We start from the raw sequence: 135,060 nt of genomic DNA, 5'->3' as shown, positions 1-135,060 counted from the left end.
ATTTATGTGCGTGAATTTCTTTATATATACATATACTGTATATACACATATTTCTACTTTATTTGTTTATATAAATAAATAAATTTTTATATACCAATATATGCTTAAATAATATAATATATAACATATTATATAAGAACCGGCAAAATTATAAATAACATTAAATTCAATACAAATATACATTATACATATACATACATATTTCATGGATAAATGTATAAGTATATATATATATATAAATAAATTTGCATATAATATAAAAAATAAAATATTTATAGATATTAGATAGATTTACGATTTGTACAATAAATGACATAATATATATATATATATATATAAAAATACCGGGTATATCATATAAAATCTTATAGAAGTATATGTAAAGAAGTATATTTTATAATATATATATTATATAAATAAATAATTATAAAAATATAACAAAATAATCGAATTAAAAGTAAAGCATAAAATTAAATTTGAAGGAAATTAAGTATATTTGTTATATTTGTACATATATATTTTATTCTATTATTTTGTTATATATATAATATATATTGTATTTATATTTCCATATCTATATATACTTATTCGAGTATGTATGCATATATACTCATACATACAGTATGTACAGATATAGAAATTTAATATTTTCGAAAATTTGAAAAAAGATTCTAGTTTTTTTTTAATATTTAGTACCTATATAAGTATAGTACTAATTTTGTACATATAGTACAATATATATACTTATATTACTTTGTGTTAGAGTGACCATTTTAGTAAAAAAATAAGGGGGCTAGTAAGTCATCACATAAACCGATATTTTCATCAACATAACAGTAAATTCATTTGATTATTATATTGTTTTAATTAAGATATAAAAAATATTGTAAGTATTGTTAGAATTGAAAAAATAAATAAAATTTGTATAACAAAGTTAATATTTCTACATCTCATTCAAATGTATCACAGAAATTTGTTTCTTTTATAAGAAATTTACTCATTTTTGAAGTTCATTCTAGCATAAATATAACTTTGGATTGGTTCGAGTATCCGATTTGATTGTAAAGTTAGTTGACTTATAGTATTTTCAGCAGAAGCTTATTTTATTTAAAAAATTCAAGTCAATCTGTTTACGAGTATTCACACAAAACGACAAACTCGTTAAAAATAGTTTATTAAGTTTTAAGTTTCTTTATTCTTTATTCATAATATACACAATAATTCATTACATGGATTTTCGTTTTTTTTTACAGAGATTAGATTTTCTTATTATCTATACAACTGAAATATTGTAAATTATATGATTAATTCATTTTGATTTCTTTTATTTAAAATTACTAATATGTATAAGGAAAATTATAAATAAAAAACCTTATATACAAAAAAAAAAAAAAAATTTTTTTTGTAGTTTTGTTGTATTTTGTGTTTTTTTTTGTTTTTTTTTTTTTTTTTTCTCTTTTTGTTTTGTAAAACTTAGAACTAGATAATGCTTATTGACTACGTTTATATACTAAATTTTAAATTTTGAAAATTAGGTTTTTTTTTTATCAAGATAGTTCTTGTAATAATATATATTGGGAATGTTGACATTTATCAAAAAATTTACTAGTATAACGAGTAATCATCACGGAGATGAAATCAATTTTTGACCTGTCATGCAATTTCTTAGTCGAATAATAGAATGGTAAATCTAAAATTAGTTTCAAGATCCTGTTTTGTGCCACGTGTAATTTATTTATATGAGTTTTAGCGATATCATGGAATACCGGACAAGCATATAATAAAATTGGCTGAAAAATAACTTTCATAATTATTAATTTATTATCCAAAGATAAATTAGATCTTCTATTTATAAACGGGTAGAGAATTCTTGTGGTTTTATTAATTTTATCTACGATCTTTGATACATGTGCATTAAACGTTAGCCTTTTATCGAAATGGACTCCTAAATATTTAATAGTTTCTACCCAAGGTATTTGAACATTATTTATTGTAAGGTTTATGTTAGGAATAAGTTCCATTTTTCTTTTCCTAGTAAAGAAAATTGCGTTAGTTTTATCAACATTAATAGTAATTTTCCACTGTATGAAGTATCTATACAGTGTATCTAGGCCAGTTTGTAAGTTTCGTATAATATCGGCACTGTAAAAACCTGAAGTATAGAGAGAAGTATCGTCAGCAAATATAGATAAATTTACATTTTCAAGACGGGGAATGTCATGTGTATAAATATTATAAAGTATAGGTCCTAAGACAGACCCCTGGGGTACACCAGCGGGGATTGAAAAAATTTTGGAAGTAGTACCAACCAAGCAAACCTGGAACGTTCTTGTTTGGAGAAAGCTTTGTATAATTTTTATTAAATAGAATTTTAGACCTATAGTTTTTAATTTATAAACGACGCCATTGTGCCAGACCGTGTCGAACGCCGCGTTAATATCCAGAACTAACATAGCCACGGATCTCCCACCCGTCAAATGACTCCTAACACTGTTTTTTAACCGTAGCAATGGATGAATTGTAGAATGATTGGACCGAAATCCAAATTGTTCATTTGGCAATATTTGCTCAGAGTCTAGAAAATCAGATAACCTATTTTTTATAAGTTTTTCAAATATTTTGCCAAAAGTGTTTAATAAACTTATAGGACGGTAACTTTGTGGACATTCTGGTGATTTATTTGGTTTTTTGATAGGGATTACTTTGGCCGCCTTCCAGGACCCGGGAAAATAACCAACCTTAAGGCAACTATTGAATACACATGTGAGGTACCCAATGCATTTAGATGGTAGTCGTTTTATATAAATTGCAGAAATTTTATCTAATCCTGGTGCCTTTTTATTTTTTAGACTCCTAATTATATTATTTACTTCGTCAGTTTTAATTTGATCAATTTCACTATGGTCTATATTACCACAATTTACTGTGTCAATTACTCCACGTACCAATGTCTCCTGATCAGAATCATAAAAATCTTGAGATATTGCATGCTTAGAAAGAAATGATTTTGCAAGAATATCTGCCTTTTCTTGAGTTGTTATATATTTAGTGCCATCCACTCTAAGAGCGGGTACAAATCCATTTTTGTTCTTAATAATTTTAGTAAGATTCCAAAACGGCCTACTACCCTTTTTTAGGGAAGCTAAAGTACTATTCCAAGTCCTATTTCTGAATTTATTTATCTCTTCATTTATTATATAGTTAAAATGACTCATTTGTGCCTTGTAAATTAATTGACGAGTCCTTAACCACTTCCGCCTGACAGCATTTCTCTTACCTATGTAATCCAAGATACCTATAGGAAGACCACTACCGTGCTTTCCCTTAGATTTTTTTGGCACTGAAATTTCAATGGATTGGTGAACAATATCCTCCAAATGTGATATCATCATATCTATCTTTGTACTGCAGATATCAGAATCAGACTGTATGTCAGTATTGAGATTCTCGTTTAAATATTTCCTAAACACCCCCCATTTAGCATTTTTGTGGTCTAAATAGGTGTGTCCAATATTAGTCGAATCAAAGTTAATTTCTGTGAAAATTGGTAAATGGTCAGAACAGAGCTGGTTCAGAACAATGGGTTGCGAACAAATCCCAAAATCCGTAGTAAGAAACAGATCTAAAACTGATGGGTTTTGTCTGCTCGAACTAGGAATGTAAGTAGGTTCCACTGGAAATAATATTTCGAAATTTCCACCCATAGAGATCTCATAAAGTATATTTCCAAAACAATTTGCTCGAATGCAGCCCCAATGTCTATTCCTTGAATTTAAATCTCCACCAATGAGATACCTATCGGATTGCCTAGAAAGTTTAAGTAAGTCAGCCTTAAAAGCAGCCCTTAAAGATATTTTATTGGTTGGCCCCAAGTTATTCATTTTGGCACTTTTTCCAGGAAAATATACTGAATAAATCCTAATATAATTATTGTTATTATTAACTATTTCAATTCCTATGTTTTCTATGCAGAAAGTTTTTGTAATTGGTAATTGAACGTGTTTTATATTTTTAGAAACAGCTATAGCTACACCTCCACCCTTAGTGTCTATACGATCATTTCTGTAAAAATAATAATCATCATTTTTGATGCCAATGGAGGAACTTAACCAAGTTTCACTGACTAATGCTACATCTATTTTTTCCTGCTTTAAAAAATTGAAAAATTCCACACTTTTTTTTGCAAATGATCTGGCATTCCATGAAATTATTTTTAACTTTTTATTGTTATCCATTTTTATCCACTGGCAACGCTGCATTACAGAAAACAAAATACAAGATAAAAAGACAATGCAATAATAAATCACAATATGAAGCAAAATCGTAATAATATTTGTAGAAATTATTAATATTGAGTTTTGTTTCAAGAGAGTATCGACAACATAACCCAATTATATTAATACAACCACTTAAATGAAATAAAGAGCTCGTTTGTAAGATTATTTATTTCTTGTGCGGAGAATAGATTATTGTTAGTATTTGTGTTAGAGGTAATACCAGAAATATTGTTGTTAGTATTTGATAAATTGTTATTGTTAATAAAATTAACATTGCTCCATGTGGAAGTATGTTGCCTTTGCGGTGCATTTTGTTGTTGTTGACTATTTTTAATTATACTGGGAAAATTAGCATTGTAGTTTGTAGTCATGTTGACATTTTTATTTTGATATCTTGAGGTAGATGCATTTTGATTTTTCTTATTCTTACTTAGTATATTAATATAAGCGGACCGGCTCGGACATGTAGTATCCGTTGAATAATGTGCACCTTTGCAGTTAGCACATTGTGGAAAAGGCACAGAAGGTTTTAACATTACAATGCTTCTCACCATGGCCAAACATTTGGCAGTTGTAACATTGAGTTGGTTTTTTAGTATTTTTAATTTTGTATTCCCATCGAATTTTGGTGTAATTTATATATTTAAATTTATTTCTTAGCTCATTCATTTTAACAGTTTTATTCTCAAAGTAAATTAAATAAAGCATTATATCACCATTGATTTTTGATTTTTTTGTGATTTCTTTTACTTCAATACATTTTAAACCTATGTTAATTAGTGTTTGTTTAAGTTCACATACATCAGTTTTATCAAGTCCATGAATTACGGCTTTAAAAGGTTTTTCACTTTTTAAATCATGTAAAAAAAATTCACTGTTATTGGATTGTAAAAAGTCACATGTTTTTTTGAAAGATTCATTTGAAAGACAATATATTTTAATACCAAGTGTGATAATAATCTTTTATATTCAAGTCATTGACCATAAATTTATGAACTTTATTAGCTGAAACTTTTAATAGTGTAATAGGAGAAATATCAGATATTTTCAATATTTTATTATTTATTTCATTAAAGTTATTTGCATCGGCTTCCTCATCCAAAGTTTGCAATGGTGCAAAAAAGTTTGTGGAATTTGTGGTAGAGGAATTTTTATTTGTAATATTATTGAGTTTTTTATTTTTCGACATTATTATTTTGTCTGATGTGTCTCCCACATCATACAAATCGTTTACCGTACGTTTACGATTTATTTTGTTGTTATACTTTTTTTTTTTTGTTATACTATGTATTACTACAAGTGCACTCAAAGCGGGCTGAGAGATTACTGAAAAAAAATAGTTTATTAATGCTTCCCTGTCATGGACAAATTCAATTTTCTTCAAAAACTCAGCTTTCGAAATTTGGTGCCATTATAAAATTCCTCACTTTATTGTACGCAGCGTGGCCAGTAATAAAATTAACTTCAAAGAGCAAATTACTATTTTTAGAACCCAATACAATTCTCGTCACTTCTCACAAATCGAATAAGAGGAAAAATTAAAAATTATACCGAAACATATACCTTGCGCACATTTAATACACAAACTCAAGAACATTTTCAAGAAATAATAGAAAGAAAATAATAGAGTAGAAATGGTCACTCTAATTTAGATGCCAATATAGTAAATAATATTCCTTCTTTTTCAAAATATGTATATACACATAAGCCTACACATAAGTATTGTTAATGAATTAAAATAATTTTTGAAATATTATGTAGAATTATTATAATAATAATGTAAATATAATATATATATAACATGTATTTATACATAATAACGTACATGCATCCGTACATATACGTATTCATGTATAAAAATTCCAGTAAGCATAAAGTATACTTATTTACATATACATATGATAATATATTTCTAAGGAATTATTTACCATATATTGAGTAAGGTTCAATTTTTCGAATTTTTAGCCCGATATATAAACAATTTTTTATTTATATGTATTTATGTAAGTATATATTTTGCATATTTTATATATATGTATTTGCATAATATACAATTCATCGTATACTATAATGTGATTCAATTTGGAATGTATATAACTATGTATACACATACAATATACATATAGTATATATTATGGATAAATAATTCTAAAAAATAATTAGTTTTCCAATAACATTAATAATTAAATACCAATACCTAAATTTCTTACTCCTTTTTTTTTATTGTTGTTGTTATTGTTAGGATTTTATGAATACGTTCTAATAAATTCTTTTCATTAATTATTAGTAAAGGTCAGTATAGTAAAAATTCGTAAATTTTAATATTCCAATACTTAATGCATATATAAGACAGAAACACGTGCAAACAAAATTTTTATAATTAAGATATAATTATGGATAGTTGTACATGTTTATATATATATATACATATATTATGTATTGATTGTATGTGTCATATTGTGATTGTTTGTATTGTGTACTACTTGTAATATAAGTAGTTTAGATTATTTGAATTGCAAATAAAAATTTATAATAAATAAAATATAATTTTATATATAATGTATATATGCCTACATATATATATAAGGGTATATCAAAATGTGTGCGTTGTAATATTACTAATATTACACCAAAGCTTTTTAAAGCTTCACAAGAGAATTATAATGAAATGAAAAGTATAAGGTTTTGTAATATTGCATGTTTGTGGAAATTAATTTCATGTATGTGTATCCATACATATGTACATATATACATATATGATATATTTTGAATTAGATGTCTGCATGAATATCCAATATGTTTAAAAAAGAAACTTAACTTGATGTACAAATTTATTTACATTTATAAATACACTACTGTTTACACTACTGAAAAATATTATTTACGTACCGATTAAGTTTTTCAATCAGCGATACGAAATATTTTATGGTAACTTTTTTTGTGTTAACAAATTTCCTTCACACAGCAAATTTTTGTGCAGCTATAAAAATGATCTCAAAATTTATTACGATCTTTTACGGCCAACTAAAAAATTTTATTTCTTTTTACAACATGCTAGTACTTGTAGCTATAGAAATTTTCTGATCTCACAATATGAAAATTTGAATTGAAACACCTCAATCACGGATTTTAGAACTAGAATACGACTACTCAAAGAAAATTCGAATTCAATTTGAACGCACAGAATTACAGATTAACGAGATGCTTGTTAAAATAGTACAATTGGAACAGCTATAATTCCCATTTTGAGCTTTAAATTTAGATTGTCAAAAATTATGAATATATGTGTATAACGATTCTCAAATACCAAAGAGTAACGCTATATGTGTTAATTATGTAATATTCTTTTAATATTTACACCTATAATATTTGTTGTTATATTTGTTATTAAAAATTTATAATAATTATTACTGAAAATTAATAATAATTTATATACTCATTAATATTTTTTTACCACGGATTCTTATTACGACATTAAATTTGTAAAAATTATTTGAATATTAGGAATAGGTTTGTGTCTAAAGAATAATTCTAATATTATTTTCCTTTACATTCATAATATAGATTTTATGTATATACATATGTACCTACAATATACAAGTGTACACACAATTCTAGATACAAATAAGTGAAAAATAAGTGAAAATTAAAAAAGAAAAGATTTAATACGTAAGTGAAGCACAATATTAATTATGTAAAAAAGTGTAACATAATATATATATGAAGTATATAACATACGTATATAATATGTGAATATACATAAATTTCTTATATATACATATAAATATTAACTTAACTATTCCGGTTATATCAGATATTGCCTTGTTTACTGTATGTAAGTATATTAACATTTTAGAAAAAAACAGAACGAGCCAATAAGATTTTTTTAAATAAAATACAAAAATTCAAGGGTTGAAATTATTGGAAATTGAAAACATAGAAATGTACTTTAGCATGTGAATTTAACTATGCCAATTGTAATATTGTATGTGATGAGTACCTACAAATTTATACTCATTAGGTTAGCAATAAGAAAAAATATAAACTTAAGCTATTGGAATATAGCTTAGTATAATATCTTATATATTTTTTGTTTTAAGATATACATTTGTGTAATTGCACAAAATTTAAAGAAGTGACATAAAATATGTAATTAAAATTTTAATTAATACCTACATGCGTACATATTATGTTAATTTTTCAATATTTTTAAAACCAAACAATGTTAGATATTGGCGTCAACTGAAATATCTGCGCAAATAAATTTATTAATTTATTGTTGTAGGGCTGTTTTCAGGTTTTATATATACCCAACAAACATGGTTCTGCAATATTTGGGATGATTTTCAACTGCAAAACAGTCCGCTAGGGTTCTTTTGGTATGTAGACCTCATCGTCAGTTAGAGGTTCTCAAACTTTCTCTTTTCAAGATTACGGCACTCTCTTAAAATTTATAAACAAAATAAAATATTTTTATTTCAGATTAATGTATATTATTTAATTATACTGGAACATGTAGAAAATCTTCGTATAACAGAATTCATGTTTATTTATTATTATTTAATTTAAGTACAGTACAATATTACTTAAGTTATCCGGTTATATTATTTATAAAAAAGTATTTGACATGAAGATTTTGGTTTTTTAAACGCTCACTTCATCCTGTTTGAGAAATACGGAGCTAGATCCCTATTAACATTATTATTATAATATTAAATAAGATCACTATATATATATATATATAAGTAGATACATACAATGTAGATAATTGTAAATATACATACAATAATGACATTGAAAAAAAAAAAATAATATTCAATTTTTTATTCACAATCTTGAATAAAAAATGCTTACAAAATATCAGTTTTAATTTTTATTTTTATTCGGGGTAAAAATATTAATATTCACATAATATTTCATTTTATTCTTCACTTAATATTTATCTACATTTTAAAGGATCTTCTTTAAATAAAATTTATATGTATACGCATAATATAGGCATTTTTACAGATATACAAAAACAGATACATAAAATTTCAACCCCACCCAAAAAATAAATATTTTTTTTTTCTATACTTTTTCTTTCGTTTTTTTTTTCTTTTTCTTAAAATGTTGTACACGAGTATGTACATAATACAAAAATTTTTTACCTTTATTGTTATGCAAAATATACACACAAAAATTGTATAATCCTGAAAGTTCTATCCTTATTCCCTAAATTTTAACAATCTTTCGTTAATACAAAAATTATTCTTTGAGGACTTATACATTTATATATCTACATTTATATACATATATAGTGTTATATTATATAATATATAAATACCATCATTATATTATGTACATGGCCTTATTATACATTAACATACTCAACAAAATTCATGTTAGACATTCGCACAACGCAAATAGAACAAAATGTACTAAAGAAAGGGCATAAAATTAAGATAAAAAAAAAATAAGTAAAAAAAAAAATCGCTGGAATCTTAACAAATTTTTTAAGGGGATATATGAGTTGTACTTTATGACATCATCATCGATTGGATTGTTTTTTTTATTTATTTATTATTATTATTATATTCCTTTTTATTCCAAAAGAATGTTTCAAAACAATTGTTTGTGTATATATGTATAGAGCGAGTATTATTATAATTATATACATATATCTATATGGATATGGAAGTTAAGTTGTATTTCATTACTAAGCATGATTTTCTTAAAGTATATATATATATATATGCATATGTATGTAAATCTGTTATAACCAAAAAATTTTTTTTAAAATAAATAAAAATTTTAAAGTCAAATTATAAATTAAATTAAAAGAATATTAAATTAAAGAAGAAATGGAAATTTTATACTCATACCATTGCCCTGATTACTCAACAACTCCTCTCTTTAAATTATGATTACTTGTAATTATTTCTTTCGTAGACTTTTGAGGGTTATTTTTACTACGAACGTCATTTTTGATTACCATATTACGAATATTCGGAGCAAAATTTTAATAATTCGGAATTGACAATATGAAACTCGTAATTTTCTGAATTTCAGAGCTAAGAATGAAATAATTTATGATAGGACTGATTATATTGCAATCTCTATTATATACAACATTTATTAAATTTGTAATGAATTTTATAAACCGTATTACAGATGAGTTATAAATTATTGGAATCAAAATAATTTCATTAATTTTATGTATTTAACAAAAGTATATAGGGATCTTCTAATTGAAATAGAACATAATAGATATTTTGTTTCAATTAAAATTAAATTTGGGCTATGCTTAAGGTTAAATTTTAAAAGTACAGATAAATAAATATACGTACTGCAATTAGATTTAATTCAATAAATTTTTAAAAAAAATTAAAATTTTTCTTAATTTGAAAAAATATTGAAGTACCCTCTTCTTATACCCATGATGATACCAAGTACTTTCTTTTACACATATGTAGGTATACTTGAATTCGTAAAATTAAACATATATGCTAGAAACCGTTTTGAAAACCCAAAAGTGTGTTATCATACAAAAAATTATAATTAATTTTAAAATACAATAATCTTTAAAACTTCAATATGTTAAAATTTTTATTAATAATATATGCAGTAAAAACAATGTGTTATATGCAAATACATTATGTCATAATAAAACAAAAAGTAAGCCACACGCTTAATTTACAGTCTTTATTCAATATAATGAACGATGGAACAAGTATATAGCTTTTTCATTATACCCGGACGAGCGTATGTTCGAAGGGTATACTTAATTTGCCTACCGTTTGTAACGCGAAGAAATAATTGCTGGTCCGTCTGTCCGTCCGTCCCTCGGTTCCAACGATAACTCAAAAACTAATTGAGCTAAGTTCACCAAATTTTTAAAAATGATTTATTGTAGTAAATTCCAGAACCCTATTTAAATTGAACATGATCGGGATACTTGTTCGGGTACCTGCCATACAGCTTCAAAAGTTATTTGGCTATATCTCAGAAACTATAGGAGCTGTGATATTGATAATTCACACAAGTGAATATAATAAAATGTGTGTGATAAAATTCATTGAAATTGCTTGGCTCTTTCTGGTACCAGCCATACAGCTTCAATATTAGTTTAGCTATATCTTAAAAAATATTGAAAAAAACAGTACTGAAATTTTGCATAAATTAATTGGTAATACAGCAACTTGTCTGTCCCATAGTCAGCTGTTGCATATTTGCGGGTATCACAGAGTTGACACGGTCAACTCTATTTTTTCTCATTTTATACTAAAATTATTGCAGGAAATTAATTATTTCTCAAAATTTTACTTCAGCTTGTTTATGAATCTTACAACGAAATTTTTAATACATTGAAGTACATTGAAGTACATACATTGAATATTCCAAGTAATGACATTAATTTGCAAATATCAAAAATAAAAGAAACATTAATTATTTCAATTCTTCTCTTTATGCATAATACATAATTCTTATAGAATAGTTTTTATAACATAACAATAATTGAAAAACAATTGTATAAAACGTATTGTTACTTATACAAATAATCAACTGTGTTGTATCCTGTGTAAAAGAACAAAAAGGACTGAAATCTTAGAGTCTATTTAATTATAATTCAAAAGAAGTTCACAAAATAATAAAAACAAACAAATCCAAATAACTTCGAAATTGAATTTTTTTTTTGCATATGTATAGGCGTGTGTGCAAACTGATTCCAGATACACAAATCACATACAGGTATGAAAATCATATTACTCTATAGTTGTTATAAGTATTATTTTATATTTCTTTTAGTATGACTACACACAGGCATAATATGACTACATAGGTATTATACACAAAAAGAATTCATAAGAAAAATAATTTCGAAAATCTTGTGCAGAATTTTCTGTACAACTTCTTAATCTCCTCATTTTTATTTTTTGAAAAATTTTTCGCAATTAGAATATTATTAACGGTCATGCACATATGTTTATACATAACGTAAGTTTACCAGATTGGTGATTTTATATTTTAATTGAAATTTTACCAAAATTTCTTTATATTCAAACATACTTAGAATTTATTGCCGTAATATTGTTTATAAGCAAAAAAAAATTTTTTTTTTTGAATTCTCTAAAGCATCTCTAAAGGCTGATTGAATAAAATGGAATTGAAAATTTTTAGAAATTATGACACTTAAGAATCACTTACATACCTTATTTTTTATCGTGATTCCAAAATTTTCTTGAGTTTGAATGTTTGCTATTTTAAATCCATCATATTCCTAAAATTTAGACTATCACATTTAATTTATCATCCCAATATAATTTTAAATATTTTCCAAAATTATTATTTACTTTTGAATTCAATGTCAAAATCAATTGAAAAAAATTATTTGACAAATAAAACCCATTATTTATGAGAATGTGTACATACCTACATACATACAATTTTTAATTTTAATAATTATTCTTAATTCAAAGTTCACTTCGAAAAAAGAAAAATTTAAAATTTGACATTAGAAAAATATGATTTTCAAAAGAGGATTCAATAAAGTTTTTTGGATCAAAAATTTTAACACAAAATTACCAAAACAAAATGACAGCACCGAAATAAAACTATTAGAACTAAAATATCCAGGAAAGTAAGTACACTCTTAAATTCATATATGTACTTACATAATATACATATATAATATATGTACATAATATTACTTTCATTTTTATATTACATAATAATAAAATACATTGTAGATCGAAAATTCAAAAGTGCAATAATTTGAGCGAAATTCATAAAGAATCACTTAAATCTCCAACAATATATCCATCTTTATTACGTCAAACAACAAACGATCTGTTAACAAAATCTATTAAACTTCAAATAATGAATAAGTCAAGAAATATTGGAAATTTTTTTTCTAAATTAATTAATTCAACAAAATCAAAATTAAATCTTGTTGATTTTTCGAAAATAAAATCTAAACTATTATCATCACAACTAAATACAAATTATGATTATAATGATAACACGAATATCAATAAAGTTCAACATAAAAGAAATTTGTCTGAGCAAAAATTCGTTCGAAATCCTAAAGGAAGAGATTTTAAAATTATATTACTGAAGGTTGTATTAAGTACTGCAACTATAATGACAAGTTGTAAATTAAAAATATGGGGAAATGTTGAAGATTCTGAAAAATTAGTTGAAAAATTGAAATTATTGTTTAAATAAATTTAATAAAGTTGGTTGAAGTAAGAAAATAGTTTTAATCAACATAATATGTATTTATGTATGTATTCTTGATGTTTTAGATCTTAATCTTTAAAGAAACTCTCAATTCGATAAAGGCTTCTATAGTGAACTGGAAATAATTTCATCTTTGAAACTTTAAAAAGCATATGACAATCTTAGAATTTTCACAACTAAAAAATCATTTATGCTAATATCTTTATAAACTACTGCGACTTTCTGTTATCTAAGTTATTTAAGTTAGAAATTTCGAAACCATATCGCAATATCAGAAACACTCATATCGAGATATAAAATTTTCTACACAATATACGATTTAGTGTATATAACTTTCTATATTTTTCAATTGATTAACAAATATTTCCTTTGATTAATTAATATTTTTTATGATTTATTTTTAACTGGATTTAAGTAATTTTTAATGAATCTTACTATTTTGTTAAAAACTACAGGCTGTCATGATTTATAATCACTAATCTTAATTTCTCTGTAATTTCTCAATTTTCATTCAATTTCATTTCTCAATTATATTTAATGCGTCCTAATTTTAATATTTAGCAATTCAAAAGTAGAGCATATTTTAACAAATATCATTTTATTATAAACTACTTAGATCTTATAAGTGGCCTATTCTAAAATATCGTATAAATACACAATTTCAGCAATTAGCATTTATAAGCAAAATTCTGTATTATTATAGTATTACATTATAATTCCAATCTCAGGGTTATTCAGCCAAAGGGACAATAATAAAGTAGGAAATAAGAACAAAATTCAATTGTGTTTTTTTTGTGTTTTTTATTTTTTTTTTTATTTGTTTTTAATAATTTTTTTTATTTTTATTTTTATTTTTTATTTTTATTGTTTAGAACGAAGGAAATATGAACAGAGGCTCTATATATTTCTATTTTTTTATTATTAATTTCATAAATATATATATATGTATATATATACATAGATATACATATATATATATATATAGATTTCATCTTTAATATTATTAGTTTATTAATTTATTTTAATATTAATTTACAGTTAATTTATTAATCTTCATGTTGGTTTTTTTTATTGTTTTTTTTTTTCTTTTTTTCATTTTTTATATATTAAATTTTTTATTTAATTTTTAATTTATTTTTGTTTTTTTTTTTCATTACTAATTAATTAATTTCAATTTTTTTAAATAAATCTGTGTTTTTTTTTTTCTTTTCATATCTCTATATTTAAATATATACAATATTAATAAATATTTTATAATATTGTTATATTATTCGTGTATACAGGTATAAACATACATATATAACTATAACTACAAATGTATTTTTATATTATTAAATTAAATATTTTTGTTTTTTTTTTTTGTTTTTCTTATTTTCAAATCTATAGTAAAACTAATTAAATTTTTTTATAATTTATCAACTTTTTTTTTTCTTTTAATAAATTTTAATTACTTAATTAAGTTCCAATTATAAATGTTGTCTGAATTTGAAGATTTTTGTTCTACAAAAAAATAAAATCACCTAATTATGAAAGTCTACTAGACCTAGCGGGACTAATTTTTAAAATATTGCCATTGTTTACAAAAATTTTTCAAATTAACTTGGTGAATTTGTTACTGTTGAAAAATATTTTTGTTACTTATAGTTTTTTTTTTTTTAAATTTAGAAAATATCAAATTATTTTACAAATTATTTCAAATTTTTTTTCCAAAAGAACTATATTATAAAATTTATTTTATGGTTCTTTCTTCCATTGGTGAAGTTTTTTTTTTAAATTAATTAAAATACGAACTTTAATTTTGGAAAAACTAAATATTTTACTCAATTTTTTTCCTCTTTTCTTGTTTTACTTTTTACTATGTAATTCAATTTTCGTGAACCGATTTCCGTATTCGGAAAAAGTACCTTAAGTACTTACAACCTTTCCATATCTGCATAGTAAGACTCCTTCAGTTTTTTTCATTTTTACTTAAAATTTGCTAGAAATAGCTATCTGATACAAATTTAAACTAGACTAAAGTCAGACTTTCATAAAACAATCTAGTGAAATTTTGTTTTTCTACTACAGAGAAAAGTCAATACTCAGTTAACATTCATAATTGGCACTTTAGTTTTATTTTTTTTTTTACTATTTCCTTCCTATTTTTTTTTTTGTGATAATTTTATTTAATTTGCTTTTTATTATACCATTATAATGTATGATATAAAATTTATTATGTTTAAATACGCAAATTGCATAAAACGTGTGTGTTTCTTTGTGTATGTGTATAATTTTTTGTATGTGTATATTTTGTGTGTGTATTTAAGGATTTTACAAAAATTTATTTTTAACACATAAGTTAGGCTAAGTAAAAATAGAGAGGGGAGGGGATAAAAAGTGTATGTGTTTTTTTATTAATAAATTTTTTTTTGTTCTATTTTATTTTTTTTATTTATTTAATCAACTTATTATATTACTTTATTATTTTTGTTATATTAATAATAAGTAATAACTTATTATAAGTTTACATTTTATTTAATAATTTAATTGTTTGCAAGTTGTTGTTTTTCTTTGTTTTTTTTTTTTTATAGAATAGCTATATTGTATATAAATTTTTTACTACATATAATTTTAGTTTTACATTCTATAGTATTTTCATTATGTTTTCTTAATATATTAAATTTTAAATAATTTATTTATTTTTTTTTATAACAACAGTCAGGCAGTATTTTAAGACGCGTTGCAATTATATTATATTAAATGTATATATACATATGCATAATCTTGGAAATATAAATAAATTTATATATATATATATATATATATATATATATATATACAATACACAAATTCATATTTATATGCATATAATAACAAATTTTTATATTATTTGTAGAACATTAAAAATAAATTTGAAAGGAATTTTTGACTTTTTTACTACAAATGTTTTATAATAATGTATAACACATATAAATTATGCTCATTTGTGTATGTTTACATATATATATATTAATTTATATCTACCTTAAAGCATTATGTATATATACAAATAATTTTTATACCATTTTTTTTTTAAATTTCCATCAGTAGTTTTTAAAAATATTACTTATTAATAATTAAATTTAGCTTATGTAATAAATATACTCGATCTTCCACTTTTAATATTTCATTTATTTTAACTATTTTTTTTTTTATTATAATTAAATTAATTAATTCTTAAAACGGTTTATTATATTTGGAATAATTAATATAATTAATTTTCTTATGATTTCTTTTAATAAATTAATTTTTTTTTGTTGTTTTGTCAATTATTTTATTTAACAGAAAAATACCTTCTATAATGATAAAAAGACATGAGTTGTAAATGAATTTATTTTCAATATACGAGAAATTAATAATTAAATTTTCAAATTTTTATGTTTTTTATTTACTTAATAATTTATTTTCCTGGTTTTTAATCATTTATTAATAAAATATAGTGTTGCCAAAGTGGGATATTTTATCACACAGTGGAATATTTTTGTCGCAAAATGCATTTTTTTTAAAGCGGAAAAATCATAGTTCACCCTGAGCATACCCAATTCAAAATATTGGTAACAGCTTCAATTGATATTTAAATAATATCAAAAAAATAAAAATGTTAAATGGGTTTAACGTATCGGAGAAACACTTTATTCAGAAAATAAATTTCCTGAAAAAGTTTAATGACCTTTTGAAAATACTTTAAATTTAATACTGTTTATTTAATACAACATTAAAAGTATGTATTGAATTTTATATAATGTGTTCACGTGGAAACTTATATGACATGTTAAGATAGAATAGCAACACTGATTGATATAGGAAATGAATGGAAACGAATTTGATAAGAAATAAATAATTATATTTAAAATTTATATGAATATTTTTTTTTTCTTGTATTTACTTTGATTTAATTTTTTTTATGTGTTTTTCTTTTAAAAATACGTGTTGTATTTTTAATTATCAAAGAGATGAATTTAAATAAAATCAAATTAATGATGCTTTTCATTTGAGTAATTGCAAATTGAGATTTTCATATGCAAATGGAAAATATTTTTGATTTTTATTTTTTTTTTACATAATATTTTTATTTGTTTATAATAAATTATTAGCTATATGCATCATAAAATAATATTGACCATTATAACCAATTATTTTTTTTTTAATTTTATAACCTTTTTTTTTTATTTTAATTTTTTTTTTTCATATTTTTTTTTCCTCTTTTAATATAAAATTGTATAAAATTCATATTAAATTTTGAAAGTTTATAAAACGTAAAAAATGTAGGTATTAATAAGCATTAAGCATTTTTGGGTTAAAACAAATTTAATTTATAAAAAAAATAATATTACAAATTGAAATTAAATTATCGTAAATACGTGGATTTTATTTATTTTTTTTATTTTTTTTTTTGCATATTTGTTACTTTATTTGAATAGTTGTACTAATTAGAAAGCTTTTATTTTAGTGCTCTTAGTAATAAGGTGCTATCAGCATAAGAATAAGAATTAAGTGTTATAATTTAAAACATTTAATTAAAGAATACAAGTTCAAAATTTTGAATTTTAAATAATTTCAAAATTAATCACATTAATTTGAAAATCAAATTGCAAGAAGCATGTACATTGTTATATAAGTTGCATTATTGTATACAGTAAGGTATTGTATTCTGGTACAGTGGGTAGAAACATTTTATAATTTTAAGTGTATAATACTTTAAAATAAATTGAAAAATTTAAAACGAGTACTAAAATAAGTATAACAATTATTATTTTATGTTCAAAAGTACATACATACATTGTAAAAGAAAATAGTAAATCAATTGCCATAAATTCAATAATATTATTATTATTATATAATTATATACTAAACCAACTATGTATAATATTTACAAAATATTGTTAAAATGTTAGGAAAAATTTTATATCTTTTTAAAGTGATGGCAAAAGGAAAGCAGGGGACATTCAAAATATTTCTATTATACTACATATTTTATGTTTTATTTATTATTTTTTTCCTATTTTAATTTTCACACTAATGCATTTCACTAATTTTTAATAACATTATTAATAAAATTTTGAAAAGTGAGATGAACATGATAATCAAATGTAATTGTTTTTATCTAATTGTTGTTGCATTTTTTTTTCTTTTTGTGTTTTTGTGTGTTTTAAATTTATATATTAATTATTTGAATTAAAAGTATTAAATTTTTCCTTTTAATCTTACATTTTCCTTTTTTTTTTTTTGTGTTTTTCTTTTAACATAATTATATTTTTTTAATTTTGATATTTATTTTAAAATCTATTACACATAAATATTTTTTTTTTGTCAAAGAATTTTTTTTTTTTTCAAATTTTTATTCATACTTTTTTTTTAATTTAATTTTTTATTTCGAATTTAATCCAATTTTTTTTTTTATATTTTAACAAATTTTGTAAAAATTTAATCAATTAATATTTGCTTTTTTTTTTTTTTTGCTATTCAAAATGAATTGTAATGCCTTTTTGTTTCTGTATAATATTGAATATGATCATACATTTTTCAATAAATAATGAAAAGTTCAATTACAATGTACATTAACGTATTTATATACTATAATAATGTAATCGTATGTACATAATAAATTTATATTTATTTATTTATGCGAAATTTTAATTATATAATTAATTCATAACTATAATATGAAAATTTATACTAATACATAATTATATAATTAAATTATATTTTCTGTTTTTTTATAATTCTATAAAATTTTACTATTATTTTACATGTATGTATATAATATAGAAGATGTTTTTGAATTACAGTACATACATATAATAATTATTATTTATTTTCCAATTCAAATATGTTCTTGTTTAATTAAACTCAAAAAAATATGAGTTATATTTTAACGTACACATATTTTATATTAAATATATTTTATTTAAATATATACACATTATATTCTTTTTGTAATATCAAGTTTACAAAACATAACAATTCATATATAATATTTTTTAATTAGATTTTATAATTCTAATTTCATTATTAAGTTTTTATTTTGCTATTAAATTTAATATTATCATAGTTTTCGCCTATTTCAAATAATTTTATACTATGTGTCATAATTTCATTGGAAAATGATTAAAATTTAAGTTATTTGGAAATAAATAAAATTTTTAAGATATTACAAAAAAAATTTAGATTTTAGATTCACAATTTTGAATCTGAAAGTAATAGAAATCAGATTTTACTTTCTTCCAAGATGAACTTAATTTGCTTGTTCAATTTGGGTATTATTAATTATGCAAAAATTACTAAAACTCTTATCATAGGAAAAAATATTTTTATTTCTTTATGCAAAAAAATTAATTAATAAATTTTTATATCAATAATTTTATTGCTATAAAATTAGAAGCAAATCAATAAAACTAGATTTTTTAAAATTTTATTAAAAAATTTTCAGAGGAATAAAATTGATATTCGAATATTATTCTTGAGATTATTAAATTAAGAAATTTGTTCAATAGAATATAAGTATAATTTTTAGAATTAATTAAAGTTCTTTTTAATCTTATCATGAGTTTTACTTTACAAAATAATTGTTTGTTTCAAAGCCTTAATTTGTTTTATAAATAATTATAATCGTTTTCGTTGTATTCGAATATCACATTTATAACATAGCGTTTTATTATATTAATCGAATAGCTTTAATGAAATTATAACACATTTACCACACACGACTTCAAGTTGTTTTAATTTTTTATTTAAACGAGCCAATTGTAATTTTTTAAATTTGATTATACATAGTTATTTAATAAAATACATTGTCTTATAAGTTTTGATATTATGAAACAAAATAAAATAGGCAAAATTTTTGACAAAAATTTAAAATTTCTTTAAAATATAAAGAAAAACATTGTGATTTCTGATAATTCTAGTAATAAAAATTTTTCTTTGAAATATTTGAAAAAAAAAATTATTTGAGTTGTGGCAGTTAAACCATTGAAGCTGGAATCATCTTTACTTTTTTAATTTTTACCTAAAATTATAAGAAAAAAATATTAACATTCTGATAAAAATACGATACAATAAACAATTACACAGCCTCTTAAATACATAAAATATTGAAATAATATTGAACAACAAGTTTTACTTTTATAAAGTTTATTTTAAAATAATATTGTAAAAATTTAACTGTAAATTAATTTTTACTCAAAGAAATTATTTAAGAATGTATGCAATTTTTTTTAATATTTATTATATATATATTTTTTCCCCGAATTTCAACTGTTCTTGCAAACCTTTCCTTTTTAAATTAGAAATCATAATTTTAAATTTTTATTAGTGCCTAATATATTTAATATAAAATAATTACGTAATATTGCATGACAAAATTTTAGAAATATTAGAAATTCACTCATATCTCATACATATATATATTTCGTTCCCTTCCCGATAATTGCATTTTATGTCATCAATTCTATCATTTCTCTGATTTGTATTTAACCATAGACTCCGTCTTATTAACTCATAAACTCTGTTTTAAATTAAATTAACAGTTAAATTTTTTTTTATTTATAAAAGTAATATATTGAACTCAATTATGTATTTAAATGTAGATTTTACAATTATTGACAAACAATCGTAAACTTTTTCATACTAAATTTTCAAAAAAAAAAAAAAATTTTAACTGACATTAAGATAATTAGAAAATAGAATACTTAAGGTCCTGTTGCTTTTTAATCTGGGGAGGAGAGCACACAACAAAAAAAAAATGGAACTAAAAAATTAAAAGGTAAATGAAAACAAAAACGTTTTGAAGTTGGCATGAGTGATTTTATTTAGCTTTTTAAAATTTTGTCATACAATAAATTGTTTTGTTTTTTTTTTTTCTTTCATTCTATAATTTTTTTTTATTTTTTTAAGAAATTATTTCCACAAAAATGAAAAATCATTTTGAATTTTTGTATTTATTTTTCTTTTTTTCCTTTTTTTTTTAATTATTTAATTAATTATATTTAATTATTTAACATTCAGTAATTTGAAACAAAAAAAATATTGTTTTTCTATCTTGCTTGTTTTTTTATTATTTTCTTTTTTCTCTTTTAATTTAATTGTTAAATTTAAACAAATAGTTTTGTTGTGTACCTAAAGTAAAAAAGAAACACAAAATTATGGAGTTTTATTTCATAAATCTATAACAGAATTTTTCCTTTTTTTTTTGTGTCTTTTCAAACAAATTATTTTTTTTTTTTTAGAAATATTAAGAAAAATTTTATTTTGTATTGCAAACTTAACAATACTCTGTAACAATAAAAATAAAATGTTGTTTTGCTCACTGACATACACCAAGTATTTGAAAGATTTTATGAAAAATCACAAAAAGAAAAAAAATTTGAATAATTTTATACAAATTTTTTTTTATTTTAAAATTTAATCAAAAATTTTCAAGAAGCAACATACAGGGAAATCAATATTATTTGTTTATGTTTTAATTTAATTTTAAAAAAAGTATTTGTTTTCCTTTTATTTTTTTTTTTAATCTACAATATTATATAAATTTCTAATTTGGAAAAACAAATTTACAGATTAATTATTTTCGGTGTAGTTTAAATTTTGGTTATAATTGGTTTTGTTTTTTGTTTTTTTTTCAAAACTCCATATTTTTATGTTCGAATTTATGTTTTAGATAAAAAATATTTTTTCATCTCTTTGTTGTAATTTAATTTAGTATTTTTTTTTGTTATTGGTTTTTTTTTTTATTACAGAAGAACACATACTTTTTTTTTTCTTAATAATGTCTTAAAATAAAACAATATCGTTTATTTATTCATTTCATTTAATAATTTTTAAATTGTCTATATATAATTTTCCTTAAAATTTCAATTATTATTTTTTAGTTTTCTTTTTTTTTTTTTTCTTTACTTTATTTAAATCAACAAAAATACTTACAGTATTATTTTTATCAATTTTTAACTATATAAAACTTTATTTTTCTTTTTATATTTAATTATTTATTAATAAGCCAAAACATTATTTTTTTTTTACCTTTTTTTATTTCATTAATAAAAAAAATATATTATTTCTTAATTCACTAAAAATAATAATAATAAAATGAATAATAACAACATTAAAAATAATAATAATAATAATGATAAGAATAGTAATAAATTGAAAATTAAATTATAATAATTATAACAGTAATAATGATAATGAATATGAAAATATTAATAACAAATAATAATTATAATAAGTATAATGGTAATTAATAATAAAATTAAATAAAAAAAAAAAAAAAATTCATAATAAGAAAAATGTAAATTAAAAATGCAAATTAAAATTTAATTAAATGAAATAATAAATCATTAAAAATATACACAAACATGTATATAAATAATGTTTTTTATTATATTTTATTGAAATAAAAAATTTTGAATCAACAATTTTTGAATCATTTTTTTATGTAAGTGAAAAAATACGAGAAAAAAATATTCTTCGTTTTGTATTTTTTTTTTCTTTTTTTTGCTTTCAATAATCAAACTTATAGAAAAAAAGCATCTTTTTAAATAATTCTGTGCAAATATTTTGCTGTTGCCAAGAATTAATTATATACATAATATGTTTTTTTTTTAGTTACGCTATTGAACAGTGGTTGTTTAAATAATTACTAGATTATTTAAAAATTTCCATAATATAATCCTAATGTATAAATTGTTTAGAAAACCTTTTTAAATTGAAAAATTTCAAAAAAAATCAATTATTTATTTTATTTGTTTTTCGATAATCCAATACCTGGTCACTATGCTGATTCAGCTTATTGACATTAGATATATCAAGATATTTGCTTTGCGACATTTTCTTTATTCTGTTAATATTTATAACACTTTTTTTTTACTATTATTAAAATAAAAATTTTCTATCTGAAAAGGCAGTTATAAGGTTTTCTTGTCAATATATTTTTTTAAAATATTTTACTTAATAAGAAATTTATGTTTTTTTTTTTTATTTGTTTTAAAAAAAACATTAAATTAATATTTTAATTTTTTTATAATTTGAAATTTATATATTTCTTTATATATATATATATATTTTTCTTTTTGTTTGTAAATGTTCTGAATATTAAAAATTAGATTAATGAGAAAGTTAATGTTGCGAAACTTATTTATTTATTTTATGAATTCCTTTAATAAACATTTTTAGCATTATTTGAAAAATAATATTTTCATATATATTTAATATTTTTTTTTATTTTTGTTGAAATTTTAATATGCAAATTGTTATCATTTGCCTAAAAATAAAATATTTTTTGTTTATTAATTTTATAATCCAATTATTTTTAATAAACTTTCGTGTAAGGGAAACCCACCCGACCATCGTAGGATGTGAACTTTTTTGCTTTTTTTTTTTTTCGAAATGATTTTCAACTTCTCGCCTTATGGTCTCGTTTTACCGCCTTCATAACAAGCACAGAATTATAATTCTTAACGCTAAAATATAACGGATGTAAAAATTAATGAAAACTTAAAAGAATCCAAAATTTATGATAAAAATGCAATTTAAAAATGGCAAAATATAAAAACAGAAAAATAAATAAAAATTTTTTTTCTTTTTTTTTTTATTTTTTCGTTTTTTTTTTTTTTTTCTTTTTATAATCTTACTTTTTATTTTTAAATTTTAAATTCTACAATACATATACAGCGGAGGGCGAAAGAAAAAAAAATTGTATATAATAAAATTTTTTTGTAATAATAACATTATAATTAATAATAAATTTATTAAAAAAAAAAAATGTTTTCGTTTAAAATATTAAAGATTAAATTTATCAGCTTTTGTTAAAAAAAAAAAATGGATAAACACAAAGAGAAGATAATTTTACAAATTAAATTTTATAAAAAAAATTATATATATACATTTTGTATATATAAAACATAATATTGTTTTTTTTTAATTTCTTTCAATTTGTATATTATATTTGTTCTTTTTTTTTCATTAAATAAAATTAAAAAACAAGGAGAAATCGTAAGAATCTAAATAAAAATCTTATACAATTGAAGAAAGTAGAAGGAAAATTTAAAAGAGAAACAAGAGAAATTTAAAACAAAACGACAAAGAACGGTGTACAAAAGCACAGTTATAATTTTTTTATCTCTTCTCTTCTAATTTTTTGTTTATTAAATTTATATTGATTTTATTTTATTTTTTTTTTTCTCTTAATATTCATTAAATTTTCTTTTAATTTAAATTTATTTCGAAAACATAAAAACAATTTTTTTTTAATATTTTTTTTTTAATTACTTTTTAAATTTTTTCATGTTTTTTTTTTCTTTTTTTACAAACTAAAAGAGGAAACAAAAATAATTATATTGTATTTGTTTAATTTAATTTAATTTCATCTATAAAAATATCTAACGAAAGAAGGAAATGTTTTTTTTTTTGTTTTTTTTTTTTCATTAATTTTAGTTGTTGTTGCTGTTAAAAATTTTATTTTTAATTCTGCTTTTGAGATGAGTGTTTTTAAATTTTTAATTAATTAATTAATTTTTTTTTATTTTACTGTCTGTCTTCTTTTCTGGGTTTTAATTAAATTATTTTTATTTTTTTTTTATTTTATTTAATTATTTTATTATTTAAATTTGTATTTAATGAAGAGTTCATATCTTAATTTTTTTGTTTTATTTAATTAATTATTGTTAATTCTTATATTTAAAACTTCTTTTTTTTTTGCACTCTTTAAGCTTGCATGTTCACACTTGTTACTATTTTTTTTTTGTATTTTTTTATTTTTCTTTATATATTATATTAAATTTTTTTATTTTTAAGTTTTCTCCTTTTTGTTGGTTTTTGCTTTTTTTTATATTATTTTTAATTTTCTTAAATTTTTGTTTCTTATTTTTAATTTTTTTTTTGTTTTTATTAAATAATAATAAAAATGTGTATTTTGTTGTTGTTGATTTTTTTATTAAATTAATAATATGTTTCTTGTTCCAGCCATCCGCCTGGGTTCCGACGAAGATAGAAACGACGAGTTTCATCATAAATGAAGATGGATAACATGAATGGAAGTGCCGGTAACCACCATACGAATCTATAAATAATAAAAAAAAAATCAAATTAGTTACTTATTTCAAAAAATTAAATATAAAAAAGGAAAAAAATATATTTATGTTTTTTTTTTATATGTTCGGAGCCGACTTGAATTGGAACTAAACAAATAATAACTAAATACAGAACTTTCTTTCGTTCTTTTTGCACACTATTATATACAAAAGAATGTTTGATTATTTTTTGAAATCATTATTTTTTAAAGCTTTTCAAATATCTCAGTTAGAGGAAAAATTACAAAATCAAATCAAATCCTGATTGATTTAGCGTTAATATATGAAAAGATAAGTCCGTTCTTTGAGTGTAGTTACTTTTATTAAACCGATATTGTAAATAATGATTTTATATCACTAATTAAGCTTTAGAAAAAGAAAAAAATATAGAAGCTTTTAGGAATTTGTTTAAAAAGAAAATTATTTTTCAAAAATAATAATAAGAAAGTTAAATGATTGTTGAAATTAAATGCAAAAGTCAACATAAGAAAGTTTGGATATTCCTTAACAAAAAAATTCCAACATATCACAAATAATGAAGTTTTTTTTTTTTTATCTATATACTCACTTGAGAGGGTACATACGAAGACCCTTGTCCATTCCTGGACAATATGATAGGAATGCTGCTAAACATGTTTCAAATACTAAGCCAAAATTAAGTGCCCAATTCCTCATACCTTGATGGAAGATTGAATTACGACGTGTTTTACAAATGATCAAATCAGCCCATTGTACAACGACAATTGACACAAAGAAAGCAGTATGGCAAGTATATTCAAGTGTTTTTCTGTCACGGTATGTCTAAAATTAATAATTAAAATTAATAATAAAATATATATAAAGAAAAAACAATATTTATTTCAATTTCAAAAATATCCCAATATTAGTAATTACCCATTCTTGACCATAAGAATCAGTTAAATCATTAACAGCTTTTGAATCCCATTGCTTTCTAATACCAAATAATTTTGTTGGTAAAAATCCATTTTCAGCCATAATAACAAAGTATACAAAGAATCCAGCAGCTGCTTGAATCATACCAATTTGACCATAGGCCATTGATATCAATCTGTTTTGTTGTTTTCAATTTCAAATTCATTTTAAATTTTTTTTGTTTTTTTTTGAATAAAGCAAATTGCAAGAGATGAAAAGATAAAATAATAATAATGAAAAAAAAAAAAGAAAAGAAAAATTATTAATAAAAATATGAAAACAAAATTTATTCATTATTTTATTTATTCAATAATAATTAAAAATCATTTTTTTTTTATTTCGAATATGTTTTACCAAAAAAAAAAAAATTTATATATGTACATAAATAGAAATTTTTTTAAAATATTAAAATGGCGACAGTTGTCATATTTTTAAAACTCGATTACTTTATTGCAATTAATTTATTTACAAGAATTACTTGTATGAACATATTAAATTAAAATTTATTATTTCTATTTAATATGAAAATTTTTACTTTCAAATGAAAATTATTAACAAAGAACAACTCAAATTAAAATCAAGTTCAAATTTTAATAACAGGAGGGTTCCTTGAAAAAGTTTTGTCAAAAATTTAATTTAATTTAATTCAATTAATATCAAAAACATATTCGAAATATTTTTTTTTTTAATAAAAACATAAAATTTATAAAGGTTAGTATAAAAAGGATCATTATTATTGGGTTATAATGTTATTTTACATTTAAAAAAAAATTAAATAAAAAAAAAACAAATATAAAAGAAAATTAAGGATTATTTTTTAATTAGAAAGAGAAAAAAAAAAACAAATAAGATATTTATAAGATTGAGTGATGCGAAGGTTTTTAAAAAAAAAAAAAATATGGAATTTTAATAAATTATCTTTTTTTTTTCGAATTTTTTGTGATTTTTTTTTATACAGTATAAGCAAAGCACTTGTTAAATTTTGTGTTTTTCTTTTATTGTTTGATTTTTTTTTTTTTTTTTAGTTAATTAATACAATGGTAAGTTAAATGAATTGCAATAGCAATAATTTATATAATATATACATTTAACACATATAGCAAAACATTCAAAAATTTACATTATTATGTTAGTTAGAATATTTCAACAATAATATTGTAATATTAGTTCGTAGCGTTCAAAGCTTAAAGCATTTATGTGACATTATCTTGCACCAATTTAATCACTTGATTTTGCACCAGTTTTTTTTTGCATATTTTTATTTTTATTACATTAAAATTATATGTACATAAATATATACAGTGTGTTATAATATTTATTATTATATGTAAAAAATAATTTTTTTTTAAAGCACTTTCATTTTATTGAAAAATTACATAGAGAAAAGCATAGCCATAATTTATACATAATATATTTACATTTTAATATATGTACATATATACAATTAAAATATAATATATTTACAAAAATTTACAGGAAACTAATAAACATATTAAAAAAAAAAAAACATAAATTATATAAAATACTAATTTATAAGTGCATTTATATATATATAATAATATTTATAAGCCTTGAATAATTGACATACACATAAAATGAAAGAAAAAATTATATTTTTTTAAATCGAAGCCCTAAATTTTTTATAATTTTGTACTTACGTTTCATTTCAATTTCAATAACCAATTACAAACAAACTAAGAAACTAAATAATACATAAAATGTACACATATTTACATATATATTTATATTATATATTTTCATATATAAAATAGGGAAACAACTTAAATATAAAAAAAAAAAACAAAATATTATACTTATATAAATTAAAATTATAGAGAATTAAATATTAAAGAACTAATAATTAAAAAAAAAAAAAAAAATTAGAAAAAAAAAATTTTGATTTTTGAACCAATTTAATTTCTTGGATTAAATATTGTGAATAAAATATCAAGTTATCTAAATTGCTTCAATAAAGTTTTAAATTAAAATTTATATTTGAAATTTGCTTTTCAAATATAAATACGATACGGAAAATGTATTTTGTTTTTAATATGTATATCATACCTTTTTAATTACAGAAACTATAAAATAATCATATCTTCGTGTCTCTAAAAAATTTATATTTCATTTAATGTTAAAAAAAAAATGTAACTTAAGAATGTCGAACTGTAATGTAATGTATTAATGTAAAAAATTTATGTAAAATTATTTGTGTGTTTTAATTTTAAATAATATGAAATTTCTAATTTTATTCCTATTTCAGATAATAAGAGCTCTTTTTATTAAATATTTTCGGTATATGAAATTAAAAATTTTCTATTTAAAAAAAAAAAAAAAAAAAAACAAATATTTAAATCATTTCTTTGTATATACATAATGTATATACAAATGCTATACATAATGCATGGTAAAAAAATAATTTTGAAACCTAAATAAGAATTTAATTAAATATAAAAAAATTAAATTCAATTTATTTAAAAAAATTTATATGAACACAAAGTATTCAACAATTAAAATCAGACTATTAAAATCAATTGATTTTAAACTAACAAATATAATATAATAATAAAGTTATTTAATAAAAATTAAAATTAAAATAAAAATGTAAAAGAAAGAAGAAACTGGACTCTATAATAAAATAAAAAAATTACAAGAAAACAAAACTAGTAGAAAGTAGTTAAATATTTCAAATTAATGCAATATAATAAAATAAATCACAATAATTATTCCCTCTTATTATGGGAAGTTATTAGCAAATATTAATGATATTTATTTTTGATATAATAAAAACGCGCTTAACAAAAATTGTATTATAGCATTTCATTTTATTTATTAATGTTTTTATTGCTAGTTTGGTAATTCATTTAAAATTTTAAACTCGTTAATTTTGAAAATATTTGTATAGTTTGTAATTCATTTTATTTTATTGCATTTTTACTACAAAATAAAAAATTCTTTTTTATTTAAAAAGAAAATTTTTGGTCAAGTACAAAACATTTTTACAAAATAAACGCATCTAATATAAAAACTACTTTAATATTACTTGTATGTTTTTCTATTTTCACTTATTAATTTATTTCTTTATTTACTTAAAAAAAAAAAACAAATCTTTTAATGTAGTGTAATAATAAAATTATAAAATATTATAAAAGGAAAATTAGTCCTACTCGTACATATTTAATCAATTTCAAAATAATAAAATATTCATTCAAAATTATGTTTTTTTTTTCTAATATTTGTATATTTAAATATTAATTTTTAATGTGTAAAGTGTATAATATGTTGTGTCTTTGTTGTAAATTGAATAAATTAGATATTCTAAATGCTAGTGTTTTTAAATATTTCATGGTTTATTCAAAATTCTATCTTTATATTTAAAGAAAAATTTTCTTAAATAATAACTTTAGTTTAAAAATTCAAATTAAAAAAAAATAATTTAATTTTATCTATATAAATAATTAAAACTAGCAGAAGATTTAATAGTAAAAAATATAAACAACTTGCATTTTTTTTTTATTAAAAACCAAATAAAATTTTGTTTTAAAATAACTAGATTTTTAATAAATAATATACAGTTTTTTAAAATAGATAAAAAGAATATATAATATATTTAATGTAGTAAAAAGAATCTCTTAAATTTATCTTCTTTTTAATAATTAAAAAAATTGTATGTATATAGATCAAATAATAAATGCCAATTTCTTTAATTTTGTATTTTTGTTTTTTTTTTTTTGTTCATTTCAACCATTAAATTCAATTATTAATTTCCTTTTATTTAAAATAATTATTATTAATAAGAAATCTTAATAATGTTTTCTTAATTGGATATTTTCTGAATTCTGCTAGCAGTTTAAAATTTTTATTAGACTGTATTTAATACTGAATACCTTAAAAAACTAATTTATTTTTATATTTTATTTTATTTGAAAAAAAAATTAATTTATTAAAATTAAAAAAAAAAAATTTGTTTTCTTTTTAAATAAAAATTAAAATGTTTGTTTTTTTTTTTTTTTAATTTACGGTCTCAATTAAATAGCAAAAGAAAATATGGATCTAAACCATATTCAATTAAATTGAATTTTAGTCAACGTTACAATTAGTTTAGAAGTGTTTTTAGGAAAATAAATTCAAAAAAATATATATATATAATTGTATAGCCACATGAAAATTATAAAAATTCATCATTTATTCAAGTATGTTAATGTTAGTTTTCAATGTATTCTTATTTTAATTAAAAATTTAATAAAAATAAAAAAAATATTTTTATAATCTTTTATTAAATAGCTATTCTTATATTTTAAATTTGTTCACTAATAATTTTGAACGTGACTTTATATTCAAAATAAATAAAATTATATTAAAAATAAATAAAAAAAATTGTGATTAACTCATAAATACTCGTACAAAAACAAATTTATTACGAAACATTTAATAACATTTACTGTTGTTTTTTTTTATTTGCTCATTTAATTTCCGTAATATCAAGAAAATTAAAATTTAAAATGTTTAAAAAAATAATATTTTGTATTGTTTAATTTACAATGAAATAAAAATTTGAAACAATTAAAAAATATTGAATATGTAGATTATAAGAAACAAAAACGATTGTTTTATATTTAATTACAAAAAAAAATCTTTTAATAATAAAATAAAAGACCAAAAATAAAAGCAAAAAAAAAAAAAAACAAAAAAAAATATTTTTTTAATTTATAAAATTTCTTAACTTTTCTTTTAAAACTAACTTTTAAAAATTTCAACAAAAATTAATTCAAAAAAAAACAAAACACTTTATATTTAATTTGTTTTTAAAAATATTTAAAATATCTATAACAAAAATTACGCTTTTCTATTTTTATTTTATAATCTAAAAATAGAAATTAATAAACGTGAAAAAAAAACATTACTTTAGCGGAATTTAAGTGAACTGGGATTTAGTTACTTAATTTTCGTTTTTTTTTTTTTGTTTTTCCAAAATTTTATATTTTATTCGATTTCCTAATTTTTTACACAGTTCACGAAAACTTTGTTTAATAATTCAGTTTTTAAAATAGTGTGACCTGAAAATGACTTCAAGTAACGGAACGGAACGGAACATTTTATATCTAAAAATAAATAATCAATTCATATTTCAATATTGTTCAAATTAAAAAAAAAAAAAAAATTTAATTTATTTTAGAAATTTTATAAGCATGTTTTGTAATTTTATCTCTTTTCTTTTTATATTTTCAACTAAATTCTAATTTAATATTTAACTGTTATAAATTATTTAAAAAAAAGCGTTCGCCTCTAATATACATTTTTTTTCTTCTTTTCTATTTATAATTACTATAAAATAATTAAAACTCTACAACTATAATTTCTATAATTCTATATATTATATTATAACAAATTAACTTTAATTATTATTATTTTTTATATAATATACTATATAAGCCGTTCCCGCATGTTAGTTTTTATTGTTTTCAATTAAAAAATACTAATATAATATTTTCTTATTTCAAAATTTTAATTTTTTTTTTTTAAATTTAAATTTGATTTGTTTTTAATATGCGTGGAATAGCACAAGTCATTTTCAATTAAAAAAAAAAACTTAACACATTTATTAAAAAAAAAAATATACATTTGGAATATGTTGCATTTTTTATGTAAATATTCTCTAGTAAAATATGTACACGAGATTCTAAAATGTATACGAAATACATACTGTAAATCGAATGTATCGGTAAAAATGAAAATTTTCAAATTTCTAAATTCCTAATTAAATCAATTGAAATTATATTATTTAAATAATATTTAATCGATATAAACATGGAATTTTTGATTATTCGCAATCAACTTCTTTTCAAAAATTTTAATATAAATAGTCCAATAATAGATTCTTTTACAAGTGAGATATTTGAGATACTTTCTAAATAATTTAAATATTAAATTATTTAAAAATTTTGGTTTTTTTTTATTGAAAAATTTTCTGGAATTTATTTTCTAAGCAAATACATAAAAGTTTTATATATGAACTTCTTGGGAATAGTGTGATTGCAACATATTCTAAACCTGTAATATTTATTTTAAAACAATTAATTAATATTGCATTTATATATATATATGTTTATTTATTAATATATATATATGTATATAAAAACATAAATTCAATAATTTCAATTTTGATATTATTATTCAACCATTAACTATTTATAAAGCTTTCATTTTTAATTATTCAATTTTAAATTAAATATATAATAATAATAAAAACAAATCAATTAAATTAAATTAGATATATTACAATTATAAATTATTGTGAAACTAATTTTTAAAATATTGAGTATATAATATTAAAATTGAATAGTAATAAATCTTGAAATTATTGAAATCTACCACTAAAATGTTTGAGTTGAACAAAACTGTAAAATAATAAAAAAAAGAATGTAACAGGACACACACAACTACTATAAACATTTACCGCGAATTAAGAAAGAAAAAAAAATTAACTTTTTTTTTGACATTGTGTGTATAAAAAAAATTATTTTTCCAAATATTTAAAAAAAAAAAATTAACAGACGAACAATTATGTAAATTGATTTCATTTTTTTTTTTTAATGTTTAATAAACAAAAAAATGTTTATTTCGGTTTTTTAGCTAATTCCTAACCTGCGATTCACCAAATTGTCGCGATAAGGATCTCTAGGTTGACGTTTCATAATATCACTTTCTGGAGCTTCATAAGCTAATGATATGGCTGGTACCTTGTATAATTAATATTTTTAAAATTATTATATATTGTAATATATTTTATAGATAGATGTATACAGAATAAGAGAAAAGAAATTTAAATAATTTTTTGTTTTTAATGAAATAAAATATTAAATATTTATAAATACTAATAATAACTTTAAATACGCTAGTATAGCCAAAAGTATTCAAACTTTCACTGAAATTATTATATTTTTTTTTTTTATTTTTTTAAGATTTAAATTAATTATAGTATATTTAGTTAATTCGAATACAATTTCGAATTTATGAAAAAGAAAAGGAATTACAAGTAAAAGAAAAAAAAGGGTAGATATTTAATATTTGCAGGCAGAATTGAAAAAAAGTTTTGACGAATTCAAGTCCAAGTATAAAATACAACCCGTACCGTAAATTTTGTATGTTGCAATACAAAATGTTGAAAGCCATAAAAATGAATTATGTAAAACTAAGAAAATAATCTAATTGGAACTAATTTAACAAACAAGATTGTTCGATTCATAAAGTATCCTCAAAGTTAAGACCAAATTCGCAAATTTGATCTGAAGTTTCTTTTGAAATGACAATTAAATTTATCTCTTAAATAAAATAAAAAAAAAACTTGATTATTAATTTCTGTGAATGCCAAAATACTTTTGTCAACCTCACCAAGTAAAATGATCTAAATATAATTTCTATTTGAACCTTTTTTTATAATTTGTATGACAACTATTTCAATATTTTCTTTTATTTTTAGATTTTTTTAATTGTATTCTACGAAAAAGGGTAAGAGTATAAATTTTAATTAAGAATTAGAGCAAAATATAAACATGGGAGGTAATTTTAGTAAAGTAATTATATTTATAGAAAAGAACATTCAATTAAGAAATAGAAAATTCAATGTAGAAAAAATAAAAATTTATTTATTTAAAGTGAATAAAGTTATTTTGTATTTTAATTATGTATGTTATTTTAAATTGATATTTTTGTTTCTTGCTTTTCGACTATTAAAATAACATGGTCCGTTAACTATTACTCCAAAAGATATTGCAACTTAAAAAAAAATTAATTAATTATGTGCTTTAAACATCATTGACATCCTCTCAGTCTTCTTAAATCAATAATATCGCATATATTATTCGTGTATATCACAACTTATTTATACGTTTATATATATTTATCAATACGTTTGTTTTTTCAAATAGGAAAAATAATTATTGATAGTTTTTTAATTCTTAGCAATAATAATATTTTAGTTTCTTTTTTTTTTTTTTAAATATACATTTATGTATGTGCTATAAATATTTTATATAAATTACATTAATAAATTACATAAGTTTTTATTTTTATAATAAAATGCTAATATTATTTCAAACAAAATGTAAAGTATATTTGTTCATACTATACTATTATAGAAAAATTTTATAAAAAAGAGATTTTATGTAGTATATACTTTTTATTTAATTTTCAACTAAATAATATTTAAAGTAATAAAACATAGAAAATTTGAAAATAGAAAAAAATTATTTATTTATCTAGTAAGTGAAAATATATTTAAAAATAAATTCTAAAGAAGATAAAGAAAAAAAATAATTTGATGGAAAAAAAAAAATTAAAAATTAAAATTTAAAGAAAATATGTGATGGTAAATGAGACCTTAGATTAAATTTTTATATGTTGATTATAATAATATGTTATACGTATATTATGACGTTTTGAAATATATATCTATAAATTTTCTACAATTACAAAAGATGTGGGGTTGCAGGGTATGGAAGTAAGGAAATGAGCAAAATAGAATATTATATAATCTTATTATTTTAAGTAGTATATTTTATTTTTTATTATTTTTTTTTTTTTATTTTTTCATTATCGCAATAAGAATAAATTGTAAAAATGCCCATTTGATATATTAAAACGATAAATCAATGTTATTTCTATATAAGTATATAAGATTTATATATATATATATAAAAAAAAGGAAAGTTTTTGCAATCTCAGTCACTAGCAGATATAGAATATCAATAATAAATCGTTCCATTGTAAATTAGATAATAGTTTAAAAAACAAAAACAAATTCATATGATAAATAAAAATCTACAATTTATACTAAATATAAAATTTTTGTACGTGAACTTATAGAAATATTAAATAACTAAAAAAAAATATAAATTTTTTTAAATATTTAGTAAAATATTGATATTATATATGCATGTAAGTAAATTGTATTCATTTTATTAATTTAATTATATAAGATATAAGAAAATTATAAGATAATACAATAATATATTCACTACATTTTCACTTTTATTCCAAAAAAGAAAAAATTAAATAATTAGAAATTAATTGTCCCTATCTTTTTATAATTAATTCATAATTTTTCTTTGATATTAATCATTTGTAAATTTGTTTATATTTTATAAAATACATATTTGATTTTTAAACGATTTTTCCTTTTTTCAAAATAAAATTTATAGTTTACTTTTGAAATGATTTTCAAAAAAACTTAAATTTCTCGACTTACCTTATGCAAATATTTTTTGATCTATTTTCTTTTTTTAACAAAAAAAAAACTTTTCTTATACATTATTATAAAGAAAATATATAAAAAAAACTAAGTATGTATAAATTATAATAAGTATAATTATAATAATTGTATTAAAAAAAAAAACGTGTTAAAAATCAAGTTAAAAAATTTTTATATATAAAAAAGAATATTATTATTGAGTTAAACGAAATATTTGCTAGAGCATAAATTGTATAAAGTATTTTAGCTACTAATTATATGTATTTTAAGGAAAATTAAAAACTTAAGGTAAAGCAAAACAACAAAAATAAATTATTTTGTATTTAAATATTTTTTTTTTGGAAATCAATTCAATGCAATTACTTAATATATTAAGGGTATATATTAGAAAATAACTTATTTATTATTCCAATATGTTGAAAATAATTTGAAAAAAAAAACTAATAAATAAAAAAATATTATACGTAAAATTTTTTTTTTAAATTAATTTAGAAAAACAAAACGCATCTTATTTTTTTATCACACGATTTTTAAAATTAGCAAATAATACTTATATAAACTAAGAATTACTATCCTTTTACCATAGCAATCATGAAAATAAAGTAAAATTAAATAAAAATTTTTGAACTGTAAAATTTAAGTAAAACAAAATAATTTTAAAAATGATTGAACTTTATAAATATTAAATTTACATTTTTAATATTTTTCTGTAATTATTTATTTTTTCATATTAAATGGAAATTCTGAAAGATCGAGTTAATTCAAGATATTAAAAAAATTCTTGTTACTAACAATATTAGTGAGATTTTGTTTTTCAATTTAAAAAATTTTTAATAATTCACATGTATTTCATTAAATAATTTTAGATTTTTATAATAAAAGAAAAACAATTTTTATTTTACTAATTAAAATTCTTTTGCGTTATTCATTCAGTAAAAATATTGGCAGTACAAAATTTTAGAAATAAACTTCTAAATTGGATAAAGAAGTCATTTTTTGTTATTCTATTCCATTTTTCTTTAACAGAAATTATAAAAATCATCCATTTTCAGTAATTTTGTGATTTCTTATTTTTCTTTTTTTAAACAGTTCAAAAATTTTTACTTCTTTTAATCTAAAAATAAAAACAAAATTTGTATGTAATTTTAATAAATAAAATTATAATGAAAAATTAAACAATAAAACAAAAGCAAATAAATATGTAAAAAAGCTATTATGTTTACTTATTTATTTAAAAAAAAAAAAAAATAGGAAAAAATAAATTTTATATTATAGTAAATACGTCAAAAAAAAAAAAAAACCTTTCATTCCATATAGGATACGAGTACATTATATGACAACGTATATATATAAATATATAAATATATATCTGTATATTCATTACATATTATAACGTATTTATAAAGTATATATATAGATATATTTATGTAATATATAAAGAAGTTAAGAGTATATTATAACATGAGTATATATAATTATAATTAAAACACAACGATTCAAATATATAAATTTAAATTATTTATTTTAATATTTTTTTTTTTCTTTTATCAAATATCTATATGCATATTTTCAACCGAATCCTTTTTTTGATAGAATACTATTTTTTTTTTTTCTATATAGATTATAATTAAAAATATTAGATTAAATTATATTATACCACAGTTTACAACACGCGTCCAATATAACACCAGATAATTCAGATATAGCAGGACAAATAATGGTAGATAACAGTTTTTAATTAATTAAGAATAAAACAAAAAAATATTTAAATTAAAAATAAATAATAAGAAAAAAAAACAAAAAGGAAAACAATAATTATAAAAAAAAAATAACTATATATGTATATATATATTTATTTTGTCGTATTTATATAACATTTTGTACGAAAAGTTTTGAATACAAGGCAAAGATGCATAATACTGAATATATTATAAGGAAAAAGTTTTTATATTATTTCTTGTATTATAAGAAAAAAGGCATCAGCGGAAATACTTAAATGAAAATATATAAATATATTAGGTATAAAATACCAAAAAAAAAAACAAATTAATAATTTTATGTATACTTGTATAATAAATATCAAAAAAAAAAAAAAATTATTAATAAAAAACTTTAAAGAATTAAAAGTTTCACACACTTTTTTTTTTTTTTTTAAGTACATAAGAACAAAAATTATGAAAAAAATTGGAAAAAAAAGAAAGTATAAATTGAATAATAATTTAAAAAATATATTATGTATATAATAATTGAATTTATCGGGCAAAGTACAAGGAAAAATATTTATATATAATAAAAAATAATAATTAAAAATTGTACTCTCTAAAATTGTAAATATTGAATTTGTATTAGAAAAAAAAAATAAATATAAATATATATATTTAATAAATAATATATGTATATTTATTTATTGAAAAGAAAATGTATTAAAATATAAAAAAGATTTATTAAAAGGAACGAAAAAAAAAATATGTATATATATTATATATTTTATATATGTAAATATAATAAAAGGGAGCAAGAAATGTGTATTTTAAATATTTTTATATATAAAAAAAAAATTTTATTATATTTTATATGTTTTAAATGCTTATAAATAGTACTTTGCTTTTTCTTAAAATAAATCGATCGTTGATTTTTAGTAAGGTATACAAGGTGAATTTTAAAATGTAACATAGAATAAGTTCTTTTAATATTTTATTAATTAAATAATTTTTAAATTTCAGAAAACATAATCATTATCAAAGATTATATAAAATACCGAAATGGTATTATATGAAATCACTTTAAAAAAAAAATAAATAAATAAAATATACTTGAGTATGTTAAGTATATTCTATCATGCATTCGATATAATATAAACTGCAAATTTTCATGCATTTTATTTTAATATTTCGAATAAATCGTATAATAAGAGAAAAACAAAAACAAAGATTTTCAATTAAATGTACAATATTACATATTTTAAATAATATTTTGTACATAATCGATTCCATTTTAAGTCTTCAAAATGAAGCGCATTGGAAATTTTTAAGCGAATTGTAAATATTCTTTTTTACAATTTTGTATAACTAGAAATGCAGAAAATTATGATCGCTTAATAATTCTTTGAAAAAAAAAAATTGTAAAGAAAGTAATTTATATATATTTTTTTTTTGAAATTATTACATGAATCAAAAATATAAAAAAAAATTTAATATTTATTTAATTGGGTTTCATTCAATCCAAAAACAAAATTCAAAAATAAGATTGCTTTAACCATAATGCTGCTATTTTGTTTTTAATTTTAAAACAAATATTATTAATCGAATATTCATAATCTTATTTCTGTTACTAATATAATAATTATAATTTTTAAGGAATTTTTTCTTTAATTAAAATATGCAAAAGAAAAATAAATAAATAAACAAATAAATAATATTTTGCATTTGATATCTGGCAATAGAAGTGCATCTTCTAGCTTAAAAACGATTTTAATATGCTTTTATTATATATTTTTTTATTACTATTAAAAATATATATAGAAAATTAATTATTTGATTGCATTCAGAAAGATTTAATAATATAATTAAAAGAAATGTTAATTAAGAAAAACATAACTAATAAAAATTAAATAAAAAATTTACAAGAATTTTAAAATTCTACAAAAATATTGCATTCTCTTTGAAGCACTAAAATTTTATTCTTAATTTCTCGTAATTTTTTTTTTTACTTTGATAATGAAAAGTAAAAAAAAATTATAATTAATAATCAATTTCACCTTGTATACAACATTGAAATAGAGAAATATAAAAAATCTCAAAATATATAGGTAGCTTAATTGAAATAGAGAAAAACAAAATAAAACAAATACAAAAACAAATTAAAAAGGAAATAAAAAAAAAAAAACATAATTTGTCGATCATAGAAATTTCCCAAAGAAGTTAAAAATAAAAAAAAAAAAATCACTTTTCTTATATATTTTTTAATTTTGTTTTATATCTGCTTATTTTTTTTTTTTTTTTAAATATTTTGAATATACTTTTTATTATCAGAGTTTTTGAATTGATGGCGGTTTTTTAAACTTTACCTTTCGTTGACGAGTTTATCACAAAAAGGATTCCTTGGTTGACGTTTCATAATGTCTGATTCGGCTTCTTCATAGGCTAACGAGATAGCGGGTACCTATTTTATGTATAATACAATATACATATAATACAACAAAGAATTTAAAAACAAAATAAAGATACAAAAAAAAAAAAAAAAACAATAACACAAAAAAAAATGTGACTTAACCGAAGAAAAAAAAACAATTTTCTATATTTATATTATTCCTCCAATTAAGAAAATAAATATATATATATATATAAATTTAATATTAACAAAAAAAAATTTACAATTTAGAATATTAAACAGATTCTCCTAAAAACTTAATTTATTTGCACCCTCAAAGTTAAGGCAATTGGAAAATAAATTGGTCGTTTTTTGTTTTCTTAATTATTTCTATATCCTAACAGATTTACTTTGTTATTCGTTATAAATTATTTGTAATAAATATTCAATATTTTCATATATCGTAAACATAAATATATAAAATAATATATATATATATATATATAATATAATAAAATAAATATATATACATTTATTTTTGTACAACGTGAGTAAAATATTATTTTCGATTATAAAAAAAAAAGAAAACAAAACACATAATATTATTTATATTTTATGTGCTTAAATAAAATTTAACTAAACACTCAAGTATATTAAAATGTGTTCATTTATTTTATACAAACGAAAAAATACACTTTGATTATAATTTTAAAATCAAAATAATAATGTCGTAGATTCAATATTATTTGATTCATGTAAATATTTTTTTTAAACGAAACGCGTTTAAATTGTGTTTTTAACTTGAAAATAAAAATTTTTAAAATGGAACAAAAAAAGAAAAGATAAAATAAAATATTTCTTAAATATTTTCCATACTTTTATTTGTAGAACTTAATATGTATATCATAGTAGGAGTATAAGATTATTTAAAAAATTTCGGTATGAAATTATTGAAATTATTTAGCCTTTGACTTTTTATGAATAGAACAGATTTCCACTGTTGAAGAAGTCAAAGTAAAACAATCTTAAATGATTACTTTATAAATAAACTATAATTGCAAATAAGCTATACTATTCAAAAACTTAAGTTATACTGGCTTTATCATATACTACTATAGCCATATTATAAGAAATTATAATTAGAAAATTGTAGTTTTATTCTACATCAGTACCGTATGATCATAGCCATGTGTTATTTGCCAAATTGAACTTCAAATTTATTTTTCAAAAAAAAAAAAAAATATTTTAAATTTAATTAAAATAATTTAATATTTAAAATTTATTTTATCTTTACTTATACTCAGAAATTTGCTAATTTAATTAAATTTAAATAAATTTAAATAAAATCATTATAAGACGCGCAATAATTAAATAAATATTAAAAATTCGAGAAATTACCCTAAAAAATTTAAAATGTTTATTTAGTATGTTATATAAACATTTTATTTCTATATCGTATTATATATTATATATTAGTATGTATTTTATTATTATATAATATGTGATATATATACCTAATATATTTGTACATATTATACATAATAATTTTATTTAATATTTTTACATTATCCCAGTTTTTTTTTCAATAAAAAATTTTTTTAATTAAAAACTACACAACATTAAAATAAAAAATAATAATTATAATAATAATAACAATAATAATGATAATAATAATACTTAATAAAAAAAAAAAACGTTTTCTTTTACTTAATTGTAAAACACAAATTTTTTGTAGTAGAGAAATAAATTTCAGCGAATTTTCATCTATACATTTTATTTAAATTAAATATATACAGAAAAAATGCCAGTGAAAGAGATCAATTTGTCTTTTAAGTTTTTTTCTTTTATAGATTGTTTTCACTTCAATATAAAAAAAAATCGACGTTCAAAATTTCTCGCTGAACGTTAGCATAATTTAAAATTGCTTATTTTGTAACAATTTTAATACAATTTGTTTTTAGTTTATGAAAATGACACGAAATTATAAAAATAAAAAAAAAAAATTATTTTTTTTTAAATTATAAAAATAAATTATAATGTTATTATTAAAAAAAAAAAAAGAAAATTAATTGAAAAATACACATTACAAGAAAAATATAAATGTGAGAACATAAACAAATTTTTATCCCAAACTTGATTTAATATTTTATTTTTGTTTGTTGCTTATTCATATATTTATATTTTTGTTTTTTATTTATTTAATTTCTGATAGTAATAAATTTTTGCATTTTAATAATTTTTGATTATTTTTATTTAGTTTTTTGTAAGGTTTCTATTTTGTCGCTTGGTGTATATATACACGATACACATTACAATTTGAAATGAGTAAAGAAAAAACAACAAAATTAAAAAATTATGTATTTTTAAAATATGAATTGAATATATTCACATTGTGTATTTTATACAAAAAAAAATAATAAAGGAAAAAAAAATAATTACACAAAATAAAAATATGAATTTTTATTTTCATAATTAAAACAAAAATTATGTTTTTTTCGAATACGTTTTATAAAAACAAAAATGAGGGAAACAATAGGAACTCAATTAAAATTACGATAATTATAAAAAAAAAAAGCATAAATTCTAAACAAAAAGTCACCGAAACTTCTGTTATTTTATTTATTTATTGTAGTTTTGAAGACAATTAATTAAACTCTAAATTTATTAACTAGTCAGTTAGCGTAAGAATTTTAGCAAAGTAAAAATTGTTTAAAGCTTGAATATTTACATGAAAACATTTACATTTTCAAGGGTTTCTGCTTATAGAAAGAAAATTTTCAGCGAAAAACTTTAAACAATTAAATGTATATAACAATAAATTTATTATAATATAAAAGAAAATTCTTTTATATTTTTAATATTCCTCAAAATTCGTCTTCGTGGGCAATCTTATCTTCAAAAAATACTGTAATTTGAAGTTTAAAAACAATATGGTACTAGTTATTTTATATCCTTAAAATTCTAACATTAGAATATACATATATTCTTAAATATTTTAAAATTTAAATTTAATATGTGTATGCTTAATGTAACAGTGATCATTTATATTATATAGCTGAAGTGTTATTTTTTTCTTTGAGCATATTGACTTAAATTTATTTAATAATTATTAAAAATAATTCTTCACCAATATTGTTAATATTATTATTGTTATAAAAAAAAAACGAATCCGACTTAATTGAATATTATTTAATTAACTTAAGAAAATAGATGTTAGTTTACAAAATTGGCTTATCAGGATAAAATTGTTGAAATTTATCATGCCAATAAGTTAGTAATAAATTTTATATTATTTAATATAATATGAATGGTTTCTTATATTTTATTTATAAAATAATCGATGATCTTGATTATATAAATGAAATTTATTATTGAAAATTTATTATTATTGGCCATTCGCTTTTTGTTAAGAATTAAAAATAAAGCGCATATTAATTAATATTAATAATAATAAAAACTGAAAACCATAATAATGCGTTTAAATGCCCATATTAATTTTTGAAAAATCAAAAAAAAAAAAAAAATTATAATTCTTTGATTTTGTTTTAGTAATTTAAATTAATATTAAACCATAAAACTTCAATTGAAAAAAATTTTGCAAAAAAAATATGTATATAAACTTATAACAACTTTTATAAAAAAAAAAATATTAGTACAATTATTGCATATTATATAAAAATTATTTTGGGATGAACATTTTGTATTTTATTTTTGTTGCATATCAATCACATGGGATTATGGATTTGTGAATTAAAATTGGTTAAAAAACGAATGAAAAATCAAAATATTAATATCAAAATGAAAACGAATTAGAAAAAAAAAACAAGATTTCTTAAAAATGATTAAAAAATAAAAAGAAAAAATATAAGTTTTGCACCTTGAATTTACTAATTTATCGTTGAAAGGATCTCTAGGTGGACGTTTCATAATATCAGCTTCAGCAGCTTCATAAGCCAAAGAAATAGCTGGTACCTAAATTTTCATTTTTTTGTCAATTATTTTTTAAGTTACAAATATTTTTAATTAGCTTTTTTCTTATTGTATCTTGTCTTATATTTAAAATTATTGCTTTATTATTTAAATGTAAATAAAATAACTCTAAAATTATAAATAAATAGAAATATATGGTAAATAAATTCATATTTTACTTATTAGATTGTTGTTTCGTTTTTAAACTTTAGCACATTTTACGTTATGATGCATGGTATGTTTTATAAGAAAAAAAATTTCAATACACTTGAAGGATATTTATTATAACAAAAACAAAAAAAAAAAAGGATGTTGTTTTTAAAAGAAAACATAAGAGAAAAAAAATAAAGAAATTACAAAAATCCTTCAAAATTCTCTTAAATTCAAATTTATAAGTATACTGAAGAATCTTGAAGAAAATTACATTTCTAGCCCTTAATGTTATTATAAAACCTGTTTAGCAAAAAAAAGGATGTATGTATTTCTTTTTAGCTCTCATTTATAACTCGAAATTTGTGACACTACTGTCAGTATGATAGATATCTACGGCTTCAAAAATACAACCTATATTTTTCTTTTTTGATTTTTGTTCTTTTTTCACTTGTAATCTTTACCTTTCATTTACTAATCTATCATAAGCTGGATTTCTTGGTTGTCGTTTCATAATATCTGATTCAGCATATTCATAAGCAAGAGAAATAGCTGGTATCTTGAAAAAGTGTAATTATGAAATAAGAATTTTCATATCTAATTATTTCTAATTATTTTTCAAATATCCTACCATCTTAAAATATAATATTTAATATTAAACTTTTTTTTTTATTAATAATTTGTTTATATTGTTTAGCCATAGCAAAAAAATAAAATCCTATATTTTTACCTACCAAATTCATTTAATGATTAAGTAAATTAATATATTGTATTTAAAATAAATTTTTTTAACAAATTTAAAAAATTTTCTAAATTTATTTTTTTTGTTACAAATGATAAGTTTATAGCTCATTTTAATTAATCTTACCATGTCTGTTCCTAAATCGATACACAAAATTGTCACAGTTCCCAAAGGCAATGGAATATCACATAAAATGAAAGCCAAGAAAGGTGAAATTTCAGGAATGTTAGAAGTTAAGGTGTATGCAATTGATTTTTTCAAGTTATCAAAAATTAAACGTCCTTCTTCAACACCTGTGACAATTGAAGCAAAGTTATCATCAAGGAGAATCATGTCAGCAGCCTAAAGAACAAAGTTGTTACGAATTTTGAAAATACTTTTCAAAATACGAAAAGAATTAATTATATCATGATTACTAGACATTTACCTGTTTTGATACATCAGAGCCAGCGATACCCATAGCTACACCAATATCAGCTTTTTTCAAAGCAGGAGAATCATTTACACCATCACCAGTTACAGCGACAATTGCACCCATTCTTTGACAACCTTCAACAATAATCAATTTTTGTTGCGGTGATGTACGAGCAAATACAATTTCAGTATGATATCGTAAAATTTCATCTAATTGATCAGACGATACTTCACGCAATTCAGCACCATGTACGACAGCGGCTTTAGCTTCACGTGGGTTTACTTCAGATACTGGGATATTCAAACGTTGAGCAATGTCTTCAACTGTTTCATTACCTTCAGAAATAATACCGACAGATTTTGCAATGGCTTTAGCAGTAATTGGATGATCACCAGTAACCATAATAACTTTAATACCGGCTGAACGACATTTGGCAACGGCATCTGGTACAGCAGCCCTGGGAGGATCAATCATGGACATTAGACCAACAAAACGTAAATTATCGATGGGGAAGTTAACATCATCAGTATTAAATTTAAAACCAGTTGGATATTTGTCCGATGGCAACATGTAATCGCAGAAGCCCAAAACACGCTCTCCGAGTCCACCTAATTCTAAATATGCATTATTGAAAGCTTCCTTCATTTCTTCATCTAAGACTTTTTCTTTTCCATTAATGAATATTGTACCACAACGTTCCAAAATTCTTTCTGGGGCCCCCTTCATTACAAGCAAGTAACGTGGATCACTAGGATCTTCAGTTTCATGGATTGATACTTGATATTTATTCGTTGAGTTGAATGGAATTTCAGCTACTTTTCGGTTTCTCTTTCTGATTTCCATAACATTTCCTAATGCCAATTCCATACATTTAAGTAAAGCAGCTTCTGATGCATCACCACTAACTTCTTTTTTCAATATTGAAACACCTTCTTGACCACCTTTGAATTCAGCTCGATTACATAATGTCGCAATACGCGAGAGAGCTTTAAATCCTGGGCTAGTGCGATCATATTGAACGCCAGATTGATCCTCAGTTGTATCAGCTTCAATAATTTGGTTATCAAACCACATATGGGCTACAGTCATACGATTTTGTGTCAATGTACCAGTTTTATCTGAACAAATTGTCGATGTTGAACCAAGAGTTTCTACAGCTTCTAAATTTTTAACTAAACAATTTTTAGATGCCATACGTTTTGCCGTCAATGTTAAGCATACGGTAACAGTGGCCAAAAGACCTTCAGGTACGTTAGCAACAATAATACCAATTAAGAAAATAACAGCATCCAACCAATGGTAACCTAATATAAAGGCAATTACGAAGAATGTTACACCCAAAAATACAGCAACACCAGTGATTAAATGAATGAAATGATGAATTTCCTTGGCGATTGGTGTTTCACCAGTATCTAAACCAGATGCTAAACCAGCAATACGACCCATAACAGTGTGATCACCGCAGCTTATAACAACACCTTTCGCAGTACCTTCAACAGCATTCGTTGAGAAAAAGGCTAAATTCTTTGTTTCCAATGGATTTTCGTGAGTAAATTCAGGTCCTCTTGATTGTGGTTCAGATTCACCAGTCAGTGATGAGTTGTCTACCTAAAATTTTATTAATAAAACGTATTAGTCAAATATTAAAAAGTAAATCAAATATTAAAATTTATATTAATTCTTACTTTGAAATTTCTAGCTTCAATAATACGAATATCAGCCGGAATTCTGTCACCAAATTTAACTTCAACTACATCACCCAGCACTAAATCTTCTGCACGTAATGTTAGTTTTTCACCTTCACGAATCACAGTCGCAAATTGGGGCACCATATTTTTAAATGATTCCATGATTTTGGAACTTTTTGATTCCTAAAATAATAATATTTTTTATTAGAATCATTTTCTTTATAAAAAAAAACTGCTAAAGGATTAAAATAATAATTCCAAAAATGTGAAAGAGATTTTTATAGTGATGGGAACTAAAAATAATAAAAGCATATCTATGTATGTATATCATAATTTATATTTATTTACTAACAAAGTTAAAAGAAAATATTTTAAATAAATATTGAAATAAAAAAATATTGTGTGTTTACTTTAATGTTAAAATTGCTTTAAATATCAAAAATTCATATAATATCTTCAATATGAAGACTTTTATACATAAATTTGAAATTAACTACTTAATTGATAATTATTTTTAAAATTCTACGACTATTAATTGCATCAAAATTTTAAAAATTTAAAAAAAAATATTAAATTATAAATAACTAAAGTTAGTGACTTTTAAATTCAACAAAATTGAATTTTATAATGAAATATTTTCTACATTAATAGGAAAAATAATATTGACCTTTTACTATAAAAAACGAAAAACAAAAACTCATTGAATGTAAATTACAATATTTTTATATGTACATAAATTTATGACATCCTAAAAAATGAAAACATTAAAAATTCTATAATATTTTAATTAGAAATGAATTTTAGAAACAATTTTCTTGTTTTTTATCTATTAATGTTATATTAATGTTATAAAAAATAAAATTGATTTTTATATTTAAATATTTACCTGATAATATGAGAATACACCAGTAACTATAACTACAGCTGAAAGCACAATACCCAAATATAAATTATCATCGGATGGCTCTTCGCTTGTACTCGCTTGAATTGAATAGGCAATAAAACAAAGAACAGCGCCAATCCATAACAGGAGGGCAAAACCACCGAATAAATTTTTACAAAATTTAACCCATTCTGGGGTTTGTTTTGGTGGTGTTAATGCATTTGGTCCATCACGTTCTAAATTTTCTTTGGCCTTTGCATGACTTAGACCCTAAAAAGATTAAGAAAAGAAAAACAAATATTTAAATTTCAAAATAATATTTTAAATTTGATTCCGTAAATTTAGGCAATTAAGTTATACATACATATATTTTATAATAATATTCTTTAAGTTTAAAAAAAATGTAAAAATATAGTATTTCAACTCAAATAAATTAATTTGTGAATTATTTTCAGATTTGAATTTAAATACTAATTTTATTACTGCAGTTTCAAACTCAAAGATATGAAATAAATTAATTTAAAATAAAATATAATATCCTATATATTAAATATCTTACATTTTCTGGATGTGTTTGAAATCTTTGATAAAGTTCTTCTGGTGTAATTTTATGATAATCGATTTCTAATTCCTGTTTAAGATCATCCAAATTTTCCTTCCCCTTCCCTCCAATCTTTTTCGGTGGCATTTTGCGTTTTGACTATATTTTTTTTTTTTGTGAAAAAGAGAAAATAAATTAAAATTATTAAATTTTTGTAAAATATTTTTTAACTTTTTAATTTACTTTAGATTAGTTTATTTTATATGTATACTTAAAATATATATATTTATATACATACATATAATATTTATATATTTGTATATATACCCAGTTATTTGTTAATTTTGATATTGCATAAATCCCAAATTTATTATATAATAGCTATATTTTGTTTTTAAATCTGACACCCATTAATTCTTAATTTTCACCATTAAAATTATCACTATATTTTATTTTTTCTTCCAATGTTAATTAATTAAAATATTACATGATTATATTTATTTTATATATATTTTACTATCTTAAAAGTAAAATTATTATTTATTGTTATATATAAGTTTGTTAATACTTTATTTTTATTAATTATAATATATATATAATTTATGTAATAAATTCATTAGTTCTCTTAAATTAAAAATAAATTTTATTTTTTCTTATCTAAATTTTAAATAATTTGTTAATTATACTCGTAAATATTAAATTTATTTAATGTACCTTTTACTTAGTGTATATATTTAGTACTCCACCAGCACTTACCCTTATTCATTATGTAATTTTTATTAAATCACGAAAAAAAAATGATTTTCGCTTTTTAAAAAGAAGCAAAAACGAAACATAAACCACAATAATATCCAATAAATAATAAAAATGGTATGAAATATTGGCAAGAACAAGAAAAAGAAAAACAAATTTTATATTTATAATGTTATGTTTATGTATTGTGTGTGATACGAGTATTTCGTGTATTATGTGATTTTATTGATATATTTGTATGTAAATGAGAAAAAACCAAAACAAATATAACCTTTATTGAATGTTAAGTTTTTCATAAAAATTTTTTTGTTTGTACGGTACTTTAACGTAAGTAATTATGGAATTACGGTAAATAGTGAAGATAATTTTAAAAATCTCAATTAATAAAATTGTAATTTTATTAAATTGTTTAATTCATAATTAATCAAAAACTATTTCAATAATTTATTGAAATTTCTAAGTTTTGAAAATAATTTTGAATTTTTATAGTTTATTGTTTTCACAATAAATATTTTCGTTTCTCAACAATTTCTCGAGAATATTAACAAATTTATAATTTAATTTAAATTATTTTTATATTAAAATAAAAATTCAATTTTGTATAAAAAATTTTTAGTTTTTTATATTAAACTGTTGAAATTGAATTATGTATTTTTAAATTAAAATACTATAACGTATTTGTATAAATTTTATTTAGGGAAAAATAAAAGGATGTTGACTTAATAATGTTTTTCCAACAACAATTAGACTTAAATTACCCAATTATCTTTTAAATGTTAACTTTTGTTACTTAAAAAATTAGCAAAAAAAAAACAAAATTAATCCCAATCAATTAGTGTTAATTGTTAAATATTTACTAATACTTTAATTAGTAAAGAAAAAAAAAAAACAAAAAATATACTACTTTGAACAAAATCGTAACCAAAAATTTATTTATAAAATATTTTTTTTTTATTATAAATTTCAATGATGATTTTTATTATTTAATTATATTTTTTTCTATTTTTTTTTTAATATATTCGAGTATATGCACATAAACTATACAAATATAACCGCGAATCGAAATATGTATATAAAAATATAAACATTTTTTTTTGTCTTAATTTTTAATATTCTTTAAATTATTAAGAATATATAATAAAAGACAAGCAAAAACCAAAATAAAAAAAAAAGAAAAAAAATAAAAAAAAATCGTAACTAAGACAACTTATTAGATTTAAGAAGTTGATTTGACCTCGACACTTTTAGATTTTTTTTTTAAGTGTGTTCTTTTCTCTTTTTATTTTGTTGTTTTTTTATTTTCCCCTATATATTCTTTGAGTTCTTTAAACGCTCTTCATCAAAATATGTAAATACGCCAATGTCTGATATTAATTTTAGATTTAAGCTATTTTATATATTTTTATATACATTGGTACATACAATTTTTGTTTTATTAAATTTATATGTATATATTATTTTTTTGTACTTGTCCATATTATACATATATAAATATATATATACATATATTATATATGTATATAATTTTCAAATTATTTATTTAATGTTATTTAAACATTTTTCTCGACAAAACCAAAATATAATTTTTAATATAATAAAATAGAAATGTATGTGGTACAAAAGAGAAAGAAAGAATCATAAAAATAAAAATATTTTTAATTTCAGGTAATTGAAAATTTTCAAAAAACAAGAAAAACAAAAAACAACATCAAAAAAGCTAAATATACTCCTAATGTACAATTAAAAAACAAGGAAAAAGAAATAAGAGGGGAGTAATGTACTCCTAAAAATATTCAAATATCTTATTTGATTTTAAACATCTATATATTACTTATTATAAAATCATCAATATAATAAAATACAATTATAGTTTATTATATTTAAATGTATATATATAGTTATAATATTTTTGTTATTTAGTCTTTTTCGAAAATCCCTGTTGTCATACACTTTTAAAACAATTTTTTTAAATTGTTTAAATATAAAAATTAGTAGAATTTTATACGCGCGCTAAATTTTCTATTTTAATAATATTATTGCAAAATTATTTAAAAAAAAAAAATAAAAAGGCAAAAAAAAAAATCATATACTCTTAAATTCAAAGACCAAAGACCAACGAAAATAAATATTTATACATAAATGTTAAAGATTATTTTTTTTTTCTATTTGCGGTTTGTTTGTTTGAGTTTGCAAAATTTGATTTTTGCCAGAATTTTTAAATAAAGTATATATGCAATATAAATAACATTTACGTATATATATATATATATTTTTATGTACAAGCTTGTCTATATACATATATATATATAGAGAAGCTTATATATATATATATATATATATATATATATATTTATATAGACAAGCTTGTTCATAAAAAAGTATATTTCAGTGTATGCACTAAAAAATTTTGATAAGAAGAAAAATCGATTTCTTTTTTATCTGTGTATGATCTTTTAACGTACCTACACAATATTGATAGTACAAAAGTATTTTTCATTTTTTTTTTTTTTTTGTTTACTATAAACTACATACATAGGTATATGTACAGATTCTAGTAATATATAAACTGATTTTAACCAGACTATATATAATATTCTAAAATACATATATTATGTGTAATTTGTCTAATTTCTTAAAATATTTATATTTTTAGAATGATCTTTGAAAACATGGGATAGATCAACACGTGAAAAAAAACCTACACTATTCTATATACATATTTATGTGTGTATATATATAATGTTGATATATATATATATATATATATCAATATTAATATATGAATGTTTAAATTAAAAAAGTTTATAAAATATATGTTTATTTGTAACGTCAGCTATATTATGACGTCAATTGCCTTATTGAAAATAAATATAGAATAAATATAATTTTAAATAAATAAACGTCACCAATTAATATTTTTATTAAGTAATTATTTTATGACAAGATAATCAATTTTTAATAGTGAATAATATTTAAATTACAAAAACAGAAAAATAAACAATTTTATAAAATTAAGATGTTTAATTAAAATCTATGAAAAATTTTCCTATATATACAGCAGAAGCACATATTTCAAAAATCAATTCATAATTTTAATATGCAATATTTTGATAACATCTCTATGCTATATTTGAAATATAAAAATTAAGAACGTTTTTGTGATATATACCGTAATTCATTGCAAATTGTTGGTATAAACAAAAGAAAATGTTATAAATAAATTTTTTTATGCATACTTTATACGATATATATACTTTTTTACGAAATAATATATCACTTTTTTATTTAAAACATATATATATCAACTTTCTACGATATATATCATTGTTTTATGACATATACCATTTTGGTATGATATATATCGATTTTTACATTATATATCCGTTTTTGTAAATATATATATATATATATATATATATATGACTTTTTCACTTTATATACAAACTTTGTTATATATCATTTTATTAACGATATAAATTACTTCATCAAAACATCATTGAAATTAATTCACAATTATTACGTCACAGTAGAATTTGTTATTTAATATAAATTTTAATTAAAATTTTGTTCAAAGTATTATTATATATTTTGTATTATATATTTCTATATAATAAAATAGAAAAAACAATATATATGTATATAAAAAAACAAGTAAATATTAACTCTAAATTAATTGTTAAATCATTTTTTAAATGAAAAATTTTTTGCTAAGATTTTAGCAATAAGTTAGTAATAAAATTTATATAATTTAGTATTGATATAATTGTAATAATATATACATAAGTTAGTATTGATGTGTATTACATAATCATAACTTTAAATGCTTTTAAAATGTTTGATATATATGAATGATATAGTATTGATTTATGAAAATGAAATTCTTACCTTATATTTACCATCTGCTGTAAAATTATCATCATCTGTTGGTATAACAGTCGCGACTCTGTAAGAGTCCGCTCTTCCATGCTAAACAAATACAAACGATAAAATAACAAAATAAAGAAAAAAACATGAAGCAAAAACACAAAATAAAAATAAACCAAAAATAAAATCAAGACCAAAAATTTCATTATAAAAATATTATTATATGTATATGTAATTAAAAATTAAAATATAAAAATACTGATGATGATTATTTTTATTAATTTAAATAGAAGAAAAAAGCAAGGATAGTAAGAGGAATATATTTTGATTTTTTATAAATATAATATTATAAATTTATTGATTATTCAATTTTCAAACTTCAAAAAAAAAAAAAAAAAAAATAGTCGAAAAAACATAAAAAATTTAGAACAAAAAATTTTTTTTCATAAATTTGCTCTGATTTGTAATAAGTACATACTATAATGTATAAATGTATGTATATATAATTATTGTAGAAATATGAATATGTATGTGTGTGCATGTTGTATATGGATTTTCAATAATTGGATCACATATTTAATAATCAACTGTATATTATTTAATATTAAAAAATTAACATAAAAACAATAATTTTAAAAAAATAATAATAATAAAATTATTAAAAAAAAAAAGACTATATAAAAATTAAATAACAAAAACTTGACATTTTTAGTACAAGTTCATTTTCATTTCACAAAATTGAACAAAACAAAAGAAAGAAGAGCAAAAAACATGAACTGTGAGAAATAAATTGAGAAATTTTTACTTATGAAAATTCACTGAACGTTATGTAACAAACAATATTTTTTTTTCTAAATGAACATTTTTTCCTAATGAAAAACTAAAAAAATAAAAAACACAATATGCAAAAACTAGTAATTAATTCTAGTTTTTTGATTTTCTTACATCATTTACACAGAAAGAAAAAAATATTAACTTAATTAAAATTTCCATTTAATTTTCTATTTAATAATTTTTTTTTTCACTTTAAATCTCCTCACCTTGATTTACTTATATTTAATTTGTAAAAAAATATTATTAAATTTTTTTTTTCAAATTATCTAAAACTAAATTTCACTTTATACTAAAATTATTTCCTTTTTTTTTTAATTTTAAAAAAATTTTCTTTATATTTTTATTTCAAATACACTTTTCTTTTCTTTTCACATAACTACCAACTTTTCCATATTGATTGAACGACGAAAAAAGAAAAAAAGGAATTAAAAACAAAGTAAAAATGTAGAAAAAAAAATATTTTGGAAAAAAATAAAAAGCTTTTACATATTTGAGAAAAAAAAAATGTGGAAAAGCTTTTCAGTGTTATCCTTACGTAAAAAAAAAAGTTTTATAGAAAAAGAAACAACAAATTAAATACTCAAATATATAATCGTATATTATAACAGTTTGGAAAAGGAGGTAGTAAAAATAAAAATCCTTTATACAATTTTATAAAATAAAAAAAAATTTTTTTTTAAAATTAAAATTTTACTAGCTATGTAAAGTCAAAATTTATTTATGAGAATATTATTTTTATAAATTTAATATTTATAAACTTATTAAATTATAATCTAATATTAAATTCTCCTATATATTATCAAAAAAAAAATATTTCATTTCCATTCAAGAGGAACAGCAAGAATTTTACTTTTAAGTTTATACAAAAATAATCAATGTAAAACAATAATTTACTATCATAACAGTAATCAATACACTATGAATATTTTCCTAAATAACCATAATAACAAGAAAAGAGAAAATTTTAACATATAACAGTTATACAGTATTCTACTTTTCCATCAGAATATTGCAGCAAATCTAAAAAAAAACAAATTAAAACAAAAATAATAAGAAACTGCAAAACAAAAAATTCTCACAGATAAATTTAAAATACAAAGAAAAAAAGAAAAAAAGTTTTGCTCCGTTTTTCCTCATTTCTTTTTAAAAACTTTGCTCTAATTTTTTACTGTTATATTTTTCTTTATACACAACATTTATATGAATAATTCACATGTATTAGTGAGATATTATAGCAGCTGTTTTAATATAGCATATAGCAATCATAATTCGCTTAACATTTTCGAAATTTATGAGAAAAAAAAAAAGTTTATTCTTTACTTTCAGAAAACTCTGAGGCATGAAAATTTTCTTTTTCGAATTAGAATTTTTTTTTTTTGTGTTCTATTAGAATAAAATGAGAAATAGCGGTAAAATGAAAAATATATATACTTATATGTCTTTTTATATTTCAGCTTTAAAATGCAAAAAAAAAAAAATAGAAGAGAAAAATTCCAAAAAGCTTTTGACAAATAAAAAGGAGGAAAATTTTTCGTTTTTATATGTGACCGCACAAAAATAAAATAAGGAAGAAAATTCGTAAGGGGAAATATTATTAGGGTATAAGTACAGCCATACATACATACATATATGTATGTGTTGATATTTTTCGAAAACAATAAAGCTTTTTTAAATTTCTATTTAAAACGTGTATGAAATTGTACAAGAAAAAAGTTTTTTTTTTTTTTTTACTGTTACAAAACAATAAAACAAAAAAAGAAGACAGAAAAAATTTAAGAGTCCTTGCAATTTTATTTTTTTTTTTCGGTTTTTTCTTATTACTCCTATCATACTACTGAATTTTTTGCTTTTTCAATTTTATATTTTAAGTAGAACAAACAAAAAGAAAATAAAAATGGGAATCGATATTAGTTTTCCGGCGACATAATTTTTTTTTTTTTTATATTTTTACTTTATTTTTTACCTTAAGGTTTTTTTTTTGTTTCATTAAATCAAAGCAACAAAAATTAACATATATGTACATACTTATCCAAATACAGGGATTTTTCATATGTATAAATCCAAAACGCATATAGAAAGGAGCGGAAAATAATGAAATTTTTTTTCAGGTAGGTACTTTTGTGTTAAACAGAAAAGAAAAAAAAATTTTTTTTTTAAACTATATGTATGTATATAAATGTGTTTTTTTTCCAATGTATGTATACACACGTTTTATATGATGTAACAATGCAATCAACGAGTTAAAAAGGATATTTGAATGGTTGAAAAGCTTTAAGGGATATTTGAAATATTATGATATATAAGTATGTACATATGTATGTATAGTAAATTTTTTTGTTTTATTTCTTTTACATAATTTCTAACTACATAATATTTATATTACATCATAACGCATTTTAATATTTTTTAATATTCTTTAACATTTCATTTCTCTCCATTTTTATTTCTTTTCATTTTTAATATTTCTCCACAATTTTATATGTACTTCTTCTTTTTATATAAATGTGTATAATTGTATATATATGTATATATAAGAATGATTCATTAAATAATCGAATACATTAATTATTTTATTATTTCATATTTTTCGATGATATTATGTAATAAGTGAATTTAACTATATAGGTATTACATATATATTTTTAAAGAAGAAAAAAACATGTCAGTCTGTAGTTTTTTAAGGTTATGTTAAGAGATTAAATTTTTTATTTAAAATTCTTGATTGATTAATGTGTATCAATAATAAAACAACATTTTATTAAATTTTGGATGAAAATTTTTTTAAAAAATTTTAATATTATATTGGAGTAGTTCCCCAAAAATGTATATACATATTTTGTAGCCCGGAAAGTAATATTCATTTAATTCTATTTAAATAAAATGGTAAGATTGATGTTATTTGGATTTTTTGGGAAAATAGCATATTTTTCGAATAATTTCCATATAATTTCTTAAATATTTTTAAAAGTATAAAGTATTTAAAATTTTGTTTTTAAATAAAAGTTATCTATAATCAAATAATTATTGGGAAAACAAAGAATATAAAATGCATATGAAATGCATGTTACTCAAAGCATTAGACATAATCGACACAAGAATAAATATTTAACTTTTAATTTCAAACTCGTTAGAAAATAATAAGATTTTAAAAGAAGGCAAACAAGCCATATATAAAGACGAAAAAATTAATATTTTTACATAACTGAAATAGAAATGCAATTTAAATAATTATGACATACAAAATAATTTTCAAATAGAAATTCTAAATAGGTATACATATAAGAGTTATTATTGAAACTATAATAAATACAAAAGAAATTTTTAAATGTATATAACAAATATGGATTATGAGAATACTAAATGAAAATAATGAAAATTAGAAATAAGAAGGGCATGATGATTATAAAATAATTTTCTTTTACCGATATACATATACATGATATACATATGTATTATGTATAATTTTTTTTTTTGTTCCTTACTTATTTACTTCTTTCTATATATCCATTTTATTGTATCTATGGCGCATGAGTTAAAAATAATTTATATTTATAAAAAAGAAATACTAATAAATATGTGAATCGAATATAATATAAGTACTTGGTTTATATTTCAAGATTTTCTTAAATGTAATAAGTACTTATTATATATGTATATACATATTATTAATATATTTTTTTTCTTTATAAAATTAATTTATGTATTCATTTTCATTTTATATTCTTATAATTAGATAATTTTGTAACAGAATTAGTTATATAAAGTTTAAAATTCAATAATACACATTTATAGGTCTCTTTTTTCATATAAAAATAATTATACACACATATACGTATATTGTTAATAAAGATTTTATTAAATTTTTATTCAATATTTACTAATTTGAAAATTGTAATATTAAATTTGTTTTATCAAAATATTTTTAAAATTAATTCAAAATCAGGGTAATAATAATAATTTTACACATTTATGTAATATTTATAAATTGCATACATTAAAATAATTCTTTATGTCAATAAAAAGCTTTTACAATCGAAAAAACCCCCAATTGAAAGGAAAAAGATTTTATGACATAACTTAGTCGTGTGATTTTTTTATCAATAATCTTTTTAATTTTAAAAATAAGAATATCTTTATTTCCAATATTTTTTAATTATCTTATTAAAGAACAAGGCCTAGAGCTCTGAAAACAATATTTAATAAATTTTTATATTGCAGTTTATAATTTCTTTTAGCTAAAAATGCCATACAGAAAAAAACTCAGAATTTTGTTAGATAAATTGAAAAACAAAAGTTCTGAAACTAAAAGAGTATATGCATATGGAGTAGAGCATGAATTTATTGCATGAACATTATGTGCGGGAGACAGCATTAAGCTTAAAATTCATTTAGTATACAATCATTTATTTGTAATTTATATGTTGGTATTTGAAAATCTCCCACAAATTTAATTTCGCTAACAATTAGCGAAAATATTCAATTGCAACGGAGAAGTTCTTATGTTAGCCTAATTTGACATAAAATTTGAAATATATAAGAAAAAAGATTTATAATAGGTCACCCCCCACTATAGCCATCGTAAATTATGATGTTATCTACAATAAATAAAAAAAAAAAAACAAGAATAAGATTTGCAAAATTGTTTTCTTTTTCTTCCTTTCGCAAATAATTTTGTGAATAAAAGAACACGTTGTTTCATTTAGAATTAATAACATGTTTTTTTTTTTTTGATTTTTTTTCTTTTATAGTAAAACTTTAATATTATATCATAATGAACCATTAGCAATAGCAACAATATTATTTTAAAAGTAAATAAAGGCACAAATTCTATTTAAATAAAAAAAAAAAAATTAATTTTTTTTTTGTTTATTTTCATAGTGTTCCGCTGTACAGGGTCAAGGACGTTTAAAATCAAAAAAATTTTATTTTGACTTTTTTTTTTTGCTTTTCCTATACTATTTTAATCGAAAATTAATAATAGAATAGTGTACAATAACTATGCATACTTTTGTGTATTTAAAACGTATGTAGAAAAAAAAATGAGATAAAATTTGTTTGTACACTTTCCATATGTAACGAAATCACATTTGAAAATTTATATATATGTAGATCGAATGAACAAAAAGTAATTTAAATACAAAAAAAAAAAAATGTTTACAATTAAAATTTTTCCTCAAAAGAAAAACAAAAATAAATTCACTAAAAAGCACGCGCGTTTTTCATTAAAACACAATCGTTTCCCTATGGACTGATAATGAATATCATCAAGTTTAATGAGAGAAGAAAAGTGTATTATAAAAGATTAGAAAAATATTTGAGATACATAATATACCTACATACAGAAAATTTATGGACTACAATAAAATTGTTTAAGTTGTAAAAGTTAAAATAATAAAAAATGTTAATCATTGTTAATCTTTTAGAAAAAGCAAACACTTTAAATTATTAAAATTATTACCTATTTGCTTTTTAACAAGATATTATTAATAAAAAAAATATAAAGTGCACTTGATTATAATTTTAAATATTCTCATATCATTTAAATTTTTTAACTACATTCCATATATGTATTAAAATAATAGACAAAGCTATTTATATAGTTAAATTTTTTCACTTATAACGTGCTTATATTAAGTAACTGCTATAGGCTATATTAATTTTTTATAATATCACGTTTGATTTGAAGAGAAAATCTCACAAAAAAATATAATGAAATATGGCAATTAACATCAATTTTATTGCTTTTAGAATAAAGCAATGTAATTGCTTTTTTTTTTTTTGTTTTTTAATTATATAATATACGCGAATAATATTTTGACTATTGATCATTAAAATTAAAAAAAAAGAATGTTATTAAATTTGTTCATGTGTAGTTAAATTAATAATACACTAGGTCCTCGATTAACGACGTTCGATGCGTTCCTAGGTGCAATCCTCGATGCGATGCTCGATGCCATTTTCGATGCGTCCCCGAAAATTGCGTCCTAAGTCGAATCCTTAATAAACGAGTTTTTTTTTATATATATATACGTATACATACATACAAATATACATTACATATACTTATATATATTCATATATATATATGAATATAAATGTATTAATTTACTAATAATATAGTAATTTTCTAATAATACTTATATAATTTTGTTTTTAATTTATTGTTTTCCGAATATTACTTTTGTTTTTTAAAATACATTGCCAAAAACGACGTAACTACGAAATTTTTTTCACTTTTTTTTAAAAGCGTCGTAACTGCAAATAAAAATCGTTGTATGAATTAGAAAATTTTAAAACAAAGGAGTCGAAATCCAAATCGTCGAATATAAAGTGCGTCGTAAATTGGGGACCTAGTGTATATACAAATGATCACTACTATTAGATATGAATCTAATTTATTCTAAAGTATTTGAAGCCACATACAATTGTTATATATATATATATATATATATTAGGTACATATTACACGCATACTTAAATTATAATTATGTGGAAACTGTATAATATGAGAAGTTTGAAATTGTTTTTTAATATTAAAGTAATGTTCTTTTAATAAAGTTGTATAACTATTAGATATGATATATTTGAAAATACAATCAGTAGAGGAGGTTGAATTTTATGTAAATTAATTTTTTTTTCATTTTTAATGGTCATATAATGAAACTATATGATCTGTTCCAATATGGTTTGCAATAGGCTATAGTTTATTTTAAATCAAAACATTTATTGGAAATATGGTAAAAATTTATTTGAAACTCCTAACTATTACAAAAATTTACTGTGGGGGGTGTAAAAATGTATTGTGGGGGCTGTAGGGTAATGAAAAATATGAATGTAAAAAATTTTAAAAATTACAAAAAATAAGAAGCAAAACCAATATTTTTTATTGTTGCTATATTATATAAAATTAATAAAGAATCTCTAGTTACTGTTATAAGACAATTTCGAGAGGTGAGTCCAAAATAAGGAATTAATTAAATAGTGAATAAAAATAGTAGTTTGCGGGAGCCGCCTCTTTAAAAACAAAACGATTGCTGGTCACAATAACACGAAATCAATTAATTTTCTATAGAATTCTAAAATACGTAAAACTTAAACTAAAAAATATTTATTATTTGACATACTTTGAAACCAACCTATTTAACTATAATTATAATTAAATTCATTTCAATTATCCACATTTTTAATAATAATTGTATATGTACGTATATGTGAAGTTATAATCAGCACGTGAATGATTAATCACACGAGAAATATTTGAACTGTCTCTATATGTTTATTACAAGTATATATACAATAATATGTATGTACTAATGTCAATTTTTTATAATAACTTTTAAAGAGAATTTTTATTTTATAAAATATGCAATAAAATATTTTTGAATAATAATTTGCAAATGTATTTTGAAGAATTTATTTAAATTATGAAATTATCATTATAAAAAATCCCGTGGAAATTCCAAATAAATTTCAAAATTTTTAAATTCGAAATAACAAGAATATCGTAATAATTATTATGAAGTAAATAAAAGTTACCTGTATAATATATGTATACCTATATAACATGTGTATATACATTTATTAATTTCATAGAATATTGTGTGTTCCATTAGCACCTGTATAAATTTAATATTTACTTAGAATATTTAATAGGTATTATATGGATGAATAGATACGCGATGTAGGCAATTTTTAATGATTTTGAAATATGTATAATATTTCTAATAATTTGAATACTTTAATATTATCGTATATATATATATATATATATATGTATATTACGTATGTATTGTTAATTATTACTATTGAAGTAATTTTGACATATTAATTTCAATTGTATATTTAATATATACGAATATTAAAATATAATATATGACTAACAATTTTATTAAAGAATTAATAGTAGATTGAATTTTTTAACTACGTCAATTGAAATCTTAATTTGATTATATAACTTTCATTTATTAGTTTTTTTTTTTTCATTTTAAAGTTTTTTCCTATATAAAGTATCTCAATGAATTTTTTATCGCGTGTTGTTTGGATATTTTATGAAATCAAGTCGAATAGTATTGGCAATAAATTTATAAATATCAAAAATATCTAGTCAAAATAATCAATATTAAAATTTTGAAATTTTGCTATAATTTAAATTGAAATACATAATACGACAATGTGTACAAAGTAAAGTACGAACGCGGTAAATCGAAGAATTCTTAACAAAATTCATAGGCCTATAGAAGCACTTGTAAAATACTCTAAAATTACAATAATTAGTTACGTAAACATCTCTCTTTGATGTAACCTCTTTAACATACACAAGGTATATTTTTATCACCAATAAGATTTTAATACAATATTTAAATAGAGTTGTATTCGCATACTTATATTCACAGAAATTCATCAGAATATTACCATAGGTAATATATAAGTTCAATAATAATCGAAAATAAAAAATACTTTGTATTACAGCACATATAGCATATCTGTAAATAATTGTACACAGCATAGTTTGTATTATGTATATATATAATATAATATGTGTAAAAGTATATGAAGTTTTGTACAACGAATTTCGAAAAAATTAATAAAAATTGAAATTAACAAAATATCACGTACGGTCATATTAATATAAATTTTATAAGAACATGTTAATATTATTAAAAACCCTGTATTCTTATACATTTAATATAAGCACGTAATTTTAATTTAACATTTCAATAATAATTATATGTAATTGTCAAAATATGAATTATTAACATTTAATTTTTGGAGATACACAATTAGGTTTGAAGTAGTATTTTGATATCTCGAGAATATTGTATAAGTCAAAATGCAGTTACAGGCATGGTTTGTAAAAATGTTCAAATTCGTCTTATGTTGGAATTTATATTAATTTTCGTAATTACTACCTATATGTTTATGGAAACTGGATTAAAGAATTTTTGTATTTAAAAATTAAAGAACAAAACATATACATTACTGTTTATCCCTTCAATATTTTTATTATTTTTGAATCATGAAAACAACTCTCTATATAAGCACTAAATGCAAAATAATAAAAATTTATGTAAAAAACTTACATTCACAATGTATTGAAATGGAAAAGGATCTGCAGTATATATTTGAAGTTCTTAAAACAGATACGATTTTTTAGACCCGATTCTGAAACTGAATTCAACCTCAACGCAAAATTTCAGAATTGAATATAAATATTTTATATTTGTATTGTGGAACTCCTGGTATAATTAACAGTGATAAAATATGCTAGTAAAACGAATTTACGCTTTTAAAAAATCAAAATTTCTTTTAAAAAATCAAAATTTCTTTTATAAATCAAAATTTGTTTCTACAATGTATGAGTATTTTGTGTTATTGGCTATGATATTAAGGTGAATATATGAAGAGCTATGATATTAAGGTAATTTTTATTTAGAGATGCTTTAAATAAAATCATTAAATTTTCTGGAGTATAGGTGAGAATTCTAATTCATAAATTACGGTATAAAAAACAAAAAAAAAATAACATTAGAAAAAAAAATCACAATTTTCTAATTTTCTGTTTTAATTACCTGTTTTTTTGTACTTATTATATAAATAATTTCTTTATAGCTAGTTTTTTTTTTAATTATTTAAATGGAAATATTAAAATATAATAAATAAAATAATTACACATACATAAATTTATAATTAAAATGTATATGAAATTAATTTCTAAAAAAAAAAAAGGGAATATCGTGCAAGCAATTAATGAACGCAGACGCATATACATATGAGGGAACACAAAATCAATTACTATGTTATATAAAAAGAAAAATCATTATCATAAAAAAGTTTTTAAAACATTATCATAAAAAATTAATTATACATTAATAAAATTAATAAAATTCATTTAATTAATATCATTATTACTCACTTAATTTCTGTTAATTTTTTATTGTGTAACAAACACATTTTGTATATTTTAATAAATATTTTATAACTTAATTAATAATAATAAAATTAATTAATAATTAAAATATCCTTAAAAATATTATTAATATTATATTATATTATATGTATACATATATGGTAGGGGTACGTACATTTTAATCCTTTACTAAAACGAAGAGAAAAAGTTGAATAATAAATTTACGGCTTCTATATATGTATGTATATATATCTTAATGTTTATCGAAAAAAAATGGCTTCTTTATCCTATGATTTAATTATTCTTTTTAATTTAAAATTTTCCTTTTTTTTTTTTTTTTTCTTAAATTTTTATAAACACCAAAGTTTTTTTTATTTTATTTTCTCCTTTGTTTTCTTTTTCGTTTATTTTATTTTCTCTCTTATATTGAAAAATCTATTTGAACTCAAAAAACAAAATAATAATAATAAAACGATTTTTTGATTTTTATTTTTTTTTTTGCTTTCGTTATTTTTATTTGTGGTTATTGGCGACGTTGACGACGATTACGGGCACACACACATACACGTACACCACAAAACCCTTTTCAATTTTTTCAAAATTGCGAAGGATTAAAATTATTATTACGCGACCTTCAAAAATGTTTTTTTTTTTTTTATAAATAGATAGGATAAGTAAATAAGTATGTACGTTTAAAATTTTGTTTGAAAAAGTTGATTTTTTTTTGAAAAAAGAAAGAAGAAGATAAAGAAAAAAATACAAGAAAATTAATTATAAAATTTTATATAAAAAGTATTTTTATTTTTTTAATATTATTGTTATATTTAAAAAAAAAAAAACGAAATTAAAGAAAATTAATAATATAATGTTTATATTATGTTGCATTTATATAATAGTAAAGTATATAAGTATAACAGTTTAGTGAAATACAATTAAATTTTCCGCGATTTTTTTTTTAAATCTCTAATTTTTTAAGAATTCTGCAATTATTCTCATATAGGACAAAATTGAATTGTACAATATAAAATTATGTTATATAGTTATACAATATTTATATAACAATAAATCAATACAAATACTATGATTAAATAATTAATACAAGATATGTATTATTAAATTTTGATACAATTATACCCTATACACATTTGAAAACACCTTTTATATAATTTTAGGTGTGAAGCATTTACAAAATGTATATCAGTACATTTTTGTGTCGCATATTGAAAATATTATTAGTGAAATCATCGCAATGTCAGTTAAAACGAAAATGCAAATTCCAATTTCCAAACGTTTCATTTCACACTCTCAAAAAATTTCAAGAGAGATAAAACAGAGTTAACAGTATGAAATTAAACAATAATTTTTAAGCATTGGAAATTTTTCTCAAAAATGCTGACGCCTGCAATCAAGACTACGTGTAAAGTAAATAGAATTAGAAAACTATTGAATTTGTTTATATTTAAACATTATCAATTTACTATATTGTTTTTAATATACTTTGAGTATCTACTTTAGATACTTATATATAAGTAAACTTTATTTTATAACACTTAGTGCATGCGTCTCTCGATATTATTTCTAATCCATTATACTAACAAACCAATTTATTGAAAGATTAATTTAAAAGTTATAAATAAACATATATGCATAAAGTATAGAGTTTTGATTATAATTGATAAGACAAGAAATTCAATCATAAATCAAAAGATAAGAAAATATTTTATTTATTTATCAGATTAACCCATATTTGATATTTTTCATTGCAATTATGTTCAAGTAATGTATATTTAATGGAAAATTATATGGGTACTATTGATTCTCCTTCACCATTTAATTTAAGTATTTTATATAAAAGCCTTGAAATTTATAACTTTTTGTACTTGAGTTTATACTAAAACAAATTTCAAGAGTAATAATTTGCAAAATTGAAAATATGAATACTTACATTGAAAATATTGAAGTAAAGTACATGATTTTTAATGGTTGATTTCATTTAATTTTCATATTAATTAATTATTATAAAACTGGAATTTTTATTTGTCGTACTTATAAACACAAACTGAGAATTATTTTAATTTTTTTATTCATTTATGTAGGCATTAAAAAATTTTTTACTTTTTGTATACCTTGTAGATATATAAATGAAATTACGTGTATATAATATAATTGTATAATAATAAAAGTATGTACTGCTTTTTTTTAATGTTAACCTTTATTTGACTTTATTTTAAATTTAAGTTAATGTATTCAATAAAAAAAAAAGACATGTACAATATGAAGATAATTAACTTAATATTCTCAATTTACTTTTTGTTCTTTTTAACAATTTTTAAGTTTTTCTTTTTTTAATTATCTCATAAAATTTTTATATTTTTTTATACAACATTTTTTAAAATAAATATTGACAAAATTCATCATTTTGTTCCTTTATTTTTTATTTTTCCTAAGTGTGAAGAATGACAATATTATTAATTAATTTTTAACAAAATACTTCCTTACCTCCTCCTTGACACAAAAACAAAAAATCAAAAAGGAAAAAGTAATAAAACAAAAGTAAAAAAAAAAAATTCAAAAATTGTAGATAAACAATTTGCAGACATCTTTATTATTATTAATTTAAATATAGGTATCTATAATTAATGTATATCAAATTTACGTCATTTTAAAAATGAAAAACAGAAAAATTGTTTTTTAGTACAGAACGTACGGAAATTTTTTCTAATTATAATTATAAAACAATTGTGAATATGTGTAATTAAAATTAGAAATGAAAAATTATTTTTTGTAGCATATCGCCTTGGTTACAAAATTTATATTTTTCATGTGCTCATATGTTCTTTATTAAAGAGAGCAATCTATTGCTAGTATTTCTTTATTAAAAAGAGACATCTATTGTCGTTAATTTGCACATGAATATTTTGCAATAATTTATATAAAATATATTAAAAACATAATACTTTTGTACGCGTTCAAATTATTTGTTATACAAAATAAAATTACAATAATTCAATTAAATATTTATTTGAATTTTAATAAATAATATAAATTGCAACATAACAACATTATATTTTCTATGCATATAGATTAATATAATATACGAATATTTTTTTTTTTTTTTTGAAAAAAAGAAAGAAAAATCAACATCAGTTATAAAATATAAAAAATAAATAAAAATATAACAGTTTTGTATACATATTATATTATATCAAACATATAAAATACATAATTAATAAAATTATCAATAATATTTTTTTATACGCATTTATAATAATAAAGATACGAGCCCAAATTGAAAAATTGTATACGAAATAAAATTTGAACTTATTACTGCATTTGTAATATAATGTGGTAATAAAATTGAATTGGGAAATTTATGATATTTATGACAATAGACATTTAAGAACGTGGATTTATGTATTCGAATATAACAGTTGAGTAATTTAATTTACATACTCAATTATAAATAAACAATTTATTTAAAAATGTAATTGAAATATTAGAATTTTAAAATTTAATACCAAAATAATAATAAAAAGCATAATTTAAAATTAAAATTTTAATTTTCATATAATCTTATTAAAAATATATTATTTAACTATAATGTGAAAAGTAAATGTGCCCATTTAACATGTTATATTAATTTTATATTGCATTCTGTAGTATACATGGCGAGTATACAATACAAGGTTTTAAACCTACTTGTCTATACTTTTCTATATACATAATATTATAATTTCTGCTTGAAAATTCAATTAGTTTCGTAATTTTAATCCGATATATTTATAATTTTTATACGCACATATGGACAAATTATATTTAATTGGACATTATATACCTTTTGATGGACATTATGTTTTAACGTTATTATATTTTAAAGTTTTTAATCGATTTATAAAATTGTGTAAGTATATACAAAAATACACACGTTCTTTTAAATGTTGAGAAAATTTTAGCATATAATAAAATATCGATAATTCAAAATTGCATTTGGAAAATGTCAAATGCGCATGTAATACGTTTACATGAACACAATTTTTCACAAATTAACATGTGACTAATAGATTGAACAGTATTCTACATTCGTCAGTTTAATATCATATATCAGATTCCTTGATTATATAGTTCAGTATTTGAAGAAATTTTCTTACCTTTGAGCTCGTATAACAACTTCATTTATTTAATACACATAATATTGTATAAGTTAGAAAAAAAATCTTATACAAATTAATATAAAAATCTTCAAATATAATATGTATACAGAACGAATAAAAAAAAAATAAAATTAGAATATAACAAGTACATATAATAATATATAAAAAAAAAAATATTTAGATATAATATTTGTAGCGATAAATTATATAAATCAAATTCAATGTTATCATTTCTATCATCATCAGCATATTTGATTGAATGTGTCCGTTCATTTCAATTTTTCAATTGAAACGAAATCATCATGACGTTTATTTTATTTTATTTTTGTGTTCATTTCATTATTACAATTTTATTTTTTTTTATTTTTCAGTTATACATTATACATACTTTGTTCATTTTTCATATTACTTAAGTGATTTTAGATTCAAATCTTTCCATAATTGTTTTATATTATACATATATATGTACATAGACGTATATAATAATATGTCATTGCAAATATGTAAATATTCATTGTATATGTATAATAATAATATCACACTAAATTATAATTCAAAAAAAAAATTTTTTTTTAATAGAAAATCTTATATACCCCTAATATAAATTTTTATTTATAAATAAACATTAATTCAAATGTATTTATGTAAGTATAAACAATATAATATAAAATATATCTTCTATATTATATTCTACACACAATTTGATGTATACAAACATTTGCACATTATTATATTCACTTAATATATACATATGTGTATAGTATATATTTATTATTATATTCTATACATAATGTAAAACTATTTGAAATTCGCGTGAGCTCTTAATTTAGAGCAAAGGCTAATATCTACGTATGTAGATTTTTATTTAAAAAAAAAAAAATAAAATAAATAAATAAATTCACATAATATAGAAAAAAATAAAATTGAAAGAAGAAAAATTGACAAGCTGCTTGACGCTATTTAAAATTTTAGATTTTCTACTCATATCCCATAGTTATACATATATAGATGTAGGTATAGAGAAATTTTTTTTTTTGCATTTTGAAAAAAAATTTATAAGCATTTATTATTAAGATTTTTCTGTTGTTTTTCTTTTTGTTGCAGCCTCAGCACAAGCCAATAAGTAAAAATAAGTGACAAAGAAGATAAGATTTAATTCGATTTCTTTTTTTTTTGTTATAGATCTGAGTTTCAGATCGTGTTAATAAAAAATTACGCTAGTGCAAAAGTTTACCAAAAATATATGCGCCAAAATTTATATATTTGGAACAATTTTTCTGCATATACCTATTTGATTTTCAATATTATTGAAGGTAAACGGCAACACTTTCAAATCGATTGAATATAAAAAATTCTATGAAAACACAAATAAAAATTTAGAATTCAATATAATTTAAAAATAATCTCACAAACTAATTCAGCATCATCAAGAATTTAACCAAGATATTTTTGAAGAAAAAAAAACACTTATCACTAATATAAGCCTGAAATCATATAGTAAAATGAATTGATAATTTTCAAAACCTGATTACGTAAAATGTTGTTGATAATTTTTTTTTTTTTTTTTTGTTTTTTAATACATTCTAAAGTCTTATGAACAAAAATGAACCCGTAATCTCAAAATAAATAATAATCGCATGAAATTTTTTTAAAAATTTTTGATTTTTGCGAATTTATTTCAAAATTTATAATGAAGAGAGCAAAGCGGATTAGCTATTATGGACAGATAGTGAAGTTCAAAAAGAAGAAATAGAGATTTGAGAGAAATAGAGAGAGAGAGAGAGAGAGAGAGAATCGATTGATTATTAGAGTAAAAATTACAGCAAGCACACGAGTATTTTAATTCATTTTTAAGTAAGTAGTACATTTTCTATAATTACAGAGTACTAATGGAACAGTTTACTATGTTTTAATATAATTTCAAATGCGTATGTGAATGAAATTTTTAGGATTTTTTCTCTTTCTATGTAATATACACGCATTCACCTATAAAACACAAAAACAAATTTTCACTGACACTCAATTTCTTAAACCATGGGTTTGGGATTATATTGTTATCAATGTGAATTTAAGAAAATTTTCTTTATATTAATCAAAACTTCATTTATTAACTCAAATACATAATATTATTTATATAACACACTAAATGAATTCAATAAATAAAATATAAGAATTAACTTAAATAAAGGAAATTTGATTATATAAAATCCTCATTGATACACTCTGTACGTATACATTATCTATGGTATACATTATATAAATTTGTACTTATACGGTACATTCGATTGTAATAACTTTGTATGTAAGTGGGTATGTATATAATGTAGAAGTATAATTTTATTTAATTTTTATGTAATCAAAATAATAAAAACAATTTATACTTAATGTTATACTTTTTTGCCTTTTTTTTTTTTTGAATTGTGATTTAAACTTTAAATAATAATTTTTATCTTCAAATTTCTATTCATATACTAAAATGGACGTATTTATGTTCATTGATATGTATATATATGCACATATTTATTATACATATATACAACTATGTGATTGATTTTTTATTGAATTACATATGTAGCTTATAGAAATTTTTATGAATGAATTTTTAATTACTTATATCTATATAGAAATAGACTCGATCAAAAGGTTTATGTTTTAGAAGGTAATAACATTACAAGTGATTACGTAATAAATTTATTACAAAGTATATATTGTATTATTAGTATTGTATTTTTAATTCATTGAAAAATTAAAGATTTGTTAAAGTTGTATAGAGTTAGAATTTTTAGAATTTTATTTTCACACACATACAAACCTAAAATTATATATTTGAAACAAATATTCAAGACCTCAGCAATTTAATTTATTGAATTTGAAAACATATAGCGGATATTATTCAATTGATATCAAAAAAAAAAAAATATTATTTTTTCAAAGTGTTTTTATAATTTTTGAGTGGCCAATAAAATTTTATAATATGATTGCATTTATTTATTAATCATTCGAATAAAGTTTTTATGTGAAACAGAAAAAGCAAAAAATGTGATCTTTATTAAATCAGTTGATAAGAGGTTAAAAATTCTATGTTTTAATAAGAAAATTTAAAAAAAAACAGGTTACTAATCGGATTTTAAACTATGATTGAGCTTTTCTAACTTCTTATAGGACAGTATATGTGATGTGTAAGTATAATGTTAAAGCAATTTTTAATGCTCACCTATTCATCATTCTTATAACATGATTAAATTTTTTGTACATGGAATTTTAACTCAATTTTCTAAAGTATATAAAATCTCAAAATTAAACAAAATTTTTAAAATTTTCAAATGTTTATAAAACCACACATTTATATAAAATTACTTATAAATTGTCCATATATGTATACCATAAAAATTATTCAATATAAGAATTTTTCAATAAAATCTTTAATATTCAAAATAGCAAAAAATTTTAAACCCCAAAATATAATCAATATACATCAATAAACAATGTGTAAGTAACCTTTAATTTTACAAAATGAATTATGTATTCTTTAACGAGTTTTAATAATTAATTTAGCTACATAGTTTTAAAAGTATAATTTAAAAAAAAAAACCAAAAAAAAACTGGATTTGTTACTTTTTAATAATTATAATTTTGCAAAAAGTGAAAATACAAAAAAAAAAACTGAGGTTTTTTAATAATTAAGAATTTTTAAATGGATTTTCTTAAAAGTATTCACCTTGAACTTGTTTTTGTAAAAGTGTTAAACTAATAATAAATAATAATTATAATCTATTATAATTAATATATAATTATTATTTGCAATTTTTTTTTAAATTGCTATTAAATACTAATTATAAATTGCAAATTTAATTTTGAATAATTAAAAATTTTACGTATGTAAACATTGAGTAAAATGTTTTAGTTTTATAATCTTTTTTGGTGTTAAAATAAAACTAGTTAAAAATTATTTATTAATGGTTATTAAAAGAAATTTTTTTTTAATAACTTAATTCATTTAATTACAATAGTTTATAAAATAATGTTAAGAAGAAAGATTTGTTAATTAGAGAATTTATATTCATATTGAAATTAACAGAAATTTAAGAATGCAGTTTTAGCGTTTGATTTTCCATGGGAAACCCCCCAGAGAGATATGTGATTAGAAATTGCATTTGTTTATAAAAAATTAAACACCTAAATTTATGTGATTTTAACGCCGAAAACCGATTTATATATTTTAGGCGCCTTAATCTATGCAAATAACATTAAAATTTTATTATTTTTTAATTTAATCTGTTATTCATTCAGATTCTACAAAATTTAATTATTTAATTATTTTATTTTGCAATATTTGACATATTGTGTAAATTGCATACAAAAATTTCCCAACTATAACTTGTATTCAATTGAACTCGTCATATATACACTCAATAAACTTGATGATAAGAAAAATAATCAAATATAATGGAAAATTATTTATCTATCTTAAAGAATTTTCCATAAGTATAAAATAAAACCCTCAACAAACACTTTGTATTAATAAAAGAAGTAAAATAAAAAAAAAAAAATTGTTTGATGTTCAAGATATTAAAAATAATTACCTAAATTACCCAAGCCGTAAATTTATTAATTGAAAAACAAAAGGTAAACATTAAAATTCTCACATAAAATAAAAAAAAATTTACATACATACATACATACTTATATATCACTTATAATTTTTGATATAAGCAAATTATACACACATTCACACATTATGATTAAAAATAAACCAAAATGTCAAGACGCCAAACTTCAGAAAACCATTAAAAAAAATTAAATTAAATGCAAAAGTTTACACAATTTTTTGTGATTTTTTTTTTTTTTTTTTTTTTTTTTTTTTTTGAAAAAAAATAAAAATAATTGTTTAATGAATGTGGCTTTTTCCACTAAAATTTTTATTATTTTCATGCTTATTTTTATTTTTATTTTGTTATACTCGTATGGAAATTATTTCATATTTGTAGAGGTACTTCAGATATAATAGTGACGTCTTTATATATTATATATACATATATATATATATACATATATATATATATATATATATATATATATATATATATATATATACAATACGCTATTGACCTGATAATTTGATTTTAAAAAAAATTTTTTTTTTTGTATTTTTATATAATATACTTGAAAAAGATAAAAAGGTACTTATAAAATAATTATACTGATTTAAATGTATGTAGTTAATACGGCAGAAAATTGTGTTATAGGTTAAAGCTATAAAGCAGACAATATTTTTTTTTTGTTTTTGCTGAATACATTTTAATAACATATATGAGTACTTGAAAAGTAGTCATCGCTAATCAGTTATTAATCTTGATAATATATAGGACAATTCAATTAAAAACACTCAAACTTTTTAGTAAAGTAAGAATAAAATGTGTCAGAAATTTTTTAGAAATAACTTAAGTTTTGTAGTAAGTATATATACTAAGTCAAGAAATAGCAAATAATTTTGAAATATTAAATTATATTATGCAATAAATAAAATTAATAATTTAAAAAAATTCCAATATACTTTTCGAATTTATCAAATTTATCAAATCAATTTGAGATAAGTAATTGTCACAACTGAGGTAGTTTCAAATACATGTGGAAAATCTTAAAATATACTCATTCGAGTCATTTTATAAAAAAATATTGAAAACTGAAAATATGCTCACAAAATGGACAATTTCATTATATTTAAACTATATTTGACCACTAATTTATGAATTATTATTAATTTATTATTTAAATAGCCTATTCATCAATAATCGTCATGAAGGTTTATGAATTATGATAAAATATTTATGTACATATATGTATTATATAAATTTGGTAATGGCCATGAACTACACATTTTGAAAACATTTTATAATTAAATAAAAAATTTAAAATTAACATAATAAACATGCATTCAATGCAAAATTAACTTCAAAATCTAGAAAATCTAAAAAAATAAAAAAGTATACCAAAATTACTAAAGCCCCTAAACTTATTTTTTTTTATATATGCGATAGAATTACGTAGTATATACGACGTGTACAAAATTTCATTATAAGTTTAGTACTTTTTTTATATCTCAATTTTTTTATTCGAATTTATTACTCTATCAGAAGAAAAAAAAACAAAAAACAAATGTACACAATTCATTTTTTATTCAACAAATGCCACAATTACCAACATTTTTTTTTTTTATTTTTTTCACAAGGTCAATTTTATATATTCTTTCCTATACATTGATTTATTTAATTTAGTTAAGAATTAGGGTAACATTCTGCATAATATTTCGCTTACTTTTTTAGGTTTTTTGCTTTTTTCCTTTCCCATATTTTTTCGTTTGATCACCCTTTCAAATTCCGGCAATATTATAGAATAAATTAAACAAACATAGCATAAAAAATAGCAAAACTTATTTCATGTTTTGCAAAATACAAAAATTAGACCGCTGATATAGATATATATGAGCGGCAATATAAATACCAAAAACAAAATACATGTATATATATATATATATACAAAAAAATAAAAATAAAAGGAAGCAAAATATTTAATATAATAGAATTACCCTACCTATATACATATATACATATAAATATGTCACATTCATACTCACACATGTTATACTTTTACAATTATACCTGATACGTAAAAATAAATTTGATATATAGGGGGAAACAGAACCGTTTTCATTAAAACACGAATAAAAATTAAATAACCTTTACCTATGATTATATTAAAAATGTCTATACATATTGAAAAAATTTAAAAAAGACAAAAACTCTATATATATAAAAACAAAATTCAATTTCAAATTTGGAATTGTAATTTGAGCATAATTTCGTGAGTAAGCGAAATTTCTTAAAATATTTCTTTAAAATTTCAATCACAAAATATTTCAAATTTCTTTAACATTAATATTCTTGGCTATGATGTTTTATTTTACTAATTAAATATTGTCATTATTTTTCTCATTATATGATATGATTTCTAAAAGCCCCATTTCTATGTAATATGGTAAATAAATGTTTATATTATAAGCAATATGTAATTGTATATTATGACTACCGAATACAAATAAAATGAAAAAAAAAAACCATTTTTTTTGTGTTTATTTCTCCAGTCTTCATAATATACAAGCTGAAGCTAATTTTGACCAGAAATTTCTGGTATTTTCTAATTATATTTAATATTATTTATATTATTGAATATTATACAAAACATTTTACATAATTTCTATTATACAATTTTTAAATTATGAAATTTTAATTAGAAATTTCTTGATCGATATAAAATTTTATGAAATTTAAATAATTAGATTAAAATAGTGTGTGTAATTAGATTCAAATCAAAAGTAATTTGAATCTAATTACACACACTATAATGTGAAGAATCTCAGAGCAAGATGAAATAATTAAAAAGTAATTACTCAACTATTGCAAACTCGCGCATTCTGAAATTTTAATTAAATATTACTTAATTTATAATTTTAAATTAATCAGAACATTTCTTATTATGATTTACTCTATTCTTTTGAATCAAAATACTGTCTTTTCATTTCGAACATTTAATAAATCTTTTTCACCAATGCGAACTCATGTCCACAAATAAATTACAGTTATACATTTAAATTAAAAATATTACTTAAGTCATAATATTTAATTATTTATTGTGTAAGCAAGCTTTCGAATTTAAAATAATATCAAGAATTCATTAACTACTAATACATCAATTTACTTATACATGGCTTATGATTCGAATATTTGAATTAAATAATTACTTCTTTGTCTTATGTAAGCACTCCATATTAATATTTACATATATACACATGTATTTATATGTAGAATGACCATGATATTGAAAATAATATTATTATATAAGTATTTGAAATATTGAAGGAAGTTCATTTAGGATTTTTTTTAGCTAATTGTGATTAATCATATGATTTACAGATATTTAGCATATAATAATTCTGATAAATTTTCAATAACTAATATTTTTCTCTAATTTTTCATAAATTCTAATTATATTGATTTTTGCTTAATGAATTAATTGATTTTTTTTTTCTAATTTTTATAATACAAAATTTTATATTTAACCTGTCACAAATTTTAAAATATTATTTTATGCAATTATTATAACAAAACACGTTTACTTATATAATTTTTTTTTTGCTTATACTAAAAAACTTAAATTGTAAATATTCCACTCTATTTACTTATAATTGTATAAAAATAATTGAAATGAAAAAATAAAGAGAAAAAATAAGAAACAAACTTGGTGTCAAGTACCCATTATTGTTATACTATATACATATACTCTTATATGTAGGTATATTGAAGAAAAAAAGTTATTTTATGATTAGTAAGCATAAAATTAATATACTCATATGTTAATTTAATGCTTCATAAATATGTGAAGCATTTACTTATCTCATATATACAGTCATTCACATATATGAAATGCTATTAGCTTTCAATTATTTAAAAATGTGAAAACCAAAAGTATATTGTCAGAGTAAAGATTTCATAACACATACTGGGATTGTGTAGTTCGAATGCGAATAATAAAACTTTTCAACAACTTAAAATACCCTTATGTGGGGAGTGAAAATCTCTTGAAGAAGTTTTTGAAATTGAATGCAAGAAATTTGTAAGTCTAACTATATATATTGAAATTTTAAACCTCTCTGTATTAGCTCAAAAAATTAATTAAATTTTTTTAAGACTTCCTCTTTGATAATGAAAGAAAAAATAATTTAAAGTATGAATTACTGTATATACTTCATATATCAATGTAGTGTAGTGATTTTAAATAATTTATGCCTTTAACTGGAAGGTTTTTATAAAGTTTATAATTTTATTTCATTATTATTATTAAGTATTATTTATTATTTTATTCTTTATAATTCTTATTTTATTACCTCTTCTATTATTTCTTAAATTTCATTGAAACAAAGCAAATTAACATTAAATAAAAAATAATAATAAAAACGCAAAAGGTAATTTAAATTTCATTCGATATTTAGCACGTGAATTTTTAAATTTTATTTATCATGAAATAAAAAATAATATATATATGGTATATATATCATATATATATGGTATATATATACCATATATATACCATATATATAATATATATGGTATATATATCATATATATATATGGTATTTATATATATATCATATAAATATTGTATATATATATGATATATGTATGACATATATATAAATATATATATAAATAATATATATATGCCATATATATCGTATATATATGTTAAGTAAAGGTACACATAAAATTTAATGAAAAAATTTTTCACAGTTATTCACCATGAAAAATTTCTCATATTTATTATTGTATACAAAAAATCTATAAAATTGGCTAATCAATGAGTTAATTATTAAAATATATATATGTATGTATGCACAGGAAATTATAAACTTTAAATGTAAACTATTTATACTTATTTACTTCACTGTCAAGTAATTTTTAATTTATTATTGCCATTATTTTGTATTGAACAAACGATTCACAATGATTGTAATTAAAAATTTTTCCCCAATTTCTAAATTTACCCGAATTGAGACTAAATACTTTATTAAATTAATATGGAATTTATAAAATCATACTACCTATATAACTTAATTAACAAAGTAACAATTAAAGTAAGCTTGTAATTATTAATTTTATACAAGATTTCCGAAAGCAAAAAATTATTTAAAATTTAAGAAACCTTAATAATTTTTATTCTATTGAATCACATTTAAAATATTATTATTATTAATTAAATTTTTCCCTTCCACAAAAATATTATAAAATTTCCCGTTGTTCAATAAGGTTATTGTTTTTATTTTATTTGCAAACGGAAAGGTAAATTGTGTACTTACATAATATATACATATATGTATATATATATATATATACGAATATACAAATTAATTTACAGGTGAATATATTGTGGGTAAAACTAATGAACTTGAACTTGATATTCATAGAAATCATAGCAGACTGTACAGAATACTGGAATAATATTATAATTGTAAGTGTGTATGTAAACTTATATAAAAAATTAAAGTTGTATACATATATATTTGTGTACATTTGTTAATATTGAATTGATTAGCATAAAAAAGTGTTTAATTAGAATTGAAAAATTAAAAAAAAAAAAAATGACAAAGAAAATTTTTATAATCAAGAAAAACAAAACAAGGCGAAAAAATATAAAAAAAAAAAATTTGCATTGAATGGCCATTTTTTTTTATTTTTCTTGTTTTTTTTTTATTTTTGATTGATTTTCCGAAGCTTTAAACTTCTAAATGACAAAAAATTTTAAATCTCAATAAATAAAAAGTGATTTGTTTTTGTTTTTTTTAATTTCACATTATTATTACTTTATTTTAACGCTTGACTAATTTTAATTCAGGGTGTTTTAATTGAAAAATTTTATCTTTTAAACTTACACAAGTATTCAATATGAAATGTGAATTTCTCTGTATTCATGTACATATATATATACATACATAGGTACTTAATTTCATTTATGTTGTTAACATGCAATTTCAATGTTGCAAATTGAAAAAGCGACAAAAAAAACAGCATTAAAATAGTTGCAATGTCAAAAAAAAAAATAAATAAAATTACAGACATAAATGAATACAAATTGACTCGTTTAGAGGCATTTCATTCATGGAAAATCATGTAAAAAAAAAATAATCATAAAGAATATTAAAACCTGCTTTTTATAATTAAATTAAATATGAAATACTTATGTACACAATATTATTACATAATTGGTAGATTTTCATTATACTTATTATTGTTATTACTTATTTTATCTAGATAGTTATTGAAAATAGAAAACTGCTAGCGGAAGCATTAAAATGCATTTTCACAATATTTTGTTATGAAAAAATTTGTTGAATTTTGTTCTACTTATATATTGAAAAAAAATAAGTGGTTATGTAATAAAATCTAGAATATTGGCAAATAATGAAAATTTTTTTACAGCCATAAAATTTTTAAATTTTATTAAGGCCCCTAATTGTGTATGTCACTTTTTTATCTCACTTACTTTATTTACTTTCAAATCAGAATTTTTCGTTTTTCTAAGATTACTCATTTTTACAATTTTCCTCAAATTATCGACTGAATGATTTCTCTTCAAAAACAAAATAAATAAATTTTGTAAACATTTCAGAAAAAAACAAGATACGCAATACGAAATAATTCCTCTCACTCGAAAATTACATTATACAAGTATATGATAGTTCCTCAGTTTCTTCTCACTTGGCGAGTAAAATAACGATATAGAAGCCCAGGTTCTAAATATTATACCTTTTAAGTATTCACGTAATGGAGGAATTAATTTACTAAAATATACACATACATATACGCATATATCACGAATAAAACGTGCACATGTGTCATATAATATACACACGTGTTATACGTATAACATAATTAACTTCTTATTCAATAATATTCACTTTTTTGTATTGACTTTTTAAGAAATTTCTGACATTATAATGTAAGTAAATATTTGAACAAATATGAAAAAATCAACAAATACACACTGTTTTTTCTTTTTTTTTAGAGAAAATATCAAGTATAAAATATTTAAAAAAATATATATTTTTTCAATTTTTACGTGACAGCCTCAAAATGTCAGAAAAAAAAGAAGGTTTTATATTGCAATTTTTTATAAAAACAAAGTATAGAAAAAAATATATTTTCATTTATTCAAAATTAACTTTTTTTAGTAAGAAAATAAATATTTGAAATTAAAAATAAAAAAAAAAACAAAATTCATAATAAACTTATTTTTTAGTTCTGTCGGATTTTTTTGTCTTTGAGTGAATGCTATAACGGAATATACGTCGTAAGTATAAGTAGATTCAGAACATGTGAAACATTTTAGTATTAAACAAATAATATTATACAAACAAAATATTCTTATATAATCAAATACATACACCTATATAGAAATTTCAAAATTCAATAGAAAATATGAAATTTATTTATAAATAAACTGGTATAGGTATATGAGAAAAGTATATGCGTAAAATTTTTCAATAGTGTATAATTAAAAAATATTATGAATAATAAGAACAATAACACTATTTTTAAAAAGTTTCAAACCATAACTGTTTTATTTATTTCATGACATATTTTACTTATGACTCTATCCGTTACTACTAATGACTCTATCCGTTTGGGAGCCGAAATTTTAGTGATAATTCTAATCTAATTGAAAAATTTAATGCAACAAAATGGGGCTTGCATTAAACCAGTTGAAACTTCATCGATCAGGACCTATTTACTTAATTGAGCTTACTAATGGTTTCAACTACATTTTATTCCAAAAAACCATAGACAGCAACCAATTTAAATTCTCTCCTACTAAATTATTATAATGTTGTTATCGTGTGTCTTTCTCAAAAACTTAAAATTTTTAACAGTAACTGTCAAATAATTACTAAAAATTATGTCAAAACTTTATTAATAAAAACATTTTTATAATGAAATAAACAACTTTCATGAATAAAAAATATACAATTAAAAATTATAAAAAACAAATTTTTTATCGAATTAACAATGGAAAAAACGCTACTGAACACAAAATAACTATTTTCGAAAGAATTTTATAAATTATAAATTATTTATGAACTATTAAATTCGAAATGAGAAAAAAAATATTGCTCAAACACACAATCGAACAATAATTATAAATAATAAAGTAAATATAGTAAAATTATATATTATAGCTTTATTAATTTTAAATTCTTATTAAAAATCGTCATTTATTAAAAAAAAATAAACCAAAAACAAAAAAAGGCAAGAAATTTAAAAAAAAAAAACCCTAGACAACAAAAATAAAACTTGTCATTCAAAATGTTGTTATTGTTTCCTACTTATACAACAATTTTTTTTTTCTTTACAGTGTATACTGCTGGGAGAGATCATATATGTATGTATGTAGGTAAACAAGTCAAAAATAAAATATCAATATTTGCATTTTAAACTATAAGATGTATAAAACGTTTCTCTTGAAAACATTAACAATTTAATGTTATTATATAGAAATTTTGTATTTACCGCATCAGAAAACGTGATTATTTATTTAAATTTGAAAATTTCTTACAAAAAAGAAGAAATAATTAAATAAGAAAATCAAAAAAATATATAAAAATAATCAATTTTTTTTCCCCGGCATCAATAACACCTTTAATAAAAATTCTTTGTATTTTAATTAAATTATAATATCCTACGTAATAAGTTTTTTTACCTTGTGATTCAGTGATTTGTTTTTAATGTATGTAGCTATATAGTTTCTCAATAAAATGTGTTTTTTTTTTGTGTTTAAACATACGCGAATTGAATTTATAATTATTTCGATATACTTGTATGTTTTTTTTTTGCGAAAATACCTATTACGTAATTTTAATAAGAAGTGAAATTGTGTTAAATTTAATAAGAAATTATTTTGATTTAAATTAAATATTAAAGCAAAATAATATACATATATATTATAAAATCTTGCATCACATATACACACAAGTATAAATTGAAAATAATGAAATTATAAATTTTGAATTAAAACCGTGTGTATCACTGCAATTTCAAAGTCAGAATGTATGAACATCCGAATAAATTATTTATTTTTTTATAAATAGTAAAAATAACATAATCGTATATTATGTATATACAGGTGCAGATAGCAGAACAGATATTCCTAATAATAATAAATATATAGTTATGTATGTCATTATCAGTGTATGCATATCAGCATACATATACATGTTTCATTAATATTCAGAAAAAAATTATAACCATAATTAAATATACTTTATTAACTTATATGTATGTAATTATGAACTCGTTTAAAAAATTTCAAATTCTTTCACATTTTATTGAACATATGGTAAAAGAAATAAAAATTTTTATTTTATTTTATATATGTATATATGCATGTATATAACTGTGTATACAAATGCACATGTGTATATTCTACATCAAAAGATGAATTTCTTTTCAAATATAATATTGAAATTTCAAATAATAAATATTAATTACTTACATATGTAGCGTATACATACATATTTTTATTCGCAAAAAAGTTTTTAGAACATAAAGGTCTATAATAATCTAGTATTTTAGAGGTAGTTGTAATACATTATAACATTATGTATGTACAAAATTGTATGTATAAGACCATGAGAATGCAAATAAATTTCATATTACATAACTTGGTTCTGATCAATTATATACACTACATAATAATAAATTTATATGTTTCAATATAGCTTTTATCAGCTATATTAAAATTCATATTCGTATAGAATGTTATATTAGAATGTATAACATATTATAAACTGTTTTTTATGTAAAATATTTTTTCAAACTGTTAAAAAAATTTTCTCAATAAGTAATTCAAGGTACAATTTTTTCATTTTTGTTAAATGGTCAGCAACTTTAAAATGTGAGTACTAATATTATTCAAATTACTATCATATGGATATTTTATATTTATACATAAATATGATATTTTTCAAAATTATAAATAAATTTCTGCTTCCTATGAAATCGCGTATACAAGAAAATATAAAAACTTTTTGCCGAATCAATCAAAAATGAAATAAATACCTACTTAATAAATTTTTATTTATTTTTTTATAGATTATGCAAATATTTATACACACGTATAAACCAAATATTAAAAAACATAAACCAAAAATTAGAAAAATAATGAAAACAAAATTGAACTAAATCCTAAATTTCTTTCAAAAAATTTTTGTTTTTTTTTTCTCTCTTTCTCTCTCTTTTATTTTATTACATTATAAAAGATATTTTATTATTTGAAATTTCTTCATTAGCATTTAAAACTATGTATCTCAATTTTAAGTCATAATCATGAAAAAAAAATGGAACAATGAAAAGGTGAAGCATATTTAATTAGTAAGACGATAACCCTAGTAACTGGAGCTTATAAATATTTACATATTTATTTTTTTTTGTACAATAAAAGTATGTACGTATCTACTCCTATATACCACAATCACAAATGTATTATAAAAAAAAAAAATATTTAAGAAGAATTGATTATGAAATTGAAAACCGATGACTGACTCATCACTAATATTGTTTTTAATGAACACACAGAAAATTGATAAGAAAATTCATTTTGTATATTCTTATAGTAGAGCGACTATGTATAAGTACATATTATTTGGTTTACTTCAATATTTATTTAATGCTTATTTCTCAACAAATTATTAATATAATTTTTTTCTATAAATTACGCAAATCCAAAAAAATATCGTGAAAAAACAAACTCTCTTATACATATTACACATTACTGTCAACAATAATAAGATCAACAATAAAGCTGAGACAATTCCAAGAAAAAATATTTAACTCGTCGTAAAGAGTCATATGAGAGCATTCTTAAGTTATTAATTATTACGAGTATATACTTATTGTATAATAATTAAAATCTAGATTTATAACAAGTTTTTCTTATTTTTCAATATGCTAATTAAAAATATGATTAGGTAGTTTCTTGATTAAGGTAGTTTTGAACCTTAAATGATTTATTTAAAATTTGAAATAGTTTAACATTACATATTGTGCTATATAGATATAATTATTGCTAATCACATAATTACACATAAATATAAAAAATCTAAATATCTTTTAAATGATATTTAAATTATTTCAATAATTATAAGGTATTTAAAACACAAAACTTGATATTATTAGCATGAGTATATGTATGTATATTAAGTTGAAACGAAAAATTAATTAACTTCAATTCTTTATAACACTATGCCGAAATTGGTTACATTTTAAAAAACTTTTAAATTTTTCATCTAAGTAAAATTGCTTGTTTGAAAACTAAAATTTTCTACTCGTATAGCGAATTTTTTAGTATTTTTACATAATTTGTAAAGTTTAAGAATCACATTAAATTTTAATATATTTTAGGATGTTAATAAAGAAAATATATAACAAAAAAAAAAAAACAGCACATGTGTACATTCATATATTAGCTATATAATCTATATATTTTCACTGTAAATTAAATTAACAAGAAAATCTGACCTGATCTACATTATATTTATTAATAAAAAAAAAAAATTATGCATACGATTTTTGTAAAGTGTAATGCATTTACATAATATTATTATATTTGTATATGATAATTTGCATTCATACGTAAAGAGTTTAATTATGTATAAGAAAAAAAAACAAATTTTTTTTTTCATATTCATATATAATTTACATATAGATTTATGATTAGTTGATGATTGTAAGCTTTTTGCGGTAAAAATTTTGTTTACAAAGAACAAATAAAATGGCATAATAAAAAAAAATATAAGTATAACGCTTTTGTTTTTTATATATTCTCTATATGTATGAAAAATTCCTAACAAATTATTTACATTTTTTTTATATATTCCAATTAATTACTATATATATATATAATTATTGCATATAATTCTCATATATTAAAATAAAAATAATATAATTATGTACACATAATTATAACAGCTGTTCTATTTAACTGATAAAATCTAATTTCAAAGTAAATATTCGATACTTATCTTATTTTCAAAAATTAATCTCTTTGTATATATACACATATATATATGAAATGAGAATATAATTTGATTCTTATTTAAATTGTTAATACAATTATTTTTCATATATAAAAGTAAAACATTAATACATAGACAGAATTTTATATTTAAATAAAGAAAGAAATATTATTTAAATAAATTTATTCAAAAATGCATTTCAAATCTTTCATAATAATATACACTTAAATTCTCTCTTAGTTAACACTAGTTTAGCATAGTATTATCCAAATAAATCTAGTTAAAACCGTTCCATATAAAATAATTCAAATGCAGAAGCTCAAAAAAGACAAATGTAAATTATTGCTTGTCATAATTAATTTGTTATTTGTACTGTTTTCATTTTTTTTTTTTGTATATTAAATAAAAACAGTAAATTAATAAAATAATTAGTATTTAAGTATAAGTAGAATAATTACCATTATTTTACATATAACAACTTAAGCATTGAAACGAAATTTTAAAAGAAAATTTTAAATGATTTTTTAAGTTATTATTTTTATTGATAAAACATAATGAAGAATTTTTTTGTTGCTAATAGAACAATTTTATGACTTCTGTTTTTTTTTTTTGCCTAAATAGAACAAATAATTTTATTTCTTAATTTAGAAGACTAGGTAACAAACGAACCATAAAAAAAATTTTAGAAATTTCTAAAAAAAAAAAAAAAAAACAAAATTTCATAAGCTTACATACGCATATACATAGATGAAAAAAAAATTATTTCCAATTTGTCGAAAATAAAACAAAAAAAAATGAAAATGTTTTATTTCATAATTTATGACTCATACACCATTTATTAATGTTTTGACGTCATTTATTTTCATACACATTTCCCAAAAATATATTTTTATGCATAAAAATAAAAAACAAAAAAAAGACAAAGAAAAATGGTATTGAAGATTTTCTTAATCAGAAGTAATGAAAACAAGAGTAAATATGACTAATATAAGAAAAAAAACAAAAAAAATGAAAAAGAAATTTAAGGACTTTTTGAATTATGAAAACAATCTTAAATTTTTTAATTAAGAAATAAGAATACGCAAATGAAATTAACAAAATTTTTCTCCATGAAATTTTTTCATTATTCTTAAACAGTAAGTAATTATTCAGATTCATGCTACATGTTACAGTTATCGAAGTCTTTGGCTATAAAATGCAAGAAATGAGAATTATTTTCAAATAAAATAGCGCTATATTCAACGAAATTCAAATCCTAATAAATATATATAATTAAAAGAAACTTAAGAGAATACAATTACTTTCTTACATTTACAATATACTTATTACATAATTGCATAAAAAAGAGAATTTCAATCCTCTTTCAATTCATGACAAAAAAAACAAAATTTACTTATGAGTATAACAAAATTATTTTAAAATTATTATTATAACAAAAAATTTGTTTAAAAAATCAATATTTTGTATTTATGATTATTTTCTGAAGAATAAATTTTATAAAATAAAAATACTAAAAAATAAATAATAAAACTTATATTAAATCTTAAATTATATTTTAATTCACTATAATGTACTTATTATTTCAGAGCAAATTTAAATAGAAAATTTTATTGTTTTCAATAAAAATTTAATTCAGTTTTTCTCATACATTCCATCAATAAATTAGAAATACAATGATTGTTTTATATAAAAAAAAAAAATAAAAATTAAACAAAAACAAAACAGAAAAAACATACCTGATTACTCATTATCCTTAAGAACCTAAATTATACGTTTCTTATAATTAATTTGTGAAAAATAATATTATGATAATTAACTTGATTTTTATATTTAATAAATATAAGGTACGATTTTCTTAATTAAGTGAAGAATACTGCTTGTTTAAATAATTATTTTAAAACTTAAATTTAAATATATGGTAAGTCTCTAAAAATACAATTAAACAAAAAAAAAAAAATAAGTAAAAAATTAGTTTTTCAATTTTTAAAATATTTTTTAGAAAATATTGATTTAGTTCTATTTCGGTTTTCTTATTTGTTTTTCGATTTTTTATGTTAATTAACTTTAATTTATTGTATAGCCTTTAATTTATATACATATATATATATATATATATATATATATTAATGCTATAAATGTCCTTTGAAAATCATTAAATTATATAAGTATTTTATTAGTTTTTAACATAAAATAATTATTCCCTACACATTAATATTTCTAAGTTTCTTTTATACTTAAAATGTATACACATAATAAATATAGGCCTTTTATTTTAAGAGAAAAAAATTTTCAATAATTTTCTCTTATGCAATTACTCTCTTTCTCTCTTATTCTTTTTTTTTTTCTATTCAATACTTAATGAGAACCTAAATAATATAAAAAAATTTTAGTTATCTTTTTCGAAAATATGAATTGAAATTTATGAAATTTCGAAAAATAAAAGCATAAAATTTTCCATTTGAAAATATTTGCACGCTCAAAATTTTTTAAATAAAAAAAAGTTGATGATGATTTTATTAAAAATGTTAAAGAAAAGTCGACAGAGAATAAAAAAAAGTTTTTCAATTTATAAAATATTTTTTTTTTTCTTATTGTTGGAAAATGACATTTTCGAATTTTATTAAAATATTTTTAAAGTAATTTTTAAATGTATATGTGTATATGTAGAAGAAAAAGTTTGATCGTATGGTTTTGTAATATATAACAATATATAAGTATATAGAAATATATACATAATATTTATGTAAAGGAAAGAAAAAATTCATGTCATAATAAAAGCTTCAGGAAATTCTTTGCAAGAATTTTTTTTTTGTTTTTTTTTTGTGTTATACTAAGGGATGTTACGCAATCGAATATTATAGTTAACATTCTTTTTTTTTTCTTTTCTTTTCTAATATTAATAATTTTTAAGCATTTTTACTTAATTTTGAACTTGTACATATATTTGCTGAAAAATAGTTTTTTTTAAATAAAAAAATATTTAATTTATAATTTTTTTTTTATTTCAATTTCATTTCTAACACAAAATTAAGTTCTACTACAATTTTTAAGGCTACTATATGGACATAGAACAAAATAAAATTTTATTAAAATAATATTTTGCTTAAAATTTTCACTATTGACATAGAAAATTTAAAAAATTAGTAAATTAATTTTACATTTAAAATTAAAAATTTGGAGCCAATATAAATTTAATAGCTACAAAATATTGTATATGTACAGAAAAGAAAATTCTTTCTCAAGATTACGTAACATATCATCATTATTATCATCAACATCAAGAAACTTTTAGGTATATGTAGCTGTGTATATATGAAAATATTACAAATATGAAAATGATTGAAATTAAAAATTTTAAATTTTTTATTTAAATTATGTTTTTTCTTTTTTAAAATGTTATGTTTTTTATTTCAAGTTCTGAATAGATATAAAACAGAAATTCTGACATAATTTATAGATTTCTTGTAATATTTTAATTCTAAAATTATGTAGAAAATTTTCAATTTTAAAATTTCATAAAAGAAAAAATTCTCGTATAGTGAGGTTTCTAAGTAAAAAGATTATTGCTTCAAGTTCGATTCAAGAACATATTTAAGTATGTATATATAAATAATACAATAATACAATAATCAACTAAAATTTTTATGTAAAAGAAAAAAAATCAACGAAACGACAAAATAAAAAAAGTTGGAAAAATCAATTTTAAGAACAAATCAATAATATGAAAATTAAGAAGAAATTCTAAATTTTTCGTTCCTTCTAAAACTAAAATTTTCGTTTAGAATTATAATTTCGTTTTAAAAAATAAATTGCATACATGGACGAGTTTAAGAAAAATTTTTTTAAATAGAAATTTTCAAAAATTTTTGTTTTTAAACATTATAAAATTTTCATAAGTGTGCGAAAAAATTGAATTATTTGAATAATTATAATTTATATACTGTATAATATACTTATATATAAAAAGAAATATTTTTTCAATAAGTTTATAATATATTTATATCCATATGTATATATATATATATATATATATAATTTGAGAGAGAAAGATATATAATTTGACATTGGAGTAAGAATCGGCGCACTTAGAACATTTGTTTTTTTTTTCGTGTGTTTTATTACAATTTTGTTTTTTTTTTTCATATTAATTTTTTTTTTCATTTTTTATGTAATAAGTTCATGTATAATTTCATTATTTCTTTTTTCAAAATCGAATTTATTGCAATTTTTTTTTTTTCTTGTAAAATGTAAGTTATTTTTCTTTATTTCTTTTTTAAACACAATATTTTCATACAAAGAATTTCAATTTAATTTACCAATTGTTTGAAAAACACAATTTTCCTGTTTTGTAAATTTTTTATATTTAATTAATCAATTGTATAAGTTTAATTGTTTTAAAAATTATGTAAAAATTAATTATAATTTATTTTTTATTTCAATTTTTTTTTTTCACTGTATTTGATAGTAAAAAAATTTTTCCTTGGAATCCGAAAAGGAAAAAAAAATTCTAATTCTAATTGTCTTTTATGCAATATCAAACAACAATAACAACAACAAAAAAAAAAAGAACTAAATTATTGATTTTTCGCAAAATTTTCTAATGTTTTATGTATATATATATATATACAAATATATGTATGAAAAACTTTATATTATGTTATACATGTATAAAATAAAATACACTTATATATACTTGTATTATATCATATATATATATATATACCTTTTATCCTAAATTTTGACTGGAATTATTGAAAAATAATTTTTTTTTTTATAACACTTTTCAAATTTTCACTATTTATTTTAATAGTTAATTTTTTTATTTATATATATATATATTTTTTTTTCAGGTACAAATATTTAATGATTTTCAATTATAAATTTTCAGTATGAAAGAAAAATAAAATTAATAAATTTTGATATATTAAATTATGGATTTTAATCGGTTCGGCAAGAATCATTAAAATTTTCAAAAATAGAATTTTAATATTATATAGTAAAGCTTTTATTTTATAATTATCTTATAATTTATAACAAAAGAAAAAAAAAACAAACAAAAATCACTTAAAATTCAAAATTTTGAAAAATAATAAAAATAATTTATAATTATAAAAAAAAAAAAATTTTTTTTTCCCATATAAAAAATTTTAAATACCCCAAATAAGTATTCGGTTTTTAATAATTTTATTAAATATAATTTTATATATTTTATTTAATATATTTGTTTTTTTTTTTTTTTTTTTTATAACTTTAGAGAACTGATATACTGACGATTGCTAGGTGTTAAAAATCAGTTCTCCCTCGCACACTTAATATATATATATATAATATATATTATATATATTTATATATATATATATACAAAAAAAAAATATAAATTTAAAAATTTAAAACCAAAAAATTATTAATTTATCAGCAGCAACAACACTACTACTACCACCAACAAAATAGCAGTAGTAGAGAGTAGCCCGACTAAAACGAATTATTAGCTAAATGATTGTATCTGATTTATATGTTTATTATATTTTATTTCTAATATTTTAGTAATATACTATAAATTATTAAAACTCTTTTGTTTTATTATGTACATAAAAAAAAAAAAAAATTTTTTTTTTTCTTCTTTTCTCTTGTCCAATATCTTTTTTCTTCTATTCTACTATTCGATTTTAGAACCGTTCCACGCAATAATCAAAATTCCACTGAATAAGATCTCTATAATATTCTTTTTGAAATACTTATTGGAAAAAAAAAGTATGCAACATAATGAAATAGTAAAAAAAAAAAAGCAACAAAAATTAAGCTTTTTTTCATATTTAATCTCAATTTTTCATTTCCCTTAAATTGATGTAAAAAGAGAGAGAATTGTAAAGAGAATTTTTTTTTTTTTCAACTCGGATAAAAAGAGCGAGATGGTGAGACTGTGAGAGAAACTCGTCTTTACGTAAAATTTAAAATTGCTAAACTAATATTATTTTAAGTATTTCAATTTTGTTTTTAATTTTTATGCATTTTATAATGAAAAAGTAATTAATTTTAAATTATCGGAATCAATTATATTTTTATTTTTATTCTCAAAATATGCACACTATATTGAAAATTTTAAACAAAATCGATTTTAGGAAAATTTGAAATGTGAGAAAATGAGATTTCAAAAAATACAAGAGAGTATGAGTTTGAAACAAGAGAAAAAATTAAAAAAAGCTCTAGGAAAACAAAATTTATGTAATACTTTAAAAATTTTTCATTTAACGGTAAAAAAAAACTTAATTTTCTTGCTTTTACTAATTTGCCAGAACCGTTGTTTTTTTTTTTTAATTTTCTTTAATAAAAAATTTTATTTTTTAACTTTTTTAAAAAAATTGTTTTTTTTTTCTTTTTTTTTTAACTTAAAATTAATTCGTACTTTAATAAATTACAAATTTTTCTCGTTTTCTAATTTTTTTTGCTTTTCCCGTGTTTTGTGTTTGCTGTTTTATTCCAATTATTTTTCTCTTTCTTTTTTATTCTTTTTTATTCTATATTATAAATTATAAATTTGAAATATTGAGAAAACTTTTGATTTCTATTTATGTTTTAATATCTTTTTCCCCTTTTTTTAACTTATTTTTCTGTATCTTTCAAAATTTAACAAAAGAAAAAATCAAAACGCGATTTTATTAATTTATTAATAAAATTATTTTTGCTCTTTTTCTCAAAAAAAAAAGATTTTTTTTTTTTTACTTATTTGAATTAGCTAAATTTTATAAAATAAATTAATAATGCGCGACCTTTACAGAACTGGGATCAGCGCTCGACTGACCGAATTGTTGAGAAAATGAGAATTTAGAGATTTTTTTCTTCTTTTTTTTAAAAAAAAAAAAAACAAAAAAAGACACAAGAAAAAAAGACCGAATGAGAAAAAGCCGAGTACAAAAAAAAGAAAACTTTTTCATTTTACTTTTCGGGGCTTTTTTCTTGCTCCTTCAAAATATGGTTGTTTTTTTTTTACATAGCCTAATATATAATACAAATGTATATATTTTTATAATATATCCTATATTTTTATACATATTTTAATATTATATATATTCGAAAAAATTAAAAACTTTGATTTCAAACTAAAAAATTTTTTAATATAGAATTTTCCATTTTATTTCATTACTTGTTGTTGTTTTATATAATATTTAAGCTTTCGAATACTTCATGCTTTTGATTTTGCTCTTGTTCTATTCAAAAATTACATTTAAACTTACAGTATATATATATATACGTTACACTATGTATATATACTAACTGAATACAATAAAAAGCTAAAATCTTAATATAACAAACTTAATCTATATACATACATAATTATATATAAATGTAAGAACATATAATATAGGTTGAACGATAAAGAAAATTTTTCATATTATAATAATTATTGCTAAATCTACTTTTTAGCTTTTTCATATACAAATAAATATACGAGTATACAGAAAAGCTCATAAAAATCAATTTTGGCATGAGAGAACATTTTATGTTTTACAGATGCAACATATATTTGCGAATTCAAATTTATAAACTTATATACCATATACATAATACATAACACGTAATACATAATATAAAAATATATATTTGAAAAATTTTATATAATTCTGTTTGAAAATTATAAAACAAAATTCAATTTCTTTAGAAGCTTTTCCATTTTCTTCTTTTTTTAATTATAAAATGTTTTTTTGTTTCTACATTTTCTTATTGTAAAATTTAATGATTTTTAATTCTTTTAACCACTATTTTCTCTTATCACCTTTACTTTTTTATATTTGTAAAATTATCGCATTTTCTGTTATGAATACAAAAAAAAAAAACAAAGAAAGAAAAATTGTAAAAAATTATATGATTTCAAGGTTCGTGAGAGAAATTGGGAGTACCTACTTATATTAAAAATTTAAAATAGAGACAAGGAATTGGAAAATTAGTTCTTTGCATAGAGAAAAACAAAAATTTCGAATTTATATTGAAATTGTATAAATATACTAAATCAAAATGTATGAGAATTGCAGAGAACATTTTAACGGTGTTAGTAGTTCACATATTTTATATTTTATAAAAATTTAAATTATGAATGAAAAAATTTTCTTAAAATTCTTTGTTTTTGAATTCGAACATTAAATTGGTCTATGATTTTATTTTCATAAATAATGAATTCCAATAAGTAATAATGTGCTCAAACGTATTTATATTACCTCATATTATACAATTATTACAAATACAACCGTACTACAAAATATATTCAATGAATTTCAAAATTAAATGTTGAAATGCACCTGTAAGGTACCTATATGTTTCAAAATATTAATTGCTGATCTTATTTTTTCTTAATAATTTACAAATTATTACATTCAAATATATATATATAAGCACGTATATTACAAAATAAAATTTCCAGAAATAATTGGATTTATAAAAAAAAAAATTGTATTCAAACTAACCTAAGTGAAATAAATATCATATAATTTCTTTTTAAAGTCTTAAATATATACGGCTTAATTTATCAGTCCTTGAAATTTCAAACAAAAAAAAAAAATAAGAAAAAAACAAACAGTTTAATATTTCCAAACATTAAAACAAAAAAAAAAAAAATTCAACAAAATCTCCAAAATATCAAGTGAATCTTTTTATTCGAATAAATTTATACAATTGTATATGTGTTCAAAATATACTTATATACATATACGTTTATATACACTTATATAAACATTATATATCAATAAAATAAAGTTCATATTCTTATACAACGAGCGAATATCCTTGTTACATCTATTTATTTTTCATCGTCTCTCGTTTCAAAATTTTTATTTTTTTTTTTTTTGTTTTTTCCGTTTTACTTATTTATTATATTTTTTTTTATATTTTTGATGACTGTTTATAGTAAAATATGTCAACTTCTGACATCATTTGGTTAAGGGGTAAATAATATGGATAAAATGAAAAAAGAAAAATTAATGCTCCTTAGAGAGAAATTTTCCTATATACATAGTACTTTTTATTTAATAGATGGACACTGAACATAAATAATTTTTTTTTTTTTGTATTTTGTTATGCAGGAGCAAAACATTTTCATTCAATTGCTAATGCAATTTTAATATGAAAAAAAAAAATTAAAAGGGAAAATATATACTTAGATTTTAAAAATAAATTATTAAATAAGTGTTATATACAAAACAAAGACAAAATAAAAATACTTATAAAATTTTAAAATGTTAAAGTACATGAAAAACAGCAAAATAATGAGAAAAAAAAATAAATGCCAAATAAATATTTTAAACCGAATTATTATTGTTTCTACCAATTTAATATTAAAATTATAATATAGTTATAACAACAAAGAAAATAAAATAAGAACAAAAAAATATAAAAATGTCGAAGGCCAAACTAAATTATAACAAAAAATTTTCCTTTACTTCTTTCTCTTTCTATATAACAATGATTCAGAAATGATGTTGTCATTAATATGCCTAGAAATAATTTTTCTTTAGCATTTTGTATTTTTGTTTTTGTTCTTATTATTTTCTTTTATGAGCTATATTTATAAAAACTTTAAACAAGAAATAAAATAGAAGAAAAACAAAAAATAACAGAAAAATAATTTTTTTTTTTTTGTATATTGTAGGTACCTACATAAAAAATACTACACAGACAATAAGACCACTGGGAAAATTTTTTTTTTGTTGTTTTTTTTTTTTCTCTGTTTTCATTATGTGTTTTGAACTTAGAATAAAAATATTCTGTCAATATTCGTACATAAAATAATTATTTTGTGTATAAAATTTTAATTTTAATTTTTAAAATTAGTTTTGAAAAAAATATAATTTTTTTTTTTTGTCTAATATTCAATTTTGACTCACCGTTTTTGGGGAGAGAGACGAGTACGTAAAATGAGAAAAAAAGGAGTAAATATTCTGAGTACTAATGTATAATGAATTATTTGAATAAATATAGAATGTTTTCCAAAGTGTCGTATTAATCAGTGCGTTTTATCCAATCCAGAAATCCAAGAAAATTCGAAGCTGATCATGTATTGTTAAAAAATAAGAGATTTAATTATAAGAAATGAGAAAACGAATTGGTAAATTCTCAATTTTAATTAATCTGAAATTTACGAAAGAACCAAGACATACATATTAATAGAATTAATTTAAGTAATTGATTAAATTTATTAATTTGTAGGAGGAATATAACATGTACATCTGATTCTCAAATAACTATATAAGTGAAAATACACAACCAGAGGCTTTTTGTGTACATGTAAAAATAAAATAAACAACCGAATTGTGTATATAATTATTTCTTTATTACAGATTTTCGAAACTTGATTCAGCAAAAAAAAACCAATAAATTTTTCACGTTCTTTTTCTTAAGTAATTTTTAACTCACATAAAAACTCAGAAAAATTTGTACGAGTATTCTATTATATAACTAATAAAACTATATATTTAAATAATAATTAATATTAAATAAAAATTTAAAAGAACAAATAAAATAAAAAATTATTTTCCTTTTATAATTTTTATAATTTTACAATTTTCTATTAAAATACATAATTTTCATAATAAAAAAAATATATGTACTCCTCTTATATTTTGACATTTCATTACTTTCATTTTATTTTCACTCTCAAATTACAATTCGCATGACATTTACATAATAGTATATACGTTTGTATAAATAAATTTTTTTTTTATTTATTTGTTCTATTTATCCTTTTTTTCATATGTAATATATTTTTGTATTCTATATTTAGCTATTTAATATCATAATATTATGTAAAGAATATATATGGACATAAGATATATATGATTATGTATATCAATATATTATTGTATTTGGAAATGTCACTTAAAAATAAATAAATATACGATGTTCATATATATATATATATATATATATATAAATGAAAGCCATTTAAGTTAATAATAAAATAATAATTAAAATCATTTCTTTAAAAATGAAATATTTTAAACTAAATTTTATAGAACTCATTTATTTAATTTTGTAAACATAATGGTAAAATAAATGTAAAATTAATGTAAACAGTTTATTCTTGCAAATAACAATAACTCTTTTGAGTAATTATATGGCAAAGAATTGTAAGAACAATAATTTGTGGTGAAAGTTTAGTGAAAAGTGTAAAGTGGTGAAAATTCAGTACAAAAAAAAAATACATTCTGCTTTAAAAACAACATCAAATATCAATCTCAATTTGTCATTTCAATATTCCAATAAGTCTCAGTATAAAAAAAATGTTCATGTACAAATTTATATTAAGCGCTTTTATATGAGAAATAGCAAATAATTTATATATATACCTATTACAATAGATAGATGCATAAATAAAATAATATCCAACACGGTATATACGGTTAAAGAATAAATCTGATTTTCATCCCTTTTATACCATTTAAAAGAATGGTGATTGACACACGGATCATCATAATATTAAGATAATAACCATCGATATATATACATACATATACATAAACAATATATGAAATGAAAATTTAAAGGATCTCTTGAAAGAATGAATATTATACTTTTTTTCTTTTCAAATTTAAAATAAAAATAAATATTAAGAAAAGAATAAAAAAGTTAGACATTAAATTGAAAATCTTCATGTTTTATAAAAATATTAATATTATTATATGTAGATACGTTATATGTATGTATATTCACAAACGCATTTATATTCATGTGTATATAATATAAATTTAAATATAATATAATAAATAATATAATATTACAAATAAAATTTAATAAAACAATAAAAAAAGGAAACAATAATTTAAAAATATAATATATTTATATATTATTTATGTATATGTATGTACAAACACACATACACACACTTATGTATATTTTTATTCACATATACAGAAAAAAAAAGAAAGAACAAAAATTCTCTATTAATTTACAATTTACAATAACAAATTATATTGAGAAAGTTAGGCGATTGCGCCTGAGATGACGTCACACTGCGTCACGACGGCGCGCGAGACATTTGGCGTCTCACAAAATTTTTTTCTATAATTATACTTTTTCTTCGTTTACAGTTAGTATGTCGATGTATACATATATAGGCATTCATGTAATTATTTATATATTATTATATATTATGTAAAATTGTAAAATTTTATATACATACATACATTATTTATTTATATATATAGATATATATATAAATTTAGATATAAAAATTTTTTAAAATAAACACAATCATATAAAATGGAATATATATATATAGGCATACACACATATACATATTACATTTGTTCTTAAAGAACAGTTACGTTATTCAACATTTCAAAATGAAAACGTAACTATGTTTGTATGTGAATTTATATAATATAAAAATATTAATAATTTAGAATTCAAATATAGCTATATATTGCCTATATATTATAGGCAATATAAGTACACATTTTGCGGCTTCTTAAGTAAGATTTGTATTATTTTCTTTTTAGTGTTGTGATTCTTCTTTGTTTTTTTTTATTTCTTTCTTATTAATGACAAAAAATTAATTCAATTTTTTTAATTTTTGTTCTCTTTTATTTTTAATCCAACTAATTATTTTTAAGATAATTTTTGTGTTTTAAAATATTTTTTTTTTTGGATAAAATGTACTCATAATAAAAAGTAAAAGAGAAAAAAAAAAATAAGCTCAAATTAAACCAAACCAACCCATAAGACCTTGAGTACAGAAAGACACAAAAAAAAAAGAAAAAAGTTTGACAGCAGCGATTACATAAAATATCTGAATAAAATATACACAAGTGTGTGTATATGATGATAAGAACAAGAACAAAAAAAAAATTTTTTTACTATATCAAAAATATGAGTACGGATATGAGCCAATGTGTAATGAAATAATAAGAACATACATACATACATAACACATATTTTTAATTCTTAAAAAAACTGAAAATATTGAAATTTTATACACTTTTTTTTTGCTGTTCTTTCACAAAGGATATTTTAAACAAGCGCACCATCCACATGTCCTTATATACACATTTATTATATAAATAAATACTTATATATTATTATATCATAGTAATATAAATTTTTTAAGGGTATTGTGGTGTGCATGTGTACATATTATGTAGATGATATTTTTAAATATTATTTTAAAATAGAACATATACATAATGTATAACAATAATAAAAAATTAAAGATATTCAGGTGAAAACAATTAAAAAAAAAAGAAATAATTTATAGAAGTTACGAGTACATATATATATATAAGCATAGTCTATACATATATTATGTATATATGTAGGTATAATTGAGTGAAATTCAACATGTAATTTATATTATAATTATTACAGAGAAATATTACAAAATATTCAAAATTTTATTGTAAAATTATTTTAATATAAAAGAAATTTTTTTTTTTTTGGAATACAAATGATAGTTGATGAAACTTGGTTTTAGATATGTAGGTATATAAAAGTAAGAGATATGTTTTGTATTAGAAATTCCTTGAGTACAAGTGGTACAATAAGTACAATTAATTTAAGTGTTTATTATACAAATGAGCATTTAGTAAAATGTAGAAAAATTAATTGGTATTTTTCAGTATTTTTGCAATTTTGAATAATATATTTTAAGAGATTTTAAAAAATAAAAAGCAGAATTTAGTTATTAATATTAATTTTCGAATATGATTTTTAAAAACCTTGTAGCTAAATTTCTAAACATTTTGGGTGACGATTTAAGAGTTAGGCATTTGAGGCACATGGAAAATTTATTAAGAAATAATAACGAGGTTATGTTCGAATAAATAATATAATAAAATGAATGGCCCATAGAAATGTAAATGTTGAAATTTATGTAACATTATGTAAATTGAAAACATATTATGTAAATTTTCGAAGTCCCTTGAAATATTAGTCTTATAAAATTATTTTTTTTTTTAATTTTTGAATTATATAAACGAAATTTTTCACGATTTACACAAAAAATTTCAATAAACACAAACACTTTTACAATTATAATTCCTAAAAACTATTGTATTTTAGTTAAATATAATAATTAAAAAAATTATTTTATTGATTTTTTTCACTATGTGTTTGAATATGTGTTTCATTAAACTTATGTTATATAATATGTATGTTTGTATGTCTACATGAAATAAATATAATTGAAAAGAAAATTTTAACAATATTACTATGGTCTGGTTTTTTTGTTTTTGTTTCATTTTTTATATCTAAAAATAGATTAATTTGCTGTAAGTAATTCAATAATTTTCATTTGTTTAAATAATTTATTTTAACAAAATATGTCCTTAATTCATAGCATATGTACATATAGAAAACATGATAATGCCCGTAAGTATATACGTGTGTTGTAAGTAAAAGGTAAGTGTATGTGCATTTATATGCCAGGTATATGCAATGAAAAGTTGAAATATTTAGGTATAAAAAATTAAAAGGAAAATACAAAAAAAAAAAAGAAAAACTATTAAGCTTCTTATTGATTCAATTAAGTCATCTACTACCAATCGGCCAATCGAATAGATATAGAATTTATTATTATATTTATATAGTGTTTAATTCATTTACAAGTATGAAACATTAAAAAAATTTTATATGGCAATTATATTCTACGTGATATACCATTTAAATCAATAAATTTTTTTTTTTATTCACACACCATTTTGGAATATACTTGAAATGTATATATTTATATATGTACATGTAGTATACCTAGATTTTAAAAATTTAATAGACAATTTTTAAATTATATAATAAATAGGTTTTTTTAGCCTATGCAGTATATTGTAGCCTAAAACAAAATGTAATTTTATATGACCGCTTGAATTTTTAGAATAATAACGAATCACATAATTCAGAAATTATTTTTCTCTCTTGAAATTTTCACGATAATCACTAATTTTTCTTCCGCTATAAGTTAATAACAAAGATACATTCTCAAAATCCCTAATAATATAAATTTCGCTCCATTCAGGCCGAATATCTCATAGTTTAAATTACAAGTAAGCCTTACTGTTATTTCAACCCCATCTAAATCTAAAAAAAAAATAAAATTACATTCAAAACTAATTATGTACTTTTAAATGTTCACATTTAATTTAGTTTTAGTTGGTAATTTTATTTTTTTTTACATAAGTTGTGTAACATTTGCTTTATTATTTGCTTTTAAGAAAAAAAAAATTGTTCACATGGCTTTTTTTGTACATTAAAAGCCTATGCTATGACATTTATTGTTTACTTTCTTTTTACACCTTAAATATTTCATTTTGCATAACTTAAGGCTATTTAGTAAAGCCTTAAGTTATGCAAAATGAAATATACAGCACGAATAAATGGCACATAAATTTATAAAAAGAAAAAAAAACGTTAACATTTTAGTTTTATTTTTCTCTCCTATTTCTGTATAATTCTTTTTATTTTTAGATTTTTTTTCTCATATTTATTCGGTTTTACTTTATACTTCCTTGTTTTTCATTTATTTTTGGAAAAAGATGGAAAAAATAATTAGTCTATAAGAAATTGTGGTTAAATTTTAAAATTTGAAAATTTTTGAAGTAAATTTTTTTAATTCACGGAAAAATCATCGAAATTGCGCCAGGATTTTTGAAAAGATTTGAAGTCTTATTAAATACAGCTGGCGGCATATTACATACAATGTAAAGTAAACGATGTAAACAAACGTATTTTTACGCTATCATTGTTATTCAAGATTTCATTAATACTATCACAAAATTTTCACAAGCAAGTGATCAAGTAATTTTCTATTTTTTGTCATTAAATTTAGCAAAACTAAAATAGGGGTTAGTCAAAAATCTAACAAAATTTCTATACGTAAAACTAATTTCTTAAATTCACATAACTTTTAAAAGATTTTCCATTAAAAAGATCTGATTTTGCAAGTTACCAACACAATTCACAGCATCATTTATACACCATTTATACTTTTAATTTAAATTAATAATACATATATACATAAACTATTATATGCATAAAATAAACCATACAAAATATTTTGCATTCATTTATTTTACATGTGTTTGTCTACAGTCTACGACAAAATTATTATGTTAAAAAGTGTACAATTTGTTTAACTTTTAGTTTTCAGTTCTTGAAAATGTTATATGTATATTATATATGTATGTATATACATGAATGTACATAATATGTATGTCAGCATTTGCACAAGTACTATTAAGTTGGAAAATAGTTTTGTTAGACTTGATTTTTTTTTCTGTTTTTTTTTTTTTCATTTTTCATATTATATTACAAATATAACAAATTCATTTTTCCTTTTATAACACACAATTTTAATAAAATATAAAAGTTAGCATTCTTGTATTCTTATATTATATAACATTGGTTTTGTGAAAAAATTTTGCTTTTAAAATTTCGTTACCATATTGTTGCAAGTATTGTAATAATGTTAAAAGTCAATAAATTTAAACTACATACATATGAACATGTATATTGTCTTGGTTTTATAGTGTTATATATAATCTAATTTTATAAAGGGCCATCTAAAAGGAACATCTAAATTATTTTACGAACTAATGAATGTACTTTTAATTGAATACGAACCGCTTAATTTGCAATATTAAATTTTTTCTGTAGTTTTAAACACTGACACGTTTACAATAACAACATTCTCCACAATAATGGTGAGGGACTGAATTTTTTAAAATTTTTATACTGTTCCATTCAATAATTTTGGATCGTATGTTACGTCAGATGGAAAAAGAACTAAATTGCCTTATTCTATTAAAAGTGAAGAAGAAAATTAAGAAAATGAAATTTCCATCAACATGATTAAAATTTGAAATCGTTGCCGATTTGTTGTTTTTACACTGGAATTAATAAAATTTTGCCATTAAAATATCTAATTATACTTCATCTTCTCTATATTCTTTAATTTTATTTTTCAGGCAAATTTTATATCTCTGTCAACAACAAAATAATATGTGACTAAATGGGACAAAAATGTGGCAATATTTAAAAATGTGTATACGAGTACTATTATAGCAGAACAAATAGTGTGATGCGAGTCTAATAGAATGGCAAGCTCAAAATATAATTCTTTCAAACATTTTATATTGGACTTAATTATAAAATATTTTAATTATACAACGTTCGATTCAGAATATATTTTACATTTAATTAAAAAAAAATTGCGCTCACTATTTTATCTATAAATTTACATTAAGGAATAACATAATAAATTTACACAATATAACCGAAAAGAATATAAATTTTAAAAATATTGTATAATACAATTTTGTAGATTATCCCATAGTTGATAAAATAAATCAACAAAAAATTAAAAAATAAAAAGTGCTTGCACATTATATCCTTTTTGTATGTTGACATATTTTACTAGAAAAAGTCAACTTTTTTGCTGTTATATAAAATTTATACGAACATATAACATTGTTAAGTGTTACCATTTTATAAATACTATGCATATATTATAGAATATACAAACATGCACGTTAGAATAGCAAACACAGAAAAAAAAACGAACTTCTAAGAGCACTCCTTCTTTTAATGAATTGCTTGCTGAAGGATATTATGAAAATATATAACATAATTGCACTGTCAGTTCTGCGTAAGGATTTTTTTTTTTTCGTTTTGTTTTTCGTAACATATTTTAGAAAATTTTTTATGTAAATATATACTAATATTATATATACATATTATGTATATAAAATGTATACACATGTACTTTTGTTCTTTTTACCATTATACAAGATTCGTTTGAATGTAATTATATGTTTGTAGAGATGTTGTGTGTATATAATAAAATTTTAAGTTTTATAACAATACAATAAAAATAAGCTTACATAAGAATAATTTTTTATTTTTTGTTTTTATGAGAAAAATAATACGAAATGGCAATAGTGAAATACTTAAGAGACCTAAATACCTTATGTAAATTGACTCTATTTTTTTTTCTCTCTCTTTTTTCTACTTACAAGTATTGTTACAGAACTTACAGAAGTTGTAGATGTTAGACGATTTATTGAATGTGAAAGATGACTTTAATTTTTTCTGTTGTTATAGTGATAAACAGAAGAAATGTGCAATAATTCATATATGCACATGTAGCATATACATGTATACGTATGTATCTATAATTATAATGTATTTTAAGTTAAAGGACATTAAAATCTTAAGAGTTATACAATGATTTAAAAACTTATTATAAGTTCTTATAAAATATTGTATGTACATGTAAAATGTTATTGCATTACGTGACAAAATTACGTAATATAAGTTAAATACATTCTTTTTTTTTAATTTAAGGATCAAAATTATGTTTTGAGAAATAGGTGAACGAAACATTATTTCTAAAAAGTTTTCAAAACTTTCTTATATTTTAGAAAACAATTAAAATTAAAATTTAAAATTTTTTTTTTAATATATGAATTTTGTTTTCTTTGAAATTTTCTTTTAAGGTCATATAAAAACTACTGAGTAATTAGAAGAATCCTTGCATTTCGTGTGACGTTGGTTATTAAATGAAAAAAGAAACATTTGTGCAATTATTTTGAAATTTATGATTTTATCAAAATCAAAAATAGGGCATTAATTAGTTCGGATATCAGTTTATAATAGTTTGGCCATTTATCAATCAAAAAACTTCTTGAATTATATTTATTGAATATATTGTAATTAACTGGATTATACACCTTTTTATGGCAAAACAAATGTTTATTAATTTAAATTTGTATAGTAAATAAAAATTTTTGGTTTTTATGAAACTGAATTTCATGATGCGAGCAATCTTAATATCTACACATGATGTCATAAATTGCATTACGTATAATGCAGTATAGAAAACCTCCAAATATGTTCGTATAAGTCATACCATTGGCTTGCCTTTTTTCTAAATATTTATATGGAACGCTAACCCACATATAAATCAAATGTTCATTTAAACAATCTTCGATTAGTGCTAGCAGCAATTTTTTTTTTTCAATTTAAAGTAATTGTTTATATGAATTTTGCAACAAATTTGAAAAGTGAAGCTACAATTTTTAGAAATTGAAGAGTTCACAATTTTCTAAAAAGTTGATCATATATAAACTATAGCTTTTATATTTATACATCGAAAGGTATGTAACCGGGATGATTGTATCAACTTCCTTTTCTTATAATATGTAGAATAAAATTAAAAAAATGTCATACAACATTTAAAAAAAAAAAAATTACGAAATAGAAACAAAAAACACTTAGCATTTTTAATTAATTTTAATTTATTTTTAATGTTTGTTCTTTTTTCTTTCTATTTTTGCTGACAATAACACTGAATTTTAATGTTGTCTATATATGAATAATTCTATTTAATATAAAAAATATAAAAATATAGTTGAAAAAAAAATTGTTATAAAATAATAAATTTTATTCTAGGCCAGAAATTTAGCACACGATGTCTGGAATTAAACAGAAAACAGGAAAAAAAATTGCCTCTTTTTTTTTTGTAGAAAGTAAATTAAGAAAGCAATGTAATCAAACAAAAAATTATTCCACATAGAATGATTCAGAGGGTTGTAAAAAAAACAGATAGAATATAATTTTTTTTTTGAGATTTTAATTTTGCAATAGAAGAATATAATAATTTCATTTAAACTGAAATTATTTAATATTTTCTATCAAAAATTGAATTTTCAAAGTGTACAGAAAGCCACAGAAAATTTGAAATTATATAATGTCGTTTACAATGTCTATATAACAATCATAAAATTTTAATTTTAACATATTCTTTTTATCACAAATTCTTGAAAAAAAAAACTTTATTAACCTTGTACATACATATAACACATTTTTAGTAAAGAATTTCCTACACAAAAAATTTAGTTAATTCTTTCTTCCCGAAAATAAAAATAAAATTGTCAACCTATCTAAATTTTAAGTTTATAAAACAAAAACAAAAATAAACGAAATGAGTCAATTAAGATTGCTATTATATTGCAAAAGCTTTTCAAAAATACTTCCTCCCTCCTCCTACTCACACTACTACCAAACGCAAAAAAAAACAAAAAATTGAATTTATTAGAATTAATGTATACAAAATTTATGATAGAATTGTACCAACATTTTGTATGATTGCAATTTAACACAATTAATTAAATTTGAATGATCGCAAAATATTTTCTACATTTGGTAGAAAATTATAATAAAAAATTCTTAATATTATAATTTGAAAAATATCAAGCAATTTAATTACACTTGCACCTATAAGTATTTTTAAAAAAATGATTTAAATAATCAATCAAACATGTTGCATTGAAAGTATTATACTATAATTCAAAAACAAAAAATTTGATTTAAATTCTGTCAAATATTGTAAATATCATAAATTATTATTATTTTGATTAAATTCAAATTTAGAAGTTCAATTTTCAATTATTTTCTAACAAAATGTATTCGGAATTCGCTAAGATTCCGAAATTTAATTCGAAAAACGGAAAAGTGAATCATCAATTGATAGGTAATTTGTCGCATATAAATTTTGAAACTGTTATTTTATAGCACAAAGCACTTGTATGTTTTACTTAGGATAAATTAATTTTCAGAATCCGTTAGTTATACTTAGTGTTCCGGCAAAACGTTGTAGAAATTAAAAATTTGGAAAATATCCGTTGAAACAAAAATCAAATTGAAAAAAACAATGAATATGGCACACAAAATCATTTGACATTTTTATAAAAAAAAAAAATATTTTACATTTAATAAATATTAAAAATAAACGATTACACGTGTATTTCATGAAATAATTTTTTTAAGTGACTGTTACATGTGATCACAGAAATATTTTTAAGAAATTCGAGAAAAAAAGAAAATCATAGATTTCCTTTTTATTTAAGTGCTAAAGTTACTTGGTCTTAATTTTAATATATGAATATTTATTGGTGACATTCGTAGGAGGACATAACAACCAATTTTAATACATACAACAATATATATATACAAGTTTCATTATATTACTTTTCTAAATTTTATTTATAATAGTTTATAATATTATATTTTATATGTACATATACATACATACACACACATATATATATAGAGAATTTGTATGCGTGTATAGTTATTTTTTCTAAATATTTATTGCAAATGTACGTAAAATGTGCTTTTACTAAAAATACGATGATGATATTGCCCGGAAAGAACCAATTGTAGTGCGTTTAATTTGCTCATTTTGTTTTTTTTTTGCTGTTGTTTCTAGTCATTGTTGTTCTATTGTTTTTTTTTTATGATGGAATTTTAAAAAAAAATTAATATTATAATATATGAACATCGTTTAGTGAGAAAGACATAGATATATGTATATACATATATATGTATACCATAAAATCATAAAATAATATTAAAATTTAAAATTCTTAAGACAAAATTTAATATTTATTTAAGAAGCAAATTATTATGTACTTAATACGGGCTACTTCAGGTTCAATATAATAGCAATTTCTTATTGGTATTTATATATGTAGGAGTGCATTTTATCAATACTGTCGTGTACACAATCATTCATAATTACAACTATTCTAATCAATTAAAAATACAATTTGTCAATCAAATTTAAATAATGAATTAATTTTGTATTAATTAGTTTACAAATCAATGCAATTTTAATATGCTCTGAGCAAATATTTAAATGGATTTAGCAATTGTGTTACTATTACCTCATATATTTGTATACGTTTGTATATATGTATAACTATGTACACATATTATATATAATATTATACATATACACAATAATATTTAATTTTTTGTCGTTTTAATTTTAAAAGCTGTTTTTATTGCTTCGTGGATTTTTATGAATTAAAACGAAATCACGTGGTAATCAAATGATACTTTTGCATTTAAATGAATAAAAAAAAAATAGTGTAAATGAAAAAAAATTCAATATTTTCTGAAATCATCAAAAAATAATTATGTATTAAAATTCTATGACGATTAAATTCTAATTAAAATTTTTTTTTATAAATACCAGGAATATTGTCGCAAATTTTACGAAATTCTTAGAATTTTTTTCTTACTGTTTTGCATATCACTAAGGTTATTAATTTTTTTATCATAATATATAGCTGTTTAACACTGGTTTAATAATAACAATAAAATAAAGTTTTATAAGAGTTTACGATTTAAAAAATTTTTGAAAATTTATCTCAAAATTTTGTAAGATATTTGAAAGAATTTCAGAATATGCCCATTTATTATAGATTTTATTAATATTTCACATCTATGTCAAACACAAAAATTACGAATTAATGGTCTAATGTTATAATATAGAAATATTTCAAAAAAGATTTTGAAATTTAATTTTTCATTGCAAGAAACTCGTATATATTCAACCAAACAATGATTTTTCAAATATACATTGCACCCTACCTCAAAAATTTTAGATTATATGAAGTTCTCATATACATTTATAAAAAATATATGCACAGAATACAGTATAACTTTTATATTGTTAACTCATATGCAAGTTCCAATCTTACAGTATAAAATTTCTAATATAGTGGCAAAAGTAGAAATATAAAACAAAAACCATAAATTAAAATTTATACAAAACAAAAGTAGATTACTAAAGAAATTCAAAATACGAAAAAAATTATGTAACGCGGTTCTTTTATTCTTATACATAAATACACATAAACACATATAAATACGTATATGTATGTATATATTTTGTAAACCGTGAAATACAAATTGAAAATTTGTCCTTGTATAACATAATGTGTCAGTTTTAAATCGTTCTCAATGCTTAAACATATACAAAATAAAAATAAAAAAAAAAATTTATTTTTATTTATTATTATTGTTGTTGGCGTTGAGGAAACTTATAAAAAATACAAATTTTATTGCAAGTGTATTGGATATGTGTAAATGTATATTTTAATATACATGAATCCACATCTTTCCAAAAAAGAAAAACAGTATAGAAAATATTATTCATCAAGAATAAAAGCATGGCAATAGAAAAATTAAGTTTTAAACAGTACTTGTCAAGGTTTTCCTTCAAACAAGTGAATATACTTTTTCTTAAAAATAATCGTCCACTTATTATTTCATTGCAAAACACTAAAATTATAAAAATTATTAAAATATTGCATACTTTTTGGGGAAAATACCAAATTTACGAATAACAAATGGTCAAATTCGACCATTTATAGAAAACTAAAATCTAACCTATTAAAATGGTTAGATTTTAGCTTTTATAGAAATTTTGAAGAGCCTGTAAAAATTTTCTTCTAGGTAAAATAGGTCTCCCCTAAAGTTATAATTTGTGTACATAATTTGGCCTTTATATCTGAAAGTGTGTAGGAGTTTTTTTAAATAGATGCACGTATAGACAGCCATAGTGAAACTAATAAACATTTTTTTTTACAATTTTGTTGGAGTAGCGCTAATAAAAATGATTATGGTCAAATTTTTATAGAAAATCTGTGTTTAAATTGTGTAATTTACATGTGCACATATGTATGCGAAAATATTTGTAAATATGCGTAAAAAATTTTGAAATGAATAATTCAAAATTCAGAAGCTTATCTATTTTAATTTTTTCCCCCAAAATTTTTAGACTTTAAATACAAGAATTCTTTCTTCATTCTTTACAAATCCTATAATCATCTTCCCTTTTTAACAAAAGATCATCCTAAAATATTCATCATCAAAATTTATAGCAAGATTATTATTTAATATTCGTAATATTACCGACACGGTGGTGTTGGTTTTCCATAACTTTCGACAATTTTATAAAAAAGAAAGAAAAAAAAATAAAAATAGAAGAAGCTATTAGAAGCGAAAGCGATGAGAATCAAAAAAAAAAAAAAGAAAAAATAAAATAAATTATTATTCTTATAGTGATTTAGCAATTTAAGGAAAATGAATTTTATTTATTCAAAGTACACAATATGTATACTAGTACACATCTATATATATAAACTATAAAAGTATATATACATATATGTATATGTTTTACATAAAATATATGCATAAAAATTTAAATTATTAAAATTAATTTATTATGATAAAATGCTACGATTTTCCAAATCATTTACTTTCTATTTTTAAAATTAATTTTTAATTTGGCTCTTTCCATATTTTTTGCACACATATACATAAATTGATATATATATATATATATATATATATATATATATATATCACAAACCAATAATAATGCTATATAATAATGCGACTTTTAACATTTAATAAAAAAAACTAAATATTTTAATTTTAATGTAAAGTGAAAAAAAAAATATTTTTTTTCTTAAAAATGATTTCATAGAATTTAAGATTTTCATTTTGATTATTTGCCATTCACATGGTCATGGCATATTATAATTAATCATAAAATTCTGAAATGAATAGATCTGACACTCTTACATCTGTTTTGAGTCTAATTTACTTCAAAAATTTTAAAAAAGATGTTAAAATTTTAAATTTACCAAGCCAACATAATTCTATTGCAATAATTTTTAAAATTTTTAAAAAATTTTTAATTAAATAATCTAATTGAAATATTTGCCTACCAAAGGCTTATATATTTAGGTATTCTTAGGCTCATTTCTTATTGTACATACTACAATTTCCCATAATTCTTAATAATAAAAACTAAGTTTTACAATAAAATTTAATATTCAAAATTCACGCCTAACAATCAAATACAATTTGCTGCATACAAACATAAAAAAAAAACATTAACATAAAAATTGATCCTTCATTTAAAAGACATTGTAAAACTATGTTGGAGACGTAGTGCCAAAAAGAAAAAACACAAAATTTCAAATTAAATTTTAAATCTTATTTTTATGTAGGTTAAAACTGTTATATTTTAGAGTATATTCATATTATATGCATTCATATGCATGGAATTACAATATTACTTACACGTTGTATATTGCATGATTAAGTACATGATAAAATTATTTTAAAACAAAAAATAAAAAAAAAAAACAAATAATTTGCATAATTTCAAATATGAGAAATAATTTGCATTAAGGTTAAAAATATTAATATCACATTATAAATAACACATAAAAAATAAATAAATTTTTATAGAGAAAAAATAAGCAAATTATTCAATTATAGATCAACTGTAACTGAGAAATTTGATTTTCAAAAGTGAATTATTGCATTTGTATTTTCATGTATATATAAGATTTACTAAAATTCAAAATATATATTGAAAAATTAATATGTAAATAAGATAGTTAAATTAAAAATAACTACTAGCAACTAATTATAATAGAATGAAAAGCGATAACTTACTAACTGTAGTTAGGTAAACCGTATAGGTCATATTTTCATAGTAAAATTTTAATTTATAAAATAATTTAATTCAAAAGACGCATAGACTTCATAAATCTTGAAATTCAATGAAAACTAGCAATTTAAAATATTTGTTATATTATTTTATTATCAAAGCCATTTGTTCCACCATTTTTAAAAATCTCAAATGAAATTACATTTTAAAATTATGTATCAATTTTTTTATTTATAAATAATGCTTACAGTCACAGTAATTAACTTCACCATAAAACATGAGGAATAAGGAATACAGAATATTTGCCCCTGTATATATGCAATTTTCTGCTACATTCATAATTTTTATTAACATTAGGTATGGTCTTACAAAACAATATTTTCGATAATTTTATATAGCAATGTATACATAGTTACATTGCTATATAACCATAAATTATGTAACATAAATATAATTGTTATAAAGTAAAAATGATAATTACACGCTTAAGTTAATAATCGAATAAAATTGTATACAAAATGAATAATTTTAAAAAAATGAACAAAAAAAAATAAAATGTTGATAATTAAATTCCAATAGTGTAAATTTAACAATTTTATTATTATGTACTTAAAACCACACAATTAAAATTATTTTTAATTTAATAAAATGTATAAAAGTTTGTTTTTTTTCAGTTTATTGGCATAAAATAATGTTATTTGTAGTTATACTGTAATAAGGTACATGAAAATAAATTTGAACTTTTAAAAAGCATTTTATTTTTTATATTTTTTTTATTGAATCGATTTATAGAAACTTATCACAAGTTAAATAATATTTAATTTTATGTCTATTAGAAAATATATACATAACTAGCTATACATAGCTATTTTTTCTTAATATTCAATTGCTCATTACAATTCAAAATGTACTCCACATATTTACTTTATGTGTAATTGTGTTATATTGAATAATACACATTAATAAATATATTTATACACAATGACAAATAATGAGCCTTATTCTAGTTGTCGCGTCACTTACGTGACATTTGTCGTTGTCGTTGTCACATCATTTGAAATGTGGTATTCTAGTTGTCGAGTGACGTGACTGCGAGAAATAAACGAAAATGAAACGTTTCAAGTAAAATTGATACATTTTAAAAAGAAATTTTGGCGAGTAAAGTTCAAACTAAAAAAAAAATCGGTGTATATATTTATTTTTTTAAATACGAGGGAAATAAAAATTGTCGTCATTTGCATTATGATTTATGGATTCATCAGACTCCGAAATTGAAAAAAAGCAACAATTAAGGATCAAAAGATTTAAGATTAGGGACAGCTCTAATCCATTGGATTTGCCAAATGTAGTGTAAGATAATAATTTTTTCAAATACATTAGTTACAAACATTTTATTTTATTCACAGATTTATAAGCTATTACAGACTTTTAAACCATATATTATATGGTTTAATTTATCTATTAAATTACAAAATTTATTATTTTTTATATTTTTATTAAATTGTTTTGTTTAAACTTACATTTTTGGTGTATCCATCTCGCTTGTCACTTGTTAAATACTTTTCGACAAAAAACGTCGTTTCACTACGACATGTGTCGCTCTACAACGACAACTGGAATATACCTGAAACACATTTTCCCGCTATTCCACGACACGTGTCACTTTAATCGCCATTTAGAATATCAAATTCAAGTCGTGACGACAATTGTCGCTCTACTTCGACAACTAGAATAAGGCTCAATGTAAATTAATAATAATTTCTTTGACGTCATATTTTCTAAAAATATTATTTTACAATTTTTAATGCATATAGGTATACCGTCTTGTATATATATATATAAAATAAAATGAATTCAACCTGAAATTTAACACGTTTAAAAACAGTTTTAATAGTAAAATCAAATATTAAATACATATTGAGTTGTCTAGAAATTTTATAGCGCAATTCTTATAACTATTATAATGTATAACATGTATAGAAAAATGTATTAACAGCAAAAAAAAAAAAAAAAATCTTGAGAATCTATTATTTGCTTTTTAAATTTAGAGAAAAGAATCAGAATCTTTATTTGATATATGAGAAGGAGAAAAAAAAAAAATATAGACACTTCTGTTATAATTTCAATCTTTTGTATTATGATTTTGTATTTTGTATAGTGTAATAAGAAATCCGTGAAATATTAAAAATGTCATGGAAACATGAAAAAGAAAATTATCAAATTTGAATTAGATGTATGCAATTTTAGTACAGTCAATGTGTCCAAACCATAAATAATTTCTTTTCATCACAAAATATTAATAAATCATTTTAAAATATTTTGATTTTTTTAATGATATAGGTGTATAATTTGTTATAAAAATATTAAACGAAATAATTCACTACCTAAATCAACAAGGTTAAGAAATGAAAATCCTGCAGGAAACATAAAATTTAACACGGTTTAGTATAATATAAGATTATATAGGCTTAACTAGAAATATAACAGATTATTCATTACAAATATTTATATTGTAAGTTAATGGAAAGATATTTTTCTATTATAGATGAAATAGAGGGTTTTCTCCATAACTATATAACTTCTTCTGTTGGTAATTTTTCATGAAAAACAAAAATCTAATTAGAAATGTATTTTTGTTTGTCATTTATTTTTATTTTACTAATACCTGCACAATTAGTTATACCCCACCTATTTTTCACAATTATATAGAAATATAAATTTCAACATTTTGTTTCAAGCATTTAAGAACATACACATACCAATTTCACTTTCACGTACTAACCTTCAATTCATTCGGAATTCATCATTTACATAACTCAATGGCAACACAAACAAATTTTCTCTAAACCAACTTTCACATTTTTTGAACAATTGTTCAATTCAATTATACAATAATTACGAAATTTAAAATTCTTTTATATGAAGAATATATTAATAAATTTTTTTTTTAACAAAAAAAAAATTTGATTGATCTATCAATTAATTTTCAAACAATTAATAAATAAAAAATTGTAAATTCACAAGAGATTAAAAGTACGAGCAATAATAAAGAAAACGAGCTATATACAATATATAAAATCGAAATGTAGAGGCATCCTCTGAAGATTTGAAAAAAAAAAATAATCTTGCATAATTATAATTGTATGAAATCTATATAATACATGATATGTATACATTATGTTATATGCAGATAAATATGCACTTGCATATTACGAATGCACATATCAATGTATGCGTTTATGCAGAAGATTCGAGCGCATTCTTTTATAAATTTATTCCATTAAGAAAATAAATCAAATTGGATCGATTTATTTTCAAGTAATCTTGTATACAACAATATTTTTTTTGTTCTGCTTTTCTTTTTCTCTTTTTGAATTAACATTAAAATTGCATTTTATATTCCAATTTAAAAGTGAAATATATAGGTATGTACATGTAGCGAATATAAAAGACATCATCTTTCTATTTAAAAAAAAAAAATATTTTGCGGTATACGTGAATATGGTGCATATTAGATACGAATTTTATGTGTGGCACTTGACTAATACAAAAAATAAAATATAAAAGTAGTATAACAATTTAATTTTTAAGAGGGCACTATACCAAATGCTACATCGTATTTTTCGTTAGTTACAATATTATTTTGTTTTTGTTTTTAGTAATATTTTCTTATTGGAAACAAAAGAATAAATTTATTGTACAAAATGTCGTATATACGATGGTTAATATAAAATAAACTATGCATGCCCGTTAGAAAGAATTATATTGCACCTGATTCGTCTTGCATTTAATGTGTATAAGTTACAATAAATGTCGAAAAGAAATCATCGTCTTCTTTATACTCGTAATATTTAATTTCATTACTTCAAGATTTTCATACCATTCTGACTTTAGAACAAGTTAATAAAATAATACTGAAATAATACCAATAACTTCTTAATTTAAAAATATAATTTTTAAGAAAGCTATGTAAATATTGCGAACAACTGTTTTAGAGCCTCAAAATTTGGAATGTTTTACATTTAATTGCATAGAAATTTTTATTTTTTTGTTTATTTTTTTAATAATGTCGACATGTCATCACTTTCAATTGAAGATTTGAAGACGATTGTTGAAAAATGTTCTTGTCAAACTGCACTTATTTCATTGTCTTTTAACACAGCATGTGCAATCATCATCAAAATCAAAATGCAAATGTAACTCTTAGGGTTTTAAGGATAATTTAAATGTATATAATTTTTTTAATTAGTTTTTCTCTTCCTTTTGTAAAATATTTTCTTTTCCTTTCTAGCCTACGCAGTAATGGTTTCAATATATAATGATTTTTTTATTTAGATATTGCTATATCTGGTCAGCTAGATCTGATTTAATAGCTGATCAGCTACATTTATGCAATTATTTTAATAATTGTATATAACTATCCAGATGTTAAATTGAATTTTCTTAAAATACAGATTGAAGATCTTAATTTTTTTGATAACATTTGAGCGGTAATTTCAATAATAAAATAAAAATAGATCTTTTAAATTAAACGTCGTGTTCGATGTACAGCAAGTATACATATATGATTTGTTATAGAAGCTAAAATTAAAAATGAATTTTCCTTACAAAATCAATCTAATTTTCCAGCAAAAACTCTAAATTCTATACATACGAGTATATTCGAAAACCAACAAGAAATGCTTTTATTATTTATTATGACCACCTTATATCATATCAGAAAAATATCAGAACATAAAACATATTGTGTATGTTATAAAAATAATATTACACGAGTTTATACCCTATACAATACTATCAATCTTTTACTAAAAAAAAAATTAATACCACAACTGGAACTGATGCTGTTTTCAATAAAATGTACATATGCAATTTAAAAATTTGTATTCATAAAAAAATAAAAAAATAAAACAACAAATTTGATATGCCATTGAAAAAAATTATTGTGATTTCTCTGTTTTTTTTATTGTTATTATTATTTTACAACCCTCTTACCATTTCAACCCCTAATTCCTACATATATACACATATGACAGTCCATAAGTTCATAATATAGCTTTTTTATATTGTCACTTAATTTTTTTTTACATTTTTATTTAATTTTTTTCTGTGTTTTTTTTTTTATTTATGTATTAATTCAACACTTTTTGTAAGTGAACACAATTTCTAACACTATTTTTCTTTTCTAAAAAAAAAAAAGAAAAAAACGATATACAATCGTGATAACTCTGAAATTTAATTGAATGAAAAAACACTAAAATTAGAAAAATGTTGTACAATATGTAAAAAAAAAAAAATTGAAAAAAAGTAAAGAGTTTAATAAAAAATTAAATGAAATAGTCAGTCAATCACTGACGATAAATTCAATAAAATTGAGTGGCGTTGCTCAATAAAAAAATAAGTTAATAAAAAACAAATCTTAAAAATATCTAAAATTTATAAATCACACTTGAATTTTGTAGAAATACGAAATATGGGGAGAAGAAATATAATTGACTGTAAATAAATCGAATAATTCTAAACTGCAATTAAGATATGGAAAATTAAATTTTTCATATTAAATTTTAATACAATGTTGATTATTTATTTATAATAAATAAAATGAAAATTAAGAAAAATTAATTAATATAATAAAATATAAGTTAAAATAACAGCATACGCTTTAAACTTCATATTATACACAAACATGTGCAACATTTTGAAAATGGACACATTTTGTAATAAATAATATTGGCAAGTTATTAGAGCGCGGCTTAAACATTTCATTGCAAAATTTTAACTAAAAATACAATTGTATACCATCTTCTAAACACGTACCCTTTTCTAAGCATATTCACCTTGGCCAAAGTGTTCCTTAATCGCTTAAACTTATAAAGGACCTCGTTAATACTAACGTCCGACAACGGACTATCTTCGAGTGAATACAAAACAAAGTAACATTCCTAATAAATTGAATTACACATGGAATATGAAAAGATTCAGAAAACTTTACATGTACATTTTTACAATAAAAATGAAAAAAAAAAAAAAGCAAAAATAATTCACAATGACAATTTAAGCTTTACTTATAAGAATTTTTATTTTAAAATTATTTTGTTATATTCTTTTTAATTTTGTTTTTTTTTGTTTTTTTGTTGTATTTTAGACTACTAGAATTAAATTGTACACATGACACAATATAAAAAAATTTAGAGTAGCTTCTATATAGCTTTTGCCTTTTGTTTTTTCCTCTTTTTCTTTTTCCTTTTAATAAAAAAGCAACCATTGCTAGGTGACTATGTTTTTAGTTGATGATTGCAAATTTTTTAATTTACAATTTGATGCAAACTATTTGAATATTTTAAAGAGGTATGGTGTAGGTTCATATACAAACATATATTATAATCGCGTATAACTGACTTAATTTGACAAATAGCTTTGGTTACACAACATAATAATAATATAGAGAATAAAATAGAAAAATTGTTGTTGTATATTGAAAAAAATTAATTTTTTTTTTTTTTTTTGTATTATTATTTTCTTTCTCGCCGCAAATAATATTTTTCAAGTTTAAAGAAAATTATCATTGAATAAAATATAAAAAGGCAAACAAACAAACACATATGGCATAACTTTGTATACTTACAAATAATATATAATATACAACATAATACAGTTTATCCGTAAAATATAAATATGTACATGCATATATATATATATATATATATATATATACATATACAAATAAATATATGTGCACATAAAATAGTATGTTGATGCAAATTAAATTGAGATAATTGTTTTGACACACATAATAAAATTTTCAAATTGTTGTTTAGTATTTCAATAAAAACTTTGCATTGATTTAAAGCAAAAAAAAAAAAAATTTAAATAAAAATGAATGTAGAACAACTTTATATAAGTATAACAAAATTCTATATATAAATTAATCGATTAATAAATAATTTTATCAGTTGATCAATTCTATATTAAAAAATTTATTATAAATTAATAAAAAAATATGAAATTTTTTTTATATTAAGTAAATTGTTAACATTTTAATTTTGCTTCAATCAACAAAATATATAGACTTTATACAAAATGGAAATGTTCAAAAGAAAATTACAAATATCAAAAGAAAAAAAATTTAAATCAATTAAACTTTTTTAATTTATTTATTTTATTAAAATTTAAATATTATTGATTAGAAACAAAAAGAAAACTATTGGAATAGAGACATTGAACTTAAAGAAATTAATCTATACTTGTACATTTTAATTATAAAAATTATATGAAGATTATGAAAATACAATTAAAAATGAATTAATTATCAAGTATATTTATTTGGCATATAAGATCAGTTAGAAATTAGTTTAATTAAAATTAATATATCCATTGAGATTACTGTATATAATTTAAAGTAATTCTAAAAATATTTTTATTACTTTTGTGCTATTACTATGTAAAAAAAATTCTGGATACATGAATTCTTTCCTACAAAGAAACGAGAAAAACTAGAGTTACCGTGTCAAATCTGGGATATCAGTACGAATGAATGAGTAATTGTTATACTGCTTTGAAAAAGCATTTATTTTATAAAGCTCTTTTATACATATATGATTGTTACGTCATACTAAGCCCTCGAAATACGACATTTTTGGTTCTAGAAATTTTTGTCGTATCAGGAACAATGTCGCAAGCCGAATAAAAATGGTCAAAATTTATATCATGTCGTAAATCAAAATGTAGTATTAGAATATGTTGTATCTCGAGGACTTATGTATATATTTACCACCTAATGGCCATACACATTCGTTTATACAAAATTTCATAACAATAATTTCTACTATACGACAAAATAGTTTTTGAAGTTATAAAGCAGCTGCCATAATGGCTCATTCCAACAGGTTTTAACTAATGGTAAAATATTACAAAGAAAAGCTGTAGACAGTTAATGGAAATTTAGTCATTTGTATTTTAAATTATATTAATTAATTAATTAATTAAATAAATATTAAAATATATTTTAAATCAAAAAATAATTGACAAAAATTTTCCCAAAAAAAAAAAAAAAATTCAGAAGAATAAGAATAATTTTCAAGATTTTATACAGAACACAAGATTTTTTCTGAGCACATATACACCTACTTCATATACACTTAGTACAGCAAGTCAATTATTCATATTCTGCAAACCACATAAGGGATTAAAAACGAATACTCAACTCTCATTCTGAAATGCAAATTCCCAACTTGTATGAGAGAGAATAATTTGAACACACAAATAAATTTTGGATTATTTTTAATTTTCGTATATTTTCCGTTTTTTGATTCTTTGTTATATGAAAATCTTCTCCAAAGTGCTTAATCATATTTTTATTTCTGCAATCTTATTTTATCACCATTAATTTTCATTTCAATTTACATTGTTATGGCAAATTTTTCTTTTTTTTTATTATTAATTTTTTTATTAAATCTCAAAACAATAAAATTTTTCATTGTTCAAATTAAAATCCTTTTTCCTAAAAAAAATGCATTACTGCTTTGTGAAAAAAAATACAACCAATCATAAAATTCAATAAATATAATAAAAATGAAGTATGGAAAAAAAAATTATCACCTTGAAGAAGAAAAAACTGAAAAGGAAAAACGAACCACCATTTTTCTTTAACTAGAACTTTTTTTTTTTTATGAAAATTTATAAAAACTTTTTCCCGGTCCCTCAATACGTTGAATAGTTTTCCGTTCGAAATAATCAATAGATACTTTAAGTTTATACAATACGAAAATTTTGGCTTCAGATTATCTAGCTTCATTTTTGTTTTGAATTAAGTGCAATGTAACTCCAATTTATATAGAAGTCCAAGAACTTCAGCACTACATTCGGAATTAAAAACGGAATTTCTTATTATACGCTCTCACATTATATAAAATTTTTGAATTTTCAGATCATAACTGATGAGAAAATTCTTTAATTGAAATTTGAAACCTCCATAAAATTCGATGGTTTTGAAGGACCCGAATCTAAAACTTGATTTCTGAATCGGATATATCAAGAAACTAGATAGTAATCATGTAGATTTATAAAATATTCTTAACTTTTCCAATCTTTCGTATTGACTTAGTTTTAATATTTCACCTTATATTTTACTTCTTAAAATAAAACTAGCTCTTTCTTTCACTTCACCTAAAATTTGCACATTATCCAACCACTCTTGTACTAGTATTCATTTTAATATACACATACATACTTATTTCTTATGTAAAAATGAAGTGAAAATATGTTTAATCGATAAATATATATAGATATTTTAAAAGCACATAAATACATACATAATATACATGTATAACGCATATAATAACATAAAAATTTACATAAATAATATTGTTAAAATATAAAAGGATATAGGTGAAAAATATTTTCGTTTTATTTTTGCCAATATTTCCTTCTTTTTTTTTTACACTCTCTTATTAGACAATACAAGAAAAAGTGAAAAAGGGCAAATTAGTTTTTCTTCAATAATAGTTTTAAGTTTTTTTCTTTTACCTTCAAACTTAAAAATATTAAAATAAAAATAAATTTATTCATCATTTTTTTAATATTCCACACACCCATAATGAATGCACATATTATAGAAATTCTATTTTTTCCAGAAAGGATTGCATGTACACACAAAGGATGTGTGTGCTAAAGTAAAAATCAATAAAGTTTAATGCATGCCCTACGGTTGAATTTTTATTTGAAGTTGTGTGGAAAGTGCATTCAGAATAAAACTTTACCTTTATGTTTTAAACACTTTCAATATTTTGTGTTTTTAAAATCTTGATATTAATCCGAGAATATTAATATTAAAATTTGTAAAGTTAAAGCATTCTAGTAAATAAAGTCTTCATAAATAAAGGTTAATGCTCAAATAAATTAAAAATTTGAAAAGAAATTTTAGTAAGTTAATTTACCTAAAAACACTAAGAGAATTATGAATAGAGAGAATACGTTCACAAGAAATCATAGTAAAATGTCCGGCTTCTTGAACAGATTTTAACTTTATTTCTATCTTACATATAGCCGTTATTATCGTACACTCTGTAAAACAAACACATATAGTTGCATTATTTAAATATTAATTTGTAACAAAAGTATCAAAGTAAGTACATATGTACTTGACTTATAAAAAGTTGTATAGGAAAGTTTATAGTGCATGTAAAATACACATAAAATATAATTTGCATTATATTGTACAATGGGAAGTGAAGAAGGAAAAGACAAAAAGAATTTATATATAGAAAAATATTTATATTCCTACTGCAAGTCAAACACCTAAACACCACTCTATAAAGTGCTGATTTTTTATTTTTTTTTTTTTTGTTTTTTTACTCAAATTAATTAAATATTTTTGTGCATATGTATATTTTATGTCGAATCGAATCAAAATTTGTCTGAGGAACTTAGCTTTCAAAAGTGAAAATAAAAGAAATTAAATTTTGTATTAAAAGTATGTGTGATGAAGAAAAAATTACCGGAAATCTTTATTTTGTAATTACTAAAGAAAAATTTATAAAGACGAGTCGCTAGATTGTCTAACATATTTGAAATAACTACCTAACTTGCTATAAGCCAAGAGAACTAAGCGTTTAACTTTTTATTCTGAAATTTATCTGAAATCTGCTATTTATAAATTACTGTCCAATAAGTGACATTTTTAATTTAATTTCACAAAATGTTAGTAAACGTTAAACAAGACCTTAGTGAATCGAATTTGAAAAATTTGTAGCATATTACGTTTCTTTTTTTTTCAAATTATTTATGTCAAAATAAGAAATCAAGTTTAGTCAAATTATCATGTTAAACAAATTGATTTAATTAAAATCGTAAAGAGTATAAATTTAAGTGTACGTGTACGTAGATTGTATACCTTTAAACTATACAATATTGACCTAATAATACCAAAAATAATAATAATAAAAAAAAACCATTTTTAAAACAATATAAAATTTTTAAAGGTTCTAATAGAATTAGCAAAAAAAAAATTTTATACTTATTGTTTTCGCTAATTATTTTTATTTTTGAATTTTACGTTTTCATATAACGCTTACTATATACGCAGACGAATAAGACGAATTTGTTAATTAGTCAAATTTTAATTTCAATAAAAATTGTTTTAAAATAAAAACTGTAATATACCTTGAAAATCTATCAGAATTATTTCAAAGAAGATCAAAAAAATAAAAGCGAAAAGATTCAATTAACAACTTTTTTTTTTTCTAATAAAATAACAATAGACTAATTAGCTACTTTTTAATAAATTACATATATGTTAAAATTTATTACGTCAAATAATTTTTTTTTAAGTAAATATTAAAATTTATATTTTTTGAGTTACTAACGTAATTTATTTTTATATAAATTTTGAGTTTTTTCTTGTATAAATATGACAAAGGGTGGTTACTATTTTGTGCTTTTTTTTTCTTTTTCAATATTTCAAGTGGAAGTTGTTTCATATTGTCTTGAAATATGTCAGTCAAAAATCTTAAAACAAGCTTTTTCCTAAAATTCTTAATATGTATATAAAAGTCATTTCCAAAAAATTTATTTCAATGGTAATTTATTTTGCCCCTAAATATATGCAATTTTTAATTTTTAATAGGGAAAACTGAGTACCCGGTAATATTTTATCACAAATTTAAATTTCAGCAATTTGATAAAGCCTTCCTTAAGTGTACAAAAACAACTTAATTTTAATATTTTAATTTAATTAAATTAAAAGCAGAAAGGAAAAATTATTTTTTATTTTTTTACAAAGGCATTAATTTTTGCACCAATTTTAACATTCAATTAATGTTTGATACATGAAAAGATTATTAAGTTTATTAGTGCTATAATGTTAAATTAAAAAATTATTGTGTATGATTTTTAAAAGGTAAAAATTTATTTTATTAAATATCTGAATTCTAAGATTCATACAGTAAGCCCAAGATTATATGAACAAGTTGAATTGTTTAAAAACAGCAACACATTAATGATTTGTAGCTTTCCATTTATATAAATTATAATTGAGAAACAATATTAATAAATCTTAAATTATAAGTATAAATTTTATCATCTAGTTAAATAATAATAGAGACAAACACATTATGGATATATTTGTGAGTGTACTGCATATTTATTAAAAATAAAAATAATTTTTGTTTAAATTATAAACCTTGAAACTTACAAGAATATATACATATAAATTTTATTTGCTAATAGATACTAATTAATTTATAGAATATTGTATAGAAATTAATTTACGATTTTTTTAAGAGCAAAAAATTTGTTTCAAATTAAAAACTTAAATATAGCTTTTAATCTACATAAATATAATATTTTGAGCTGCGTATGGCACATGGCAATATTGATAATCTATATTATGATAAAAAGAATATTTTGATTCTAATAAAACTGTTATGTTACGTCATTGAAAGTTTTCTTTTCCACGTTCCCGGAAATAAAATAAGAAAAACGAAAATATTAATCTATTATTAACTAAATAAGAATGATATTGTATAAATATTTAATTTTATATATATTTTATTTTATCTTTGAAATTGCAATAATCAAGACGACGACGAACATGACAGCAACAGTAAAATAATATTATAAGACCTCATATAGTGACATTCCACCATAATTCATGATTAATAATAATTTTATCAAAAACAAAAAAAAAAAAAAGTTCTCACCTTGATTTTAAATTCCATATTATCCGGTCCATATATTCAAGAATTTATTACACTATATCATACATACACATATACAAATAGATATATTCATAATATTCTTTAATATTTTTATCCTCACTACTTTATAAGTGAAGATTTTTTTTAATTAAAATATATAACTAAAATAATAAAAGAATAAAATGGAATTTATATGTACATATGTACTCGTATGTATGTATGTGGATATTAAAAAGAAAATAGAAACAATAGAAAATATGTATGTATAAGATACTTTCTATTCTTACAAAAAAAAAAAAAACAAACTTAAATTTTTTTCTTCACTTAAACTTATTATTATATCAGAGTCGTTATCGTCATTGTTGCCGTCGTCTTCTTCATTAATCATCAGCATAATAAATTGATAAATTAATGCATCCGCACATTTTAAAATAATAATAATTTTTGTTTTTCTTCTTCTTCTTCTATTTCTATCTTTATTTTTGAAATTTTTCTATCTCTATCACTCCGGTAATTCCGGATAGTTAAGTAGAAGACAATTTTTTTTTTTATTTTGATATATGAATACATATTATATTTCACATGTTACAAATATACATACATTGCAAATAAGTAATATAAATCTTATGTATGTATGTTTGTTTGTGCGTGTTATATTATTATAATCACTATCATTATCATGATGATAAAGATCATCACACAAATGAACACAAAACACCAAATATAGTTCATATGACAAATTTTTGTTATTTTATTCTTGTTTTTGTTTTTCTCATATAAAATACATTCATTCATATGTACAAGGTATTATAATTTTATAATTCCGTTTTGATTATCCTTATCCTATTAAATTGTATACCAAATATTTTAACCAACTTAATTTATCTCATTCTTCTAACTCTCTTTTAATCCTAAGCTCTCTTTACTTTCCAAACTCTCTTAAATCTTCGAATGTATTTGAAATCAAATATTTTAAAAATAAGAGTATCAAAAACGAAGAGAATTATATTTAAAATGAGAATTTTAACAAAAAAATGTAATTTTATTGAATTTCTAGTTTAGCCTTAAATTTTGTATGTATGAAACGCTTATACATATACGTAATACTGGGAAATAATGAAACATTCGGTGGTCTGTTAAAACAAATTATTTTATTTGCTATTGATTTTCAAAAACAATAAATATTGAAGATTTCCAAAAGATAAATATTGCTGGAAAGTTAATAATACTGGAAGGTTAAAAAATTAAATCTAGTGCTTTTACTGTTAGACAAATCTCATCAAATAAAATCTTAAATCAACTTTTCATTCAAATTTTTTTTTATATTTTCGACACTACATATACATATGTATAATATGTAAAATATTAAAAAAAATTAAATTGCTCATAAGGGACTCATAACATTATTTTCACTCTATAAAATCTTTATAGATTAAATTTAAGCTAAATGCCAAAAATAATTTCAATGTCAAATCTAGAATATTGCCCGCCTTTTGGCTAAATATCCTAATATTATTTCAATTAAAATTATATTTTATTAACGCTCTTAAAATATTGCAGTCAAATAATTTGTATAAAAGTTGTTCTTACATTTTTATTGTTTTTTTCCCAACAATTCATAAATGACTACAATTTTAAAATAAAATCGCATCATGAATTAAATTAAAACATGAATATCTACACACATATATGTAAATACAAATTTTATTGATAGAAATTAAAATTAAATAAAAAAAAAAAAAGAATTGTTGTAATTAAAAATCTCGAATTCTAGCATTCTAGCTGATGTACGTTTTCTAATTACTTTCATACAAATAAATTTTTGTACACATATATACACATAATAATTATGAAATAAAGAGAAAACCCTGAAATTTGAATAAAATTTATGATTTTAAGAGTAAAGGAGAAAAATATAAAAGAATTTATAGAAAGTAAACTTAGATTTAATAATTAATTTCTTAAAATTACGCTATATTTAGAAGTAGAGAAATACATAAACGAAAATCTCATTTAAGTATAAAAAAATATATATAATAGAATAAAAATCATGAGGGCCATTGTAATTATTATTTAAATACCACTGAAGAATTTTACTGTATTTTATTTTGAAAATTGTAATATTCCACATTTTAGAGTTGATTTTCTATGAGCTCCCAACAATTATAAATAATATTTACATTAGCCCCAACTCAAATATATTTCAATTGCTAAATTTTCAAATTTTCACTTGATCTACAAATAACTTTAATACGTCGGGTTTAAACTAATACAAATTGTCAAGTTCATTTCAAAATATCAAAATCGAGACAAATCTTTTCGCTAATAGTTCCCATATTACTTAATAATATATAGCAATAATATATAACAGAAATATATAGAGTCGACCATACTTAATACATAGTAATGGAAAAGCCTATCAAAATGTTGGTAATTATAGAAAACTTATTCAAAACTAATGTAAAAGTATTATACATATTAATTATTTTATTTTTTGAAGAACATTTACCTAAAACAAGAAATTCATTTATTTAAAACCAAAATAACATTAAAATAAATTCTGTTTTATTAAATTTTCTTTATGACAGTTGTATTGCCTAAACACAAAGTTCGGTATTTTTACAAGAAATCAAACACTAATTTTAAATTCCAAATTAGCATAAGATCCAAAATAATTAATTTACAATACATATTTATGTATATCCATGCATTATTTTATATAATTAATGAATTAATTAAATATATTTGAGATTTGCCTCTCAAATATAATAAGACTCGTTGTCGAACACACGCATGTAAAAATAGTTATAAAAAAAATACATAATATAAAATATATAGTATCTTTATGTAAATGTACATATGTAATTAATAAATATATGCATGTGTATTATATATATACATTATATGTATATATATTCATATATGCGTTAGAAATGTGCCATGTACATTAATTTTATTTTTAAATACAAAAAAGGAAAACCTCTCCTTTTTAAAAAAAAAAAAAACCAATTTTCGGAATAAAATAATATTTAAGCGACTGACACTAATCATTAACTTTTAACAATCAATTTTCAGAATTATATATTCTTTATAAATGTTAACAACTTTCACCTAAATGTCAAAAACAGAAAATAACAGTAACAGAAATAATAAAAAGAAAATAAATGTGAGATTGACGTCAAGTCTTTAATGTTTGCAGCAAAACAAAAATACATTAATAAATTTCCGAAACAAGCGATACAAATTCCTTTTTCTCATTTTTTTTTTTTTGTTTTTCATTCTCATACCAACTTAACCTTTCTTTTTTACTCCTTCCTTATGAAAATTCATCCATATTTTTATATCCTACATTTAGAAATTGAACTTTTCATTTTTTTTTATTTATTTGTATTTTTTGTTTTTTTTTGTATGTTTTATCCTTCATCACCATCGTTCATTACAAAACAAAAATATTGTTAAAACAGTTTTTAAAAATAAAAATTTCTAACCTTTATACTATATGACTCCATATTTTTATATATGTGAGTGTGGTATATATAAAATCATCAAAATTATAACATGCGACAAAAAGAAATAATATTTCATGTACATTTATGTACATACATCTAAATATCTACATACATACTTATATCTACATTTATATACTTGTTATAATTTAGTTAGCGTTCTAATAATATTATGTATGTGTGATAGGTGCGCGAATATTGAAAATAAAAAATAATAAAAAGAAAAGAGGTGCGACTGAAAATTTTCACTACAAAACAGAAATCTAAATTCTTGTATTAAAAGAAAATTGATTGAACGCTTACTAACATATAGGAACATTTTTGTAAAAAGAGATTAAGTAAATATTTAAAAACAATAATTGCATAAATCAAATGAAATTTCATACAACCTCAATAAATCTTAAATAAAACAGCTCATTCACTCATATTTATGGTAATATTTTCCCTTTCGAATGGAAAAAGTTTTTCAAAAAAAATATTTTTTGTGTAAAGTCAAACAAAATTCCTTTTTAATCAAATAAATCAACAGGGTATGAAAGTTGTATAAATCAATTGTCACATTAATCAAAAATGAGAAAAGATAAAAATTCTAACTGTATTTAAAAAAAAAAAAAATAGAGCTTAACTGTATTTCCCAAAAAATTTCGAGATCCTTGCACATTTACAAAGTGAATTTGATTGTTCTAAACTAAAGTTATACCCAAATTTTGAGGTATTTAGGTAAAAAAGTAAACTTAACCCTGGATCCAAATACATTTACTAATCAACCTTATTTTATGTATTTCATCCTGAAATCAGCTCGTATTGTAATCATTCATACTCGTATTCGCTTCTATTCCTTTTCTTTTAACTTCATCTTTTTGAGTTAAAATACTTATTCACCATAATCGATTTGATATGGTGAACAACAAATAAATAGCTTACCATTACCCCTCAAACATATGATTATATTTTTATACTTATATATGTGCAATAAGATCTTTGACTAAGAATTGAATCAAAAAGAAAATAGAGCAATATAAACATTGATAAATATATAATAATATACATACATGTACACATAATGTATATATGTAATTGAATATATTAAACAGAAAAAATCAATAAAGAAACTTCTTTACTTATTTTATTAAGATCAAATTATAGAGATTAATAATAATCAAAGATTAATAATACGAATACGTATTAAACGTGCGCAAGCAGAACATGATGTAAGTATATGAATTCGATAATTTAAACTGAAAATATTTGAATAACAGAGTCGTTTCTTTAATCTTGAATGAATTTCATAATCAATGAACACATAATCAAAGAAAACGATGTTTTTTTTTTTCTTTTTTGGTCAAAGTAAAATCTATAGGAGCCAGAGTCGAGAAATATTGGTTGTTAAAAAATTTGCCAAATAAAAATTACAAATTTGAAGAAATTAATGAATAGTCGAAACTCTTAATTGCATTTAATAGTAAATATTGTCAAACACTAAATTGATTTCTTACATAATTTCTCCAAATTATTATTCCAAATTGGTCTGTGGGTCTTCTAACTAATATTTTTTTCCTATAACAAATATACACTGTACATAATTTAATAAAATTTCTTTTTGGAAAAATTTTTTACATTATTTAAATATTTATTATGTTAATGTCAATATATAATTTTATTAATTTAGTATCATAGATAAAAATATTAAAAGATAATATCAAAAAAATCAAAGTATATTTTGTATATTTTGAATGGACATGAAACGAATCAACACGAAATATAACATAAAATTTAACATTCTACTGAATTTTGCATTATAGAACGTATATTATGTAAATAAATGTATAGATATGTATGTATGTATGTGTATAAAAAATGGAATGGAAATTAACCTATTTCAAAAAATTTGACATTTTCATTAGGTTAATAAGCAAAATTAAAAGTTACAAACTTAAGTATAAGTAAACAAATACAAAAACAATATATTTAAAATTTATACTGTTATACATGTATGTGTACCTATATATACATATATATATAAAATTCTTGATATTTATATTTTGAAAAAAAAATACATATTTTCTTCGGTCCAAATTTTCGATCTAAGCACTTTTAATTGCTACTTTTTTGGAAATTTAATTTTTCCGTTTAGATGAAAATTAAGAGTTTCCAAATAAATTTCTAATGAAAATAGAGAATAACATGTAATCTTACATAATTCACAATAATTTTTAAATTAATAATGCATGCGCTCGTTGTAAGGTTTTACAATACTTTGAATTATACAGGAGTCCCTCGCACAAAATTACCTCGATATAAAAAAAATTCTATGTATTTTAGATTCCTCATTTGCAAGTCGCTAAAAGTAATTTCTGTAAAAAAAATAACCCAAAATTTAATAGTTAAATTTCATATAAAGTCGTACACGTTCTGTTCAAAAAACGACTATAAACGACATTTTCCTACACTATGAAACCTAGCCGAAATTGGAAAAGTAGCAAAAAATTCGACACTTATTAGCATAACTAGCGATTAGCGTAAGCTGTTTCGAATATTTTCCGACAGATAATGTTGAAAATTTTTACAAAATTAAAATTTCATTAAAAATACCCTCAACTACTTATTTCTACACTTGTTTATGTGAAAGGATTAAAGACTATACAAAATTTTGGAAGCCCTATTTATTAGGTACAAATCAAATTTACCCACTATATTCAAATAATTTGTTATTCTTTAATCTGTTTTCGATCGTAATATTGCTAGTTTGTATATATTTATTTGGTAAGTTTCTTTAACGTCCTTAATTTGTATTGAAAGAAGAGTGTTCAATTCATTTCAGTAATTAGAGTCAGTCATTACATTTTATTTTACTTTTGAACTTTAGAGACATGACAAAAATAGATTAAGAAATTCAAATTGAATTTTTAATATTTAATTTTTTTTTTCACCGTTAATTTCTATGTATGTAGTTTTGACTTAGAAAACAAAAAAAGAAAAATAAAATTCATTTTTATTTAACCTTGTTATTATCCTTGTTTTTTGTTTAAGAACACGTGTACTTTTAATTAAAAGACTGAAAAATTTGTAACTAAAATAGAAAAGACTTTTAATATTATGTAAAAAAAAAATCAATAGAATGTGTGTATAAAACATTACAGAAGGTTACTTTTTAATTTATAACAATTATCAACAGGTTTAATTAAAGAATAAAATTACTATTAATTTTCGGCAATACCAATAATTCGGCAAGGTTTGTTAAATTGAGATGATAAGCGAAAGCTAAATGAAATTTGATCTTGATCACTTTAAAAATCTTAATAATTAGTAAAAGCTATAGGTCATATGTCGACTTTTGACTTATTTTCTCCAAATTTTTCGAATAATCAGTTAATGTCTTTTAGTTCTTAAGAAAATTTTCAGTGGTTGTAACCTAAAAGAAGCGGAATGCGGTTGCCAAATTTTGTTTTAGAGAAATTATTTATTTGTCAATAAAATTTATGTACTTGTCAAAAATCAGCTATTTATTTTCCAGTTCTCTAAAGTAACATAAAAAATGTGGTAAGAACTATTCTATATTTTACTAGTAAAAAAATAATAATGCCAGTACGCATATAATATGTTTACAATAGATAAGTAAACGGCAATATTTTTACTGCCGCATTTTTTATCACATTTTTATTGGAATTGCAATCATCATGACCGTGCACCAAAAGCTACACATTACAAGAATCCCATTTTAAATAAATTTTCTAAGTTAAAACTTTTGTTTCAAATCTAATATAAAAAGAATAAATAAATTTCATTTTTTAATTTATACATCGCTAAAATATCTTTTTTACTTATTTTGGAAGCATTTACGTTCATACGAACTTGTTAATTTGAAAGCCTAATAAAAAATAATAAAATTACTATAACATACAAATTAACACATTATGAATTCAAGTAAACAATATTAAAATTTCCAAATCTTATGAAACTTTAACAAAAAATTTAAAAATCGTTAAAATAGAAATTAGAAAACGAAAAATAATAAAAAAAAACAGCTTCAAACCGTAAGAGAACCAACTTTAACCGATATCTCCAGATTTAATCGGATTTCTTATAGTTTTGACAAATTTTTACTTCTCTTATTATAAATGTAAATATATACATATGTATAAACACATACCAAATACACACTATTATTGAACGCTAATCAATTTAACCAATATTTTATTGATTTGCTAATTAATTTTAATTTTTATTTAACCTTTATTTCTAATAGTTTAGAAAAAAAAAATCTATATGATTTGCATAAAGTGGTAAATTAAAAAGAGAAATTAAATGAATAATAATAAAAAAATTAAAGAGATCTTAATAAATTTCTTGGAGAACAGGATAAAATTTTTTAAACTACTATTAAAGCATTTGAATAACATAACAGGACGTCATAAATATTGTTTACAATTAAGACATTATTATTAAAAAATTGGATGCTATTATTGCGATAAAAATATTTGATATATCAATTTGTTAGAAAAAAAAACAATGATAGAAATGGTTTTGCATCTGCTCTATCAAAATTTATACATTAATAAATTAAAAAAAAAAGGAAGTGACTTACTCTCTCTTTCTCTCAAATAATGAAATTATAATTAAATTATGATGTCAGTACAACGATAACATAAAAGTTGTTCATTGCGGCAAAATGTTGTTAAATAACGGATAAGCAATAAGTCTTTTGGTTACATTACAAACTTAATATTTGGTCTAAAATTCTAAACCATAATCGAATTTACCCGAATAAATAATGTTCCCAAAAATGGAAGGATTTTAGCAAAGATTCAACTCCCAATAATTAATATTAAACAGTATCCGTGAATACTTCCGTGAATATTTAAGTTTTTAATTCAAAAGAAGAATATTTAAGGGAGAAAGTTCTATACAAGAGCCTGTTAAAATTTCTGCTCATCTTCAATTAAATATTTTTTGCAAACTTTCAACAATTTTGTTTCAAAATATTAAATTAATCTCTAAAATGTCATAATATTAAAACTTCCAAAAATCTATAATAAATTAACAATTAATGGTTCCGCGAAAACTTTTAATATATTATAAAGTGATGCTGTCAACTATAATTGTTAAAAATATTTCTTAATTGTTCATAAATTATAAATAGGATATACTCGTAAATATTCTATAACAATTATTTAAATTACATAATATTAAAAAGAGACAATAAATTAAACTTTAACAAGGTTATAAAGATAATAACAGTTTATAAAAAAAATAATTTATAAAATAAAGGATAAATAAATTAAGTTGAAAAGAGAGGAAAATTATATTCAATGAGGCAATTAACACAAAATAAGACAATAAACTACAAAATTGATTAAAAATAAACCAATAAATCTTAAAAAAAATTGTCAGTCATATATTAAAAATTAAAGAAATAATTTTTTGCACCTTAATTTTAATTTGGACTACAAGAACTTTGCATCTGGTCATAAATATCAAAATTATAATTTAAAGAGAGAATTTATAATCCCTGCTCTTGAATAATGCCACATTACCCCTACTGGAAACTCTATTTCAAAGATTCAATAAAAATAGCTCAATTAAGTTAGCCTACTATTCCGAAATTATTTAAAAGATCAATTTGATTTTCAAATTTGAACATTATATCCCTACTATTCGACATTATATAATCGAATTCTGTTCTCTCTTAAACTTGAACTAATTTGTAAAGCATTTTTTTGAACTCAGTTTCTCATTATTTATTCACCCTCAATAATGGTATGTCATGAAATATTATATAATATTATGTATATCAACATAAACAGACAAAAAAGCTCGAACCCCATTTTATTTAATTGGTATTAAGGAAAACGTAAAGGAAAATATAAAAAAAAAAGTCTTCTACCTAATAATTATTATCCAAAAACAAAAAATTTTCATTTTTACACACAGTAGTTATTTTCCTAGATCATTATATTAACATGCAATGTAACAGGTGTTCCGGTCACTTATTATTTTATATAATTTACATATGTAATTGTATTTGATAATTTTTTTTTTAGAACAAAAACAAGAAAAAAAATTGAAAAAAATTATCTACTCTTCAAATATTCATTTGTTTTAGGGTCCTTGGAAATTAATAATTTTGCTAATTATTTTAATTTTTACTTGCACATAGCTAACGATATTTATTATTTTAATTATGCAGAGTAATAGTAATTGCACTGTTTTATTAAAATTAAAAATTATTTAAGAGAAAATTCAAAAAGCAACATGGCGACTATTATACGAATTGCTTCTATTCTATTCAATATCAAAATCTTTCTAAAGTACTATGGGCTTTTTGAAATAGTGTCAAGTAAAGTCGAATAATTTTCATAGAAGATTTCAATTTATAAGAAGAAAATGCCATCATAATTCCATTTTCATGTTTTGGTACGCTTTATTTATTATTAAATGAAATATTAAATTGTGTTACTCGTAAACACTAAATTAAAAAATTTAAATATTAAATTTAATATGAAAATTTAATTCCAAATTATTCTGTTTATTTTAAAGTTCTTTACGTTGTTTACATATTCTTTACGTATATTATACTTTCCTAATATTTATATTTTAATAAAATACCAGTTGCCAGTTTAAGAAAATGTTATGAATGGATATATAAATTTTGTATACTCTACAAATAATATTGAAGCTAAAATACGGTAATAAAGGATCTTTTATACAAAAGGAATATTCTTTCAATTTTCTTATTATTTTTGTTTTGTTTTTTTTTTTAATGAATAAAAGGACATATAATAAATTTTCTCTATTCTATTGAAATATAAGGATATTCAAAACAATAACAATCACAAAGGAAAAAACATAAAAATAAAAAAAAAACTACAAAAAAAATTAAACCATAAGAACTATAGCAAATAGAATCCAATTAATTTTTAAGGAATCTCAATCGGATATTAATTTTGATGGCTATAATAGTAATAAAAATTACAATAGAATAAATTGCAGTAATAAAATAAAAAAAAAAAAGGAAAATCTTTAATAATTAATCTTTTTAACAAATTATTTTCTTCATTTAGGTCTGAAAATTTGTGAAAGAATTAATTAAATAAAATGAATTCCTATACAATCCTGCAACCAAAGATTATCTTTTACTCCTCAATAAGTTTTAATATTAAACTGTATAACGCACATGTATATTATCCATTGTATTGTCGGGGTTCCAATCTAAATATACTCGTATGTTTCGTTTTTTTGTACTTTTGACAATTTCATATAGCCATTCCAAAATAACTAAAATTGTTCTTAATTGCGGTGTTATTGATTTTTTATGGGTATTTCGATATATTTAGAAATATTGAAATATTTATTAAATTAATTTAATTTCTCAATAATAAAAGATAATTAAATATTTTAGACTTATGTGTTTCGTTTCAATCGAGCATAAAGTCTTTTAGCACCTAAAAAGTGTTCTTTATAATTTTAAAACAAAATTTTTTTCAAATAATTTCATTTTCGTTTATATTCGTATTAATTCGTGTATTTTTCTATGTAATAGATGCGTGCACATAAACTCTTGAATGGTACTGCTTATAATTTCTAGTCAATATGGGAATAGAAAAATAGAATATTTCTCCTTAATGTATACCATTGCTTATAATTATGTTATAATTTAATTTTCTTTTCTTTATAAACATTATTCTCCTTAAAACTGATATTATTTCCAAACTAAATTTATACAAGTTTATTAACCGTCTACACTTGAATTTATTTTCGTGAAACCATTCACTCGCACTGGGGTCTGGCAGACAGAATTCAATTTATTGACTTCTTTTTCAAAGTTATGGTAAACAATTCGAGAAATAATATATATAAATTTTCTTTTTCATTATTAATTTACGATTAATTACTAAACAGATAGTCTTAAAGTTGTTTTTGGACCCTAGTGTGAGTATAATGTGTAAAAAATTTGAATTTTAATCCCGGGTTAATGCAATTGAATATTACAATTTCCCTACAGCTATAATTATGAAAAAAGCATTTGTTTTAACATCCTAAATATTAAAGAAGTGCACGTATATCGTTATTTTCAGAAAATATAATTTTTTATTATTGAATATAAAAGAATGAACAACTTATTTAATTTCGAAATACAAAAGAAAACAAAAATCAATAATATAAATTTGTATGGAATAATAAAAATAAAAGTAAAAGTTTCATGAATAGTTTAGTGTATAACAGTTTAGTATATTATTAAATAAAAGTTTTTTATATAAAAACTACAATTTATTTTGGAATTGAAATTTATTTTAAATACGCACGTGTCTTAATATTTTAATGTAATAGCAAAACATAAGAATATTAGAGAAAAATGAACAAAAAAAAAAAAATTAACATTATTATTAATAGAACAAGAAATTTTTCATAATTATTTTGTCGGCGCCATTTTGATTATACTTAAATAAAATATTTCCTGTAATTAATATTTTATAAATTCAAAATGAACAAAAAACCTTCTATATATTATTCATACACATAGTATTTCGCTAATAAGTAAATAAATACATACAAAAATAAATATACGAAAAAATCAAGAAAAAAATATAAAGGAAAAAACAGAAAAAATTTATAAATTTGTTAATACGAGTACGTGGAATGATAATTGCGTCCGGTAAATATACTAAAATTATATATAGTGTCCATGTAAATGTGTTATACATAAGTATGTATAAATTAATATTTTAATATAAATCACGCAAAAAACAAACCGGACTGTTAAATTAATAATAAAGGACAAATTTCTTAAAAAGTCAAATTCACGGGTAAAATACAAAAATAAAAAAAAAATTTATAGACGAAAAAAATAATAAATTTAATTAACATAGATTATACTAGAGAACTTATTAATTGCCGCACACCTAAGCAAAATAATATAAGAAAACTATGATGAAAAAACAAAAACGTTACGAAAAAAAAGTAATTGAATAATTAAATTAGCAAAAAAAAAAAAAAAATATGGAAGCAAAAAAATTAAAAATCAATCGAGAAAAAAATACTTGTTTACTCCTTTTTCAAAAACTTCAAGTTTTAAAATTAATTACAATTATTTTTTTTTATTAACATTCAGTGAAAAAACAAGTTTCAAGCATTTATTTTCATAATGTCGGAATTTTTTAATAGCATATTATTACTAAATTTTCTATTTGTATTCAAG

General features: G+C 20.3%; 1 protein-coding gene across 11 annotated transcripts; it reads right to left on the bottom strand.

The window, feature by feature from the left end:
* Positions 1-21,298: 21,298 nt before the first annotated feature.
* LOC129618494 (sodium/potassium-transporting ATPase subunit alpha) lies at positions 21,299-91,160 on the bottom strand. Of its 11 annotated transcripts, none has more exons than XM_055533285.1 (11): positions 90,773-91,160; positions 89,093-89,163; positions 48,258-48,398; positions 47,702-47,968; positions 46,813-46,998; positions 45,140-46,735; positions 44,839-45,054; positions 39,829-39,923; positions 26,474-26,648; positions 26,148-26,380; positions 21,299-25,569 (listed from the first exon to the last, which is right to left on the bottom strand). In XM_055533285.1, the coding sequence occupies exons 3-11, from the start codon at positions 48,384-48,386 to the stop codon at positions 25,449-25,451; spliced, it is 3,018 nt and encodes a 1,005-aa protein (XP_055389260.1). In that variant the 5' UTR covers positions 48,387-48,398; positions 89,093-89,163; positions 90,773-91,160; the 3' UTR covers positions 21,299-25,448. The 11 variants fall into 11 exon arrangements, with proteins under 11 accessions (XP_055389260.1, XP_055389264.1, XP_055389261.1 ...); XM_055533289.1 differs by having other exon boundaries at positions 91,090-91,112; XM_055533286.1 differs by lacking the exon at positions 90,773-91,160 and adding an exon at positions 89,764-90,066.
* Positions 91,161-135,060: the final 43,900 nt, after the last annotated feature.

Source organism: Condylostylus longicornis, unplaced genomic scaffold, assembly GCF_029603195.1.
Source record: "Condylostylus longicornis isolate FDR11 unplaced genomic scaffold, ASM2960319v2 ptg000007l, whole genome shotgun sequence".
NCBI lineage: Eukaryota > Metazoa > Arthropoda > Insecta > Diptera > Dolichopodidae > Condylostylus > Condylostylus longicornis.
This window is presented reverse-complemented; position numbering and strand designations above follow the sequence as displayed.

Bases quoted from the DNA above. Each gene is read 5' to 3' on its own strand.
- LOC129618494 (XM_055533283.1), bottom strand. The intron at 47,969-48,257 runs GTAAGATATTTA...TAATCTTTTTAG, and splicing joins TTCAAACACATCCAGAAAAT to GGTCTAAGTCATGCAAAGGC. The intron at 25,570-26,147 runs GTGAGTATATAG...TATTATTTATAG, and splicing joins CTTCGTATGTACCCTCTCAA to ATTCGTATGGTGGTTACCGG.